This window comes from Phacochoerus africanus, chromosome 16 (assembly GCF_016906955.1).
Source record: "Phacochoerus africanus isolate WHEZ1 chromosome 16, ROS_Pafr_v1, whole genome shotgun sequence".
NCBI classification, from domain to species: Eukaryota; Metazoa; Chordata; class Mammalia; order Artiodactyla; family Suidae; genus Phacochoerus; species Phacochoerus africanus.
The window spans coordinates 2,936,479-3,076,972 of NC_062559.1; the positions used below are offsets into that span (position 1 = coordinate 2,936,479).

Below are 140,494 nucleotides of genomic sequence, written 5' to 3' on the forward strand. Positions count from 1 at the left end.
CCCAGTCCTTCCCAGAGGACCCATGGCTCTGCTCACAGTTTACTGGGCGTGGAGGAAAGGAGACACCCAGACCCTTGGAGGGCGGCAGGCACAGCATCTGGATTGACTTTAATACTCGGCCTCCAGAGTGCGCTGTCCTTGTTAGCGTGGCGGCAGCTGGAGGCCGGCTCACTAATGGAAGCTGGTCAGGGTCCAGCTCAGAGTGGATGCCCTGGGTCAGGGGATCCCTCAGTGGTTATTTCTCCAGTTCCTAAGGACGTAATTGGAAGGCACTTCATGGTAGTTGGCAGACCCCACGCTGGCTCCTTGACCCGTGGGGTAGAAGCTCTTAGGATAAGAAAGGCCAAGAGGACGCCTGCAGCACGTCCCCCCCAGCCTGTGGCCAAGACAGCAAAGAACAGCCGCGCGGCTCTGGGGAAGCCGCGGGTCTCAGCCTCCCCGTCTGAGACACGTGCGGTTCTCTGCTCGGTCTCTACAGCCCCTGCCTGCGGGCAGGCAACAGGGATCGACCACAGACGCAATCACATCTTAGCACAGTTGTGCAGGCTGGGCAGTGGGCACCTCTGTCGGAGTGGATTAACCCAGGCTTCAGAGCCTGGCGTGCAGCACGGGCCGGAGCTCCTCTCTGGCCCTGTCACGCGGGAGAGTCCAAGCGGCTCCGGCTCCCTGGAACCGCCAGCGGCAGCCGGTTGTGTTCCTGCTTCCGGGCTCTGTTCCCTTTCCCTCCTTCTTTCATAAAACGGTCTGAAGGGCCCTGGAGCATCTAGATCAGTGGTTTTCAGAGTGCGGTTCCCAAGCCCCAAGGAGCCCCTGCGCCCCCGCGAGTGGGTCTGCAAGGTCCAGACGGTTGTCGCAGTAACAGAGGATTTGGTTTGCTTTTTCCACGGTATCGACGTTTTCGGCGAGGGTGCAGACGTGCCAGGGCTGCGGGCGCCTGAGCACAGACGGGCTCGACGTGCAAAAGAGGAGCAGCACGGGCACCTCCCCGCCGGCCGCGCTGTCCCCGGGCCAGGAGCAAGGCGGAGCCGGCCCTGGAGCTCTCAGCGCTTAAACCCTGACCTGGGAACACACATCTTCTCCGGCTCCAGCTCCGGAGCAAACTGCCGGTCTGCACCCTCGGAGAAGACGGCTTTCTTGAGGACGAGCGCTGGGGGTCTAGGTTGGAGCGCGCTAGCAGGGGCTTGCGGTTTGGGTTTGTTTTTTTGGTTTTTGTTTTTTGTTTTTTTTTGTTTTTTTTTTAAGAGATACGTTTTTTACTTAGCACCGCCAACAGGTAAGAACGAGCCTTAGTCAGTCTTGGGTATTTAGCAGGTATTTTCTAAAACGGAATAAAGTGATCCTTCACTTTAAGGAAAACAGCTGACAGCACTTACTGTCCATAGTGACATTTGAGCTTTCAAGTGCAAATGAGAACTTGGGGAAACTCATTCCACTGTGGTGAACTTGACCGCTTCCCATTGCTCGAAGAGTTTTCTGACGAGATTGGTGGCGTCTTGACAACTGTGATTTTTGGTATTGTGTCATGAAAAGCTGTCCACATCGGAGAGGTCCAGAGAGCAGTGAGCGGATGTGATCCAAGCGACCAGTGCGTGTTGCTCCAAATCAAAAACACCCTTTTCACAGAGCAAAGGAGACCAGTGGGTTTTACTGTAACGGAGTCCACACTGCAGTAAACCTTTAATAAGCTCCCACGTACTGAATTTTGATGGACCATCGCAGAAAAAGATCTACAATTATCTGGAAAGACTATTAATATGCTCCACCATTTCCCATTTCTGTGAGGCTAGATCTTCTTGATACAGTTAAACCAAAATAACGGATCACAACAGGTGGAAGGTAGAAACAGACATGCGATGCCAGCTGTCTCAAAGAGATGTGCCAAACCAATAAATGGTGCCGCTCACAGATTTCTTTTGTTTTGGAAAACAGAGTTTTTTTCATAAAGATGTCACTTATCATTTAATGGGTTTATTTTTTTGTTTTAAATGAATTAATACACAAAAATATTAAAATAGTTCCATGTGAATGTATATTCCAGCCAATGTAAATGGATAGAACACATGGAAACAGGAGCTCTTTAGGGTGCTCCGTGACTTTGAAGCGTGTAAGACTGTTCTGAGAACAAACTGTTGAAAGACGGCAGTTCTAGGCGTTCATCAGAACCTGACGTTGGCCCGCTGTCTTGATGCACAGTGTCAGAGTCGGTGGTGAACACGCATCCTGCAAAGGGCGGGGGTACATAAGCCCTTGGAAGATTCAGGTGCCTGCGGGGATCAGGCAGGGATGCTGGGGCTCCGTGGCCTGGGACTCGGCAGGACATTCCTTCCAGCGTAGAGGAAAATGATGCACTTCCTGCCACTGAAAGGAAAGCTTTTATTGGTGCCAAGAGCAGGAAGGGGCTCCAGCAGAGGTCCTTCTGCCTGGGCCCGGAGACCCGGCAAAGCCTGTGGTGCTAAGTGTACCTGTAATGGGGAAGGATGCCAGGCTGGCTTTGCGGTGCACACGGATAAGAGAGCCACAGTGGTCGGGCTCCGTGTCTGCTTTTAAGTGTCAAGACAGATGCAGCTGGCATGGCTTAGAAGGAGCTCAGTGTGGAGTTCCCGTTGTGGCTCAGTGGTTAACGAATCCGACTAGGAACCATGAGGTTGCAGGTTCGATCCCTGCCCTTGCTCAGTGGGTGAAGGATCTGGCATTGCCGGGAGCTGTGGTGTAGGTTGTAGACGTGGCTTGGATCCCGCATTGCTGTGGCTCTGGCGTAGGCCAGCGGCTACAGTTCTGATTAGACCCCTAGCCTGGGAACCTCCATATGCTGCGGGAGCCGCCCTAGAAATGGCAAAAAGACAAAAAAAAAAAAAAAAGGAAGAGCTCAGTGACCAGTGGATCAGATCCTTCAGGAACGAGGCCTCGCTTGTCGGGGTGACTCCAACATCCCAATCGCCAGAGGTGCAGGCGACTGCAGATGGTAGGGGAGGAGGTGATCGGCGGGGCACCCATGAGGCCTGGAGGCCAGCTGCAGTGGAGGGGGTGCACCGTGGTGTCACCTCAAACTCACCCCCGCTGGAAAGAGCATAGTGAGAGAGGCAGGCATGTTTGAGGGGCACAGGGAGAGGGCTGTGGTGGACACCACGGTGTGGCTCCAGCCCCCTCCCTCTGCGCCAGGGCTGCACCCCTAGATGGTGGGGGGGGGGGGTCGGCTGTTGATGGCTCGGCGCCACGTTCAGAACAGCATTCCTGGGAACTGCTCTCTGCTGCCCAAGGTTACATCCCATCCCAGTGGGTGACCCGCAGCCAGGGACTGCCCAGGGCAGGGAGGCTGAGGCCCAGGCCCCTTGCCTTCATTTGGGACACCTCCGGCAGGCACCCCTGCTTCAGAGCTCCTGGGCCCTGCCTGAGGCCTCAGTTGCAAATGCGCAACAGGCAGCTCTCCCACCCCAGCCCTGCTCCCTCACTTCCTGGCGTCTCTCCTGAGAGTACTTCCCAGGAAACCTATGTGAGGTCCTCTGTCTCCATCTGTCTCCGGGAAGCCCAGTCTCCGAGCAGCGCTTCGCCCCGGGTTCCTCCGTGAAGGATGTCAGGTTGTCACGGGGGGGGGGGGGTCCCCAGCTCTGTCAGCATCCGTCACTGCACCTGGCGGGTGTGAGTGCTTAGGTGAGCGTGAGCCCATGAGAGCCCGTTTTCTGGAGAAGGAAAATCATGACACACACCCCCCCCCCAGCTGGCTGAAGTGACTCGTCTAAAGCTAATGAATTCTTGATGGGGGTGAGACTTTCGAACTAGCTTATGCTAGAAGAATAGAACAAGCTTGACTTGCCTCGGCCTTGACGTTTCCGGTGATATAAGGGGCTGAGCCCAAAAGCTCTGATTATCACTGCATGTGTAAAGCGGGCAGCGCCCAGGAGTGGAAGGCGTAACACTTCCTGTAAGTGAGCGAGAGCCTTCACTCCTCCACCGGGCGCGCGACACACGGGGAGCCTTTGCCAGCCTTGCCCTGTGCCGTGCGGCCCTCAGGTCCCTGCGTGAAAGTCGGAGGAGACTGCCCCGTGGCGGGGGGGCGGGGGGGGGAGGCCTGGGGGGCTCTCCTCCCCCTCCCCTGGCCAACGAGCCATAGTTCAGGAAGCTGCTGGAAAGGCAGCGTCGTCTCTGCTTGGCGGTGGGAAAGGCAACAGCAGCCCTGGCCTCTGGTGAGCGCACGTCTGTCTTCAGTTCCTAGAGCCGCCTGGCTTCTTGGAGCGCGGCCCCGAGGCGCGGTGGCTGAGGGCGCCGCCAGGGGATCCGCGCAGAGGGTCACACGCTTTAGCACAGGCTCCTCTGCCCGGAGAGGGACGTCGCTTCTGGAGAGCGCCTAAGGCCCGGAGCTCGCAGACATCCGGGCTCCAGGGTCGGCCCCGGGACGTGGGCGGGAGGCCGGGTCGGGCCGCTTCACAGGCTTTCCTGCCGCCCTTCCCTCCCGGCCTGGCTTTTACTTCATGGATCCTCAGGGAGTGGATGTTTTGCAACTGCGAAGTGTCTCCATTCTGACCAGCATCCAGAGCCATGCCTGTGTCCTCACGTGTCTGGACCCACACTGGTGGATGGGGCTGAGGCTGTGTCCCCTGGCTGCTAGTCCCCCTCGGGCCAGCGGGCCGTGGTGGTGTCTGGAGGCCCCAGAGATCCCCATCCGCGAAGGTAACAGCTGCGCATCTGCGTCACTCCCCCCACGAGGTGGAGACAGGGCCTTAGGTATGTGAAAACTGGGGGGAGGTGGTCTCAGAAAGCAGGAGTGGGGGAGCAGGGAGGGGCCAGGCCGGTACGAAGCACGTGGTGGAGCCGGCTCCCTACGGACGTCCAGGGCTCTACCCACCGGGAGACGGAGAGTGACGGTAAGGGTGAGCTCACCTTGAATGTCAGGTGTCAGACACTCATCCAGTCGTACACGCCATTGGTTGAATTTTGCCGCAGAGGTGTCACCTTCACCAGCACCTGTGCTTCTGGGCAGGCTGTGTGGGGGGCCAGCTAATGCCCCTGGTGGTGAGGACAGCCCAAGGGCAGGAGAGGGGGAGCCCCAGCTCCGTGCTGTCCGTGGCCAGCGTGCGGGGGCTTTGTCCTCCCATCTGCCGCTGAGATCGGGGCCGGACCCAGGTGCGCTGGGAGCCAGAACCAGCCCTTCCTGTAGGCTCGGAGGGTTTTCCTTGTACCTGCTAAAGGGCCGCAGGTCCCTCCGAAGAGGCCTGAGGGAAGCTCATAGTGTGCGCGTGTGGCCATGTCGCAGGGATTCCTCAAAGGAATCCCTTGATTGCCTGCTCTGCAATCAAGAGGCTCTGGTCTGCGGTCAGGCTTGGGCCCGGGAACCGCATCAGGGGCTCGGAAGCGTCACTGCGGCAGCTGGCAGCAGCGCGCTGCCCACGAGACCTGGACGTCCTTCTGGCGAAAGAAGCACGTCACTGGGTGGCTCTAGTCTTTATTTCTAGGGACCTCTGCTTGATGAGCTCCCACCGGGACGCGGTGGCCAGAACGCTGCGAGGGGCTCTCTGACACCGCCTGTGAGATGAGCGAGGCCAGCCGTGTCTCTGACAGGCGTGTCCCTTCTGGGACCCCACTCTTCAGTCCACAGCCGGGAGCTCGTCTCAGTCGGCCGCTTCCTGTGTGTCCCCTGGCTCAGAGGACAGCCTCCAGTCTCCACAGAGCTTCCTCAGGACGTCTGTGCTGTCTTTAACCATGCGTTTGGATTTCTGAAAACTTTGCTAGTGTGGAAAATTTCAAGCACCCATACCACTAAAGAGTTCGGTGTAACAAGGAGCAAACTCCCACGTGCCGTCAGTCAGCTTCAGATCACGGCCCGTCTTGCTCACCTCTGTCCCCAGGGCTTCCCTCTGCTCTCCCCCGACACCCACCGAGGCGTGGGAAGCAAACCCCATCGCACTGCGACCTTCACAAGCACGTTGTGTGTCTCGAGATAAGGACGGTTTTAAAAACATAACTACGTTCACATCACATCTGAAAGGAGCAACGCCCCTTCCCCAACATCAAATCTCCAGTGAGGAGTTCCCGGCGTGGCTCAGTGGTTAACAAACCCCCAGCTAGTATCCATGAGGGTGCGGGTTCCATCCCTGGCCTGGCTCAGTGGGTTAAGGATCCGGCGTTGCCATGAGCTGCGGTGTAGGTCGCAGACACGGGCTCGGATCCCACATTGCCGTGGCTTCAGCTCCAATTGGGCCCCTAGCCTTGGAACCTCCGTATGCGGCAGGTGCAGCTCTAAAAAGACAGAAAGATAAAAACAAAAAACCCCTCCAGGTGATGTTCAAATCTGGCAGCCGTTTAGTAGTTCAGGTGTTGGAATCAGGATGCAAACAGGGTCCACATATTACATTTGGTCGCTCTGTCTCTTAAATCTTCTCAATCGATACCTCTTCAATCTAAGCCCACCCCTCCTCTTTATTCTTACGGTACATTTATTGAAAAAACTTGATCATTTGTTCTGTACATCAGTGCATCTCAAAATTTAAAGTTTAGGCAAATCAGATGGGGATTTTTTTTTTTTGACGATACAGATTCCGAGTGAGTCGGTCTGGGGTGGGCCTAGGAGTCCGCATGTCTGGCTAGCTCTCTTGGGGAGGCCCAGGCTACGAGTCCTCGGATCACACGTCTCTTTTGCTCTTCCGGTTTCATTGAGACGTGACTGACAGAGAGCCCCGGGCAAGGCGAAGGTGGACAGCACAGCGATGTGACTTACACACACGTCACGAAATCACCACCAGGGTAAGCTTCGTGGACACCCATCATCTCATATGACGCAGAATAAAAGGGAGAGAAGCAAAGAATGTGTTCCTCGTGATGCGAAGCCAGGATTCACGCTCTGCAACTTTCGTAGGAAACACACATCGGTGTGAGTTGTATTTGTCGTGTGGCACGTTGCATTCCCCAGTACTTAGTGATCTGACGACTGCCTTCGTCCGTTCCCCTCCCCCCAGCCCCACCTCCGGTGACCACGAGCCGGATGTCTTTTTCTGTGAGCTGGTTTGGTGTGGAGGTGCCGTTACTGATCAACAGCGCCGCGTGCGTGTCTGGTACACACCGCGGGGATTCGGCGCTGGCGTACGTTTCACAGTGGCCACCGCAGCCGGTCTAGTTACCATCTGTCGTCAGATAAGTAAATTATTATTGACTCGGGCCCCCCCCCCCCGGTACCCTTCGTACCCGGGTAACTGAACGTCTGTACCTCCTAATGCCCCTCACCTGTGACGCTCATCGTCCCACCCCCGCCTCTCTGCAGCCCCCCGTTTGTTCCCTGTGTCCGAGACTCTGTTCTGTGGTTTTGTTTTTGAGATGCCACATGTAACTGAAATCCTACAGCACGTGTCTTTCTTTGATTTATTTCAGTTCGCATAGTATCGTCTGGGTCCATGCGTGTTGTCAGGGTGCAAGATTTCATTCTCTGTGGTCGCAGAGCAGCATTGCGGTATGAATGTGTGTGCATCACACACTCTATCCATTTCTCGGTCCCCGTGGCTTCCCCATCTTGGCTATTGTAAATAATGCCGCAGTGAACATAGGGGTGCGTATACCTTTTCAAATCAGTGCTTTCATTTTTTTTCAGATAAATACCCACGAGTGGAAGTGCTGATCGCGTGGTAAGTCTGTTGTTAGTTTTTGGGGAACCACCATGCTGTTTTCCATCCCGGCTGTACCAAGTTATATTCCCACCAAGAGTGCAGGAGGGTTCTTTTTCAGATTCTTTTCCGTTGTAGGCTATTACAAGATACTGAATATAGTTCCCTGAGCTATACAGTGTATCTTTGTTACGTATCTATTTTATATACAGTAGTGTACCTGTGTTAACCCCAACTCCAAGTCCATCTCCCCACCACCACCGCTATCCCCTTTGGTCACGGTAAGTTTGTTTTGTGAATAAGTTCATTCTATCATGTTTTAAGCTTCCTCATACAAATGATATCATATGATATTTGTCTTTGACGTAACGTCTCTTAATATCTAGGTCTATCCATGCTGCTGCAAATGGCTGTGTTTCATTCTGTTTTACGGAGGAGGAATATTCCTTTGTGTACATGTTCTGTGTCTTCTTGATTTATTCACCCACAAATGGGCCCTTAGATTGCTTCCGTGTCTTGACTATTGCAAACAGTGCTGCTGTGAACGTGGGGGTGCATGTATCTTTTCAGATGAAGGGTTTTCTCTGAACATGTGCCCAGGAGCAGGGTTGCAGGATTATGTGGTAGTTCTGCTTTTAGTTTTTTGAGGCACCGCCTGTCCTCTTCTCCGTAGCGGCTGTGCCAATTGCCATTCCCACCAGCGGTGAAGGAGGGGTCCCTTTTCTCCACACCCCCTCTAGCATTTGTTATTTGTAGGCATTTTAACGATGGCCGTTCTGACGGGTGTGAGGTGGAACCTCGTTGTTGTTTTGCTTTGCATTTATCTAATAATTGGTGATATTGAGCATCTTTTTCACGTGCCTGATGGGCATCCACGTTTTTTCTGGAGAAATGTCTATTTAGATCTTCCACCCACTTTTCGATTGGGTTGTTTGTCTGTTTGTTAGTCTATATGAGCTGTTTGTATATTTTGGAGATGAATTAATTAACTTTTCGTTGTGTTTGCGGTTTCCTTTGCTGAGCCAACGCTTTTAATTAGGTCCCATTTGTTCATTTTTGTTTTTAGTTCCATTACTTTAGGAGTCAGATCCAGAACAATTTCGTTGTGATTTATGTCAAAGAGTATTCTGCCTATGTTTTCCTCTAGGGGTTTTATAGTATCCAGTCTTACATTTAGGTCTTGGAGTTTGTTTTTGTGTATGATGTGAGAGAATGTTCTATTTCATTCTTTGACCTGTACCTGTCCAGTTTTCCCAGCACCACTTATTGAAGAGACTGTCTTTCCTCCATTGTTTACTCTTGCCTCCTTCATCATAGATTAATTGGCTGTAAGTGCATAGGTTTATTTCATAGGTTTATTGTATGGAAAAATCCATATGAATTTTGTCATTATTTATTCTAGTTCTCTGAAAAATGCCATTGATATTTTGATACTGTGCTGAATCACTGTAGATTCCGTTGGGTAGTATGACCTTTTTTTTTTGTCTTTTTGCCATTTCTTGGTCCGCTCCCAGAGCGTATGGAGGTTCCCAGGCTAGGGGTTGAATCGGAGCTGTAGCCACCGGCCTACGCCAGAGCCACAGCAACTCGGGATCCGAGCCGCGTCTGCAACCTACACCACAGCTCACGGCAACGCCGGATCGTGAACCCACTGAGCAAGGGCAGGGACCGAACCCGCAAGCTCATGGTTCCTAGTCAGATTCGTTAACCACTGCACCACGACGGGAACTCCAGTATGACCGTTTTAACAATATTGATTCTTCGAGTCCATGGGCTAGGTGAGTATACCTTTCCCTCTGTTTATGTCGTCTTCCGTCTCTCTTGTCAGTGTCACGCTTTCTTTGACCTCCTTAGTTAGATTTATTGCTGGGAATTCTTTTGATGGAATCGTAAGTAGGTTTTCTTAATTTCTTTTTCTGATCGTTCATTGTTGTGTATAGAAATGCAGCAGATTTCTGCATGTGGATTTTGTATCCTGCGACTTTACTGAATTCATTGATGAGCTCTCATAGCTTTTTGGTGGCATCTTGAGGATTTTCTGTGTAAGGATCAAGATATCTACAAACAGTGACAGTTTTACTTCTTCCTTTCCGGTTTGTATTGCTTTTGGGGTTTTTTGTTTTTGTTTTTGTTTTTTGTTTTCCTTCTCTGATCGCTGTGGCTAGGACTGCCAATACCGTGTTTTATAAAAAATGGCCAGAATGAGCATCCTTGTATTGTCCCTGATCTTAGGGGAAATGCTTTCAACTTTTCAGTCGTGAAAATGCTGTTGGCTGTGGGCTTGTTATATGCAGCCTTTATTACGTTGAGGTATGTTCCCTCTATGCCCACTTTGTTGAGAGTTTTTTTATCATAAATGGATGTTGAATTTCATCAAAAGCTTTCTCTGCATCTGTTGCAATGAGTGTAGGATTTCTTACTCTTAACTTTGTTAGTGTCATGTGTCACATGGATTAATTTGTGGGTATGGACCCATCCTTGCATCCTTGGGACAAATTCCACTTGATTGTGGTGTATGCTCCTTTTAATGTATTACTGAATTTGGCTTGATAATACCTTGTGGAGAATTTTTGTATCTGTATTTACCAGTGACATTGGCCCATAATTCTCCTTGGGGGTCGTGCCTTTGGTTTTGCTATCAGGACGATTCTGGCTTGTAGCATATGTTTAGAATGGTTCCTTCCTCTACCATGTTTTGGAATAGTTTGTGGATAGGTGGTTAACTCTTCTTCAAATGTCTGGTAGAGGAGTTCCCATTGTGGCTCAGTGGGTTACAGACCTGACTAGTATCCATGAGGATGCGGGTTTGATCCCTGGCCTTGCTCGGTGGGTTAAGGATCCAGCTGTTGTGAGCTATGGCGTAGGTTGCAGACACAGCTCAGATCCCACATTGCTGTAGCTGTGGCGTAAGCTGGCAGCTGAAGCTCTGATTTGACCCCTAGCCTGGGAACCTCCGTATGCTGCAGGTACAGCCCTAAAAAAAGCAAAAAAAAAAAGTCTGGTAGAATTCATCTGTGAAGCTATATGGTCCCGTACTTTTGTTTGTTGTGAGTTTTTTTTAATTACTGATTCCGTTTCATTGCTGGGAATTCTTTTGTTCGTATTTTCTCTTTCTTTCTGATTCAGTCGTGGGGGATTGTACATTTTTAGGAATTGATCCATTTCTTCTAGGTTGTTCATTTTATTGCCATATAATTGTTCGTAGTAGTATCTTAGATCCTTTGTAATTCTATGGTGTTGGTTGTAACTTTTTTCTTTTTTTATTATTATTTTTTAATAGTTATTTCCTCAGTACAATTTTTTTTCTACTCTCCAGCAGGGTGACCCAGTTACACATACATGTACTCATTCTGTTTTCACACATGATCAGGCTCCATCATAAGCGACTAGACATCATTTCCAGGGCCACACAGCAGGGTCTCATTGCTAATCCATTCCAGAGGCACTAGTTTGTATCTATTAACCCCAAGCTCCCCAACCAACCCACTTCCTCCCCTCGCCCTTGGCAACCGCAAGTCTATTCTGCAAGTCCATGATTTTCTTTTCTGTGTGGCTGTCACTTCTTTCTCATTTCTGATTTTATTTCTTTGGGCTCTCCAATTCTTTTTTTGATGAGTCTGACTCAAGTTTTATCAATTTTTGAAACCTTTTCAAAGAACCAGCTCTTAGTTTAATTGATCTTTTCTAGTATTTTTTAACTCTCTATTTATTTCTCTGATCTTTATGATTTCTTGAATTTTACTAATTGTAGGTTTTGTTTGTTCTTTTTCTAGTTCCTTTAATTGTAAGGTTAGGTTGCTTGTATGAGCTTTTCTTATTTCCTGAGGCAGTCTTGTATTGGTATAAACGTCCCTCTTAGAACCGCTTGTGCTGCATCCCATAGACTTTGTCTTTTTTTTTTTTTTTGCCTTTTTTTGGGCCACTCCCATGGCGTGTGGAGGTTCCCAGGCCTGGGGTCTAATCGGAGCTGTAGCCACCAGCCTATGCCAGAACCACAGAAATGTGGGATCCCAGCCACGTCTGCAACCTACACCACATCTCATGGCAACGCCGGATCCTTGACCCACTGAGTGAGGCCAGGGATCGAACCCGCAACCTCATGGTTCCCAGTCGGATTCGCTAACCACTGCGCCACGACGGGAACTCCTGTGTCCCATAGACTTTGGATCATCGTGTTTTCATCTTCATTTGTCTCCAGGGTTGGTTTTTTTTTTTTTTTTAATTTTTCCTTTGATTTCTTCAGTGACCCATTGGTTGTTTAGTAGCATATCGTTTAGCCTCCATGTATTTGTGGGTTTTTTGGTAAGAGTGCTTTCTGGATTGTGTTGTCAGAGACACATAGTAAACCACGATGAGATGATCGGAATTCAGGTATTGTCAGCCTGGTGCGCTCATTCTAATGGTCCCCCTCGGCTTTGCACCTTTCAGGTTTTTTTCAGCCGTTAATGATAATCGCCTTGACCTCTATTTCACATTAGGTCGTGGAATGGTGGTCTTCTGTCGTCCCTTCTTCAGTCAGCAGCTGGAATATTTGTATAAAAGTATGTGCTGTCAACTATTTAGCTACCTTGAAGTCCCGTTGACATCGCAAAGATAGAATAAATGCTTTATTCTGTCTCTTTATTTATTCATGTCTGGCTGGGAGCCCTTGAAATGTGGCGAGCCCTTGTTAAGATGTGCTGAAAGTGTAAAAATACACACCAGATTTCAGACCCAGTGTGAGAAGGGAATGGAAAATAGTCCGTTAATTCTTTTTTCATGCTGCCTAGAAGTTGAAGTGATACTATTCGGGATATGGGGTTTCGTTGTCCTTTTTTTAAAAAATGCGGCTACCAGAAAAGCATTTTTAAATCCGTAGTGGCTTACCTTTGTGGTTCACATTCGGTTTCAGCTGGACAGCTCGGTTCCAGGGTATGTCTGGGAGCGGGCAGCGTCTTCACCCTGTCGAGTCTGGGTGAGGGACTAGGGGCCACGGTCCATGGCTCCACTGAAGCGTGCGGTCTGGAAGGGGACATCTGTGTCCTGCGCCCGGCCCGGCCCGTGTTTTATGTTCCCTGGCCTGGCCCTGGGGTACATGTCCACCAGGCCTGCCCTGCCTCCTGCCAGTGCAGACCACCTAGACCCCCACACTCTTTCCCCGTGCAAGTGTCTCCTCCGGGAACCGAACTGGAGTTCTAGACAAGACCTTCTTTTGCACGTAATGGAGCCCATTTTCCTTGAGGTCCTCTGGGGTCTGTCCCTGCCTCCGCGTCTCCAGCCCCCTTAACTCGACTTCGCGAACGCCAGGCAGTCCCCAGCCGTGCTCCCGCGCAGGGACCACAGTCCTGATGCCGACTGTGGTAACGACCTCGGGAAGCCTTCACCAGTTTGGGAAGAGTTCCCAGGTGACGCGGTGGGTTAAGGACCTGGCATTGTCACGGCTGTGGTTTGGGTCCCTGCTCTGGCACAGGTTCAGTCCCTGGCCCCAGAATGTCCGCATGCCGCAGCCGTGACAAAAAGAAGGAAAGACAAGCTTCATTCCAGTGCCGCGACACCACAGAGACAGAGACAAAGAGACAGGAAGGTGTTGAAGCATGAGTAAATATACAGCAGACACTTCACATGTGCAGATAACCAGATGGCCAGTAAACATGAGACAAAATCAAGGAAATGCAAGTTAAAACTACGAGGCAGCACCACTGCCCGCCCACCCAACTGGCCAAAATGAAGAAGACCGCACACCCTCTGGCAGGAGGGAGATGGTACAGCCACTTGGGGAAACGGGCAGCATCGATCCGAACTGGGCACACGCAAGTCCTCCCAGCCAGCAGTTCCACTGCTGGCTTATGTATATATGTGACATGCGTGTGTAATCTAGCCACCAAGTGCCATGCATGGGCACACGCATGTAGCGTGTTCGCAATAATGAGAGCCGAGAACCACCTAAATGCCCATCAGTGGTGACGTGGATGAAGGAACTGTGACATTGACCATGGATCACGTACAGCGACGTGGATGAAGAGGCTGCAAGGACGTGCAGTAATACAGAGGGCTCGCTCGGCCAAAATTTAGAGCCAAAGACAGACACAAACTATGTGCTTCCATTTATATAGAGTTCATCACAGGGAAATGGCTGTAAGGTATCAGAAATCAGGGTAGTTAGCTGTGCTTTGGGGTGTGAGATGCTGGCAGTGTTCTTGAACCAACTGCACCGGGCTAGGGATTGAATCCCCCTTTGCGGTGACCCAAGCCCCTCCAGTTGTATTTTATTTATTTATTTATTTTTTTGTATTTTAGGGCTGCACATGTGGCGTATAGAGGTTCCCAGGCTAGGGATCGAATTGGAGCTACAGCTGCGGGCCTACACCACAGCCACAGCAACACCAGGTCCACACGGCATCTGCGACCTACACCACAGCTCACTCGAGGCCAGACCCTTGAGCCAATGAATGAGGCCAGAGGCTGAACCCATGTCCTCATGGATACTAGTCGGGCTCCTTACAGCTGAGCCACAACGGGAACTTCCCCTGCAGTTGTATTCTTAACCCACTGGGCCACAGCGGGAACTCCAAAAAATTTAATATTACAATATAAATCTTTTACTATACTCCACACTTCTCATTTGTAGAACTCTCAACAGCTTGGCCCCTGAGATCCAAAAAGTGGTCCTGCAAGGTGACCTCTATGTCAAGGGACGGCACCCCCACTCCCTCTCGTCAAAGAAGCATTGCCATTGGGCTTTCACAGGCAAGGCATCCATCCTGCAGAGAAGCCAGATGGCGTGTTCCCCGGGAGCTGGAAATGGAACCGCGGATTCTGCAGCTTCAGGCGTGTGTTTCTAACCCTGGTCTGTGCTTGGGAATAATGACGCTGTCTCTTGTTTAGGAACCAGAAACCAGTGTCGTGCTGGAAGTCCGCCTTTGTCCTGGTTGTCTTGGCTTCCCAGCCCTCTCTGCTCCCAACCAAGCCTTGTGTGCTAGAGGCGTTTTTAACGATCAGGAAATGAAAGCTGAGTCTGCCCTGGTCCCCAGCATGTATCGCTGCCAGCGAAAGCTGTTTGTCTGACCTTAACGCTGTCTACCTGGACCGGTTTGTATCCAGTCATGCTGATCTCAAATTCGTCACCACAAAAACATCTGTGAAAGAACAGCTACTGAGCCTTTTATGGTAAAATAAGAGAAAAGTGGATCTTCCTGTAAAAAGCCCTTTGGGGAGGCCCACAGTCATGTTATATGTAACATTTCTTGTTTTAAGTATTTGTATTTTTATTTAGGTCATAAAACTTCTCTCTCTGAATGACCCTTCTCGTAGATGTGTAAATATCCTTTCAAAAATCTCTCCGAAGCCCAGTACTAATGACAGTAGTCATGGAAACCACGTCCTACCATTTCTTCCAGACTCTGAGATACCGTGGCTTTACTGCAGGCATGGCCCCCTGGGTTCTCTTCTGGGCCCTGCTATCAGGCCGAGAACGCTTGGAGGAGTCCTTAAAGGTTTGGGGCCTCAGTGACATCTATCCAGTATCCCTAGTAGGCTACATGGTTCAAGTTTTAAGCCAAGTGGATTAACTGTGCAGGAAAGTCTTCAGTGAACCACACTCTGGTGTAGCTGGTGTGCTTAGAAGCTCCTTGAGTCTCATTTCACTTCTCAGGTCCTGTAGACTAGATGCCGAGATTGAGTTTAACTTTCTGCTTACGTCGGAAAGTGTGAAAAGGGGAAGAAATTGTCAGCTAATGTATACGTACATATAATCATGTCAAACAAGGAGGAAAGACGCCTCACGGCCACAGTCTTGTCTCTGGAACTGACAAGTGCCTTCTCCTGCTGCCCAGCCCACTGCTCCTTTGCCCTCTGCAAACACCTCAGCTAATCATGGGTGGTCTCCTTGCCACCAGCTTTAATCACAGGCCATGGGCTACGAGGAGTCCCCTGCGTTGCAGAGAGACACGTGGAGTTGCAGGACGAGGGATCACAGGTCAGCTGTGCGCAGCAGGTGGTGGCCCCAAAGGTTATCATTGGGTGGAACGTGAGAAAGACAGGCCTGGGAACTTGATGCAAGTTAATAGAGGCCCATCAGGGACCTTGATAAGTGGCCGTACGGATGAGCAACAGATAACAAAAAAAGCGTTTACTTTTTATGAACCAAGTCAGGATTGCAGCATGCAAGGTGAAAACAGTCAGGAAGCCACATAAAATTCTCCGGATTTAAAGCCTTCCTTTCGTATGTTTTACTTTGCTTCCTCCAGTTTCTCCCAGGTTCCCATTTTAGCACTAAGGAAATGCAGAGGAAGAATGACATGGAACCAGGAGGCAAGGCAGAAGAGAGCATTCGAGAGAGCCACAGACTGAAGCGTGGAGACAGGGCGGATCGGAACGTGAACACGCACCAGCCCAAGTCTCTGACGGCGTCTCCCTTTCCTGTTTTCAATTTTGGATCTTCATTTAGCGTTAGGAAGGCTGGCATTAATAATTTTATACCCAGGAGTTCCCGTCGTGGCGCAGTGGTTGACGAATCCGACTAGGAACCATGAGGTTGCGGGTTCGGTCCCTGCCCTTGCTCAGTGGGTTAACGATCCGGCGTTGCCATGAGCTGTGGTGTAGGTTGCAGACGCGGCTTGGATCCCGTGTTGCTGTGGCTCTGGCGTAGGCCGGTGGCTCCAGCTCCGATTCGACCCCTAGCCTGGGAAACTCCATATGCCGCGGGAGCGGCCCAAGAAATAGCAACAACAAAAGACAAAAATAATAATAATAATAATAATAATAATTTTATACCCAAAAAACATCTGGTTTCACAATAAAGCCACTGCTCCGAGGATGGGTTCCAAGAAAGGACGGCCTCGAAAAACATAGCGCTGGCCAGCGCCCCGCGCTGCGTTTCAAGGGCTCATCTCTGCTGAAGAAGGGCCAGTGATGCTAACGCAGATGCTGCAGCCGAAGGGAATACATGCATCCGCACAAAGCCCGAAGACCCCACTTACGATCTCCCCTACGTGAGCTTCCAGTGCAGTGAGAATTTTCCCCAGGAGGAGAGCGTGGAAGGCGGCACTCTCTGCCCACGCCACTGTGTTTCACACATACAGTCGTCGGAGTTCTCATAGCTGCCACACGGGGGCAAACAGATTGAGTAAGTTCTCCCACTCGGAAACATGACAGGGGTGCAGCCCCTGAGACACTAGCCAACCACTGCAATGGCCGCGTGTTGTAAAAGCAAATAGTGTTTGTGTTCATTCAGTGAGGTAGGTGGTCCTTCACTTCCCACGGGCTTATCTTCCTTTCTCCGCACAGGTGGGGGGCAGACGCTTCCTTCTCCCCGAGCACGTGGGTGACACCAGGGTCCTCGAAGGCGCCCTTCTGTTACGGCTGAAGAGCAGGCAGTCGGTGACACCCGGGGAAGGCACGCGGGCTGTGCTTTTCTGGCTCACTCCCCCTGGGGCCTCCTCAGCCCTGACCACAAATACTGGACCCCCTGTCTTGGCCTTTCTAAGCAGTAGTGTTTTCTTAAGTGACAGAAACGACTGGTTGACACCTGAGGAAATAATTCCTTTGGACGCTAGTCGGGAAAGAGAGCGCAGGGTCAGAGACTCTGTGGAGCTGGGGTTTGAACATGGCAAAACATCAGCTTCAGGATTGTCGGGGAGGTTGGTAAGTCAACAGCCCCTGAAACTTGTTGAACGCTCAAAATTGCCGTTCATGTTAGAAGGAAAAAAGGGGGGGGGGTATTTTAACTAATTTAAATAACCATATACCTAGTTTGTGGCCATTTTATTTTTGTGACTCAGTGCTCATAAAAGTGGTGACTCATGTTGAAATGTCTGCCCTTTCTTTGGTAATAAAAATGATTTTTATTATCTTGGGACTGTGTTCCTAAAAGCCCTGTGTTTATTCTGATAAGACACTGAATTACTCTAACTTCCTGCAGATGAATACTGCTCCTTTTTTTCCCATAAACTTCACAGTGGGCATCTGCACTAGATAGATTCTGAATGAATTTCTCTAAGACTTTATTTATTTTCACCTACGCTGTGCAAGTAAGTCTCAAATTAAACAGCTCCATCAAGTCCCAGCAGCTGGCACTGTGCCCCACTGAGTATCACAAACTGAAAAGGATTATTTGGGGAGGCTTCATAATTATACAAAGATGAAAATGTTGGCAGCCAGGAGATACATATTTTTCAAGGTTTGAGCGAAAATTTAATGAAAGTGCCACAAATACATTACTTAGGATGATAGTTTGCACTTAATCTGAGGCTTTTTTCTCCCTGGACTTCAAAGTCTGGACTCATTAATTAGCCCTAATTCCCCTGCTTTCCTGGTGGTCAAGCACTCAGCCTGCCCTCGGGAGACAGCTCAGCCACACGGAGGCGGCCAGCCGGCCAGCCCGGGGCAGGGGCCGCTCACACCTGTTGGGGGTTGGTCTTTGGGACCTCGTTTGTGGCAGTTTGTGACCTTGACACCCCAACCCAGGGTCAGCAAAGCAAAGCCCCGGGGCTAAAGCTGGCCAGCTGCCTGCTTTTGTGAGCAGCGGTTCCCCTGAGCCAGCCTCGCTTGTTGGTGCGCAAGTCCGCCGAAGCCGCTTTCCGGGCGGTGGCCGGGCCGAGAAGTCAGAACAGACGTCACGGACCATGAGGCCTCAAATACTTCCTGTCTGGCCCATCACGGGAAAAAGTTTCTGTTCTCTGATCTGATCTCTCCGGACTTCTCTCCCCGTCTGTAAAATAAAAGGCAGTATGTCAATAGCACAGTGACTTCCACGAGGAGAGGTGAGTGTCACGTTTGCATTATGGTGACTCTCTGGGCTGGTCCCTTAAAACCGAAGCGAACAGTTGTGTCCCTGGCACAACGTTTGTTCGTTCAGAGTGCCTGCATCTGCTCCTTCACGAGTCATCCGTCATCCACTTGGCATCAGGCACCAGACTAAACAGCCGCGGACATACTCGTTAAGAGAACTAAGACCCATTGGAGTTAGTAGTGGAGGGATTATGGGGGGGGGGGGGACATGTATTTTAAAATCCAGTCTTTTTGGTATTTTATATAAACACTGGGAGTGAGGGGACCTCCCACATTTTGCATCCACTGCTTTGTGTGTTTTCCTCGCCCTGAGCACGGTTCAGAGGCATCAACCGGCCGTTACCCCGGAGCTGGGATGAACCCTCTCTCACGTGGTCGCCTCAGTCTCCATCCAGCCGGAGAGCCCCAGTCGTGTAACTTACTTGTGATCACAAACAGAAGGGACCAAAGACGTTCCCTCTCAGGGCACCAGCGGTGTTTCCTGAAGCGGGAGGTGTGAGCGCGGATGTGGGAAGAGGAAGTGTGATCCTCACGGCGTGTACATGGAGGCTTGTTTGCAGGGGAGCCACCCAGCGTGTGCCCAGCGCCGCGGACGGCAGACGTTCCGGGGGTGTTTGAGAGGGTCCTGCAGCCCAGGTTGGTGGGAAAGGGCATGACCGGGGGCGTGGCAGGAGACACCCCCGGTGCTGGGGTTCTGGGGTGCACAGCTGGGGGCGGGGAGTAGGCGATGGCAGGTTACGGCTGGCAGGCAGCCTGGTTGGCCTGAACTGGACTCTGCGGGGAGGGAGAGGCCGTGGACGCTTGGGGAGGAGAGGGGGAGCGTTGTCTGGCAGGTGGGACTAGCAGAGCTGCTTGGCCTGCTAGCAACCGGACAGGAGCAGGCATTTCCAAAGAGGACCAAACAAAAGGCCAGCGTCTCCCGCCTTCGTTTTGGCCTGTCCGTTTGGACGGGGTTTAGAATAGATGGAGAAATACGGGCAGTCGTTCTTTCTTCGCACGCGGTCTTCCTTGAAGGTGTTCAGCCTGTGTCTTTGGAGGGCCTTGTCCAGCCCCACCCCACGACACCCCCCCTCCTTCAGAGCCCTCGAGACTCTCCTTCCTCCTCCTGAGAGGTCCTCGGCCATCAGCCCAGTTAGTGCCCACGGGACCACCCCTCAAACTGCATGACACTGTACCACTCGTGTTGGCACCTGAGCGCTGCTTCTAGAATGGGCCTGGGGCGTCCGTGGCCCCCGGCTCAGCTTCGCTTCTTAGCAAGGCCTCCTAGCCGTGCCCCTCGGGGCTCAACCAGCGTTTGTTCAGCTGAAGTGAACTTCCTGTAATCAGATGACAACTTCATCTGACTCTGCCAGGTCTGTGTTTCCAGTTGTACCGCCGCTCGAGAGCTCATGTAAGTCTTGGTGGACCTGGGCTTCTCCCGGGGAGCAGACGGGCTGCGGACACGTGGCACTGAGGCGGCTGGGGCACAGGAGCACCTGGGTCCCGCCTGTCTGGTCCCTGCACAGGACTGACCTCGCAAGCCCACTCTGGACGGTGCGTCAAGAGTGGGGCAAAGAGCAGCTCAGCCGTGGTGTCGATGCAGCCTCATTGTCTCTGAAAAGTAGGTCATCTTGTTGGTACAGCACTGCATTAAGACCCGGTCACCCACCAAGGGTTTATACACCCATGACCATGAAAGAACAAGGCCTATTTGATTTTCGTAAGACATGCCGATATTACCAGGCTTATGATTTTCCTGTGACTCCCCCAAATGTTATCCATTTAGCCCGTCGATGACAAGTCTGAGGAGAAATCGAATATTTTAATATGCCATTATACCAGGTGATAATTTCAGAGACTCTCCTATTCATTAGAATTATTTGCATGCGACATTGTAAATCAACTATAATTAAAAGTAAAGAAGTTCCCGTCGTGGCACAGTGGTTCACGAATCCGACTAGGAACCATGAGGTTGTGGGTTCAATCCCTGGCCTCGCTCAGTGGGTGAAGGATCCGGCGTTGCCGTGAGCTGTGGTGTAGGTCGAAGATGCGGCTCGGATCCCGCGTGGCTGTGGCTCTGGCGTAGGCCGGCGGCTACAGCTCTGATTCGACCCCTAGCCTGGGAATCCCTGTATGCTGCGGGAGCAGCCCTAGAAAAGGCAAAAAAGACAAAAAATAAGAAAAATAAAATAAAGACACCACAAGATGAGCAAAAAAAGACTTTGGCCTTATTCAGTGTTTTGTGATTGTTTTGTTGTCTGTAGTGAAACTGATGTGGTAGGACTATTATAAAACCTTCTGTTCCAGGATCTTTTGACCTTATATAAAGGATATGTACACTGACTTCTAATTCGATAGAAATGACTGGCTATCAGCCCGCATTTTTACCTGTACCATGTTTCAGAACAAGTGGGAAATAGCCTTGGCATGTAGCCAATCTCTTACCTAAAATTCCCTTCAGTTTGTCCCATTCCTGGTACTGACGGCAAAGCAGTGCGTGTAAAACTTGGCGGTATTCCCTCTTGGCATAGCTTTCCAATTATTGAAAATTAAGTAACTCCCTATAGAAGAGAAATCATTAAATATATAGTAAATAATGAGGTTAATTAATTTAACCCCTTCTAATTAGGAAGCTAATTAAATCAGAAAATTAAAACTGACACAAGACATTAAAATAGGGAAATTCCAAACTGGGATCTAACCACCATCTCTTCTTCGTCTTCAGCCGGTTCCAAAAGAGGAAGGAATGCGTCCATTGCAGCTACAAAGAAATCAGTGGACTACTTTCAACTTGAACTTGGCATACCGCAAGTACTCTTTTTAGAGAGTTACCTGTTTTCTGCTTCTATCGTATGTGAAACTCTTGTTCCTTTCAATGTTTTAAAAGACTGAATTAAACTTATACAGCCCAACAGCAAAAAAGCCAATCAATCAATGGAAAAATGGGCAAAAGACCTGAATAGACATTTCTCCAAAGAAGATATACAGATGGCCAACAAACACATGAACAAATGCTCAACATCGCTGGTTATAAGAGAAATGCAAATCAAAACTACCATGAGATATCACCTCACACCAGTCAGAATGGCCATCATTAATAAATCCACAAATAACAAGTGCTGGACGGGGTGTGGAGAAAAGGGAACCCTCCTACACTGTTGGTGGGAATGTCAACTGGTACAGCCACTATGGAGAACAGTTTGGAGATACCTTAGAAATCTATACATAGAACTTCCATATGACCCCGCAATCCCACTCTTGGGCATCTATCCGGACAAAACTCTATAAAAGAGACACGTGCACCCGCATGTTCATTGCAGCACTATTCACAATAGCCAGGACATGGAAACAACCCAAATGTCCATCGACAGAGGATTGGATTCGGAAGAAGTGGTATATCTACACAATGGAATACTACTCAGCCATAAAAAAGAATGACCTCATGCCATTTGCAGCAACATGGATGGAGCTAGAGAATCTCATACTGAGTGAAATGAGCCAGAAAGACAAAGACAAATACCATATGATATCACTTATAACTGGAATCTAATATCCAGCACAAAGGAACATCTCCTCAGAAAAGAAAATCATGGACTTGGAGAAGAGACTTGTGGCTGCCTGATGGGAGGGGGAGGGAGTGGGGGGGGATCGGGAGCTTGGGCTTATCAGACACAACTTAGAATAGATTTACAAGGAGATCCTGCTGAGTAGCATTGAGAACTTTGTCTAGATAGTCATGTTGCAACAGAAGAAAGGCTGGGGGAAAATGTAATTGTAATGTATACATGTAAGGATAACCTGACCCCCTTGCTGTACAGTGGGAAAAAAAAAAAAAAGACTGAATTAGCATAAAAGTCAAAAAAAAGATGGAGCCCAAATTCGGCTAGTAACTGTCATCATGAGTAAAAGTCACCTAAACTCTCTGGGTCTCCGCTTTCTCGTCCTCAGTATATTCTAGTAAAAAGCGAGATGGACTCAGTATCTTGGAGCTGGAACTGCATCTAAATAGGAGTCACAGGGGAGAAGCCGGGGTCGGGAGGACTGTTATGTTAAAACCCTTGTCAGTGCGTGATGGTGCAGAAACAGGTCCCGCCTCGGCTCTTCATTCATTAACTGGTAAACAATCGGAGATGAAACGAAGGATATGTTTTCAAAGAAGCCCAACTCTCCCCCCATCCCGAAAGTGTCATACCCGTCAACATTCTATTTGGATATAATTTCTAACCTCTGGGAAAAGCCTTGGGAGTCACAACAGAATTCAGGGAAGGCTGTTGTGCTGCTTAGTGCCCCTGGCAGTGGTCTTTCTAAGCTTCAAAATATCTGAGCAGGTGACATCCTGCTAGAAGCTTTGGGACTCTTTGTCCTTTTTACACTGTTTTCATTCTGTGTGCAGGTGATAAAGGCATGGAGCATTTTGGCCCAGGTTCTTTTGTGGGGTCCCCTCTGGGAAAGTGAGTTAATATGGATTCCCCAAAGCCAGCACCAAAAATCCCCCCCCCTTTTTTTTTCTTTTGTCATGCCAGTGGCATATGAAGGTCCTGGGTCAGGGATCGAACCTGAGTCACAGCAGTGACAATGCTGAGTCTCAACTGGTAGGCCACCTGGGAACTCACCCTACCCCAGAATCCTTTTGACACAGAAGGGGTCTTTGATAGACACTTGGTCTTACGTACAGAAAACAGCAGCCCTGGTTTGTAGGGAACCTCCCCCATTTCAGGGCTCTTACCTCAGTACCTGGCGCTTGTGCTCTCTGCCAGAAATCAAGCGTAGCCCTTCTGGGCGAGATGGTGCAGACCACTGATGGGGCACAATTCTTTCCTCCAGGTCTGAATGCTTAGTTCATCCATCTCAATTACGAGAAACAAATGTGCCCTAATTCCTTGGCATGTTAATGCTGCTGGTGCTTGACTTCAAGTGATCAATACAATTCATAATGACTGTTTTATTTTTATAAACTTCAAAGGCCGTAAATGAAGCAATAGTTAATGCCATAGCTAGCCTGCCACAAAGTACTTAACCTTTAAATAGCTAGGAAACTGGAGTTCCCGTCGTGGCTCAGTGGTTAACTAGGAACCATGAGGTTGTGGGTTCAATCCCTGGCCTTGCTCAGTGGGCTAAGGATCCGGCATTGCCGTGAGCTGTGGTGTAGGTTGCAGATGCAGCTTGGACCCCTTGTTGCTGTGGCTCTGGCGTAGGCTGGTGGCTGCAGCTCCGATTTGACCCCTAGCCTGGGAACCTCCATATGCTGCGGGAGCGGCCCAAGAAATGGCAAAAAGACAAAAAAAAAAAAAGCTAGGAAGCTATTTTCTTTTCTCTTGTTACCACAGCTGCAGGATGATTCTGCACCTCAAGTTCAACAACCTGCTGTGGTGAAACTCCAGGATCTTCATATACTTGGCATTTATTTTGTATTCCCCATTTTTCCCTTGTATCAAACAGCTATTTACCTAACATCTAAAATGGGCAACTTTTATTCAGCAGTACCAGCATTCTAACCTCGTGTCCCTTTATCTGTGGCTTCCTCCCCTCCAAACATCTCTGCTCCCTTCTGAGAAGTGTGCACCACTGTCTTGGCGCACAGGCCCTCTTTTCTGAATCTCTGCTGCACTTACTATTCATTCCAGTAGTGCTGGGCTTGCAAACGCAAGTATTTGTTAGTTTTTTGAGGGCAAACATAGTGTCTTATTTGAAAGAAAACATTTCTCAGTGTCCCTTAGGTGAATTTCCTGTCATTCGCATAACAGCGCACCCTCCCGTTTAGGGTCACCCGAGAGAGCTGATGTGTAAGTGCTGACAGCGAAGGTGTCGCAGGAGGTGCAGATGGGGGGCGGCCCTAAGTCCAGAGGGAGGAGAGGCAGGAGAGAGACCGGAACCCAGAAGGAGAGGCTTGTACGGGAAGGTGACTTTGCAGCTCAGACAAGCCGGCCGGCGGGGAGCTGGGGGCAAAACGCGCTCATCCCGCTCCCCGCACCCTCCTCTCCCCTCTCAGCTCTCTGCTTGGGTCCCTCCCTCCTCAGAAGAGTCGGCGAGGAGCCAGAGCACAGGGCAGCCAGTGAGGTCAGCTTCCTGGACCGAGAACAAGGTAGAGGATGGCCTGTGGACGTGGGAGTGGAGACGAAAGACGAGCGGAGGGCACGCAGCCCATCCGTGGCGGCCCTTCCGCAAACACCTGATGCTTTTCCAGGAGAACACCGCTCTCCTTGCCGGACAGCCGCCGCCGCCCAATTCCACTCATTTCTTCCATCGAGTAGCTATGTGCAAGCATTTTTGTTGTTGTTGTTTTACATTTTTTGTTTTACACTATATTGCATTCTGTAACCTTAATTTGTAGAATTGTTTTGAAACTAGAACTGGCAGAGATTGGCAAAATGCCATCAATCCCATTTCCTTTTCCTGGAGGCTCAGGAAGACTACATTTCCCAGCTTCCCCTGCGGTTTAGGTTGGAGTCGCGAGACCAGCTCCTGGCCAATGGAAGTGGGTGGACGCGGAGGTCTGTGGCTCTTGGTTGGTGGGCCTGGCCTTCGAAGATCCTGCGTGTTCTGCTGCTGGCTTCTTTTTCTCGTCGGTAGAGCTGGAAGCAGAGGGCTCTCAGACAGCAAGGCCACACGGTGACAGAAGCTGAGCACTGGAGGATGCTGTCTGAGCAAGCCACCAAGCTGTGTGCAAGAAACTCCCCACGTTTTTAATCCACCGGAATGCTGTGCTTGGTCCATTTCTTAAGCCCGGTTTCCCCACAGCAAGACTGTGAATACTTTGCCCAGGGTCGTTTTCGTGAGGGTTGTCCTGTCACAGGGGAGCTTCCTGGCCTCTGCCGCGAGAACAGTTGTACCCCCGCCCCTCTAGTCATGACTCGCAAAAACGTTTCCAACATTGGCGAATGCCTCCTGGGCGGCAAAACTGCCCATAGCGGAGAGCCGCTGATTTAAGGTCCCCTGACTAACAGGCTGTGCGCGGGCACCGAGCTCAGAGAATGGAGAGAAGTGCGGGACGTGCTCCTAACCGGGCACGGAGGAAGACACTGAACGTGCTCTGTGATTGCCAGGTGGGAAACCAAGGTGCAACAACACAGGCCTGACTAAAGAAAGGCCCATGAAAAAACGGAGTGTTGTGTATCTGCTAAATGGTTTACATCTAGTGTCTGCTGACGTGGAAGGACGTTCTTATTTTTGCTTTTTAGGTGAAACAAAAGTGCATGGTAGAACTTCTTTTAAGGAAAAAGTATATGTGTATGGGACAGTGTCTGGAATAGGTTTCTAGGTCTCTACACTAGGTAGACAACTTTGGCAAAACCGTGTTGGGTGGGTCCTTGAATAATCTCTCCCACTAAGAAACATGCTTTTGGGCTTCCAGGTTCTCCTGTGCTAAAACCCCAACTTGCTTATGCCTCCAACACAAGTTCTCTCTTTCATGAAGAGGTCAAATGTTTTAGTCTGTAAATGCCAACTGAGGGTCTAATAAACATTGATAATATCTAACTTGAAGGGGTATGTGATTAGCTGAACTGAACACACTATGACAACAAGATTGAGAAGCTGTATGCAGTACAAAAAGATGCATTTTTTAAAAAGCCATTTGGAAATACTTATCTAAATAACTGCCTCAAGTTCCCACTAGTAAGTACAATTTGAGTTAAATATTCCCAACTTTTCCATTCTTCTAATTTCATACTTTTTTTCTAGCCTCGTTACCTAATTTTGCAAGATAGAAGATGAGAAATGTATTACTTTATGAAGTTAGTATGAGACAATGTTTATTTTCTGAAGGTTGATTAACAGAAAAATGATCATGCTTTGAACTTGGAAGAAGCTTAAAAATATCAATGCTCAGTGTCTTATGTGGGGTCATACATGGATCAACGTTAAAAGAAATACAAAGTTTCTATTAAATGAACTGATAACATCAGAACAGACACCACCCATATGAAATTAGATTCCATCTAAAGATGCTTCTTTGTCATTACTGGTAAAATAGCCGTGTTTGATACTCTGTGGGCCAGGGCCCAGATGTTTGATACTCTGTGGGCCACGACCCAGGGCCCAGATGTTGTGTGAGGCCGTACATGTTACCATACTGACCTCACGCAGTTTACACTTCTGTTTTACAGTCTCTTCGGGTTGAGATTTTAAATAGATTTCTTAGTTCCATAATCTGCCTTCTTGGTAAACTTGCCCTGATGAACGTTACACCTTGTTTTTTAACTTATAAAATAAAATACCCAGTTGAGGTATGCTGTAAGTTTTCTAAGATAAAAGTACATGCTTAGTTCTTTTTTTAACCAAGGAAGGAAAAAGCTAAATAAGTTCTCCCACCACAGGTCAATACAAGGGCATGCTTCTTCTGGTTTGGTATTTAGAACACACGGAAGTTCCTACGGCTAGGGGTCAGAGCTACAGCCGCTAGCCTCTGCCACAGCCACGTGGGATCTGAGCCGCCCATGTGCGACCTACACCACAGATCGCGCAACGCCAGATCCCCAACACACTCAGCAAGGCCAGGGATGACTGCATCCTCATGGATACTAGTCGGGTTCGTTTCCACTGCGCCACAACCAGAACTCCCCCGTTTTTTTTCTTTTCTTAACATGGAAGGTAAAATGTTACAGTGGTCAATACCAAATATATGCTTGGCGTATTCAAAGGAAGGACAGCACATTCTTACTCATTCAGGCAAGTTCTCATGTTTTGTTTGTTAAAAAAGATGTTGGCTTTTAGAATAACACCGTTTCAGACTGTTCAAAACGCAAATGAAAAAGACGAAACCAGAAAACAATACAATGATAAAACCTAAGAATATTTAAAAGGCTTATCGTATCCTTACTTGCTACTCATACAAAATCATTTATAACACACAAGTGTACAATCAAAACCCTATTCACCGTTTTTAAAAAGTCAGTGTTCATTGTACCGACCAATGAGCCGACCACGTCAACTTTCACGTTCAGAACGTCTCCCTTATCGCAGACTTAAAGTGGTACAACAAAGGCCTATGAGATGAGTTAGGGTTGTATTAAGGTGGCACAGTACCTTGGATAGGTTTCTCTCCTAACCAATTACACTACCGTTTACTTAAAAGGGCTTTACCGCTTGGCAGGTAGCGGCAGCAGTGGGTAATGGTTTGAGACACTTGGGGGAGGAAACTGTGGGGCTGATTCACGTGCATTTTCACGCTCAGGCGCCTCAGGATGAGCCTCTGGGCCTCGGTGGATCCCGGGGAGCCTGGCGTCCCGCAGCAGCGGCGCCGCCCCATCCCGTGCCCGCGCAGGTGCGCCCGGAGCGCTGCTGGGAGAGCAGGTGCGCCCGGAGCGCCGGTCTCAGGGCGCCACCGGATGACGTCAGAGCGCGCGCAGACGTCATGACCGTCTGTTGTCAGCAGAGCCGGAGGGAGAGGCGCGGGGCTCGTTTTTTTGACGGCCCGGGTCCCGGGAGGTGCAGGTCCGGGCGACGGCGAGAAGCCACTGGCTGCGCGCGCGCCCGGGGAGCTGGTTACGCGGCCTAGCGCCCTCATCCTCCAGCCAAGACTCAGGACCCTTTCCTGGGCCTTAGGCGTTACCTCGGGTCCTGCCAGGCAGCAGCCGGCGACGCTCCGTTCCTGTGCGCCCCAGACCCCGAAGCCGGGACCCGTTCCCTCCGCGGTCGCCGTCGCCGGCCCGCCCCCTCCGCCGTGCGCATGCGCCGCCCTTGCGGCCGCGCGTGTCGACGGGAGGGGCCTCCCGTACCCTTCTTTCCCGGGACCGGCCCACTCCAGCCTTGACGGGGGGGCGCGTTTCCCCGAGAGCACGGGGCTTCCTGCTGTGGGGACGGCGGCTGCCACGGCCCCCTGGCTCTGGAGTGGGCTGTTCGGTACCCGTGTCCCCGGTGCCGCGGGCCGCAAGACGGACACCGGGAGGGGCGGGCTGAGCGCCTAACTTGGGCGCTCCCCCTCGGCGTCGGGCGGGATGGTGCGGCCCGCAGGGCGCGCGCGGCTCCCGCGCTCGGGCGGCCCGGCGCGGGCGGGGGCGCAGAGGGCGGGGGAGCGGGCCCGACTTGCGGGACCGGGCCGGGGCCGCGCCGTTGGGGAGCGGGCCCCGCGGGGCTGGCCGGGCGGGGCAGGAGCCGCCGCGGAGCCTTCGGGCCGCCGCGACCATGTCGGACCAGGCGCCCAAAGTTCCCGAGGAGATGTTCCGGGAGGTCAAGTACTACGCGGTGGGCGACATCGACCCGCAGGTACCACACCGCCCCCGCACCGTCCTCCGCGTCCCCGGCTCTGCTCCCGCCCCGGGCGCGCGCCTGCACGTTGAACGTCCGGGACCCACTGCCCCAAGCCCGCCGGCCTGGCTGCGCGGAGGCCGGGCCGCCTGGCGCCCAGCAGGCCGGCGGTGGGGGCCGGAGGGAAGGGGGTCTGCGGGACCCGCGGGCGGGGAAAGGAGAGGTCCTGGGAGTGGAAACTTGAAGAGGAGGGTGTGCCCAGATTGGGGGGGAAGGGCACGTGGGTGGGGGTCTGCGCTAAGAGTCGGTTGTCACGGTCCCCGCGTGGTGGGGGACCGGGGTGCTGTCGCGGAGCTGCCCTGTCCGCTTCCCACTCTGCCCCTTTGTGGGGAGGAATCCAGACAGGGACACCCTACCTGCTGCCAGCTCCAGCTGCCTGGGCCCCGCCAACAGTGGGTCCCGCGAGGACGCGTTGGCTACGGGAACTTTGGCAGGAGGTGCTGAGTAGGGGCCTGGGTTCCTGGCTGCGGAGGGGCAGTTAGCTGCCCCTGGTGTGGCAGCCACCTGAGGTCGCACGTCTGCAACTAGTGTGTGGCCTTGAAGTTTACTACCAGCGACTTCGTGTTTCTTGGTTTTCCTAAATATACGGTAAGTGTGGGTAACGCGCTGTTAACACGGTCACACGAAGCATTTTCTTGTGTGACCTCAGGCCAAAGCATATTGTCACCTTTCCTAAGTTTTTTGTAAGTCATACATCTGTTGGAACGTCAGCATGTTAATTTTCCATGGTGGGAACCTACCTTTATTGAATGTTCAGGTGAATCTCAGGCTACTCGCTTTCCTAAAGCTCATGTGTAGGAAAAGACGGCTGTACTGTCTTGATGTCTCCTCAGGAGTGGAGACAGATACTTAACAGACTTGGGTGGCATGGAAAGAATTGTGGAAGGCCGATTGGTTTGGGCCTTCTGGAGGCGTCTGTGGTGGTATTTTAGGAACCAGATCCCCTTGGATGACTGCCAAGGTGCACCCTTTCTTCTGCGGTAAGCGTCAAGAGGCTTGGGATTTAACAGTGAACAGGTGCTGAGCTCAGAGTGACGGCTTCTTCCTTCTGAGTACGGATTTCCCTTTCTTCAGTCTCCACTCTTCTCCTCCCCGCTTCCTACCTCATTTTAGGACTTTGGCTGTTAAGAGGGACCTGAACCAAATGTTACTTAAAACCTGGACCAAGCTGAACAGGAGTCATGTTCACTCACTCAACTGTTAATCAAGTCTAAGGGCTTTTAAAGTGTCCTTGGCAAACCACTTTGATCCAAAACAAGGTATTTTCTAAAAAAAAAAAAAAAAAAGTTTACAGCCAGGGTATTTGATTCTCTGAATCCTCGAAACGTGGATGCAGAGCATTCACGTGTGTTGGTTTCACTCCCCACCCTGTGCTCGGCGCTTGAGGGCTCATTTGCTCTCTGGGCCTTGGCCCCGTCTCAGGTGGGGCCCAGGTCTCATCCTCAGACGTGCTGGGTGTCTTTCGAGGCCTCACAGTGGCACCAAAGAGAGACGTGCCCTAAGCAAACACACAGTCCTCATCCCCGCAGTGTTTCTCCGACACTTAGGCCCCTTGGAGGCACCTAGTCTTGCTGGTGCTCTCACATCGGCTTCCTGCCCCTAATGACCTGCTTTTCGCTTAGTTACCTGCCTCTTTCACCTGAATGTTCACAGCTGTTTCTTAGCAGGCGTCCCGGCTCCAGTCCTGCAGCCAACCCCATGTGCTCTTCTTACACTGTCAGGGATCTTCCTGTAAGATCTGATCAGGCCGCTTCCCTGCTTCACACCTTTCCGTGCCTCCAGAAGACAGCTCTGTATTTCGGGGTAAAACCCAGCGGGTTTTGCGTAACGCCTGTGACACTGCCATCGAGGGGCTCATCGTCTTCACCTGCCCGGTGTGTTGAATGCTCCTCATGCCACACCGCGTGCGTATTTTTGCCTGGTGATGCCTCTGAATTCACAAGGACACCACGCCTGTAGCTCCTCTGCAGAAACTTTGCCACTTACCGGAAACCACGCATCCCCAAGCCTTGAGGGTAGACCTGGGTGGGTTGTGTCCTAGCCAGGTCTCAGCTGCGTTCACCTCGTCCGTCCTCGGGGACTGGCTGGTACGTGGTTCGCCGTCGCCTCCACACGGACCAGTCCGCGCATCAAGATTTGCTGCTTTTTATTGTCCCCACGTGTTTCATTGCATGTGACTCAGTGAAAGAGTCTTAATCCCACGTGGACACCGTGGTGTATGTTTATTAGAAATCTTTGTTGTTCATGGTGATTTGTATAAATTGAGAATGAAATGGGGTGTTTTCCGTTTTAATTCATGTGGTTTTTTCCAAGGTCATTCAGCTTTTGAAAGCCGGGAAAGCCAAGGAAGTGTCCTACAACGCGCTAGCCTCACACATCATCTCGGAAGACGGGGACAATCCCGAAGTGGGGGAAGCGCGGGAAGTCTTCGATCTCCCTGTCGTAAAGGTTGGTAGCGAATTTAACTCTACTGTTTATCACACAGCGTGACGTTTCAGCGCAGCTCTTGCCAGAGCGTTTGCTCAGGTGCCGCCTGGGTGGGAGGCCACCGGGTGAAGGCAGCTCTTCTGACGTCTCAGGGCCCGTCTCAGCCTCAGGCCCTTTACGACCAGTCACACCACAGCCAGGTTCCTGCACCTCACAGCTGACCCCGTTTTGTCGCTGTCCGAACCTCTCGAAGCGGGGGAGACGTCTCGTGGGGCGTGGACGCGTTGGCCTGAACCAAAGGACGTAGGTGGATTTTCCTAAGAACATGTGTCTATTCTGCAGGCAGGCCGAGGCCTGTCGCAGGAGCGCTGGGAGCCGGCCCCCCGCCTGCACTGGCAGGTGGTCCTGATTCCCGGTGGAGGAGTTGAGGGGCCCCTGCCTTGTGTGGGCCGGGTCCCTGCTTTCCAAAAAGGGCCACAGGGACCGCTCATCCCGCTGAGCCCCGCTGGCTCCCTGCACCGCTGTCCAGCCTGACCTGTGGGGAGTTTGTGCCTGAAAGTGGGGCCGCAGCTATTGGGCGAGTCGTTGGGATTTTGCTGATCTGCCCTGTGTGCTGCTTTGCTGCGGCTGGTAGTTGAACTGAGGGCGCTTAAATGTGGGGCTTTTGAAGGTAACTGTGTTATTTTGGTTCTTGAGGGCTTTTCCTCGTCCTCCACCACATCACGTGTTTGTTTTAAGTGGTGCCCGGTTTCCCCCTTCTTCGTGCTATCGCGTGTGTTGCCTTAAAAACAATTCAGTGAGAAAGTTATTGCAGCTTCGTAACGAGAGGTAGGAGTCAGGGAAGAGCGCCGTGAAGTCGGGCTGGGCAGTGGAGATGCCAGCGTGCTGCTGGCAAGTCCTGACCCTCCCCGGGACCCGGGGCCCAAACGGACTCGTGCAGGCTTAGGAACCTGACTTTTTGAAGATAAACCTGAAAACGGATCTGCCTCACAGGAGACTCGTGTAAACCAAACCCTCCCGAGACTGCTGGGCCTTCCACATGACTGCCGTTTGCCGCGACGAGCGCAGCGGGCACGTGGGGCACATGGCTGTCCGCAGGTTCCTGCCTGTTCCACCTGCCGTGGCTTGGGCCCGTCTGGTCTGTGGTTCGCGTCTCCTCTTTGGCAGCCGTGGGGCCTGGGGTGCCTCCTTTCCCTTCCTGCCGACTCTTCCTCTCAGACAGAGGCCTGGAGCTGCTTATCAGCCGGGCTTCGCATGTGTTGTGTGCCTTTCCCAGCAAACCTGAGAAGCGCAGCCAGGCCCTTGCTCCAAACTGCTTACAGCAGCGCCCTGAAATCTGGCGGAGCCCTCAAGCCCCTCTTCATAGCGAATCTTTTGCAATACCCCCTTTATCACCCCGAGACGAGATTCTTGTGTAAGATGACGTCACGTAATGTACGTATATGTTTATACTTAGATATAAGTCGTCCAAACTGAAACACTGAAGAAAAAAAACAGGGCAGCAAACACCAGCAAGGCTCCCTTGCGTGTGTCCCCAGCCCTGAGGCCGGAGCCGTCGAGCACCGCCGGGGGGAGCGTCACCGGGACGGCTGTTCTGTCTGCGGGCTCCGGTGTGAGGGACCCTGCGGGACGGCGGCTGGTCCCTGCCAGGTCGCCGAGCCCCTTCATTTTACACAGCAGGGGCATTTTACACTGCGACGCGGCTGCTGCGTAGGAATCGCCGACACTTAGCTCCTCCTGCGGCCCCGTTTGGCCTGTCTCGGTTCCTCTGTCCCCGTCCTGCTTGCCTGCCTTCAGCTGCAGTGTTTTAAAACAACTCCCAGGCATGCTGTTCCTTCATCGCTTCCAGCCTGTGTTCACTTCGTGGCAGCCCCTGTCCTGTTCGGGGATGACAACGTTGCATGACAGGATGAGGGCATTTTCCAGAACTGATCCAGCAGCCTGTGCGCACTCCAGGATGGTGCTGCGCCGCAGCCGTTCCCGTGAGGGCCGCCCTTGGCAGCTGATCGAGGCAGAGGCCTGGTTCTCTTAAGCGCACTTTCCTTGGTCTTTCCCTTAACGTTGAATTTGACAGGTAACTTCTAAGCAAGGCATCCTTTTGCCTGGAGACACATCTGTTTTTCACATATTTGAAAAGATGCTTAAGACGTCTTTAGACACCAAGCCTTTTTAAAATTTTCTATGTATTTATTTGTTTTTACAGCCACACCTGCAGCATATGGAAGTTCCTGGGCCGGGGGCTGAATCTAAGCCCCAGGTGCGACCTGTGCCACAGATGTGGCAACACCAGCTCCTTTAACCCACTGCACCTGGCCAGGGATTGAACCCACGCCTCCATAGCAACCCAGCCATCCAACTGCAGTCGGATTCTCAACACACTGGGCCACAATGGGAACTCCCAGAAGTGATTTTTTTGATGGAAATATTTTCCTTGGTGGCCCTGGAGTGTCATTGGAAATGCTAATTTTGCTGACATGCAGTGGGTTTCTGTTTCTATGTGGTCGTTTGCCTTTGGGGTAAACAGCTCATTCTTCCTGGGCGTTTCTAGTTCTCCCTTTCTGCTTTAGTGTTTTCCGTCTTAACTCACATTATCTTAGGAGACTGAACCTGGGTGAGGCCTCGGGTGGTGCTGCTCTGGTGGGTTGTGATGGCTCCCAGGCTTACCTTCCCCCAGCCCCCCGGGGGCCACTTTGCGGGGGATGCTGCGTGGCGCCCTGAGGGTGCCTGTCGAGAGTGTCAGCCCCTTCTCAGGTCCTTCCTAGAGCTGCCTGCGGTCACTCCTCTTCCCCTGGGCACAGGAAGCGCCATGCCCTCACCATCCAGCTTGTAGGACAGCGCCTTGACCTAAGCTCCGAAAATCCTCCTGGACGCCGGACAGCGGGGGGACCAGCAGTCAGGGTTTCAGGAGAGCCACCCGGTGCTCCGCCTGCAGCCAAGGCCCCGAGGGCCCTGGTGTTAGTGTTGTGAGTACGGCCCGGCCCACGGGGAGACGGGAAGGCGTCGTGGAGGTAGGAGGGGTCTGCACCCCGAGGGTCTGAGCTCTGACCGGGGCTTGTCCCCAGGACTCCGAGTGAGTGAGGGACCCCGGAGAAAGTGCGCGGGTGGGCCCTTGAGCTGGGGGCGCTTGATCCAGCAAGGGCGTCGGAACGTTGGGTCAGTAACACGGCGTCGTGCAGTAAGCAGCCCAGGTGGGCTTAGTCTTTACAACATGCCTGTTATTTCTGCAGCCTGGTCACACACGTTACGCTTCCGTAAACTTACTTTTAAGAAATTGGCGATGCTACCTGAAAAATGGTGAAGGGTTACTCAGTTGTCTAAGTTTCTTTCAAGGTTTACGTGATGCGTGAGACATGGATGTGCATGTATGTTTCAGTTGGCTAAGGTTTCTGGAAGTTAGTTGGCTGAATGTGGTGTTAAAATACCCTTCCATAGTAATTCTGTGAAGTAGAACTGTCAGGATGATGAGTGATGTAAATTTTAACAGTTACATAGAAGAGTTCCCACTGTTGGTTAGGAACCTGACAGCAGCGGCTTGGGTCGCTGTGGAGGCGTGGGTTCAATCCCAGGCCCAGGTGCTCCATACACCAAGGGTGCAGTCGTAAAATAAAAAATAAATTAAACAGAGAGATGAGATGATTTTTCAGTAATATAAATTACTTACAAAGGTAATAATTAATCTAAGGTTTTTAATCTGAGTTTTGCTGCTCATAAAAAGATTACCCGAAGTGGGCTAAGGAGCCAGCATTATTACTGCTGTAGAGCCTTGGTACAGGTTCGATCCCTGAGCTAGGAACTTCTGTGTGCAGGGTGTTTGGCCAAAAAGGGTGGAGGGGGGCATTACGAGACGGAAGTACTTTTTGTGATGCACAAACGTTGTATCTATTTGCCTTCACTGGAAAAAAACACACGCACAAAACAAAAACTTGGGGATTTAGCCTGACGGGGTTCAGGGTTCCAGCAGGAAGCTTGGATGGGGGTCAGGCGGGCCCCAGTCATGAGGCCTGGGTTTCTTGCCGCCCTAGAGGTGTGAGCAGTAATAGAGCCTAACATTTAAATTTCCGCACAGGGTAATTGTTGAAGATCTGGTGATATTTCATTCTACGATTGGGCTGTTCCCCTGGGCACCAGTGACTGGCTGTCAACTGGAATTTCTGCTGCCCCAACACTGCGACGTTAATGCTTTGTGAACAGTTTTAACAGCCAGCCTTTCATTTCCAGGGGCACCGCGAGTAACACACTGTCACTTTGAATGGGAATTGGTGCTGTCTTTTGATCTGTGTTAACTTTTCTTTTTCAGCCTTCCTGGGTGATCTTGTCCGTGCAGTGTGGAGCTCTCCTGCCGTATCCTTTTCGGGGAAGGGAGGACTGGGTGGGAGGCTGAGGTGGGTGCTCCCTTCCTGCAGGGATGCCTCAGTCGGGGCGCAGGGTGTCTAGGGCCCTCTGTCCTGCGTCCTGCGCGGTCCGTCCTCTCTGCCGTCCTGGGTGCTGACGCTTGTCATTCCTTGTGGGGGGGGGGGCCGGCTGTGTGGAAGGCACCCTGGGCTGGGCCCCGGGTGCAGGTTCTGGTGCTCCTGTGCCTTGGCTTCAGCGCCCCCGGCCCCCCGGGCCTCAGTTTTCTCATCTCTGGCGCAGACGGTGTTTGTGGTCTCGTAGGTGGACCGTTTCTGAGAGTCGAAGTCTGTGTGGACCAAGTGAGTTATTCAGGGAGTGGTTTGGGAAGAGACCATCGGGAAGGTCTGAGTTGTGTGTCGTGGATTGTTGTTCTTTTTGACGACGGTGGACGGAAGGTTTATTAATTCAGTGCACGTGCTGAGCCCTGCTCTGGGCTGGGTTCTGAAAACAGAGGGCCCAACCAGACCTCATTCCTGCCCCCCAGGAGCTTCCTCAAACATGCATTCATTCAGCAGCTCCCGAGTGTGACTTTAGAACAGCCCCCCCGCCCCCAACACACACAAGCAGGCGGCAGGAATGAGGACTCTGCGGGCTGCTGTTTTGTGTTGTAGGCCTCGTGGCCCCTGTTTCACCCTGAAAATGTCACACTTCCGTGGAGAGTCGTTCCAGGCACTGTCTGATTTTGGAAGTCGCCTCTGTTGAGAGCAGCTGACGTCATACGGTGTTGAGGTCCCGGCAGAGGTGATGCCATCGACCCTGCTTTGCGGCTGTGCCAGGCACTTCCTGCAAATGCGTTTGTATTGAATCGGTGCAGATAGAAGGAATCTGACTGAATTAAATATTTATAGGGGACCGCAAGTAAACAGAGAACATAGCCCTTTATAAGCACTTCTTGGAGGATGTGCGGAACTTTTAGCAACTCCATTTCCGAAATTCCAGGATTCCTCCTCCACAGTCTAAAGGTAAAGGAAATTGGCTCCTAGTTTGTCTTTGGCTTTGGTTTTTTTAGGTGTTTGAGTTTTGTTTGTTTTCCTTGTAAACACAGGGGAGAAAGGCTGGGAGAGGGAGGGGTGTCTTTGAGAAGAGGCTGGTTCTGTCCTGGATTGTGTCCTCAAATTTCCTAAGACATTGTCGTCTTGTTTGAGCTCAAAAACGGTTAAAGGCACAGAAAGGGGACTCCCAGGACGTGGTTAGGCGGCACACTCTTCACTTCCCCCAGTTCTTTGCGAGCAGAAGGACGCAGAGCTGAGCTAGGAGGTTGGAGACAGGCCCTGGGTGATGGGCTGAAGCGAGGTGCTGGGTGCAGGCAGCGGGCTCAGGTCTGTGTAAGATTTCTCAGTCAGCCTGTGCAGACTTCCCAGGTTGCAGGAGGGTTTGTAGTCTGATCTTTTTTCTCCGTAGGTGTACCTTTCTCCTGCAGGGAAAGAGAAGTAGTATTTTATCCCATTTGAATTCTAGACAGTCCAGATCCTTAAAAGGCATGTTTGCTTTGAGTGGGTGACAAAGGGCAGGCCTGGAGGTCGTGGCTGTTTACGTGGAGCCTGGTGTCCCGTGCCTGGCAGCCTGAGCTCTGAGGAAACAGCAGGCGGGGGTTCTCGTCGTGGCGCGGCGGAAGGGAATACGACTAAGAACCATGATGTGGGTTCGATCCCTGGTCTCGCTCAGTGGGTTAAGGATCTGGCATTGACTTGAGCTGTGGTGTACGTTACAGACGCGGCTTGGGTCCCGCGTTGCTGTGGCTGTGGTATAGGCCGGTGGCTACAGCCCCGATTCGACCCCTAGCCTGGGAACCTCCATATGCCGCGGCTGTGGCCCCAAAGGACAAAAGACAAAAAAGAAAAAAAACGCAGGTGGCAGGTTTTCCAAGTCAGGGCTCCAGACTGGGTAGCATCTTGGGAAGCACATGTTCTGACGCTTGTTCTAACGGGGAAACGAGCCCAGATTCAGAGAGAGGTGATGGCGCAGCTAGAACTCAGGTTCTTTTGTGAAAGTTCTCCTGTGTGATAGAACAGTCGTGCCAGTGTCCCTGTGCAAATAAATCTAAGACTTTGCGTTTGTTTTTAAAGTAATTGCTCTGCCGGGGTGTGTGTGTGTGTGTGTGTGTGTACACTTTTCTACATGTGTACGTGGTTCGCTCGCATCTGGGCTCAGATGTTTGCCCCGTGAGTGTGCTGTGCCCATTTTGTGGATGCTGTAAGTGGAGAGATTCATTTGGAAGACGGACTTTACAGAAACCCTCCCAGCTCCCTGCGCTGTCGGCTGGTCTCTTGGCCAGGCTGCCCCGCACTCTTCTCTGGTCACCGGTCTGCCTCTTTCTGCCCTGAGAGGATGGACTGGGAAGGAGAGGGCGGGCCGTGTCCAGCTGAGCACGTAGAGGAGTGGGTTGCCCTCATCTCATTTCATTGGAATCTTAATAACCGTGAAACAGAGTTAATGGTTTTTCCCCGGAGTCGTGTCAGATATTTTTTGGAATCACTGCCTGCCTCTCTCAGGTAAGCTGCATTTACTCTTGTTATTTACACATAACACGTGGTGGGATTTATTTACAACCTGTTTGTTAGAGGTGCTCGTTACTCAACTGCATATTGAGTGTGACCTTGTAACACCCTTAGAATTATGGAAAGATTCATGCTTCGTCCTAAGATCTAAAGCTTTAATGGGTGAAAATGGTCTTTCTAGTCTAAAGAATGACAAGGATTTAAAACCTGAATATGAAAAAAAACCCCAAGAAGAATGAAATTAAAAGATGATGGAGAATTCATTCAGAAATAAAGGCAGAGAACTTTTCAATAAATAAGGAACTTAGGCAGATCAGTAAGAAAAAAAATAAGACCAGTAGATAAGGCAGGAAAATGAATTTATAACTTTTTGATGAAGAGGGATTACGAGTACCACAGGACCTTTGATACACTTTATAAAATAGGCATGGACATTTTAATAGCACTGAGATAAGAATTTCTGCTTATTAAATTTGTAACAGTGCATTCAGTGCTGCTGGAGCTGCAGACGCGTCTCCATCCTGCAGACACAGAAAAGCTGAGCCCCGTCCGAGCCATAGAGGACTCTGGTTTTCCCCTGCGGGGCTCCTGTGGTTAGAAAGTTATCCCGAGTCGGTAGAGATAAGGGCAGATGGATGTTTCAAGGTGTTGAGCACAGCATTATTTATAAGGTAAAACTGGAGACAGGGCATCCGCGACGGGAACTGGTTAAGAAACCGCTTCTGTACGTGTACGTGGGGGCCGCGCTCTGTCGCCAGTTGTGAAGGTTGAGGAACACGCGTGAAGAGCTGGGAGCTATTCGCCGAGGGGAGGGGGGGCGCTAGAACATAGTTCTGTACGGTGTGGCATCAGCCAAATGAAAAAATAGAAGACACATCTGAAAGAGGGACCGAAGCGCTAACGGTGCTGAGCTCTGGGTGGAGGAAAGTGACCGTTCAGTGTGTGTTCGTGTGTCTTCTGTCCCCCACCCCCAGGTAACAGAACCTAACCTCAGGCAGTTACTCGAAACACACCAGGCTGGGGGTGTTTATACTCGTCCTTTGGGGTCCGTAGAATGGTTGCTTTGAAATGTGTGGCCTCGGGACAGGGCCGGTGCATTGGGGCGCCCTCGTTGTCTTTGACCCCGCGGGCCTCCTCCCTCTGCAGCGTTGGGTCCCTCGGGGCGATGGTTTTGCCAAAGCCTCGGAAGCCTCGGACAACGGGGCGTCGCGGCAGACAGTGGGTGATTTTGATCTTGCCTTTTTCTTAGGCCTTTGTGACAGGATTGTGGAGCCGGGCCGTGCTTAGTTTCATGCTGAGAGCCTGCTGGCCAGACTCAGCCTCACACGCGAGGGCACCGCCGAAATCCCTCCTCTTACTGCGTTGTTGGGTCTCTTGTAAATTCTGCAAGTTTTTTTAAATCATAAAATCCTCTCTTGTTTTTGCTATACTGATTTAATAGAGATTCTTGAAATACTGCTTTTTTATTTCCCTGCTAAGAGTGAGAGTTTTGCGGGCCCTGTGTCTTTCATTGTGTTTCATATCTTTGTTATAAATTTGTGTGTACCTGGTGATGATCTTTGAAGTTGGTTAAAACGAAAACATTTTAATGATGTGTTGTGGTTACATGTAGTTTTTACTGTTTTCTTTATACTTGTCTATGTTCCACATTTATAATAAACATCAAAGAAGTTTTTAAAATGGAAACATTTTATTATTACTACTCCTTATGCACAAACGCAGAGTACTTGCGCTAGAATGTAAATTTTGCATTTAATTATCTTTCTCTTGATTGGATGTCTGCGTTCAGCGGTTCCGAGCCCACTCTCCAGGGAGGGAGGAACAGGCCAGGGGCAGGACGTCCTGTGGGGGGGTATTCAGGGATCAGGGCCAGAGCGGTAAGGTATGTGGCCAACCTGACTTGGGGATCAGAAGAAACTCAGGAGTATGTGGATATAGCAGCCAATGCGAGGGCTTTAAAGCAGGAAATTAGACACCGTTAGGTGTGCGAGGCTGGCGCTGGAGAGCTCTTTCATCTTGGAGCCTGGAGCCCTGTGAAGGGCTGTCACCCAGTGCGCTGCACAGAGGAGGGTCTGCTGTGCCTAGGGCACCTGCATGCTCTGTCCTTTGGGGCACAGGCGTTAACGTGCGAGTCTGGAGAAGGCGCCCGCGGTGTGGATGGCAGGGTCAGGAGAGCCTTGAAGGGTCTGAGTGGGCCTGAAGCCGTGGGCAGAGCCGGAGTGCCGAGGGGAGGGAAGAGGGCGTTTCAGATGGAGCCAGGGGACAGGGGAGTTGGCACCCAGGCTGGATGCGCAGAGAACCAGCAGTAGGCAGAAAATTGAGACGACTGGGCACTTGGGTCCAGGAGCCAGCAGGATCCCGCGTTACGGTTTTCCTTATGAATTTAACCTTGGATTGCTGGTGTTTACCGTAGAACATTCGGGAAACAGAAACAGGCTGCAACCCTCTGCAGTCCTGTGGTAGCACTGGCCTGGGGGCTGGAAGCTCGGCAGAGAGGGCAGGGCTTGGACAGCAGGGGAAGGCACGACCTTCAGGCCCGAGGTGGAGAGTCGGTTCAGGCTGGCTCCGAGGGAGGGAGGCCCCCGTGGGCCTGAGGCGCAGGCAGAGGTGGGAGGTCCTGGTGACCCGAGGGTGCTGCGGTGCAGGGAGAGGCCGCGCTCACTGTGGACCCCTGCGGGCTGGACCCTGTGGCGGGCGCTCCGCAGGGAGGGCCCTGATCAGGTGACGTTGCGATTCTGTTGGGAAGCCTGGCCGGACCTGGGAGTAGAGGGGAACCTGATCTTCGAGGGATGATAACGCAGTTGCAGGGAGCCTGCTTGGGTCTGGGGTGGTGGGGCCGGCCGGCTGAGGGTGACCAGTCTCTGCGGGGAGGGAGAGGAGCCCAGTTAGGGGATTGGAGACAGAGGTGGCGGTGGAGGGAGGAGTGGGGTGTGCTTTTTAGAACCAAGGATGAGGTCCGACTTGCCCGGTTTGTTCTCGTTTTGGGGGTGCAGGGGGCGCCCAGGTGATGGTGCGGTGCCTCAGGAGCGGGCCCTGGGCTGGCTCTGGCTGGCTGGCAGGCTTCGGCGTCCGGGTAGATCTCGGATTCTAGGTCGAGAAGCCCGCAGCGAGGTCAGCAGCGGGAGGCAGCGGCAGAGCGGAGGAAGCGGGGGACCGCGTGGCCGTGCGGCTCTCAGGTGGAACCCGGTCTGGGCAGCGACCGTGCAGGTGGATGGGCCCAGGTGCAGAGCTCATCCTGGGGGCCGCCAGGGCTGGGGAGGACCGAAGGGTGACGTTAGCAAGGACTCTGACCGCGTTCGACGTCCTTGGAAGCAGACGGGCCACGGACGCGAAGCCGAGCCCAGGTGAGCATGAGCTTCGTGGCCCGTTTACTGCAGTTCGTCAGTGAGTTCAGCACGGAGGGCGGAAAGGAAGCCCTGCTTCATCCGAACAGAAGTTGTTCAGAGGATGGGAGGGCTTTACTCGGTGGTCCGGAGGGACCTCTGGTTCAGAAAAGCGTACTGGGGACAGATACCTCGTAGTCGCTGGAAGGGTTAATGCAGTTATAAGAGGTATTAACAAACCTGTGTCTGGTGTGCAGCTCGAGGCCTTTGGTTCCCCAAATGCCTGGTGATACTTTGTGGCAGAAGCGATGCCCGAGGGTGCGGGTGAAAGAGGGCCAGCTTCTCCCCTCAGCTGGGGGTGCATCTAGAGGGGAGCTGACGTGTGAACAGTCACGCCAGGACGGAGGGGTGCAGGCGTGGGAGCTGCTCCTGGAGGGCGCTCGGGACGGTTGACCTGCGCCAAGCGGGGCCCCATGTCACGGAAGGACTGTCTAGCTTGGTGGCGCTCAGGGACCTCCTGCCTTTTCCCGTCAGGGTGTTGACACAAGCTGGAACTCTGTGGAGTCTTGCCCAGCTCCAGGGAGAGGTAGGGAAGGGCGCTTGTGCCAGCAGAAGTCGGGAGACAGCACCTGCTGCCTTCTGACCCGGTACTGATGGGGACCCAGGCCTCTGTGCTAACGTGCTGGGTAGGTGGTGGGCACAGGCTGCGAGTCTGAGGGAGAGCCTGGCCAGGGCTGTCGGTTCACTCCGGAAGATTAAAACGGCCAAGCCCTTTTCTTTCATCCTGTATCTCAATCCACAGAAATTTCTTGACTGCCTACCCATGGGCCTCGGCTGTGCTGGGTACCGTCAGAGACCCCGCAGTTTCAGATGAGCCTCTCATGCGTAGGACGATGGTTGGTGGGTGAGACCAGGCAGGAAGCTAAGGGAGCTGCAGCGCAGGGGTGTCTGATGGGGAGGCCGGCGGAGGAGGAGGCCCCCTGCGGGCCGCAGGTGAAGTTGTCTCCTTGGCTCAGAGCTGCGCAGGGGCGCGCGTCCAGGTGTGGGCGGCTGGCAGCTGGTGGTGGGCGCGCAGGGGCCGCAGGGCTGAGCTCGGGCTGGCAGGGGCTGCGGAGCCGGGGGAGCAGGACCAGGGCTCGGGCCAGGGTCGGGCGTCTGGAAGCTGTGAGAGGCCAGCCCTGAGGCGTCGAGGAGACCTCCAGGCTTCTGTCATTTAGGAAGATGGCTTTTTTGAAAAAAGTACGTTTCCCCAGTTATAAAATGAATGCCCTTGAACATTTGGAAACTACAGAAAAGTATAAAGAAGAACAGTCAGATGTTCCCATAATCCTCTCCCCCCAGGTAACCGTGGTTACCATTGTGGGGTGGAAAGAGCGTTCTTAACTCTTAACTGCACGGACACAGAGCCGCTGAAAGAGCCGGGTGCGTGTCAGACACTTAACCCAGATGTGCGGCCGTGGAGAGTGGTTGGAGGGGCTTCCGAGTTGAGATCCTGCGCCAGTGCAGGCAGCCCTGCCCGGCCCCGGTCTTCCCGCTGCAGTATCCCGCGCCTGTGGCCTCAGGCCACGTGGGGGCCAGGGCTGGGGCTGCTGCAGCCAGGGGGACAGAGACAGTACCTAAGCACCTGTGGCCTCATCTTTGTCATAGGGGCGTGTCTAGGTTATGTTTTTTATTTCACTCTTAAGAAAGTATATAATGATTCCTGGGACTCATCTGTGTTACGTAATTAAATCTCACTTCCAGATGCTGTGGCAGGTAAATGATTTTATGAAAGTTTCTAATAAAAGTAACATCGCTTGAGCCAGTCTTCTGAAATTAACACTGACTTACTAAGGAGGTATAAAGTAATGATTTTTAAATTGATTTTATAAAAGTCATGTGTTGTTCTTAGTAGCCGCAGAGTCGTGCGGAATGCAGAGTAATTTCTAGAAGTATTTATTAAGTGGATGAGAGTAGATGCAGAGTGTTAGGTCTTTGGCAAGCTGAATGAAGGCAGTTAAAAAGAAAAAACATGCTCTCTTTCCGTGCTGTAAAAAACCACTGGAGATGAAGTTTGGGATTCTTCACCGTCATTTACCATGTATGATAAGTTGTCTAGAAAAATACTGATTTAAACGATTCTCTGAGAACTAATGCCTTTACTTTTCTCAAATGCTGCTTTTGTCTTTCAGACTAGGATTTTATTTCTTCGAAATGATTTTTGAGGGTCACTGCCCTTAGAGAAGCAGTAGAGAACGGTGGGGAAGTGCAGAGTGGAGGAGGCCGGGGTCTTCTAAGCCAGCTTTTCCAGTTGTTAGCTGTAATTTTTGCGAGTTTGGCCCTGGCCTGGGAGTGGACCGGGAGCACTTGGCACCATGCCTGGCACATAGTAGGCAGGCAATAAATGGCAGCTGTGTGGTGGTGGGCGTGAAAGCCCGTGGAACACCGTGAGCCACTGTCTTTGGAGTCTGGACTTCATGGCGTAGGCAAGCCTAGGAATCAGCCCTTTTCCGCTTGCCGTGTGTGTGTGTGTGTGGGGTGTGTGTGTGTGTGTGTGTGTGTGTGTGTGTGTGTGTGTGTGGAAGGTTTACCCACACGGTGTTGTTCGCTTTCTTTTACCCATTTCATGATGGTATTTACTTGTTACCATTTATCATTCGGAGTTCCTTAAATATGATTGTGATACTCCTGCATCGAAGCATTTCCAGAAATGACACTTGCCAGGTGGAGTGGTATGTCCTCGTCCTCTTCCCTCTCGTTTTGTTGTAGAACGGAACAGCCCTCCGTTTAGTCTCTGCAGTGTGGCCGTAAGTTGTCGTTCAGTGTGTTGGTGTCGAGGCCAAAACAGTGATGTGTATAAAACTTACGCTGGGAACAAAAGTTTCCATTATAACAAGTGCAGCTGAAAGCTTGTTTTTCCCACCAGTGCTCTCAGGTGAATTTCCTTTGAGGAGGGAGAGGGCAGATCAGACAGAATTGTCACGCGGTCCCAGTGGGTTTTATCGCCGAGTGAGTGGGTGAGCAGAGCTGGGGACGCGTGATGAGATTTGTTTCTGGTTCCCGCCAGGTGTCACCTGAGGACAGAAGCGCTCTGTGGGCCATGCTGACCTTCCACGGAGGGAGCTGCCAGCTGAGCCTCAACAAGAAGTGCACCCACCTGGTGGTTCCAGAGCCCAAGGGGGTAAGCGGCTGGCGGACGTGCTCCTTCTGCAGGCCCTGCAGCACGTCCAGCGTCACCCGTCTTCCTGGCACGTCTCTCCCGTGAACGGTGTTCCGTTTCCAAACGCCGATGCTAAGGAGCTTATGTTAATTACATACAGCTTTAGTCCACACAGGATGCGAGAGGATCATACGTTTTGTGTAGAGCCAGATGTGACTTTTAAATACCAAGAATTTGGGGTTTATTTCATGGAGAAAGTAGGTTAGTTTTTTGAATCTCTAGAGGTGCCTTTCAATTTCTCCAAAGCTGCAGTGCATTTTCTATTGTGAAAATGCGTGTTTGCAGTCCCCTCCGCAAGATTTGACGAGGCTCGCCCCGAGCATGGTTATGGATCCGCACTCGGTGAGGTTCCCATTGTCCTGTCCTGCATCCAGAACATTTAAAACCATCTCTCCTCCGTACGCACAGGCTCTTCCCTCAGCGCTGGGGCGGGGGGGGCCGAAGGGGTCCTGGGTCCCCAGACGGGGTCCCCGGGGCAGCACAAGCCGTCCAGCCCCCAGACCGAGTCAGGCCAAGCCTGCCGAGCGGAGAAGCCGCGGATCCTGAGCCCCACAGAGGTGGAGACTCTGTTGTGGGAATGGAACGATTTTCTCCCCGTGAAGCCCTGTTTGTAACTGTGTTGAGAATTAAGTAGCCTGTGTTCCCAGTGGAAAAGTCTCCTGAGTGGGCAGAGCTTACACACGTCAGTTGTTCACTCCGTTTCCTTCTTGGGCGCTGACCCAGCCTCCTGGCCAGCAGGTCCCCTTCTGTAGAATCTTCGAAGCTGTTCATCATGCTGATTTTCTGGCAAGAAAATAAATTTTGAGCCAGTGAATTTGGCTGTAACTTAGTAAGCCACCCAGTTCAAGGAAAACTTATTCTGTGAAAATTTGGGGTGAATCTTACAAATCTGCTTAAGTAAAAAATTCTGGAGTTCCCTTTGTGGCTCAGCAGTTGACAACCCCAACTAGCATCCATGAGGGCGCGGGTTCGATCCCTGACCTCGCTCAGTGGGTTAAGGGTCTGGCACTGCCATGAGCTATGGTGTAGATCGCAGATGCGGCTCAGATCCCACGTTGCTGTGGCTGTGGTATAGGCAGGCAGCTACAGCTCCGATTCGACCCCTAGCCTGGGAACCTCCATATGCCGCCAGTACAGCCCTAAGAGACAAAAAAAGAAAAAAGAAAAAAAAATTCTATTTTACATAACAATTTTAGAGGTTAGTATGCTTTGGTTAAATAGCGTAGTGGTTCTTTTTATGTCAATATTGACTTAGGGCTAAAAATCATTTGATTTTAGGTAGCTAGTTTAAGGGAAGTGAAATCTTTCTAACATCTTAAACAGTGAGTGAATACTTTTAAAGAATCTACTTAAAATTTGAGGCAGTGTATGAAGAGAGTGGAGGAGTTCCCATCATGACTCAACAGTAACGAACCCAATTAGTATCCATGAGGACACAGGTTCGATCCCTGGCCTTAGTGGGTTGAAGGATTTGCTGTTGCCATGAGCTGTGGCATAGGCCGGCAGCTGGGGCTCCGATTCAACTCCCGCCTGGGAACTTCCATACGCCGCAGGTGCAGCCCTAAAAAGACAGACAAAAAAGAGTGGCTTTGTCAAATAGGCTAGCTGACTACACATGAAAGTAAATATATATTTTAAGAGTGAGCTCTTTTTTTGCATTTTTTGATAAATTCATGGAGAAAATATATAAATGGTATGATGAAACTATCTTTTGTATTCTTGAATTTTTTGGTAAGTTTTCATTGAAATTGAGAAGCATGAAGGAATTTAATAACAAAATCCGCAGAAAAAGTATGTCGCTTAGTTATGGAGGAGGGCATGGGTTTCCAGGGGTACCTGCTTCTCCTGTGCCCTCGGCCACGGGGGCCCCACCTGCCGCCCGCAGTCTGTGCCTGCGGGACGTGGCGCTGGCGTTCCTGCTGCATGTTACTTCCTGTTGGGAACTAAGCTGGAAGCCTGGCTCAGTCAGAATTACTGCGACTTCGTGTCCTATGTAGGATGACTGGGGAGCTGTCCCCACACTCCGTGACTCCCGCGGGCCTCTGTCCGGTCACGCTTGGCACAGGGCATCAGGCAGTGACAGCTGTAGAGGCGGTGGCGGTCGTGCGTTTTGTGAGCTTCCCCAGGATTCCTAGCTCCACATATTGCATCTCAAATAGCCTTTGAAACAAAGTCATTGAGGGCCGCTGCCGGCAGGCAGGAGGCCGTCCTGTGACCCCTGGATGTGGTTCCTTTTGTCTCGTGTCCTCTGGAGGGGCAGTGACAGCTCAGGTTGTGTCTGGGGCTGCGCCGTCCCAGGAAGTCTGTAGAACCTGCCACCTTGTCTGTGTGTGTGTGTGTGCTTCACTTGCAGGAGAAGTACGCGTGTGCGCTGAAGAGAGCGGGTATCAGCATCGTGACCCCCGACTGGGTGCTGGACTGCATCTCGGAGAAGGCCAAGAAGGACGAGGCGCTCTACCATCCTCGGCTCATTATTTATGAGGAGGAGGAGGAGGAGGAGGAGGAGGAGGTAGAAAATGAGGAGCAAGACTCCGCAAACGAGGCCAGTAGCGACGAGAAGTCGAGCCCCGCCAGTTCTCAGGGAGGCTCCCCTGCAGGTGACCCGCAGTTTTCACCCAAAGCGAACGCCGAGAAGTCCCAGGGGGAGCTGATGTTCGACGATTCTTCAGATTCCTCCCCCGAAAAGCAAGAGAGGAACTTAAACTGGACCCCGGCGGAAGTGCCCCCGCTGGCGGCCGCCAAGCGCCGGCTGCCGCCCGGCAAGGAGCCCGGCCTCATTAACCTGTGTGCCAACGTGCCGCCGGTCCCGGGGGGCGTCCTGCCTCCCGAGGTCCGCGGGAGCCTGGTGGCCCCGGGACAGGCCCTCCCGGGCTCCGAGAGGCCCGAGGCGATGGCCGCCTGGAGCCCGGCCGTGCGGACGCTGCGGAACATCACCAACAGCGCCGACATCCCGCAGATGAGCCGGCCCCCCAACGTGGCCCACGTAAGTCCCTCGAGAGGACGGGCGGCCCCGCGGCGGGGCACAGCTTCCCGCGGCCTTCGCCGCCTCCTCACTGCAGCCGCGTCAGCAGCAGTGTCTGTCTGCACGAGAACTGGTGTTACGCCTTGTACGTGTGCGTGGACGTGTGCACGCACGTATTCCCGCGTCGTAACTTCTGCAGAAGAGGGTGACAGCAGGCACGTAGGTGGGGCTCTGCCTGCTGAGCTGGCCCTGGGACACCGGTGACAAGTGCTGTCCTGGAAGAGCGGCTTCCTTCCCCTCTTGCTCCGTTTCGTTGGGGGCCGCGGAAGCGGCGGTCTGCCACCCAGTCCTTAGGTGCCTGGGGTGACCTTGCAGGAGGTGAATAACACACACTAAGTCCATTTCGCTTGCTGAAGAAGCCATAGTTTTAATTTAACGGAGGGAAGGTGGTCAGGGGTGTGTCTGCATTTTTATGGTCCCTGGGAAAGAAAGACAAGTGCCCCGCCCCGGTTTTAGTGATGCAGACAAACCTGAGCAGCAGGGCCTCTCGCGGCTGCAGGTGTTGATGAGCTTAAATCCAGGTGGGTCCTGGAGGACTGTGAGGGCACAGCGGTGCAGGTGACAGGAACAGCGGCTCTGAAGACCCCAGTGTAGGCCTGCCTGTGCTGAGCCCCAAGGAAAGAAAGCCCTGAATTAGTGCGCGGAGTGGGTGGAGACGGAAAGGGGGTGGGGGTGGGGGGCCTTTAGTCGGGGTCACCAAATGCTTCCTCTTATTGTAAATCACAGCCCCCTACCCAAGTCTGGTAGTGGTGGCCATTAAAGATGCATAAAAGATTAAAAACGCCCTTCCCTCCCCGCCTCGGGCTAAGCAGTGGCTAATGGATAGTCCTGGTCCTTGAAACACGGGGGGCAGGGGTGAGCAGAGCGGGCAGAGCACAGGGGAGAGACGTGGGCAGGGCTTTACGGGGACGAGGTTCCGACAGACACCCAGTTCTGGGAAGGCCGTGCGGCCAGAGCTGGTTAGGACCCTGGCCAGCATGTTAGCGAGAGTGGGCACGGTGGGGTCCAGGCCAGGGAGGGGATCCGAGGGTGGTGGGTCCCTGGCAGCCTGGCGGTCAGAGCTTGGCGCGTTTGGGTGAGCGGTGTGGAGGTGGGTGGCGGAGCGGAGGGCTCCGTGCCCCGACACCTCCTGCCCCGCGCGCCGAGTTTGGTCCAGATAGTTTAGGGCGGCCCGGCTGGCCCGGGTCATGGGATTCTCCGGCAAGACGGCTGGGGTTTCTGGTGTGTCCTGAGAAGTGTGTGCTGGAGTGAGAGGTGGAGCTGGCGTTTTGAAGTTTGCATGGTGCCCGTCCCGCGCAGCTGGGCAGCAGCTGCCCGTTCCATCCCTCGTTAGCTCTGTCTGTCACGCCCTCTGTGTTACCACCAGGGCCCTGGAGGTGAATCTGAGTTGTCAGCCGGCCGCAGTCCAGAGAGTGATTGGCAGGGGTGGCTGGGGGCGAGGTCGAGGTCCCCAAGATGAGGTGGTCAGGGAGGGGCAGCGCGGGCCTCGTGCGGTGGGGTCGCGGGGCTCAGGGAGAAGGTGGAGCCCGGGGACGAGTGTGCACACCCTTGGGTGCCTGGGCCTGCACAGCGGCACCCAGCCAGGGCACAGAGTCCCTGCCTGGCAGGGGCCGCGAGGAGGGCGAGGTGGTGTCGGGGAGCTGCCAGAGTGCATGGGGGGACGGGGGCCCTGCAGGTGCCAGGCCGGAGGCAGAGAGAGGAGACATGAGCACTTGGAGGTGGCGGAGGCTGGAGGGCGAGCCAGTCTGGAGGGGTGGCCCCGCTGGCCCAGGGATGTGCTCTGTGCCCTGGGCCACGGTGAGGGTCGCAGGAGCCAGCCTGCAAGGCCTCCGGCGGCCTGGAAACGTCACGAGTCTCCTGTCCTCGGCTGAGGCGTTAGGGGCGGCCTTCCCTTTTCCTGCCGTCTGAGCCTGTGAGGGATCCAGCGTTGTCACCCCAGCTCAGGTCAGTCCATGTGGCCCAGGAACTTCCACATGCCACCGGAGCCGCCCAAGAATAAAGTGAAATAGGCTTGCAGTGTGGGAAGCGCTCCCGAGCGGGGGCTCCCGAGCAGGGACGGGCGTCTCCACTGTGTGCTGTGCTTTTCAAATACAGTGGGTGTTGGCTTAAATCCCAAGTTCCCTGTATTTGGGTACAGAGGTGAAATAGTCTGGTTTGAAGTGAAAATGAGAACACCCGGGGGCAGGGGCAAATCTTGCCCCTGCAAGTAAGACACCCCACCCGGGAAGACGGACTCCACCCTCTTGGCTGGGTGCAAGGTGGGACCCCGTGTAGCCAGTGAATGGCTCCATCACTAGCAAGAACAGAGAAGAGGTTTTCTGACCGTTTTTCGGTGATCTGAGAAAGATAGTACCGGAATCTGGGTTCTCGTTCACGGCGGTCAAAGCAGGAACTCCGCGAACACGCAGGCAGCAAAGCTTTTATTAAAGGAAAGCTCCTGGGGTTCCTGGGAGGAGGGAGAAGAGCCCTCTTTTTCTATTGTCCCATAGGGGTTTTTATTCTTTCAGGTTGGGGGGGGGTACCCACGTGGGGTCCAGAGAGATGTGGTCTTCTCCCATTGGCCTTGCTCAGTGGCCCGTGTCAGTCCTTGTCCAGTAGGGTCTCAGGGTGGAAGTGTCCTGCAAGTCTCATGATTTCCTTGTCCTTCCCCTAAACTGAGGCACAGGACATCAGGGATTGATGTCCTTCTGGGCATAGGTTCACTCCCTGCAGTAACAAGGTCTGTGGCCATGTGACTCCCTGGAGCCCGGAAGCCCCAGATGTTAAAAATCAACGGCCACGTCGCAGAAGGCATCGAAGCCCACGTGCCTGCGCTGACGACCTGAGTTCATCTTCTGCCTCCAGAACATGAGGACATGCTGCTGCTCAGTGTGCAGAAAATGAATCTTTGAAATGAAAGATTTAGTTTAAAATTATATCGGGGGTTGAGGAAACATAGCAGCCGTCAAAACCCTGTTTGAACTGCACATTTTGGGCGGTTAGGAGCCTGTGGTGTGTGTCGCACTGCTGGGCATGACACATGGCTCAGAGTTGAGTGATTTGAAGGACTGTGACGGCCATGAGGGAAAAACTCAGGCGTGACATTCAGTAAAAATTATTGTTTGCAGGGAGTTCCCGTTGTGGCTCCATGGTAACAATCCCAGCTCGTATCCATGAGGACGTGGGTTCGATCCCTGGTCCTGCTCAGGGAGTTAAGGATTCTGCGTGGCTGTGGTGTCCACCGGCAGCTGCAGCTGCAGCTCCGATTGGACCCCAAGCCTGGGAACCTCCATATGCCGCGGGTGCGGTCCTAAAAGGCAAAAGAAATTGTGGTTTGCAGTACGGCAGCTCGTGTACTCAAGCCGTTAAGAGTCTTTTCCCTTTGAGTCTTCAGGACCAACACGTTTTCAGCCAGAGGCGGTCAGAGGGTGCAAGGTGCCGCTCCCCACACCCGCCGGCCTGCCAGGTGTGCGGCTTTCCAGGCCGGCGTCCACCCCCATCTCTTGGGGCTCCTGTCTGGTTCTCCCTCTGCTTGCACCCCGGCCTCCCGCAGCCCCCTGGGGTTGTGGTCCCTGGGGTCACGTGTTCAGAAGGCACACCCCGCCGAGTCCGGCCACCCTGAGAAGTGAGCACAGAGAGGGGCAGCCCTGCCCACCCACCTGGCGCCCGCCGTGAGCTCCCCGCTGACCTGGGCGGGCAGCAGCCTGCAGCCGCCAGCCGCTTCACCTTGTGGCGGGCAGCCCCGCGTTCGTTTCCCCACTCCCTATCGCTTTTGTGTCGGTCGTTTACTTCCGAGAGTGAAGCAGTAATGTGAAGTGCTGCGTTTTAAAAATAAGTGCTGATGACCTCCCTCCGCCTCTGGCTCCATTTCCCCTCCCAGAAGGCAGCTGCTGTGCACACCAGTGTCTCCTGTGGGGGCTCAGGGCCCATCCGCAGACGTACAAGCTGGGCTCCCCACCCCTGCAGGCCTTTTGGCGGAAATGGTCGCATCCCAAATGCTGTTCTCTGCGGACACACACCTGCAGGGTGTGTGCTGGGGTCCATTTCTCCTTCCACTTGTTTTCTTTTTGTAACGGCCACACCCACGGCGTATGGAAGTTCCCAGGGTAGGGGTCCAGTTGGAGCTGCAGCCGCTGGCCTACACCAGAGCCACAGCAACGCAGGATCCCAGCCATGTCTTCGACCTGCACCACAGCTCCTGGCAGCGCTGGATCCTTGACCCCCTGGGCAAGGTCGGGGATGGAACCCGTGTCCTCATGGTTCCCAGTTGGGTTCGTGCGTAACCTGCTGAGCCACACCAGGAACTTCCTTCTTTCATTGTTAACCTCATTTGTTTCAGCACTAAATCTGAAGTTCATTGCTCTCGCCAGTTACGTAACCTTTATGTTTTGGAGTCTGTGTAAGTGGAAGATAGGTGTGAGAAACATCCTTGAGGTTTTCGTGTAGTTTTAGTTATGAGAAAGTGCAATTTCTGGAGTGTTTTTTAAATGACAAAGATGCTTTAATAGGGGTACATTGTATTGATTTGAGTTTTAGTAAAATCTCTTTGTTGCTGGTTTCCGTGGCTGTAAGAAGTTGGCTTCCAGTTTTCTTCGTGACATTCAGGGCTGCCCGGGGGTGACACTCCTGCGATCTGGCGCTCGGTGCCGTGGTGTCTCCTGGCTCCCTGTCCCGACCCCGCCCTGCACAGTTTGCACAGCTCTGTCCCACTGACTCCTGTCCCTGGGAAGCAGGGTGAGCTGCAGGGCGTGGGCTGGCCCGTGGGGCATCCTGTGGCTTCAGGGCTCTGTCCCATCTGTGGGTTCCGGGTCAGTTCTGACGTGACTGTGCTCATGTTCTCGGTCAGGGAGCCCTGGCCACGTAAACAGACCAAGTGGGGGTGTCTCCCCGTTCCTCGTTTACGGGGCTCGCCCCAGGGCACAGAGCGGGGTGACCGCACACAGGGGTGGGGGGTGGCAGCTGCTGTCCGGGGTGCCCTGTGCCTTCACCCTGGTGTGGGTCTTACTGTCCTCTGCTGGCCCTGTCCCTGGTCGGGAAGGGGCAGCTGTGGAGAGGAGGCTTGACTCAGATGAGTCCCTACTGGTGCCCTCACGCTTGTCGCTCCTGGGGCTCTCGGGTCCAGAGGGGGTCTGGGCGTGGGCGGGAGAAGGGGCCCCCGGAGGGGCACTGCCAGGCACACGCAGACCCGTCACCCCGCAGCCTGAGGAGCACATGGGGCATTTTGCTGCTCCCTCCCCCGGCCCTCAAACACATCGGCCGGGGGGGGGGGAAGGGGGGGTGTCTGTTAACTTGAATCATTTGCTCATTCCTCTTTGCTTACTCAGTTTCGGATGTTGGTGGTCTCAAAATACAGATTTATTGACTTCATCGAAATCGGTGATACTTTTTTTTTTTTTGGTCTTTTTGCTATTTCTTGGGCTGCTCTCATAGCATATGGAGGTTCCCAGGCTAGGGGTCGAATCGGAGCTGTAGCCACCGGCCTACGCCAGAGCCACAGCAACGAGGGATCCGAGCCGCGTCTGCAACCTACACCACAGCTCACGGCAACGCCGGATCGTTAACCCACTGAGCAAGGGCAGGGACCGAACCCGCAACCTCATGGTTCCTAGTCGGATTCGTTAACCACTGCGCCACCACAGGAACTCCGAAATCGGTGATACTTAATGACCAGAAGAAAATTGCGGGTGTTTCGAAGCGTCCAGTTTGATGCTTCCCAGGCATCCGCATGTGTCAGCAATTGTTGACTGGGGCTCTGCGTGATTTTTCTTTTCTAGATCTTGCAGTCCCTTTCGGCCCCAACGAAAAGTTTAGAACAGCAGGTGAATCACAGCCAGCAGGGCCACTCGAACGCCGTGCTGTTCAGCCAAGTAAAGGTGACCACGGAGCCACATCTGCCCCAGCCACCACCACACCCCGTCCTGCACCTGCCACCCCAGCAGGCGGTGCAGCTGCAGCAGCAGCTGCCACACGCCGCACAGCAACCTTACCCGCCGCAGGCCCTCCCCCAGCACCCGTTCCCGCAGCAGCCGCTGCACCGCCCCCCGCAGCAGCCGCAGCCCCTCCCACAGCAGCTGCAGCCCCTCCCGCAGCAGCAGGCCCTGCAGCAGCAGCTGCACCAGCTGCAGCAACAGCAGCTTGCACAGTTTCAGCAGCAGCAGCTCGCACGCCTGCACCAGCAGCAGCAGACGCAGACCCAGGCGCCCCAGGCCCTCCAGCACCAGCCGCCGCCCCCGCAGCCCCCACCGACGCAGCACCAGCACCAGCTGTTTGGACACGACCCAGCAGTGGAGAGTTAGTGTGGATTTCTGCCTTTTCTCTTCCAAGTCTTACGCTTACGTCAGTGCTTTGAGAGCGTTTGAAGGTGGGCTAAGGATTTGTGTCAGGATCATTCTTAGACAGTGGGGGACGGGAGTTTCCTAGGACAAGGGGCAGTTCCACTTCTGGGGGACTTGGGGGCGCCTGCCCTCGGGTGAACATTGGTTTTCGCGGAACTTGGGGCCGCGAGGACCGGCTCAGGTGTGAGCCATTGGTTTCGTTGGTCTCGTCATTTACTGTGGACAGGCGGGCGTGTGCAGATGTGTGCAGGTGTGTGCAGGCGTGCGCAGAGGCCGGCGGAGAGGCCGCGGCCGGGAGGGCGCCCCTTCCTCCGCGCCCTCCTGCCCGCCCGCCGCCCGCCCTGCGGAAGGAGCTGTCGGTGTCTGTGCGCGCGCACAGCTTGGGCTCAGGGTTTGACGAACGTCTCCCGTTGTCGTTCTCTCGTAGTTCCGGAGGAAGGCTTCCTCCTGGGCTGTGTGTTTGCCATTGTGGATTATCCGGAGCAGATGTCCGACAAGCAGCTGCTGGCCACCTGGAAAAGGGTGAGGTCGTGGGCCATACGTGTCTGCTCTGCTTGTGTCCTGGGCCTCTCTCGTCACGTTTTCTGGGACCTTGGGCGGAGCACATCTCTGGGCTTCGGTGGTCTTAGGTAGAAGGGGGAAATGGTGGACTTTCTCATTCTCTTTTTTTTGGTCTTTTTAGGGCCGCACCCTCAGCATATGGAGGTTCCCAGGCTAGAGGTCGAGGCGGAGCTGTAGCTGCCGGCCTACACCACAGCCGCGGCAACCCAGATCCGAGCCGCACCTACACCACAGCAACGCCGGATCCTTAACCTCTGTCCCAATGGGTCCTAGTTGGTCGGGTTCGTTACCGCTGAGCCACGGCAGGAACTCCAGGACTCTCTCAAGATTCGTCTCAGGCCTAGAATTTAAGAGACACAGATCACTCGGCTGAGGTTTGGTGACCTCAGACGGGGGGCTGTCGACTCTCAGGTGCCTCAGTCATTTCTGCTTCCCAAGGGCGAGTGGGAGAAGCCCTGGAGTCCCAGGTTGGGTGGGACCCCGGCGTCCTCTAGGCCAGGCGCAGGACTGTCGTCCATCGATTGAGTAATGGCTTTGCGCGGTGGCCTTTGAGGAAAAGCAAAGGGGAACACTTTTTCCTGCGGTGCCACGAATCCGATTGAGTCAGATTTTCTGTTAAAAAGTGACCTTGTACAGGTGCTTCTCCGAAAGCACCCCTGGTGTCTCAGGGCCTGCCCTGTGCCAGGCCAGGTGAGGCCGGGGCGGGGTGGGCTGCACAGACAGCGGTGAGCAGCGTGCCAGGTGCAGGGAGAGCCCCAGGGAGGACGCAGCCGTCTCGTTGCGGGGTTGGGGAGGGGAGTCAGCTGGAGAACAGTCTCCAGGGACGTAGAGGAATAGGAGTTCGTGGGGGGGGGGGTCCCGGGAGTGGCACTGAATGGGGGGTGGAGGGGCAGAAAGGGGAAGGAGCAGGTCCAGGAGGCAGGAGACCAAGGCCAGGCCATGCCTCCCGAGACCACACTTAGATGCCCTGTTACAGAAATGGGCATTCAGAAAGGGGATTGGCTTGTTTCCATGGTGAAGGAGGAGTGAGGAAGACCCTGGAGCCGGCGAGCACCGGCCAGGGCTGTGGGCGGGGGGCGAGGCTGGGGGTTACAGCGGCAGAAGCCCTCCCCAAATCGTGGGCGATAGAAGGTGATATGCAGAAACCGTTCTTAAAAAAAAAAAGCAGCAAAACCCAAAGATCAAAGGTTCGGTGTACGGGGGTTGGTTTTGTTCTCCAATTAAAGGATTAGTCCGAAAGGCCCACTGTTAAATGACAGGAGTGGGGGACAGAGGAAAGGAAGGCCAGAAGATGGCTCTCGGCTGCAGGGTGCTGTCCGCATGGGAAGGGCTGGAGGACACCGGCTGGACCACGGCCGGGAGCCAGACGGCAGTCGCGTCGTGTCTGCACTGTTCTGAGGGCAGCGCATTTCTCACCCGGAGCAGCCCCTTCAGTCCGTCAGTGAGGCTGTGGGACAGAGGCAATTTCAGGCCCCCGAAGTCCAAACGTCCCCCTCCCCGAGGCCTGCAAAGGGACAGATGTGGCCTGGGGTGCGGGGGCTCTAGGAGAAGGGGAGGGGAGATCGTGGAGGCAGGTGCAGGCGGGGCGGGGCGGGGCGGTGTTGGGAAGGGTGATGCTGTGCCTTCCCGCCGGGTTGGAAATTCTCGAAATTCTCGGGGCTGCTCCCGGCCTCGGCTCCCTCCCGCTGCCAGGGTGGCACGCCAGGGTCTCGCTGGAGAGCGTGGCGACCGTGGAGAGGGAGCTGCGCCGCCCCTCCTGTTGCAGCTCTGTCTTAGGTCCCCCCCCGCCCCCCGGCCCTCCACGTCTGTCCAGTCCAGCTCTGGGCCGAGTCCGTGGCTCCTGGAGGGAGGGCAGCAGGGGATGTTACATTTCTTTGAAGAGTTTGGGGAATGAAAGAGTGAGAAAAACCAAGAAAAAGACAGGTGGGCAGAGGGGAGTCAGGCATTTATCCACATCAGGGGGAGCGGACGTGGGCGCTGGTAGGAACCAGATCCTGGTATGCCATTGCAAGCCAGCTGGGACAGCCCCCCCCCCCCCCCCCCCCCCCGCCTGAGTCTGTTTCTAAAAATGAATTTGTGTTATTTACCAACTTCATTCTGAATTGCTTTTTCCCCCCTTTTAAAGTTTCTGAAAATCACGGATTCTGCCCCCAGGGGCCTTTGGCTGCGTCTGACGCATGTTCAGTTGCCACAGCTGGGGGTGGGGGCAGCTCTGGGCCCCCAACGGGTGCAGGTCAGGAACGCTGCCAGCCTCGTCCGATGCCCGGCTGGTCTCAAACACCCGTAGTGCCCAGTGGAGGGACCTTCTGCTTTTCTTCTCTTTCCCTGGAAATTCACATTTCTTTTCCTGTGGTTGATTTCTAGTTTGATGCCATCGTGGTCAGAGAAGATACTGTACTCTTAAATTTGTGGACATTAGTTTTGTGCCCCAGCAGGTGGTCAGTCCTTGAGAATGTTCCATGTGTATTCTGATTTGGGGGGATGTCCTGTCCTGTAAATGTCGTTTAAGTCTAGCTTTTCTACTGTGTCTTCAAGGATCGCTGTTGCCTTTTTGATTTTCTGTCTAGAGGATGTGTCCATCGATGTGAGTGGGGTGTTAACGTGTCCTACGTGATTGTATCCCATCAGTTTCTCCTTTTATGTCTGTTAGTGTTTATCAGTAGGTATTTGGATGCTCCTGTATTAGATCGGGGACATATATGTTGGCAAGTGTAATATCCTCTTTGCTATTTTTTTGTCTTTCTTTCAGGGCTGCGCCTGTGGCATATGGAGGTTCCCAGGCTAAGGGTCTAATCAGAGCCGCAGCTGCCGGCCTACACCACAGCCACAGCCACTCGGGATCTGAGCCGCGTCTGCGACCTACACCACAGCTCATGGCAACACGCGGACCCTGAACCCACTGAGCAAGGCCAGGGATGGAGCCCGCATCCTCATGGTTCTTAGTTGGGTTTGTTTCCACTGAGCCACGATGGGAACTCCGCTTACCTTCGTTTTCTTAAGAGGAGCCCTTTCGGCGTTTCTTTTTGACTGGGTTTAGTATTGCTGTGCTCTTCTAGGGAGGGTTTATGGAGACATTCTTTATTTCTCCTATTTAAATGATATGCTTCCTGGGTAGAGTATTCTGGCTGCCAATTTTTCCCTCTTAGAACTTTGCCTCTTCTCCTCTGGCCTGTAGTGTGTCTGCAGAGGAACTCAGCTAATAGCCTTATGGGGTTTCCCTTATAATTAATTCTTTGTTTTTCTCTTGCTGCCTTTAGAATCCTCTCCTCTAACGTCTGCAGTTTTTATTATAACGCTGTCTGTGTCCTCTCGATTGGGAAAATTTTCAGCCGTGATCTCCTCAGATACAGTTTCCGTCCCCTTTTTGTTTCCTTCTCCTCTGGAATCCCCGTGGTGAGTAGGTGGGTGTGCTTTAGATGGTCCCACGGGTCTCTTACTGCTTTCCTCTCTGCATTTGGTTTTCTGTCTGCGGTCCTGATGGGGCGATTTCCATTGTTCTATCTTCCAAGTCACTTGCTCCTTCCTCTGCATCCTTCCTTCTGCTGCTCAGTGCCTTTAACTCAGCTTGTATCTCTGCAGATGCATTTTCTGGTTTTCCTTGGCTCCTTCTTACCGTTTCTAGTTCTTTCTAAAGGAGTCTGCATTACTGTTCATGCCCTCTCTTAATTCCTTCAGTATTCTCACTCTCTCCTTTTTGAACTCGGTATCTGTGAGACTGCAAGGTCTGTTTCGTTGTCTGCTCATTTAGGAGAATTCTCCTGTTTTTCTAACTGGGAATCACTCCTGAGCTGCTCTGGTTTGCTTATATTTGTCTTATTCTCCAGAGCCTGCGTCTCAGTACCCAGCCCTGGCCCGAGCGTCTCGGGCTGTGGTGTCCAGGGCGGTGGTGCAGCTGGTCTGTGCGGCTCTCCCTCTGCTCGGCCCTCCTCAGTCCAGCTGCTGTGCTTTTCTTGGCGACTTTGAGGTCCCTCCGTCTCGGCTCATCTCCCGGTGGGTTAGGTGGGTGGGTTCCTTTCCTCTTTCACGGCTCCCTCTCAGGAGTGCTAGTCCCGTCCTGATTCCTTCTCTCTCTTCTTCCCTTTGGTTCTGCGCAGCCATGGGGAGGGCTGCTTGCCCTTTTTGGAGGTTGAAGGTCTGCTGCCAGTGTTCAGTAGATGATCTGTGTGAATCGCTCTACACGTGGATGGGTTTGGGGGTGTTTGGGGGAGAAGGTGAGCGCCGTGTCTTACTCCCCTCCCTCCTGATCCCCCCCCCTCCTCTGGAAAGTCAGATGAAACGGGTGTCAGGTTATTTCAGTTCCACGGTGCTGAGTGGGAGAGTCCATCGGTGTAACTGATGTCTCTTCTCTACTTGGGGAAATACCCTCCGCGAATCCATCCTGGACCCTTCCAGTCGCTGTCTTGTTTGAAATGGCAGTTCCCTCCCGCCCTGAGCCCCGTCTTGTGTGTGTCCAGATAATCCAGGCGCACGGAGGGGCCGTGGACCCCACGTTCTCCAGCCGCTGCACACACCTCCTCTGCGAGAGTCAAGTCAGCGGGCTCTTTGCGCAGGTGAGTCCACTTTAGGACGCTGGCTCCAGGGGGAGCTGTTTCCTCCCTCTGAAATAGGGACATTGCATCCCACTCATGCTCCGCAGGCGCTGGCGGATCAGTCCTCTGTGGCCAGCAGGCCTTTCTGACTTCGAGGACTGAGCGAAGGGGAGGTGTCCGGGTGGTGTTAGGAGACGGCGGGCTCCCTCCCGCTCGGCCACGGCCGCACGGAACAGACGAGGGGTGTCCTGACCCGGTCGGGCCCTCCGAGCTGCCGTCCGCCTGCGGAGCCTGAGCTCTCCGCCCGGCGGGGCCTCCGCTCCTGCCCGCAGGTCCGCTGCCTCTCCCGTGGACGAGCAGGGTTCGCGTGATGTGATAGAGGGCCCTGGTCCTCGCCTTTGCCTGCTTTCCCCTTTGCAGTTAGAAGTGCGCAGCTCCTCGGGAGGGGTTTGCCTCGGCTTCACCTTAGGTGGGCAGGTGGGGTTTCTCATGACGTGGCTCTGGGGCCCCCGTGCTCTCGTGGGGCGTTTGCTCTCCGACGGCCGCACGTGTCCTCTCCTTCCCCAGGGCGGGCTCGTGTCCTGGTGTGGATGGTGGCCTTTTCGGGTTGTCCTAAGAGTCACCTGTTAGACTTTGGAGTTGGTTCCTTTCGTGAATCGAGTGCTCCACGCCCGAAACTCCTCGTGGTTAGGGCTTCTGGTGAAGTGGCGGCGTGGCTGCACAGCCTCCCAGGTTTGTCCTTAACCTGCCTGCAGTCACAAACCCAGACGACAGGCCGCGCTGTTCTGTCTGCAGGCGATAAAGGAGAGGAAGAGGTGCGTCACGGCTCACTGGCTGAACGCCGTCCTGAAGAAGAAGCGGCTGGTGCCGCCCCACCGCGCCCTGCACTTCCCCGTGGCCTTCCCGCCCGGCGGGAAGCCCTGCTCCCAGCACGTAAGGCGCTCCCCGCCCGTTGGGGCCCTCCGGCTGGTGGTCGCGGGCACCCCACCCCCTTTGGCGGCCAAGGCCGTGTCTTCTGTGGGCTGCGAGGGGCCCCCTGGCCAGGGCCCAGCCGAGCAGGCATCTCTCTTCCTTCTGCCCTCCTGGGACCGTCACTGCTTCCTGCACAGAGCAGATGTTCGGTCGAGTCTCCTAAGCCTGAAAGTCCTAAAACAAATCAAGTGTCTGGCACCGCAAGTGGCCACGGTGGAGGGGACGTCGTCGTCACTGTAGGTTCCCCCTCAGCTGAGCTCAAAATCGGGGTCAGGAGGAAGCACTGATACTTCTGCATTTACTGAAATACCGTCGTTTTAAATGATCTGAACAGTGTCCCTTTACCACACACCCGAAAGGTTTCCCCAGGGTTGGCGTGCTTGCTTCCCTTGCCCTCGGCGGCTGTGTGTGCTCCGCGTGGCACTGACACTCCCGGCTCTGACGCCGAGTGGAGCGATGCCACCCGATGTGGCGCGTGTGCGCCGAGCAGGCTGCGCCGGCGCCCCCGACCGGACTTGCTCTCGTCCTAGATCGTCTCTGTGACTGGCTTCGTCGACAGCGACAGGGACGACCTGAAGCTGATGGCTTACCTGGCAGGGGCCAAGTACACGGGCTACCTCTGCCGCAGCAACACGGTCCTCATCTGCAAAGAGTGAGTGCGCCGCCGCCGCCGCCGCCCGCAGCTTGTCACGGCTTTGTGGTAGAAGTTTGAGCAGCAAAATCAGGTCCACTAGAAGGGTGGCAGTGGCATTCCTGCTGGTGCCGGGGGAAACACCTATGCAGTTTAAAATCCGATGAGTTCAAGACATTCAGCTCACCCCGGAACCAGCAGTGAGGTCACAGCAGGACTCAGGACCCACGCAAGTCTTGGGTGGGCACGTAATTAGCAGCCAGGGATTACTGTCAGCTCTGCCTTTGTTTTTCCCCCCCTTTGCTTTTTAGGGCCACACCCGCGGCATATGGAGGTTCCCAGGCGAGGGGTCGCTGTCAGAGCTGCAGCTGCCGGTCTACACCACAGCAACGCCAGACCCGCGCTGCATTGGCGACCTACCCCACAGCTCACGGCAACGCCGGATCCTTGACCCACTGAGCGAGGACAGGGATCGAACTCGTGTCCTCATGGACACCAGTCAGGTTCGTTACCACGGAGCCACGACGGGAACTCCCAGGTCTGCCATTTCTAGTGTGAGAAGACGTTTATGGGCTTTTGTTGAAAACGAATATAAATCTGAACCCAGGCTAACTCCAACACTGTCTCGTCTCTTCCAAAAAAAAAAAAAAAAAAGACCAACGGGTTTAAAGTATGAAAAAGCCAAAGAGTGGAGGATCCCGTGCGTGAACGCCCAGTGGCTGGGAGACATCCTTCTGGGGAACTTCGAGGCGCTCCGGCAGATCCAGTGTGGGCGCTACACAGCCTTCAACCTGCAGGACCCCTTTGCTCCGACTCCACACTTGGTTCTCAACCTCCTGGGTGAGGGCTCGCCCCCCCCCCCCCCCCCCCCCCCCGTGCAGGCTCACTGCCGGCCTCGGCTCGGGTCTCCTCCTCTTCCCGCTTCCTCTCCACCCCTTCTTCCTTGGCACTCTGCCCAGTTTTTGTTGAGTTTGTCCCTTTTTTTTTTAATGGACTCTTAGAGGTGGAAGGAGTGTGCAGAAGCCTCTTGGAGTCTTGTCTCTCCAGCCGGCTCACGAAAGTGTCCCCATGCTGTGCCATGTGGCCGCCGGGACCTGCTCCTCCCTCCCACTTTCAGCTGCACGTCCTGCAGCGTTTTATTTTACGTTTACTGAACTGACCACCACTCCAGAAAATGGCCCTTCCGACTCTGCTTTACTACCCTCTTCCGTTCAGAAGCCCCGTGAGTTCCAGTCTGAGCGGCTTTAGTCACGACAGAGTTCTCCTTCACTGTCGCATCATCTTGGGGCGTCCCTGTGACGCACCTCAGGGTCCGACTTCAACTCTAAAGCGGTTGCACAGACTGGTTCTCCCCCCGTGGACTTCGCCCCAGGCTCGGGCCCATCCCCGACCGCCTTGTCACGGTGGTTTCTCGGAGGCCAGACGGCGTGGTCCCCGAATTGGCTGGCGGGACAGCAGGCAGGCGCAGGTGCCTCTGCTGCGCCTCCGGCCAGACCGCTCCTGTCCGGCCAGGCTAGTCCTAGAAATGGTGTCAGCCCGGCCCCCTGTGTGACTAGGGTTCCCTGCTCCCTAAAAGGCTCTTCTCACAAGAGTTCTCTGTTTACACAGTAGATGCGAAAACTAACCTGTTTCTCTCTCTAGATGCTTGGAGAGTTCCCTTGAAGGTGTCAGCAGAGCTGTTGATGGTATGTCAAGTTAATAACCTTACTTTGGCTATTACATCATAAAAATTGTTTTGGGAATTTGTGATAGAGCCGTCGTGTGTTGTCTTCTCACTTGTCGTGGGTACTAGACCCTGTGTCTTTTCTTTCTTCCTCTCCATTGATGTCGGCTCTTCGTGTTTATCCACGTTAGGGACGTTATTTGCTTCAGAAAGCTGTGCGAGTGCTTAAAGGATGGGGGGTGAAGGCAGAGGCCGTGTTTGCGTAGGGTTAGAGAGGCAGGAGCCGGGACCTGCGTGCACTACAGCCGCTGGACCTGAAGCGCCCTCGACAGGAGGCCCTGACCTCGTGGGGGTGGCTGTGCCCTCCTGTCCCGGGGGAAGGGGGGTGGTTGCAGCACCTTGGCTGACATCTCCGACGGGATACGTTCGGAAGGGGTCGCTCTGGCCGTGAGTGCCAGCTGTGATCTGTCGCAGAGCAAGGGAGGAAGGGCTGCCTTTGTGGTGCGAGGCCTTCTCCGTTCTCAGCCCAGGTTGAGAGCAAGTGGCTTCAGTGGGTGGAACCCAAGTCAGGTGTGTTCGGGGCAGAAGGCCTGCGTTTAAGATGTGAGCAGGGCGGGCTGGGGGCGGGGGGGTGGGGTAGCAGCTGTGTGGAGAGGCTGGCTGTCAGGAGACCTCTGGGGACACCTCACCCCCCCCCCCCGGCTGGTTCCAGGAACTTGGGCAGTGCACCTGGAACCAGAGTGGTCCTTAACACTGTGCCTTGGCCTCCATGGCACTGTGACCGGATTGTCCAGGTGACATTTTATTCTAAGAATAGTCTTACTTTTAGGGATATAAGTGCAATGAGTATGTTTTCTAAATTGGGACACGAGACAAAATATGCGGAGTGGAAAGTGTCCTGAGGGCGTTCCCGTGTGGTGCAGTGCGTTAAGGACCTGGCCTTGCCACAGCGTGGCTCAGATCCAATCCCTGGCCTGGGAACTCCAGATGCTGCGGGGGCAATTCCTCCCCGCATCCCACCCCCAAAATAGTGTTGTGAAAAGTTCAAGGTCGAGAGCTGAGTCTGTGAGGCCAGCGGAGGGAGAGAGGGAGGGAGACAGTTTACAGAACTGTGGGGTCAGGTGAATACAGAGCAGGGCCGGAACGTCACCTTGGTGGGCGTCTGGCCAGAGTCCGCCTGGCTTCCCAGGCGGTGCCCGTTCTGAGGTGCTGCCTGTGTGGGGCGCTCGGGGGGCGTGTGCAAACCTGTTAGAAGCTGCTGGATGCCTTGGGAGGTGGAGTGACGCGATGCCTTTCATTGCAGGGTGTCAGACTACCTCCTAAGCCGAAGCAGAACGAAGTAACGAATATCCAGCCTTCTTCCAAAAGAGCCAGGTAGGAAGAATCCCTTCCCTTTGTGTGGTTGGTGGTCTTTTACAGGGTTCAGGAAATGGGGCAAGTGGGAAAGCTTCTGAAACTTTCATGTCAAACAGGATGTGCTGGTTGTACCTCAGCTTGATTATGACAAGGCTTTTGTTGCTGGAGGATGGGAATGGCCACTGGCTTTCCTTTTTTCTCTTTGTGGCTGCACCTGCCAGGGATCAGCCTGCACCGCAGGAGGACTCCGTGTTTTTCTTTCTGTAACCAAAACTGTACCAGAACCTTCAGTGTGTAAACCACGAGCTGCTTTTGAGAGGACGGGACAGGACGGGGAACTAGCACCCAGGTGTCCTCCAGCGCTCCGGGGAGGCTCTCTTGACCCCTGACCCCGAGGGGGTGGGCGTGGTGTGCAGACCTGACCAGCCTCACCTCTGAGACGAGCTCGCAGTTCATTAGAGGAGACCCTCTGTTCCCAGGGTGTGCACGCGGGGCGGTCGCCTCCCACTCCCCATGCCCACACTGCCTAGAGTTAGTGGACTTATTAGTAAAAGCCTAGTTATATGATTGTATGTTTTTATGACTGTCGTTAAAATGCCACAAATTACCTTTTAAAAAATTGAATAGATTGTTCCAAATATAAGCTAAAAACAAAATTTGGAAAATTTGTTAGCGAAATGCAAAAGACTGGGAAATTTAACTTGCAATGTGTGCTTGAGTCCAGCAGCTTCATTCTGGTGCCTCCCGGGGTGGGCAGGGCGGGGCGGGGCAGGTGGAAAGCACAGGGCTGGAGCCGAGCCGAGCCTCCTGGTGCAGGAGGAGAGGGACGGCGGGCACCAGCCTCAGTGTTGGGGAGAAGGCAGGGGACGGGGACGAAGTGGAAAGGCAGTGGCTGCCGCCCCTGGGCCACCTCTGTGTCAGTGGTGGAAAGACGAGGAAACTCACTGCCTTCTCCCTGTAAGGAAAGAAAAGCACACACCTGAAGCCATCAAACGCCCTCATTTGCTAAGGAGCCTTTTTTCAGCCCCACCTCTGTGGTGAGTGGAAGTTTCCAGGGCCACAGATCACATCTGAGCCAGGGCTGCAACCTGGGCTAGCAAATGCCAAATCCTTAACCCACTGCACCACAGCAGGCACGCCAAAGAGCTTTAAGTAAATAATAAAATCACCCTCATGTGTCTTTATAGAATTGAAGATCTACCACCTCCCACCAAGAAGCTAACACCGGAATTGACCCCCTTCGTGCTTTTCACTGGATTTGAGCCTCTTCAAGTTCAACAGTATATTAAGGTAAAATTCTGTTCTATTTTGCGTAAGGATTTTTAGGAATGTTCCCTTCTGTTTGTTCTGCCAGCACTTTTACTAAACTAACCTTTAATGAGGAATTGCTGCTTACAGTATTTTTGTCCATCCTTGAGGCATGCAAAAGTTCCCAGGCCAGGGATCAAAACTGTACCACCGCAGTGCCAAGTCCTTAACCTCTAGGCCACCAGGGAGCTCCTAGAGAACTGTCTTAATGAGCCTCATTAGCACTCATTTCCACTTAGAAAGTCTGGGCATATTTGCTTGTCATCATGCGTCGCGTGCCTTGGTCTGGGGACATTTTACTTGTTCTTGGGGGGGGGGGGGTGTCTCCTTGGGGTCCGGTAGGGCTCCTGTTCGCATCTCGATTTGTATGGCCTTGATTCCAAACACAGACATTGTAAGATCGGGTTCTTGGTCCAGTTGCCCCATGTGTGCGGGCCGAGCGCTGTAGACAGTCAGGCTGTGCTCGGTACGCCGAGCCCTCACCTCTGACCTGTGGTCCCGGCCTCCAGAAGCTCTACATCCTTGGCGGGGAGGTTGCCGAGTCTGCGCAGAAGTGCACCCACCTCATCGCCAGCAAGGTGACGCGCACGGTCAAGTTCCTGACGGCCATCTCCGTGGTGAAGCACATCGTGACCCCCGAGTGGCTGGAGGAATGTTTCAAGTGTCAGAAGTTTATTGGTGAGCTTACCATTGGCACGCGCAGACGTGCTCCCGTCCAGTGAGTCCTGGGCCCTGCGCCTTGTCCCCAGCGCTGGCTGTCGAGTGAGCTCGCACCCGTGGTCCGGCAGGCTGGCTGAGCGTCGGGTGGGGTCCTTTTGGCAGGGACGTCGCGAGAAAGCTGCGGGGACTCATTTGGAAAAACCTGAGTGCTTTTAGCGCCTTTTTGCTGCAAAGTGCAGCGTGACTCTAACCCCATGGGACTTCCTTCCCCGTGGAGGCGGCGCACCTGAGCAGCAGCCATGCCGTCCTTGAAGCCACCCAGCCTGGAACCCTCGCCCCCACTCGTCTGGCTGGAGCTCCACTGCCCTTTCCGTCGCGTGTTGCTTTCGGTCTCTGTGTCCCATCCGGAGGGCACGGGCACCTGCTTCCTTGGTCCTGCATTGCGTGGCCGGAGTACCGACGTCCCGCCTCTGCTAATCAAGGCAGAGGCACACGCGTGTCTCTGGCCGCAGTCTGCCCTGGGACGCTGCGGTCTTCTCCCCCGTTCTCACCTCTGCCCCTCACTGCCTGCCCCCCCGGACCAGAATGATTCCACCGCCAAAGGATAAGGCAAGACGCGTGGTCAGGGACCCAAGAGGCCATCAGGGACACTCCTGGTCCCCACGGGCACCACATCCTTCTGACTGACTCACCTGACCTTCCTGGTTCCTTAGGGGGCAAGTCCTGGTTAGGTCGGTAGTGAAACATTTCACAGCATGTCATTTCCTTGGCCATTGGTATTCAAACATAATTCAGCCTTCAGTGTTAATAAGTTGGAAGTTTATATAAAGTTCACGGCAAGTTTTATAGATGAGAAATTAAGGTTCAGAAAAGTAAAGACACTACTTACAGCAAAGCTATAACCAAACTTGAAATTACATGATTCTGAATCTAAGCTAGTAAAACCTAAGAAAGAATAAATCATTAACATGAAAATATTAAAGTCAATAATATGAAAAAAAAAATCTGTAGCTGCAGCAGTACAGTTGACTCCTGTTCCATGAAGGGCTCGTGGTGAAACTGTCACCTGGTCACTGGCCCTGGCAGCAGTAACTAACTGGGTATGCGTTTCAGATAAATGGTAGCAGGTGGGCGTGAATACGAAACCCACGGATAATGAGGACCAGCCGTATTACGGTCTTTAGAAAAGTCCTTGTCAATTGAGATTTTAGAAATTACTGTGTTCTTAAAAGATATTAATGAAATATAAAACCTAACAATGCAGCAGGCAGAAGAAAAATGTAGAAACAGTTACTATAAACTATGTATATGTATAGATAGGCTCTCGATTTTGTATAACTAAGTTAGAAAATTCAGAAAGAAGTTTTTTTTTTTTTTTTTGGCCTTTTCTAAAGGGCCGCTCCCGTGGCATATGGAGGTTCCCAGGCTAGGAGTCTAATCAAAGCTGCAGCCACCGCCGGTCTACGCCACAGCTACAGCAACGCAGGATCCGAGCCTCGTCTGCAACCTACACCACAGCTCGTGGCAACACCAGATCCTTAACCCCCTGAGCGAGGCCAGGGATCAAACCCACAACCTCATGGTCCCTAGATGGATTCGTTAACCACTGAGCCACGACGGGAACTCCAGAAGTCTCTTCTTTAATTGAAATTTATCAAGCTTACCAGTTTGTGAAAACATTTTTTACCTGTCGAAAAATCTATACTGATGGTACATTTTAGCTGACTTTCTTTAATAATGTTTGCCGTGTTGCTGTCTGAGGGTTACAGGGTGGTTCATACGCTAACCATTTAATATTCAAAAATAGACAATTCGTATTTGATCCCTCAAATTGCGGGTTTCTTAAGAGAACTTTGGCAGTTTATCATGATTGCTTTTCCAGATTGGCGTGTAGATGGAGCCTCACGGGAGGCTGCTTTCAAGTTGGCGTCTTTATCTTAGCAGCTTGCCTTGAAGTTTCCTCTGTCTTTTGTGGCTCCATAGCTCATTCTTTTGAGCACCAAGCATGGTTCCATCGTCTGGCTGCACCTCCGTTGACTGATCCACTCCCCTACCGCAGCTGACGTCTTCCTTGCTGCCTGGTTTTGCCAATTGTAAACAAAGCCGCACTCTGCGCGCAGCTTGTGTGTGGATATAAGTTTCCAGCCCCTTTGGCTACACGCCAAGCAGTGTGATCGCAGGCCCCACGGTGAGAGCGTGTCGGTTATGTCAGGAGCCGTCAGGCTGTCTTGCGGAGCCGTCTCAGCAGCTGGCTTTCCCAGCAGCAGTGCGCCGGGGGCGCCACGCCCTTGCCAGCACTTGATGGCGTCCGTGTTTGACCACGTTGGGAGTCGTGCGGTGGTATCTCATTTTCGTTTTAACTGGCATACCATGTTAAGCATCTTTCTGTGTTCAGCTGCTGTCTGCACGTCTTCTGTGGTCATGTCTGTTCAGATCTTTTGCCCTTTTTAAATTGGGTTTCCTTATTGTTTTAACAGTTCTTTGTATGTTTTGGATAACAAACCTTTATCGGGTACGGCTTTTACAGACATTGTGTCCCAGTGTGTGGCTTGTCTTCTCTTTCTCTTGACGTCATCGCTCACAGAGAGAAGGGTTCGATTTTCACCAACTCCAGGCCATCCGGCTGTCTGGGCCATGCCTTTGGCTTTGTGTCTAGAAAGTCATTGCTGGTTTTCTCCGGGTACCGTCTGAGAGTTTCAGTTTTCTGTTTTACATTTAGAGATCTCTAATCCATTTTGAGTTAATTTTTGTAAAGGATGCAAGGTCTTTTTTACATTTTTAGGGCCACACCTGCAGAATATGGAGGTGCCCAGGCTAGGGGTAAAATCAGAGCTACAGCTGCCAGCCTGTAGCAACTCAAGATCCAAGCTGCATCCGTAGCCAACACCAGGGCTCATGGCATCACCAGATCCCTAACCCACTGAGCAAGGCCAGGGATCGAACCTGTCTCCTCGTGGTTACTAGTCAGATTTGTTTCCACTGAGCCACGACGGGAACTCCAAGGTCTGTGTCTAGATTGAGCTGTGTGTGTGGGTGTCCACTTGTTAAAAATTCAGACTGTCCCATTGTGTAGCCTCTGCTCCCCGGTCATTGTGGGTCAGCCTCCACCCCTGTCCCTGCCCCGCTACCCGCCCCCCCCCCAAGCAGCCTCTCTGCCTGCCTGGGCTCCAACTCCCCACTCTGGGCCCAGCCATTATTCAAGAAGTGGGCAGCAATGTCTTTGGAATTTTGTGTTGACCCAGTGTGACAGACCAGCATTGTAGATCATCACAGGCTGGAATGGCACCTCCTCTGTGCTCCTGGGGAAGGTTCGTGTTCAGGTGGACTCCTGCCGAGTTACCGTACCTGCTGCCCTTTTTAGAAAGTCAGCCTCTCACCTGGAACAGGGTCGATTTAGTTACTGTTACTTTTCAGTGTCCTCCTCTCAAGGTCAGTATGAACTGCATCTTGGTGACTCTCACTGGTCTTCAGAAGGCATATGTGAACCTTAACGCCTGAAATACAAATTTCTTGGACAGAATTATCACCTCTCACAGGACAGTACTTTTGCTCATTTTTAAATTCATTATTTTTTCTCCAGTTTTTAGGCATTCTTACCTTCTTCCATCCGAAACAGTACAACGTGACTTATCTGCAGCCTGGCTGATTGTGTTTTCTAGCAGTTACTGAACAACTTGTAGCATCTCTTTCGTGACTGTCACTCTTGCTCCCAAGTCAGTGAACTATGGTCCTTGAGCTATAAGAATGGTTTTTGCATTTTTGGTTTTTTGTTTTGTTTTGTTTTGTTTGCTTTTTAGGGACATGCTTGTGGCATCTGGAGGTTCCCAGGCTAGGGGTCGAATCAGAGCTACAGCTCCAGCCTACACCAGATCTGAGCCATGTGTATGACCTAGAGCACAGCTCCTGGCAACACCGGATCCTTAACCCACTGAGCAAGGCCAGGGATCCAACCTGCAACCTCATGGTTCCTAGCCAGATTGTTTCTGCCGCACCATGACAGGAACTCCAATTTTTGCATTTTTAAAGAAGAGCATGGAGTTCCCTGGTGGCTCAGCAGGTAAAGGACCCGGTGCTGTCACTGCTGTGGCGCAGGTTCAAGCCCTGGCCCAGGATCTCCCACATGCTGCAGATGCGGCTATGAATAAAAGAAGGGCATAGAACTGAAACAGGAGGTGGTGCCCCTAAGTCCTCCAGCGTGTGGCATCTGGTTGAGCCCCCAACTCCCCACTGTGAGCTGTGTTACGCTGTCTGGTTATTATGATGAGATGAAGAAATACTTTTCAGAACAAGAAATGTATTCATTAAGAGCAAAACATTTTGTGAGTTTTAACTTTTGACAAAGTAAACATCTCCATTAAAAATGATGGGAAACTGGGAGTTCCCATCTTGGCTCAGGGGTTAACGAACGCGACTAGCATCCATGAGGACACACGTTCAATCCCTGGCCTCGCTCAGTGGGTTAAGGATCTGGCGTTGCTGTGACTGTGGTGTAGGCTGGCAGCTGTAGCTCCAATTCGACCCCTAGCTTGGGAACCTCCATACGCCGCAGGTGTAGCCTTAAGTAGAGCAAAAAAAAAAGAAACCCTCAAAATTTGGTAATTTTAAATTGCTATACGTGGTCACATACTTAAAAGGAAGGCGTTTCTGGTAAATTTTAAGTGTAACTGACTCGCGGCTGATTGAGTCAAGTCTCGAGCCCTGAGGTCCTTGCCTGGACACCCGGTGCGCGGTGACCGTCTTCAGCCTGTGGCGCTCGGAGCTCCTGGCTGGCTCTGTGGGCTCGGAGCGGCGGCTTACAGCGGACGCGTGCGGAGGGAGGGCAGGGGACCCGGCGGGAGCAGCTGAGACTTGCAGGCCGAGGGGCCGCGGGGGAGCGGGAGCCGCGAGGGACAGGCGCCTGCCCGCCGGGCCCGGAGCCGCTCGCCCGCGCTCCTCCCGGGCGCGTGCACGGTGCCGAGCGCGTGCCGCTCTCTTCCAGACGAGCAGAACTACCTGCTGCGCGACGCCGAGGCCGAAGTGCTCTTCTCCTTCAGTCTGGAAGAGTCCTTGAGGAGGGCGCACCTGGCTCCGCTCTTCAAGGTACCGCGATGCTCCAGGTGACAGGGACGGGGTGGGACGCTGGCTTCTCCTCGCTGCCGCCTCGCGGCCCGGGCGCCCGGGCGTCTCCCGCCTGGGCCGTCGGTGCCTCCGGGGCCCTGCTCCCGCCTGTATCGGAAAGGCTCGGTGCCGGGCGGAACAGCCTAGATGTGTGCGTCAGAAAGACCCAGGCAGTACAAACATCAGTCAGTGCGTTTCTGGATAATTTACTTGGTAAGAGACAGTTGATGTTCCTGCTTAAAACGACTTACGTTACTTAGTACTTTTCTCGTTAAGTGTATATTCAACTGGAGAATGGGGAGTATCTTGGAAAAATATGAATTGAGCTGTGCCTAATAATTCTGGGCTACAATATTCAAATATTTGATAAGATAGATACAAGAAGGTTTTCAAATTGTTCTAACCGTTGCTAATTAATAAAGGGTACTCAGTGTTCTGCCGTATTCTTAAGGAGCCAACCTAGGAATCGGACGATTTGCAACAGTGGGTTAAGAGTATTTTACCTAAAATGGTGTCATTTTTCCTTTTTCTTTTGTGAGGAATTTCAGACAAAATAGTGTTTTGGGGTAGGTACACTTACGAGCAAGGATGTGCAGTTTTGTTTGTCTTTTTGCCTTTTTCTAGGGTCACTCCCGCGGCATATGGAGGTTCCCAGGCTAGGGGTCCAATCGGAGCTGTAGCCGCCGGCCTGCACCACAGCCACAGCAACGTGGGATTCTAGCCGCAACTGCAACCTACGCCACAGCTCACGGCAACGCCGGATCCTTAACCCACTGAGCGAGGCCAGGGATCAGACCCGCCACCTCATGGTTCCTAGTCGGATTCGCGAACCACTGCGCCACGACGGGAACTCCTGAGCAAGGATGTTAGAAAATTAAATCTTAGCCATCAAAATCATTTCCTGCTCTACAAAGATGCAGAAGCTTCACAGCTCAGAACGGTATGCACACTGTGGGACCCGTTGTTACTCCTCTACCGCAGAGAAGGTCAGGTCTTCTAGGAATGTGAGTTCTGGCTGCTTTTAACAATCCAAGGTCATACCCAAGGATGGGAGTGCTTAGTAATTGCCAAATTTACGTACCTGGACTCCTCCAGGCCCCCTTCAGGTTTGTAGCTTCGTGACATGAGACATTTTGCCAAATCTCAGGGTAGAATTGGAGAAATTATGTACTCTAAAAATTTAATTTGAAAAGCATGGTGCACATACCTTCATTTTATTTTTAGGCGAAATATTTTTACATCACTCCTGGAATTTGCCCGAGCCTCTCGACCATGAAAGCGATTGTGGAGTGCGCAGGGGGGAAAGTGCTGTCCAAACAGCCGTCTTTCCGGAAACTCATGGAACACAAGCAAAACAAGGTGAACAGGAGTGAAGTGCGCTGTTGAGTCACCGTCGTCGTGTATGACGCTCGTTCTTTCGTAACCGATGCCCGTTTTCTTCCCTTAGAGTTTGTCAGAAATAATTTTGATATCCTGTGAGAATGACCTCCACTTGTGTCGAGAGTATTTTGCCCGAGGAATAGGTACCGTTGCTGCCCTCCTTCGGTGGTAGTGGGTGCCCACGCCCAGGCGGGCGCGCATCACGGGTTGTGTTTGCGTTCTTTGCAGATGTTCACAATGCAGAGTTTGTTCTAACTGGAGTGCTCACACAGACGCTGGACTATGAATCATATCCTTTTCGAAGCAGGTCTGCTGCGCAGAGCCTCCCCCTGCACTCGCCGGAGCGGGCGCGCCCGGATCTCTGCACGCGGGGAGGGTGTTGTGGTTAGGGATGCAGCGGAAGCCCCGTTGACCTCTCCCTGGTCCCGTGCTGGAAGCCTTTGGTCTGAGGCGGTGTGTGCTCTGGCACCTCTCCGGGGCTTCCTCGCCTTTTGTGTTGGCGGCTCGGTGCCCATTCCCTGTGTCTTTCAGAAGGCAGAGTCCTAGGTTGGTTTGGGCCACTTGGGTGGGGGTGGGGGGGTTCCCTGAAAGTAGCTGAGGACCTCCACCCGGGAGGTGGGAGCGTGGCAGGGCCGGGGCTGCCCTTGGAGACGTGGGGTGGGCACTCAGGCCTTCAGGGATGGCAGCCTTTCAGCACTGGGGCTTGGGGCGGGGGGGGCTGCAGTGTACACGGTGTCCAGAAGTTGTCCTCAACGTGCCCACATATAAATTTCACTGAGGCACCTGCACAGGTGACTGGAGCCCAGCCCGTGGTCTGGAGGCGTCGGCGGCCGCTACTCCCTTCAGACGTCCTTGTTTTCCAGCTGCTTTCTTCTGGGATGAGCATTTTAAAGCAGGAAGACAAATAGTAAATATACTGCATCTCATTGAGATGTGTAATTTTATTCCGAGAAAAACATAAATTATGTTTTGTATTATAGGATTTTAAAAGCCCACATTAGGTTTTATGATTCCCTTGTCAGGTTTTTAAATGTTTTCACAACACTGTTAACGGAATTTCAGCTGCGAATAAGATGGTGTACATAAAGATCTTGCTCTCTCTAAATTATGGATGTTAAAGATTTGAGATGTTTTGTACTTTTATTTTTATTTCTTATACTTGTTTCTTTTATATTGATATCTTGCCCAGTTTTGAAAAATAAATGTACTTTTGAACTTTACTTAGCACTGAGTGAGCCTTTGTTCCTACACAATTTTTGAATGATTTATATGATTTGAATCAAATTGGATCACATTTTAAGTAATTTCAAGGCAAAGTATTTTCTAGTAAATTTTCTCCCACAGATTTAATTTCTGGAAGGCAGCCGTTTCCTATCAAGGTCATAAAATTCTCGGCTGAGGCGTATTCCCAACACTCAGCAAGTACAACACTGGCCCTCACCAGTAAGAATCACCAGCACCACAGAAAGCCACGCCCGAGCTGCTTCCGTTCCAGATGTGGTTCCGACGCGCTTACTGTTAGATTGTAGGTGCAAAACCGTCATCGCGACCCCTCTTCGCCGTAACTGCTGATGTCTGAGCATGTGTAACAGACGTGCATTTGTTCGTCCGTGTCCAAGCAGTCCAGTCACAGAGGCTCAGCTCAGCACACAGCACTGCAGACCAGGTGCGCCTTCACATGGAATCCGCCTCCACAGCCATTTCTGAGACGTCTTCCCACACGTATTTGTGCAGCTAGAGGATAAACGTGGCACAGATCACAGTCTTTCCAGTTTTGTTCTCCAGCACAGTTCACATTTTTTAAAGGTGCCAGCACGTGTCCTTTTAACAAACGGTGTCTCCAAACGTGAGTCCTTTTCAGCTCAGACTTTTGTACCGAAGCAGAGTTAGAGATGCTTTTCTGTAAACTGACCTTTTCTCCTCCTGTGCCACAGGTGGGCTTAGTGCTGCTAGGAAATAATTTAGAATCTGTAACATCCTCAAAGTACAGAAGTTCCATAAAGTTGGGACAAAATTCTGACTGCAGAGTGTTCAGAAAACTGCCCTCCTTACATCCTTGAAGGAGAGTGAAGATAGCGGCGGAGTAAATGGCCCTCGGGGTAGAGTATATGCATCTGTTCAGTCTTGAGTGGAGACAGGGTGTTTGTTTAACCAACATGCAAGTATGACCGACTTGATTAACCTTTCAATTAGTGTTTTTTCCAAAGCTGCCAAGAAATAATCCTTAAAAACCCCAGGAGCTGTCTACAGCCAACTGGCTTGCACAGCTGCTAAGCCCTGATTTGCTAACTAACTCAGAGGAAGTTACATATGAACATTTAAGAATAAAGGAGATCAGCTTCTTGGGTTGATTAGGTTAGAAAAACTATTTCTCATGAAAGGAGTGCTTTCGCTTAGTCCTGTTGTTTTGTCTGGCTCAAGGTTCTTTAATAAAAATATAAATCACATATGTAATCTTAAAGTTTCAAGTAGCTACAGTAAAAAAGCCTTTCTAATTTCTAAAATTGTATTTAATAGGTCTAAAATATTGTTTCATTTAAAGTTGTGTGTGTCTGTGTGTGTGTATGTGTGTGTGTGTATATATATATATATATATATATATATAGGGTTTTTTTGTTTTTTAATGGCTGCTCCTGTGGCATATGGAAGTTTCCAGGCCAGGAACTGAATTGGAGCCCCATTTGAGACCTATGCTGTAGCTGTAGCTATGCCAGATCCTTTAACCCACTGTGTGGGGCCAAGGATCAAACCTCCACCTTCTCAGCAACTTAAACCACTTGAGTCAGATTGTTAACCCACTGTGCCACAGTGGGAACTCTGAATTTTACTTATTTTTTTAGATTTTATACCACCTACAGTTTAAGAAGTAGATTTTTACATACCCAAGTTATTCTAAGCATAGGTGTTTCCCAGTGACTGAGTTAGTGTCGATTTTTTAAGTTAAAATTAATGTTAAATACAATTAACAGTTCGGTTCCCCATGCAGACCAGACGCATGTCCAGCGTGCAGTGACCAGCTATGGCTGGTCACACGTGAGGAGTGTGAGCAGTCTGCATCCTGTCTCACTTTGCAAATATGGGTGGAAGAGGCAGGAACGCCAGTGAAGGCAATGTGCCTGCTCCATCCAAGTAAGTCCATTTCCCTTTCCTCCATGATGGGTCACAGAAGTGTGGTGTCACCTGCAGTGGTTTGGGCATGGAGAGGACTGTGGGAGAGGTGACAAGCATCCTCGCCCTGTGGGGTGCAGTCTTATCAGAAGAGCTAACGTCTAAATCCTGTACGAATTTGCTAATTTAAGAAAAAACAGCCACACAGCACAGACTGTAGTGTAAGAAAGAATGGGACATTTAACAAAATACAGGCAGGGGGGAACAAGATCAAGATGACAGAGGAGTAAGGCCACTCACCTCTCACAAACACATCAAAACCATCTCCAGGGAACACCTGCTGAACACTGGCAGAAGACCTTAACCCGCCAGAAAGGTTTAAGGGCAAGAGATCCTCCACATAACTGGGTAGGACAACAGGAGAGGAAAAGAAGGACTCGGGATGGGACCAGCACTCCTGAGAGGAGCTGTGAAAGAGGAGGGGAGTCTGCACCCCGGGAGGCCACCAACCAACAGGAGATCCGCCAAGATGGAGGGACCCCAAAGCCTTGGAGAAAAGTGCGACAGCTGGACAGTGAGAGCCACTGAGACAGGCTCAGAGGTCAGTTCTGGGAAGGGGACTCGGGTGGGCTGTGTGGAGACAGCCTGAGGGACTAGGGAGCGGTATGCCAGGGGCTGGGAGCAGACCACCACAGCCGAGGGGACTGAGAAGGTCAGGGCCTGCAGGAGCAGCAAGGCACTGTTGTTGGAGAGGGAAAGAGGAGGAGGGGTGGACTGCCATAGGGATAACTTTGTGCGTACACGGGCTCTTGGGTGGCCGGGCACCTACAGCATGGGCTGTGGGCAGTAGGACAAACTGCCACAGCAATCTCAGACTCCAGGGGTGAGCATGGCCCACCACCACTAGGGGGTCTGTGAACAGGCACCACCTGCAGTCCCAGTCACCTCAGGGGACACCACACAGGTGGGCACTGCAACCAGGAGCCACCTGCTTTTTTCACTCCCCTGGGAATGCATGAGCCCTGCTGTTGCCACTGCCAAAGACTCTGGGCACTGCCTACACCTGCCTGAGGGTCACTGCCACTACCCAGGGCCCTGCAACCAGGAGCAGCCTGTGCCATCTCCCCACAGGTCCTTACCACTGTCAAGGGCCCAGCAACCAGGCAGTGGCTGCAGGCCCTACCCACTGCCTCTATCTCCTTGGAAACACGAGCAAGCTGCACACCAGCACACACCCTGTCAAGGAGATAACAGCCTGCACACACCGAGGAAAGAGACAGCAAGCATCCAAACCAAAAGCAGCCCTCAAGGGAAAAAAAAAAAAAAGTAAGCCCTCATAAACTGCCCAGGGGCACTCTTGCATATAAATAACCCCCCAAGAGTACAGTATTTGTTTCTCCTCAACTCACAGAATATAAGAAAAATATAAGCAAAATGAAGAGGCTCAGGAACCATTCCCAGTTAAAAGAACAGAATTCCCCTGAATGAGCAGATGGTGAAACAGACCTCTGCAGTGTGACAGACACAGAGTTCAAAAACGAGAGAGTGAAAATACTGAAGGAATTAAGAGAGTGGATGTGAAGAGTAATACAGATTAATTTAGAAAGGAACTGGAAAATGTGAGGAGGAGCTAAGAAAAATTAGAAAATTCATCTGCAGAGATGCAAGCTGAGTTAAAGGCACTGAAGAGCAGAAGGAAGGATGCAGAGAAACGAATAAGTGACCTGGAATACAGAATAATGGAAATCACCCAATCAGGACCACACACAAAAAACAAAACAAAATGACAGGGAATAAAAGATCTATAGGATAATATAAAGCAAGCCAATCTACGCATCATAGGGATTCCAAAAAAGGAGAAGTAAACAAAAAGGGGATTGAAAATATATTTGAAGAAATTATGGCTAAAACTTTCCAAATCTAAAGGAAAACAGACATCAAGATACAGGAAGCACTGAAGGCCCCTAACAAGTTGAACCCAAACAGACCCACATGAAGACATTATACTAAAAATTGCGGAAGTTAAAGATAAGCAGATTCTAAAGGCAGCAAGAGAAAAGCAAAGTTAGTTATAAGGGAACCCCCCATAAGACTATCAGCTGGTTTCTCTATAGAAAGACTACAGGCCAGAAGAGGGTAGCAAGATAACCTCTAAAAGGGAAAAATTTGCAGCCTGCAGTACTCTACCCAGCAAGAATTATCATTTAAATAGAAGGAGAAATAAAGAATTTCTCCAACAAACAAAAACTAAAAGATACAGCAATACTAAACCCATTCTAAAAGCAATACTGTAAGGGTTCCTCTAAACAGGGAAGAGGTTAGCAAGACAGAGGATAGAGGAAATCACAGTTGGAAAGCCATCACTTAAATAAGCCAGTATTCAAATTCAAAAGGTAAAAGATAAAACCTATTTGTAAAAGCGATGCTAAGTACAAGGATAAACATGAAGATGTAAAAAAAGGACTTCAAAGTCATAAAATGTGGGGAAGGAAAGACAATCTTGACTTTTCAATCAAAAGACAGAGTGGCAGACTAGCTAAAAAAGCCTACAATATGCTGTCTACCAGAGACTCATCTTAGCGAGTGAAAATGAGGGGATGGAAAAAGATATTTCATGGGGACGGAAAAGAGAGGAAAGCAGGAGTTGGAATACTCACATCGGACAAAAGAGATTTTAAAACAAAGGCCATAAAGACAGACAAAGAAGGTCACCATTTAATGAAAAAGTATCCATTCAAGAAGAGGATATTTAGGAGTTCACGTGGTGGCGCAGCAGAAACAAATCTGACTAATAGCCACGAGGACGCAGGTTCGATCCCTGGCCTCACTCAGAGGGTCAGGGATCTGATGTTGCCATGCACTGTGGTGTAGGTCACAGACACTGCTCAGATCTGGTGTTGCTGTTGCTGTTGCTGTGGCATAGGCCAGCAGGTGTAGCTCCAATTCGATCCCTAGCCTGGGAACTTCCATATGCTGCAGGTGTGGCCCTAAAAACCAAAAAACAAAAGGAGGATATTACACTCATCTCTCTCCCCCTCTCTCTCTCTATCTATATATCCCTAATCTCTCTCTCTCTCTATATGTGTGTGTGTATATATATATCCCTAATCTAAGAGAACCCAAATACATACAACAAATACCAACAGACATAAAAGGAGAAATTGATGAGAATACAATAATAGATTTTAATACCCCACTCACATCAATGGGCAGATCCTCTAGGCAGAAAATAAGACAGCAGAGATCCCTAAATGACAAAATACAACAGTTAGATTGAATTGATATTTTCAGGACATTACATCAAAAAAAAAAACTAGAATAGGAGTTCCTGTCATGGCTCAGTGGTTAATGAATCCAACTAGGAACCATAAGGTTGCGGGTTTGATCTCCGGCCTTGCTCGGTGGGTTAAGGATCTGGCATTGCTGTGAGCTGTGGTGTGGCTAGAAAAGACAAAAAACAAAAACAAACAGAATATACATTCTTTTCAAGTGCACATGGAACATTCTCAAGGATTGAACACATACTACAGCACAAAACTAACGTCAACAAAAATTATTGCAAGCATCTTCTCTGAGCACAATGGTATGAAACCAGAAATCAACCACAGGAAAAGAAATGAGAAAAAAAAATAACTACATGGAAATTAAACAACATGCTACTAAAAAAAACCAATGGGTCACCGAGGAACTCAAAAGGGAAATTAAAAAATACCTCGAGGAGTTCCCATCGTGGCGCAGTTGTTAACGAATCCGACTAGGAACCATGAGGTTGCGGGTTCAGTCCCTGCCCTTGCTCAGTGGGTTAACGATCCGGCGTTGCCATGAGATGTGGTGTAGGTTGCAGACGTGGCTGGGATCCCGCGTTGCTGTGGCTCTGGCGTAGGCCGGTGGCTACAGCTCCGATTCAACCCCTAGCCTGGGAACCTCCATATGCCGCGGGAGCGGCCCAAGAAATAGCAACAACAACAACAACAACAACAAAAAAGACAAAAGACAAAAAAAAAAATACCTCGAGACAAATGATTACCAAACACAACCATTCAAAATCTATGGGATGTCACAAAAGCAATTCTTAGAAATTCATAGTGATACAGGCCTTTCTCAACAAAGAAAAATCTCGGAGTTCCCATCATGGTGCAGAAGAAACAAATCCGACTAGGAACCATGAGGTTGCGGGTTCAATCCCTGGCCTCGCTCAGTGGGTTAAAGATCCAGTGTTGCCGTGAGATGTGGTGTAGGTTGCAGACGCAGCTGGGATCTGGCATTGCTGTGGCTGTGGTGTATGCCAGCAGCAACAGCCCCGATTCAACCCCTAGCCTGGGAATCTCCATATGCCATGGGTGCAGCTCTCAAGAGACCAAAGACACACACACACACACACACACACACACACACACACACACACACAAGAAAAATCTCAAATCAACAACTTAGCCTACCACCTTAAAGAATTAGTAAAACAACAAACAAAAGCTAAAGTCAGCAGAAGGAAGTCATAAAGATCAGAGAGGAAATCAATGAAACAGATTAAAAAGAAAAAAGTTAATAAAACCAAGAGCTGGTTCTCTTAAAGGGTAAGATAAAATTGACAAAGCTCTGTCCAGACTCAAAGAAGAAAAAAGAAAGAATCCAAATAAACAACATAATAAACGAAAAAGGAGAAATCTCAATGGATACTGCAGAAATACAAAAAACCATAAAAGAATACTATGAACAATCACATGCCAACAAATTTGACAACCTAGAAGAAATGGACAACTTTCTAGAGACAGACTGCCAAAACTGAATCAAGAAGAAATAGCTCATTTGAACAGACTGACCACTAGAAATGAAATTGAGTGTGTAATAAAAACACTCTCTACAAACAAAAGTCCAGGACCAGATGGCTTCACAGGTGAATTCTAACACACATACAAAGAAGAGCTTATTCTCGTCCTTAAACTTTTCTGTAAGGTTGAAGAAGAAGGTGCACTCCCAAAAACATTTTATGAAGCCACCCTCACCCTAATACCAAAACCAGACAAAGATACTACCAAAAAAGAAAACTATAAGCCAATATCTTTGGTGAATATAGGCACAAAAATTCTCAACAAAATTTTAGCCAACTGAATCCAATACCACATAAAAAAGACCATACCACGACCAAGTGGGATTCATCTCAAGTTCACAAGGATTGTTCAACATATGGAAATCAGTCAACATCATAACCACATTAACAAAAGTCAAAAACCACATGATCATCTCAATAGATGCAGAAAAGCATTTGACAAAATCCAACATCCATTCGTGATAAAAATCTTATCAAAGCAGGTATAGAGGGAACATACCTTAACAAAAGCCATTTCTGACAAACCCACAGCAAATATAATACTCAATGGAGAAAATCTGAAAGCCTTCCCACTAAAATCTGGAACAAGACAAGGATGCCCACTCTCACCACTTTTATTCGACACAGTATTGGAAATCCTAGCCACAGTAATTAGACAAAAGGACTTAACACGTATCCAAGTTAAAAGAGAAGAGGCAAAATTATCATTCTATGTAGATGGCATGATACTATATATAGAAAACCTTAAGGACTTCACACAAAAACTACAGGAACTGATCAACAAATTCAGCAAAGTAGCAGGATACAAGATTAACATTCAGAAATCAATTGCATTTTTGTATACTAACAATGAAATATTAGAAAAGGAAAGTAAAAATACAAAAACTTTTAAAATCACACTCCCCAAAATTAAATACCCAGGAATTAACCTGACCAAGAAGGTAAAATACTTATATGCTAAGAATTATGAAACATTAATCAGGAGTTCCCATTGTGTCTCAGTGTAATGAACCCAATTAGAAACCATGAGGACCCAGGTTCGATCCCTGGCCTCGTTCAGTGAGTTAAGGATCTGGTGTTGCTGGGAGCTTCAGTGTAGGCTGCAGACATGGCTTGGATCTGGCATTGATGTGGCTGGCAGCTACATTCCAATTTTACCCCTAATCTGGGAACTTCCATGTGCTGTGGGTGTGGCCCTTCAAAAAATAAAAAACATTAATCAAGGAAGTTAAAGAGGATTCAAAGAAATGGAAAGACATTCCATGCTCCTGGATTGGAAGAAATAATATTGTTAAAAATGGTCATACTACCCAATGTAATCCACAGATTTAATGCAATCCCTGTCAAGTTACCCATGACATTTTTCAAAGATCTAGAGCTAACAACTCAAAAATTTATATGGAACCATAAAAAACCCGGACTTGCTAAAGGAATCCTGAGGAAGAAAAACCATGCAGGAGGCATAACTCTCCCAGACTTCAGACAATATTACAAAGCTATAGGAATCAAAACAGTGTGGTACTGGTACAAAAGCAGACATACAGACCAATGGAACAGGATAGAGAACCCAGAAATAAACCCAGACACTTATGGCCAATTAATCTTTGACAAAGGAGGCAAGAATATAAAAATGGGGAAAAGATAGTCTCTTTGGTGCTGGCAAAACTGGACCGCTGCATGTAAATCAATGAAAGTAGAATACACCCTCACACCATGCAGAAAAATAAACTTGAAATGGCTTAAAGACTTAAACTTAAGACAAGACGCAATAAAACTCCTAGAAGAGAACATAGGCAAACATTCTCTGACATCAACAAATGTCTCTTAGGTCAGTACACATGTTTTCTTAGGTCAGTCTCCCAAGGCAACAGAAATAAAAACAAAAATAAACCAATGAGGCCTATTCAAACTTAACAAGCTTTTGCACAGCAAAGGAAACCACACACACGCGTGCACACACACACACACACACACAACCTACAGAATGGGAGAAAATAGTTTCAAATGATACAGCTGACAAGGGCTTAATCTCTAAAACATACAAAACAACTTACACAATTTAACAGAAAAAAAAAAAAACCCAACCACCCAACTGAAAAATGGGCAAAAGACCTGAATAGACATTTCTTCAAAGAAGGTAAACAGATGGCCAATAGGCACGTGAAAAAATGCTCAACATCACTGATTATTAGAGAAATGCAAATCAAAACTACTATGAGGTCCCACCTCACACTGGTCAGAATGGCCATCATTAACAAGTCCACAAATAACAAATGCTGGAGAGGGTGTGGAGAAAAGGGAACCCTCCTTCACTATTGGTGGGAATGTAAATTGGTACAACCACTATGGAAAACAATATGGAGGTACCTCGGGAAACTAAATATAGAACTACCGTATGACCCAGAAATCCCACTCTTGGGCATATATCCAGACAAAACTTTCATTGAAAAAGATACATACAACCCTCTGTTTATTGCAGCACTATTCTCAATAGCCGAGACAGGGAAACAACCTAAGTGTCCATTGACAGGTGAATGTATTAAGATGTGGTACATATACACAATGGAATACCACTCAGCCATAAAAAGAAATCATGCCATTTGCAGCAACATGGATGGAACCAGAGATTTTTCATACTAAGTGAAATAAGTCAGAAAGACAAATACCATGTGATAGCACTTATCTGGGATCTAATATATGGGACGAATGAACCTATATACAGAAGAGAAACTCATGGACATGGAGAACAGACTTGTGGTTGCCAAGGAAGAAGGGGAGGGAGTGGGATGGACTGGGAGTCTGGGGAGAGTAGATTCAAATGAGTGCATTTGGAGTGGATAAGCAATGAGATCCTGTATAGAACAGGGAACTCTAAAACACACACGAGCATACACACACACACACACACACACATATGAATGAATGGGTCACTTTGCTATATAGCCGAAATTGACAGAACATTTTAAGTCAATTTAAAAAAATGTTTTAAAAAGAATGAGGCTGATGAAACAATGTCCTCAAGCCTAAACCCAAGTGCTACACTGTTCCCCAAATTACCTAATTTTGAATTAAAAATCCAAGTTTGTGCAAGTCTCACTGCCTTCCTCAACACCTTCCATGAATTTCAGTCTGTCCCAAGTGAGCTGTTCTCCCCTGCTGCCCCCTCACCCATCTGCTGTGTTCTTGTCACCCTCAACTAGACAGGGCTCAGAGCATGTCATCTTCACCTGTACCCTCCCCATACCTGAGTCTCACCTAGCTTTGTTCACATCTCTCCACTCACAGGGCAGGGCTGCCATGATTCCTGTTCTCCACAGAAATCTGAACAGGCTTCTTGCTGCCACCTGGCCTGTTTTTTTCCTCCCTCTCCCATTGTCCTCCATACCCTGACAAGAGCAGTTTTTTTCTGAAATAGAATTCTGGTTGTCTCATTCATGCTAAAAAGAAGGAAGTACCCAAAACGTAATTTTTCAAACATTTGCTAATCTCTTGTGTCATCCTCACCTCACCCCCCACCTTCTCATTGCTCACAAAGATTTACTTGCTGCTCCTCATATAAGGTAACTTCCATTCCTATCTGGCAAGCTTCCCTCCTAAAACAAAAAAAGCTTTTCCTGATTGTCCCAGGCTGTCTTGTTTAGCTTCCTCCTAAACTTTGTCACCTTAGCCCTCTAACACAGTGTAACAGATGCCTTAGAGGCGGACAGTTTACTCTCTGCAGGCTTTCTCCCCTGCTGACAAAGCACAAGCAACAGACAACTGATTAGTTGGACCAGATCAAAATGTAAACCCTTAGTGTCTTGGTGCAGCCCTGTTCTTCAGCGTAAGCACAGCTGGTCTAGGGGGTCATGGAGAGCAATTGAGCTGAGGAACAGGCAGGGCCTGGTGAGAGGGATACATGACCTCTGGAGTCTCAGTCCAGCTGCTGAGAGCATCGGCCAGCCCCGCTTCAGGGAAGGGTTAGCATCCAGAAAGCGAGGTCCAGGTGGAAGAGGTGTGAGAAGTCACACAGAGTAAAATATTAAGACCCTGCAGCATAAAAGAATAGTCCATTAGTTAAATTTCTGTAGATGAAGGAGAGTTCTGAGCCCCACATCAGGATCCCCAGCCTGAGGGTCTGGCATGAAGAGGAGAAACCTCCACGGTATTTGGCTTTGAAGGACAGCAAGGCGTGAGTGCAGGGGCTCCAAAAGCCTGACAGAAACAGAGATTCTACTCTTGAAGGGTGCACACAAGTTTACACGTGCACCAGGACTCAGCACAAAGCAGTAACTCCATAGGATCCTGGGCTAGATCTATCTGCAAATCCTGGAGGGTCTCCTGGGGAGGTGGCAGTCGGCTGTGGCTCAGTGTGGGGGCAAGGACACCAGTGGCAGAGGCCCCAGGGAATATGGATCAATGTGAGTTCCCTAAGTGGTCCCAATTTTAGGACTGAGACTTGCCTCTACCCAATAGCCTGCAGGCTCCAGTGCTGGGACACTTTGGGGGAAATAACCAACAAGGTGGGAATACAGCCCCATCCATCATCAGAGAGGCTGTCTGAAGTCACCCTGAGCTCACAGTCACTTCCAAACACACCCCTTGACATGGCCTTGCCCACCAGAGGGCCAAGAGCCAGATTTACCCACCAGTGGGCAGGCACAAGTCCCTCCCACCGGGAAGCCTGAACAAGCCTCTGGACCAACCTCACTCACCAGGAGGCAGACACCAGAAGCAAGAGGAACTGCAATCCTGCAGTCTGTGGGATGGAGACCACAAACAAAAAATTAAGACAAAATGAGACAATAGAGAAATATGTTCCAGACAAAGAACAAGATAAAAACCCAGAAGAACAACTAAGTGCAGTGGACGTAGGCAATCTACATAACTGAAAAAGAATTCGGAGTAATGATAATAAAGATAATTCAAGGTCTTGGCAGGGGAGAGGGGAAGTGAAGGCACAGAGTAATACAAAAATTGGTTAACAAAGAGCTAGAAGACTTAGAGAACAACAGATGAATAATAACTGAAATGAAGAATACACTAGAAGGAATCAGTAGCAGAATAAATGAGGCAGAAGAACAAATAAATGATCCGGAAGACAGGGTGGTGTAAATCACTGCCATGGAACAGAATAAAGAGAATGAAATGAGAACTGTCTCAGAGACCTCTGGGACAACATTAAGTGCACCAACATCACATGACAGGGATCCAAGATGAAAAAAGAGAAAGAGAGAGCCTGAGAAAATATTTTAAAAGGTTACAGCTGAAAATTTCCCTAACATGTACAAGGAAACAGTTAAGTCCAGGAAGCACAGAGAGGAAGCCAAGGAAGAAAATGCTGAGACACATATTAATCAAACTTCCAAAAATTAAAGACAAAGAGAAAATATTTAAAGTGACAAGGGGAAAGCAATAAATAACATACAAGGGAATTCCATAAGGTTATAAGGTTATTTTCCAGCAGAAATTCCTCAGTCCAGAAGCAAGTGGCAAGATATATTTAAAGTGATGAAAGAGGAAAACCTACAACCAAGAATATTCTACCAAGACCCTCATTCAGATTCAAGGGGAGAAATCAAAAGTTTTAAGACAAGCAAAATCTAAGAGAATTCAGCACTACCAAACCAGCTTTATAACACATGCTAAAGGAATGTCTCTAAGTAGAAAAGAAAAGGCCACAACTAGAAAAAAATATATATGTGAATGGTAAAGCTCACCGATAAAAGCAAACATAAAGGGAAGAAATCATCTACATAGAGATATGATATCAAAACCAGCAATTATGACAAGAAGGGAGTGTATACATGCAGGATATTGGCATTTGAAATGCATTTGAAATTAAGAGACCAGCAACTTAAAACAATCTTGCATGTGTACCGACTGCTATATCAAAACCTCATGGTAACCGCAAACCAAAAATGTGCAGTAGATACACACAAAAAAGAAAATCAAAACACAACACCAAAGATAGTCTTCAAATCACAGGAGAACAAAGAGACAGAGAAGAAAAGGCCTACAAAAACAAATCCAAAACAAAATGACAATAAGAACATACACATAGATAATAACCTTAAATGTCAATGGGTTAAATGTGCCTACCAAAAGACATAGACTGGCTGAACAGATACAAAAACAAGACTTGTATGCTGTCTAAAAGAGATACACTTCAGATCTAGGGAAACATACAGACTGAAAGTAAGAGAATGGAAAAAGGCATTCCATCCGAATGGAAATCAAAAGGAAGCTAGAGTAGCAATCCTCATATCAGACAAAAATAGATTTTAGAAACTGTTACAAGAAACAAGGAAGGGCAGTACATAAGAATCAAGGGATCAATCCAAGAGGAAAATATAGCAATTGTAAATATATATGCACCCAACACAGGGGCACTTCAACATGGCAAATGTTACCATCCATAAAAGGAGAAATCGACAGTAACCCTGTAATAGTGGGAGACTTTAACACCCCACTTATATCAATGGATAGATCATCCAGACAGAAATCTCAATAAGGAAACACAAGTCTTAAATAATACACTACACCATACAGACTTAATTCATACTTATAGAACATTCTAGAACATTCCATCCAAAAGCAGAATACATTCTCAGGTGCACATGGAACATTCTCCAGGACAGATCACATGCTGGGCCATAAAGCAAGCCTCAGTAAATTTAAGAAAATTGAAATAATATCAAAACATCTTTTCCAACCACAACACCGTGACATTAGAAATCACAAGAAAAAAAACTTAAAAAAAAAATCACCAACACGGGGAGGCTAAACAATGTTACTAAACAACCAATGGATCACTGAAGAAGTCAAAGAGGAAATTAAAAAATACCTAGAGACAACTAACAAAACACAACAATCCGAAACATATGGGATGTAGAAAAGCAATTCTAAGAGGGAAGTTTATAGCAATACAATCTTACCTCAGGAAACAAGAAAAATCTCAAAAAAAAAAATCCATCTAACCTACAGCTAAAGCAACTAGAGAAAGAACAAAAGAAAACCCAAAGTGAGTAGAAGGAAAGACATCATAAAGATCAGAGCAAAAACAAATGAAATAGAGACAAAACAACAGAAAAGATCAATGGAACTAAAAGCTGGTTCTTTGAAAAGACACACAATCCATAACCTCCTAGCCACACTCATCAAGAGAGAGGACTCAAGTCAATAAAATTAGAAAGGAAAAAGGAGAAGTTAATACTGACACCACAGAAATACAAAGAATCATAAGAGACAAGCAACAAAATGGCAACGAACTGGACAACCTAGAAGAAACAGACGAATTCTTAGGTGTAATCCTCTAAGACTGACCAAAGAAGACGTAGAAAATATGAACAGACCAATCACAAGTACTGAAATTGAAACTGTAATTTGAAAACTTCCAACAAACAAAGTCCAGGGCCAGATGGCTTCACAAGTGAATTCTATCAAACATTTAGAGAAGATTTTTTTTTCCTGTCTTTTTGCTATTTCTTTGGGCCGCTCCCATGGCATATGGAGGTTCCCAGGCTAGGGGTCGAATCAGAGCTGTAGCCACTGGCCTATGCTAGAGCCACAGCAACGCAGGATCTGAGCCGCGTCTGCAACCTACACCACAGCTCATGGCAACGCCAGATCCTTAACCCACTGAGCAAGGGCAGGGACCGAACCCGCAACCTCATGGTTCCCAGTTGGATTCGTTAACCACTGCGCCACGATGGGAACTCTTAGAGATTTAATGCCTATCCTTCTGAAACTCTTCCCCAAAAAATTGCAAAGGAAGAAACACTCCTAAACTCATTCTGTGAGGCCACCATTACCTTGATATCAAAAACAGACAGATACCACAAAAAAGAAAATTACATGCTAGTATCACTGATGAACAAAGACACAAAAATTTCTCAACAAAATACTAGCAAATTGAACCCAAAATTACATTAAAAGAATCATAAACCAGGAGTTCCCCCTTGTGGCTCAGTGGATTAAGAACCTGACTAGTGTCCATGAGGATTTGGGTTCAATCCCTGAACTCACTTAGTGGGTTAAGAAACTGGAGTTGCCACAAGCTGCTGAGTAGGTTGCAGAAACAGTTTGGATCTGGCGTTGCTATGGCTGTGGTGTAGGCTGGCAGCTGCAGCTCCGATTCAATCCCTAGCCTAGCCTGGGAACTTCCATATGTCAGGATGGATCATAAAAGAGAAGGATCATACACCATAATCAAGTGGGATTTATCCTAGGCTATCCAAGTATTTGTCAATATCCCCAAATCAATCAGTGTGATATACCACATTACAAACTAAAGAATAAAAACCATATGATCATCTCAATAGATGCAGAAAAGGCTTTTGACAAAATTCATCAGCCATTTGTGATAAGAACTCTCCAGAAAGTGGGCATAAAGGGTAGCTACCTCAACACAATAAAGACCAATATGACAAACCCACAGCTAATATCATTCCCGATGGTAAAAAACTGAAAGCATTTCCTCTAAGATCAAGAACAAGACAAGGATTTCCACCTTCACCTCTTTTATTTGACATAATTTTGGAAGTCCTAGCCTAGCAATCAGAGAAGAAAAGGAAATGAAAAGAATCCAAATTGAAAAAGAAAAAGTAAAACTGTCACTGTTTGCAGATGACAAGACATTATACATAGAAAATGCTATGGATGTGAAATTAATACACATAAATCTCTTACATTCCTATACAGTAACAATGAAAGATCAGAAAAAGAAATTAAGAAAAAAAATCCCATTTACTATCACATCAAAAAGAATAAAACACCTAGGAATAAACCTACCTAAGGAGGCAAAAGACTAGCACTCTGAAAACTCTAAGATGCTGATGTGAGAAATAAAGATGACACAAACCAATGGAAAGATATACCACATTCTTGGACTGGAAGAATCAATATTGTCAAAACAGCTGTATTACCCAAGGCAATCTACAGATTCAGTGCAACTTCTATCAAATTCCAATGGCATTTTTCACATAACTAGAAGAAAAAAAATTTTAATTTGTATGGAAACATGAAAGATCCTGCACAGTCAAAGCAATCCTGAGAAAGAAAAGCAGAGCTGGAGGAATCAGGCTCCCTGACTTGAGACTACATTACAAAGCTACAGTGATCAAAACAGTATGGTACTGGCACAAAAACAGAAATACAGATCAGTGAAATAGGATAGAAACTCCAGGGGTAAACTCATGCACCTCTAGTCAGTCAATCTGTGACAAAGAAGGCAAGAATATACAGTGGATAAAAGTCTCTTTAATAAATGGTTCTGGGAAAACTAGACAGCTACATGTAAAGAATGAAATTAGAATATTCTCCAACACCAAATACAAAAATAAACTCAAAATAGAGGAAAGACCTAAAGGTAGGGCCAGATACTATAACACTTTTAGAGGAAACCATGCAGAACATGCTTTGACTTAAATCACAGCAATATCTTTTTGGATCCACCTCCAGGAGTAATGAAAATAAAACCAAAAATTAACAAACAGGACCTAATTAAACGTAAAAGCTTTTGCATAGCAAAGGAAACCGTAAATACAAAGACAAGCCATGGAAGTGGAGCAAATATCTGCAAACAAAGCAACCAACAAGAGATTAACTCCCAAAATATACAAACAGATCATACGACCCGATCAAAAAATAGGCAGAATATCTCAAAAGACATTTCTTGAGAGAAGACACATGAATGGTCAAAAAGCACATTAAAAAAATGCTCAACATCACTTATTATTAGAGAAATGCAACTTAAAACTACAGTGAGGTACCACCTCACACTGGTTGGAATGGCAATCATTAAAAAGTCTACAAACAACAAATTTTGGAGAGGGTGTGGAGGAAAGGGAACCGTCCCACACTGTCGGTGGGAATATAAAGTGGTGCAGCCACTGTGCAAAACACATGGAGATGCCTTAGAAAACTAAAAATAGAATTACCATACGATCCAGCAACCCCACTCCTGGGCATCTACCTGGAGACAACCATAATTTGAAAAGAGACATGCACCTCAACGTTCATTACAGCACGATTTACAGCAGCCAAGACATGGAAGCCACCTAAATGTCCAAGGACAGAGGAAATGTCCCAGACATGTTTCTCTGAAATTTCCATCTTGTCCTTCTTTACTTTATCCCATCTTCCTGCTTTGGAAAAACACTCACAGTGCTGGTAAATGACTTAAGCTTAAGCGCAAAGACTGTTATGTGCCTAAAGGTCAGAGTAAAAGCTTAACCTTTTACCAGCTAAGTGGCTTTTAAAATAGTAACAGAACTTTTATAATAGTAAACAAATGCTATATCATCCACCCATAGCCCCTCCTCACTTGATCTCATCTGAAGAGCACAATAAAAGCTGTGGTTTCTGGAGGTGGGGCTCTTGGTCCCTGAGACCTTGAGCCCCCCCCCTCCCCCCAGTTCCCACCTTTACTGTCTGTGTCTTGTTTTATGTTAACTTTTTTCCTGAAGTTTCACAACACCCTTTCTTCAGCCCCCTCCTGCTGAGCTGGTCTCAGCAAGGAATGGGTAAAGACAACAGGTACATGCAGATGTGGTATCCACAAGAAGATGCGCCATAAAAGATGATGAGATAATGCTATTTTCAGCAACATGGATGGACCTAGAGATTATCAGTCCACATGGAATAAGCCAGAGAAAGACAAAAATCTAAAAAAAGTGATACAGATCACCATATTTACAAAACACAAGCAGACTCACAGGCTTAAAAAAACTTACGGGTTACCAAAGGGGAAAGTGTGGGGGTGGAGAAAGGGATGAATTAGGAGTTTGGGATTAACATTTGGATACTTCCATGTATAAACTAGATGACTGATGACGTACAGCATAGCACAGGGACTCCCCTGCATATACTGTAACAACCTTTATGAGAAAAGACTCTGAAAAAGAATGGATATGCGTCTATGTATCACCGAGTCACTTTGCTCTACACCTGCAACACAACATTGTAAATCAACTATACTCCAACACGAACTAAAACTTTAAAAAAAACCTTCAGGGTACCAACAGACACAGCAGAGTAAAAAGGCGACCCATAGAAGGGTAAAACCATCTGCAGACCATATAGCTGATAAGGGGCTGATATTAGACTATAAAAAGAGCTACTGCAACTCAACATCAGGAACCATGAGGTTGCGGGTTCGGTCCCTGCCCTTGTTCAGTGGGTTAAGGATCCAGTGTTGCCGTGAGCTGTGGTGTAGGTTGCAGACGCGGCTCAGATCCCACGTTGCTGTGGCTCTGGCGTTGGCCAGTGGCTACAGCTCTGATTCGACCCCTAGCCTGGGAACCTCCATATGCCACGGGAGCAGCCCAAGAAATAGCTAAAAAAAAAAAAAAAAATTGAGCAGAAGCGGAGTTCCCATCGTGGCGCAGCGGTTAACGAATCCGACTAGGAACTATGAGGTTGGGGGTTCGATCTCTGGCCTTGCTCAGTGGGTTAAGGATCCGGCATTGCCGTGAGCTGTGGTGTAGTTTGCAGATGCGGCTCAGATCCTGCGTGGCTGTGGCTGTGGCGAAGGCCAGTGGCTACAGCTCCGATTCGACCCCTAGCCTGGGAACCTCCATATGCCGCTGGTACGGCCCTAGAAAAGACCAAAAAAAAAAAGGGGGGGGGGGCTGGGGTAGGCATTTCTCCAAAGAAAGTGTATGACTGGCCACTGAGCGCATGAAAAGATGCTCAGCATCACTGATCACGGGGGAAGCGCAAAGCTAGGAGGAGACCACCTCACACCAGTCTACTCTCCAAAACCCAAACAAACAGCAATCTAAAAGCGCTGGCGAGGATGTGGCGAAGCTGGAACCCTTGCACACTGTTGCTGGGAATGTAACGTTGGGGCAGCCCCTATGGAAAAGGGTATCCCAGGTCCTCAAGTTTTTAAAATAAAATTACTGTAGGATCCGAGATCCTACCGAGCATGTACCTAAAAGAATTGAAGGCGAGCTCTCCGCGAGACATGTATTCGCTCATGTTCATGGCAGCGTTTTTCACAATAACCCAAAGCGGGGAGCAAACCCAGCGAACTGGCACGGAAGGGTAAACAAAACATGGTGTATACACCAGAATAGGATCGGCATGAAAAGGAAGGGAATTCTAACACCTGCCGCAGTGTGGATAACGTTTGAAGCCATGGTGCTACGCGACAAGCCAGACAGAGAAGGGCCAATACTGTAGGATCCTACTCGCCGGAGGGGCCGACTGGGGTCAAATTCATAGACGCGGGAAGAGAGTGAGGCGGGGGCGGGGAGGATGAATACGGTGAATGGGTGTTTAATGGGGACAGACTTTCCTCTGGGGTCCATGGAACGTTCTGGAGGGGATGGTGGTGATGGTTGCACAGCAACATGAATGTATGTAATGCCACTGAATCCTACACCTAAAATGGTACTAGGGGAAGTTTCACGTGTATTTCAGTTTGTAAAAAAAGGAAAACGGAGGGCTTCCCGTTGTGGCTCGAACCCGACCAGTATCCATGAGGTTGCAGGTTGGATCCCTGGCCTCGCTCAGGGGGTTAAGGATCTGGCGTTGCCACGAGCTGTGGTGGAGGTTGCAGACGTGGCTCAGAACTGGCATTGCTGTGGCTGTGACGTAGGTTGGCGGCTACAGCTCTGACTGGACCCCTAGCCTGGGAACCTCCATATGCCGCTAGTGTGGCTGTAAAAAGCAAAAAAAAAAAGTGGAAAATGGGAGACATCACATTAGCTAAGCCAGCGTGCAGTGATGAGGAGACTGGGCCAACTCCACTGAATTCCCTCTTCCGTCCACAAGACTTTCACTGAACGTCCTTAAACCAAGTTTTCACAACCCCAGATCCACACGTAGGACGAAGTTACAACCTGATGCATCAGCAGGCATGCGCGCATTTTTCAGTAGCTCTCATCTGAAAGAGGGTTTGAATAGAGCCACCAATTCCCATGTAAAAGCAAAGAACAGCTGGCGAAGTACGTGTGCAGAGACAGGAGTCGGCTCCTCCACAAAAACAACCAGAACCTGGACCTCAAGGGTCAAAACCAACGCCAGATTTTGCGGGGCTGAACTGCACAGAGTTTGGGTTTTAGGCTTCAAAGCTCTCGGGCTTCTAGATCTTTGCAGCCAAGGTGACATACTGAGATCATTGCTGCAAAGGGGGGGCTGGGCAGGCAGAGGGGGCCCTTACAGATGAGCAGTTCCTTCTCCGTCCCTTAGCCCAACGGCCCCTGGTAGGGAAAAGCAGCCCTGCCTGGAAAGGGCGGGGGCCATCGCGTAGCAGTGAAAACCCTGTGGCATAGATGCCCGTGTTTAAGAGAGAGGCGTGTGGGTCCAAGAGCCCCCTGGTGTCATCGTTAGTTGTCCTGTTGTGCTTTTTGTTCTCCAGCAGTGAAGGCTTGGAGTTGGCCCTGGGGCCCCAGGAAGGGAGGAGGTGACGGTGCCTTAGGAGCAGAAGCAGAAGTTCAGGAAGGAAAGGGGAGACGGGCACGTGCCACCTGCCTCCGTGAGGACTAAGTCAGGAGCCACTGCAGCTGCCGACCCTCAGCACCCCTGAAAGGAGCCGGGCTTAGGGGCTCGGGAGGGAGGGCTCCGTGCTCTGGGAAAACTGGCAGAACAGGCCTTCGGATAGTGAGATGTTTTCAGAGGATGTCATGAGCCGAGGTCTTGCATCGCCTCGTACCTAGAAAAGCACTGAAGCCCTTCACGGCGATGTCTCCTCATGACCGGCAGTGCCCTTGAGACGAGCAGTGACCTTCTGCAAAAATGCGCGCCCGGCTGCATGGACCTCCCCCTTCACCCGCATCCCATCTAGGCTGACCTTCCCCCGATCTCTCTGGAACGGTTTCTCAGCTCTCGGAAGGCTGCCTCCGGGCTCTGGTCCTCATTTTGCCCAAATAAAACTTACCTCTCGCCTCTCACGTTGTGCCTTTTGTAAGCCACCATGTCTCAGTAAGATAAAAGCACAAGAAATGCTCTCCCAGGAGTTCCGTGCTTTTAGGCGAGCTGCTCGGTGTGGCAGCTCGGGTTAGGAGGCAAGCACGAGATGATGCATCGCCCACGGGCAGCCCCGGTGAGGACCTTGAGGTGCCCACCGCCCCTCCTACACGGGTCCCTGAAGCCACAGCTCGCACAGGGACAGCAGACTGGGCTGGCACCCACCCGAAACAAGCCTGCTTGGCTCCTGACGCCTTTCCACCACCTGGCACAGAAAATGCCGCTCCTCCTTCCCGCCCGGGACAGAAGGAAGGCCCTGCTGTCCTGGAGGATGTGCGGAGACTACAGGGAAGCAGCCAGGTCTCTGCAGAGGGGCTCTGCCACCCTGGTCCTGGGGGGGGAGGAGGAAGGGGGAGGGGGAAGAGGCTAATGGCTATTGCAGGTATCACATTACATCAGCAATTCTTAATTCAAACAGCTGCCTAGAGAGTTCCCTGGTGGCTCAGTGGGTTAAGGACAAGCTGACCTCATGCCCACCACCCCTGCCCCATGTGGCCCTTGGGTCAAGTTCAAGGGCACCATAGCTCTGACCCAGAGCCAGCATAGAGAAGGCCCCCCGGGGTTCTGAGCATGAGGCAGTTGCCTTGCTGTGTGTGATTTGGGGAAAAGAGGAGATTTTAAATTCTGACTTTGATATAAGGTCTTTACTGAAGACTCATGGACCCATCTTAACAGCAAAACAGGCACCTTGTCATCCAGTCAGGAGAATGCAGGTGTGCCTGCTGGTCAGGCCATGACCCTGACCAGGCCACCCACCTTGGCTGCCAGGCGGACATGCCCACAGGTGTGCTGCAGACACAGGCACAGCTTGTATTGACACAGATTGACAGCTGTAACGTGTTGTTTGCACACCACTTGTGTGCTCCCCCTGCAAACTCTCCGGAGCAGTATTCCTGTTTTTTCCCCCAGGTAGGATTTTATTGTTGCGCCTGCCCCGGAGGCGGAGGCGGGGGTTGAGAATGAAGCACACGCCCAGCCCCGCCCCTAATGCTTCTTTTCAACAATCCCATCGGCCTCTTTACCTTTCTTTTTTTTTTTTTTCACTCTCCTTTCTTTTTTTGCCGTCTCTTGGGCTGCTTCCGCGGCACATGGTGGTTCCCAGGCTAGGGGTCAAACCGGAGCTGTAGCCACCCGCCTACACCAGAGCCACAGCAACGCAGGATCTGAGCCGCATCTGCAACCTACACCACAGCTCATGGCAACGCCGGACCCTCAACCCACTGAGCAAGGCTGGGGATTGAACCCGAAACCTCATGGCCCCCAGTCGGACTCGTCAACCACTGAGCCACAACGGGAACTCCAGCCCTGATTACTTTTAGTCAGGTTTTCTCACTGGTAAACTTTGTGTTGCGTGTGTGTATGTGTAGAACATTTGGCTTTTATTTCAACTTACTCCTGTTCTGAGGTTTCGTCCTAATTACAGAAACCTATTTCCAGGTTCTTCCCTCGTTACAGAATCAGTGTGCTGGCCTCACCATCAGTGGGCATCACCAGTCAGGAGGATGAAGATAATCCCAACCTCGGATGCTGGGGCAGTGGTGCTTCTCTTGCTTAGAATGACTTCCTTTTTCATGGAACGTTATCTAGAGGAGCGACGGTGTGCTGATTGTGCCCACACCTTTACACACTCGCACACACCCAAACTAGTCTCCCCAGAAAAACCTTTGAACTTTTGAAAGCCGCTGCCTGCATATAATAAAAAACCAAAGTTACTTTCTGTGTTTGAATACAACCGTATCGGAGTTTAAGAACCTGCTAGGAGATGGCACAGGTCACAGCTAAATTGCAACAATGGCCTCATTCAGCTACAAAACTGCTCATTTTATATGTATGGATGTATTTTTGTGGCCGTGCCCACGGCATGTGGACGTTCCTGGGCCAGGGATGGAATTTTGAGCCCCAGCTGTGACCTATGAAGCAACTTTGGCAAAGAAGGATCCTAAATCTACTGAGCCTGGCTGGGGAAATCATGAACCTGAGCCTGCAGCTGGATTCTTAACCCCCTGCGCTAGAGCAGGAGTGCCCAGAACTGCTCATGTTAACAGCTCTCTGTTAAATCACCAGCAACACTGTTGCTTTGGGATCAGGGAAGCTCAGGACACAAAATCAGTGTGGAACATAGTACCTTAAAATGATGCGTGGAAGAGCAGGCATACCTGCTAATATCACCGAGTTTCAGCACAGATCGACGAATATACAGATGCTAGTCAACTAACTGCTCATTAACCCGCCTAGTTAGCCTCCCCGAGCAGCAGCACCTGTAAGAACACTGCTCGTTCTGGAATGAACTAACCACACAGAGGACAGACTCAAAGTATCCATGAGCCTCTGGGAGCCGAGGAGCCCAGACTGAGGGCACAGCCCCTGAAGGGCTGCAGGGACCCTGTTGGACGCCCCAAGACTGGGGCAACACGTATTTCATTCCTGGAGAAGCACCAAATAAGGCACGTCTGTCTGAGCCCACGTTACCTGATGTTTCCAAACAGCGCGTTGATGAAGGCAGTGGGGGTCAGTGGTCCTGGGCACGTGTCCTAGCGGGGCTGTGCACTTGTTACCCAAGGGGCCTCTTGTCTGCTGCACAGCAAGCCAAAATCTGAGGCTGAGCCTCCAAAGTTTGCCCGCAAAGCAGCCAAACAAGGAGACAGGAGACAAACCTCAAACCCGCCTCCCGGATGCCAAGGGGCTGCGGGTATTTATGGGATGAGGGATAAGTGGGCAGGGCGAGGAGGGGTGAGGTGGGCGGGCAAAGGTGATTGGAAAAAGGTGCAAAATCGCCCTTCTGCCCAGGTGTAACAGGGTACAGGCCGCCTCTGGGTCGGAAGGCCACCTGGGCCCCCGCGCAGGCCCCGTTGACAGGTCCAGGTTCCGCTCCAGTCTCAACTCGCTCAGCGTAAATTAGACGCAGCTGACTCCTGTTCCTAGCAAACAATTCGTACTGTTTAGGCTCTGCGCTGCTCGCAGGACACGGAAGTCTCATGAGGACAGGATGAGTGACGGCAGGTGAAATGGATCTGACTCGTCACATCATGAGATGTCTGAGCTGCAGGTGTCCTGGTGGAGGCCAGTGGTTATGGGGCATCCCCTCCGCCCAAGGCCAGGACCTGCTGCTGGTACCTGGGGGGTTTCTGGGCCCTGGGGTGCTGCTAGCCGGTCTGGAAATGGAATCCAGGCCCACGAGGCAGGCAGGGACAGGCCTTGGGGTCCACAGTGAATCTGCCCCGATGTGATCTCGAATTTCCCTTAGTCCCTTGCTGTTTCCTCACCCAGCCAGGCCCGTGGCAAGAACTGAACAAGAGAAAACCAGCGCCTGCCGGGGTCCCTGAGCAGCTGGACGTCGAGTTGGGTGTGACAGGCACTTCGTCTGTATTTGCAGTTCAGCATCTTATTTGTTTATTTTTTTTGTCTTTTTGCCTTTTCTAGGGCCGCTCCCACGGCATATGGAGGTTCCCAGGCTAGGGGTCGAATCAGATCCTTAACCCATTGAGCAAGGCCAGGGATTGAACCCACAACCTCATGGTTCCTAGGCGGATTCGTTAACCACTGCGCCACCAAGGGAACTCAATTCAGCATCTTAAATTCATGTCATCATCATGTTCACTTCTGTATTTTTAAAACGGAGCATAGTGAAAAACTCATTTGAACCCCCCGTGAAACCCTTTTTCGTATAGGCTATAAAAACTGGGGGTCAACGCCATGAGGCAGCTAGTGCAATAAACGTATATTTGCACACATCCGTAAAAACAAAAAATGGAAAAGAGAAGCCTCTCCTGCCCGGGCCACGTCCGGGGTCTAGTGGGGGCTCTTGGTCGCTGGTTGGCTTCTGGCTCAGGTTCAGCTCAGGCCGCTCCAGGAGGCGGCCTTCGGGATGGGCATGGGCTGATACCCTGCGGGCGCGGCTCTCGGGTGGGGCGCACCGCAGTGTCCCGCGCTGTCTGCAAGGCCCCGGCGCCCATGCTCCCCTCGCCGGCCCGGCTCGGACACTGGCCTCCGCGGCCCCCCAGCCCGGTCCCCCGACGCGGCCGCAGCTCCCTCCCCCGGGACGCGGGCTCGGCGCGCCCCCTGGCGGCCGCCCGCGCGCGCAGCCTCGACGGCGCCCAGCTCTCTGGGCACCTGCGCCCGCGCGTCGCTGGATCCAGCCCCGCATCTGGAGGGGTCCGTGCGCAGCCCGCCGTGCTTGGAGCCTGACTCTCGGCTCCCGGGGTCTCGTCCGTCCCGGATGTCCCAGCTTCGCACCAGGTGCTGGGGCGGCCGCCCTGGGCGCGCGGGAGCAGATGGCGCAGGCGCAGCTCACCCCGGACCCCACCCCACGCCCCCACCCCGGGGGACCCTTAGCCCAACCGGCACGTGCCCACGGACTGAAGCCCGCCCACCTTCAGCGCCTGGAAGCTTGTTTTCCCAAAGCTTTTTCGGGTTGTAGTTGAAGAAACTTGAAATGCAAATTGTCAGGCATCCTTCTAGCTATTTGGTTGAAAAGAGAAAGTTTTCTAGACGTTCTGAGTAAGATCAGCTTCAGTTTATGGACCACAGCAGGCCAGGGGTGTCCTTCCACCGCGCCCATCCCAGCCCCCTCTGCGTTAGTCTCTGCCTCATGCGGGAGGAACTTGGGCCCTGAGAGGTTAGGTCACTTGCCCTGGGGCACACAGCAGTCAGCAGGCAGGCGGTGGCTGGACCGTCTGGCCCTGAAGCCCGTGGCCCCCATGCCGCACCCAGCCTCACCCTCCTCACAGGGAGTCGGAACCGGCTCTGAGGTGCGGACACGGTGGCCCCTCTGGCCAGGCCCAGGGGCTCTGGGCAATCTGATTAGTGTCCGCTGGTGGCTCAGCTCCAAAGCTCTGATAAGGAGCCTGCTCTCCTGCTTGTCATTAGGCTGCATTTCAGGATTTTCTAAAATGAAAAGGAAAGGCCTTCGGTTGCACCGGGAACCCTTGGCAAACACAGGAGTCGCTGCCTGGGGGAGCCAGGCAGAGCTGGGCAACAGGCCTCTCGCAGATGGGGCCCTGTGTGAAGGCCTGTCTGGAACCCCCAGAGGCAGCTCCATTTTCCTGCCCCTGAGCGCAGCTGTCTGGGCTGGAGGAGTTTTCATTTCAGCAGGAGACCGCCCTGCCTCAGGACCAGGTCAAGAGACTCATGGGGCCAGTGAGGCCGTTCCGGTGGCCTCCTTGTGTGTTGAGGGCACCAGATGGTTAGTGTTAGGGACTCTGCTGTGTAATCAGAAGCCTCGACAGCTGCAAATATCCAGGGAGAGAGGCAGAGATGGGGACCTCGCTGCAGAAGCCCCCCCCTGCCCTTGAACCTGGGGTCCCCTGCCTGGAGCTCCGTTTCCCAGCCTCCTCCAGGCCTTATTATTTTGTCTGTCTGCTCCCTTGCTGGGCTTCTTGGGGGCAGGCGGTTTGCCTTGGTTCGCTCTCTTCTCTGTCCTGGGCAGGCCCCTCACTGATTCTCCACTGACCACGAGGCTCTGTCCCATGAGGAGCCATGGCTGGGGTGGGAAGGGCACACCACCCGCACAGTAGGTTTTTTTTTTTTGGCCGTGCCTGCTGCATGTGGAAGTTTCCGGACCAGGGACTGAATCTGCACCACCTTGCCGCCTTTGCCACAGCTGCAGCAATGCCAGATCTTTAACCCTCTGCATCGTGAGGGAACATCCAGAGCACACAGTAGGTCTTCATTGGCATTATGAAATTAGGCAAAAAAGGCCAAGTCTGCCCAGAGCTGAGATGCCAACCTGGGAACTTGTTTTCTCATTTAGGCGCCGCCTGGTGGGGAGACACGTCTCTGTGACCCCACAACAGGGCTTTCATGGTGGTGGCTTCGCGGAAAACCCACACCCGACCCCCCCAGCCATGAGGCCACCCCCTCCCTTCTGTGGAGGGAGCTCTAGTTGGTTCCTTCAGTGCTGGGTGAGGAGGGGGTGGCCTCTCTGGACCTCGGGCCGCCCCAGGAGGGGACGGTGTGAGTGCAAAGCTCCGAGGCCGCCCAGCCTTGCTGCGGCCCCCCCTACCCCCACCACCGGTGCCAGGCTCTTCCTTGCCCTGCTCCCTTCTCTCTCCTTTAATTTCCCTTCTCAGAATCAAAGGGCAGCCTGACATTTCCCGAGACCCTCGGGCTGCCCTGTGGGCCCCAAGATGCTGCTTCTATCAGTAGTGGACAGCGGGGGTGGGGTGGGGGGTGGACACGTGGGGAGGCGACCAGGGGCTGCAGGGCTGAGGCTCCTGGAGCTCAGTTGTGCTGCTGCAACTCCGCTGCAATTCCAGCTGGGCCGCAGGGCAGCACCGGGGTGGGTGTGCTGGTGTTTGGCTGAGGGTGGGATTGCTCCCCAGCAAGACCCCCAGGGAACGGCCGAGGCAGTGAAGGCGCCCTCACCCCGACACTGCACCTCTGAGCCCCGGCCTCGTCCCACCTGCCCCTCCCGGGAGAGGCGTTGTGGACCCAGACCAAGTGCCTGGGGCCACAGAGGAGCTGAAGGTGATGGCAGCTAGGGGGTGACGGAAAGGACAAGTCGGGGACAGGAGGGACCGAGCTGTGTCGTTTCATGAACACTGAGCATAGCGCATTGCCGCGATCAGGGCTGGGAAGCATGACTCTGAAAACATGGTAGGACTGTTGGGTCCCGAAAGGAGTGAGAGTGGTGACAGTGACAATGTCACAGCCAGGAAGGTTTGATTACAAAGTAAAGGTAGAGGTGTCTGCAGGGCAGATCCTGCCCAGGGCTCCAAGGCCCTCCCGCCCGCTTTCATGCCAAACAGACAGCAGGCCTGACCGGACAGCCGAGACTCAGCCTCAGTCTCTGGGGCTTCGCCGGGAGGAGCAGATGCTGGACAGGGAGGAAGAGGGGACCCTCGGTGAGGACGGGATGTGTGCACATGGTCTGGAAAATCCCAGGAGCTCAGGGATGTTCCCAGTGCCTCCCTGAACTTAGTTGCTCATCCATGAACTGATAACAAAAATACACGCTTCCTCCAGGGTGCTGTGAGGATTAAAGCGCGTGCGTGTGTCCTGGCTCCCTACAAAGCGCAGCATGTCCCGGCAGCAAGGTCTTACCTGGCGCCAAACAGCATCAGTGCCAAGGTGAGAAGGACCCCTTTCCTAGAGAGAGATTTTAAGGAATTGGCTCCCGTGACTGTGGGGTTGGCAAATCTGAAATCTGCACGGCAGGCTGGCAGGCTGGATCCAGGGAAGAGCTGGTGCTGCAGCCGGGGCTGAAGGCTGTCTGGAGGCAGAGGTCTCCCTTCCTCAGGGACTCCGGTCTTTTTCTCTTAAGGCCTTCACCTGATTGGGCGAGGCCCACCCACACTATGGAGGACAATCTGATTTACTCCAAGTCTACTGGTTTAAACTTCTTAAAATTAAAAAAAAAAATTTACTTGATTTACAATGTTGTGCCAATTTCTTCTGTACAGCAATGTGAAAAAATTAATCTCCTCTCAAACAGACCTTCACAAAAACATCTAGCATGTTTGACCAAGTATCTGGGGACTACGGCCCAACGAAATGGACACCTAAGATTAACCTTTTCAGTATCTGTTCATTTAGTTTGAATTGTCCTTCCTTCCGCGGCTGAGATGCAAGGGAGGAAGCCCTCGGCAGCTGAGCTCCGTCCCCAGACACGTGTGTAAAGATGGATCAGATTAACCTGGGGCCGCTTTGGAGAGCGGTGGTCCTGGCCCCCGTGAGACCATGGATGGAACGGGGCGGGGAGGGCTGGGATCGTCCAGAACCTGAGGGATATGGTGGCTGGGGTGCCATGGGGGGCTTTGGGTGGGCAGGTGGTGCCACGGGAGAGCAGGCTGGGGTGCCCTTTGGGTCCGTGGGGCCCTCCACCTTCTGCTGGCCCCCGGGCATCAGAAGGGAGTTACTTCCTTGCCTCCTGGTGGCCACGTTCATTTTCTCTCTGACTGATCTGGTTCAGCGCACAGGATCCAAGCGCTGTGGATGCCTGGGGCTGGCCTTGGGTGGCAGACCTGCAGCTCAGGTGGCTGTGGTCAGGTGGGATGGGGGCTGCGGGGTCGCCCCTCCCAGGAACACAGAGGACACAGAGAGGCCCCAGCTCCTGTTCCCTCAAGGAGCTTAGACCCTGGAGCTGCCTCTGCCCTGGGGAGGGGGTTGGGGCCGGGACTGCAGCCCCGTGGGAGGGCTCCTCTTCCCGGGGCACCATCTCCAGCCAGTGAGCTCTTCCTCCCGGAACACCCAGGTTGTGCCCTGGTAGGAACCCTGCTCTTAGGGCTGAGCGGTGTCACTGCGCCCCTCCCCGAGTCCCAACTTGCCCCCGGGCCCTCGGATTGTGACCTTATTTGGGGATCTTTACTTCATCATCACAGGTGAAGATGAGGTCGCTGGCGTGGGTCCTAAGCCCGTGGGAGGGGCATCCTTGTCAAAAGGGGGACCAGACACAGACACACAGACGCTGGGGCACAACCGGGACGCCAGACCCGCGGAGGGAGGCGCTCAGATCCCTCCCACAGCCTCCCCGGGGAGCCCCGCCCTCTCCACACCTCGATCCCGGACTTTGGCCTCCAGAACTGGGAGCGTTTGCATTTCTGTGGTTTAGGTGGTTCCAGCTGCCTGGTTTGCGGCATTTTGTGGGGAGCCCCAGGCAACCAGGACACCCCCCAGGCTCGTTTTCTCCAATAATGCAGCGGAAGTTCAGAAAGAGCAGCAAAGCGCCTGGGTCTCACGGGCAGTGAGAAGGGCCGCCCGCAGGGCCGGCTTCCACGCGTGCACGGCCCGCCCGCAGGCCCCCTCCCCTGCGACCCCCGCCCTCCTCTGCCTGCGGGGCTGGGCCCCTCCAAGCTGCGGGGTTTGGAAGGACTGATCTGGGGGCGGGGGAGGAAGGGGAAAGGGGGGAGGGCGCGCGCGAGAACCTTACTTTCCCACGCAGAGGAGCGCAGCCCGGAAACTTCTGCAACTGATGCTTTATGAAAACAGAACTTTGAAGCAGGTGACGAGTCGCCCCCCACCTCCCCGCCACCCCCCACCCCACCCCACCCCCGCCCTGCCTAGTGACTGAATAACCGGGGACGCGTTGGCTGGGTTTGCACTGAGAGCCCGCAGCTGGGTGCTGGGATACCGATGACGCCTGATGACTTACTCCTGGGCTCGGAGAGCCGGTCGGTCCACCGTTCACAGCCTCGACTCGCATCAGGCTCCCCAGCCCTCACCGCCCGGCAGCAGAGGGTCGGCCTGCGGGGCGGGAGCCCCCGGGCTCCCGAGGAGGAAGCGGTGGCCCCGCCTCCTGGAGCACCGCCCCCACCGGCCGCTGCAAGCCCCTCCCACTCCGCCGCCCCCCGCGGGCCCTGCGGGGAGGGGAGGATGGGAGGCGGCGGCCGGTCGGTGGAGTCAGATTCTCTCTGAAGATTCCATCCCCCCCCCCCTCCCCCGCCACCAACCCTGCCCCAGGGCCCGTGAAGTACCGGGGCTGGGGTGGAGGGCGCGGTTTGGGGACCGCCCAGAAGCCCTTCCTGCGCCAGCATCCTGGACTGGCCCCTCTAGAAGCCACATCCTGGTGGCCCGCCACTTGAGCCCGAAACACCAGCCCGCGCCAAAGGACCTCCCCACCTCTGAGCGAAAGGGACGCTCTGAGCTGTTCGCAGGGACGGCAGGGGGGCGGCCTGGAAGGGTTTCTGCTTCGGGATGAAGCGCACAACTAGTCTCCGCTGCAAGAGCTTTCTTTCCCAGACGCCAGGCCGCCCGCCCCCTCCTCCTCTCGGCGGATCGTCTTCTCTGGGGCACTGAACGTCTCCCTCTGTGAATGATTCTTCTGACTTTTAAGCAATATTAAAATTTCTGTAAAAGCGATCATATGGAAACCAGACATTGGCTGATGTAACCTGAGCCCTACCGCTCCAAAGATCTTAATAGGCGCAAAAGCAGAATTTGGGGGCATTACTGGGCCTGTTTCTTCCCTAGTTAATGAATATGCCACATCTTTATATATGAATATACCAAATATATTTATTCTATTCTACTCTATTGTACTATTTCTACTGCTATGCCATTCCGTTTTATTCTATTTCATATTTTTTGGCTGCGCCATGTCACATGGCGTTCCCGGGGCCAGGGATCAGATTGGAGCCACCTACACCAGTTACAGCAACACGAGATCCTTAACTGACGGTACCGGGCCAGGGATTGAACCTGAGTCCCAGCGCTGCAGAGAAGCCACTGATCCCGCTGAGCCACAGCAGGAACTCCTATATTGATTTTAACATACCCTCTCATCCATTAAGAATCCTGGCGGTGAAATCCACTTAAACCATCCAGGCTGCATCAGCCTTTGGGGTAAAAGTAGGAATGGGACCGCCCTGGTGTCTTTATTTGGGGACACCTGCCTTCTGAGGACACTCTCCTGAGGTCTGGCGTCCCATACGATTGCTTCCGGGGGGCTGGCCTGCGTGACAAGACCGCGGAGTGATCTGGGAGCCACAGGAAGTGGAAAAGCCCAGGACGAGCAATGAGAGGGGCCGGGGCTGGGCGCGTTCTTCTCCTCTGCCATCCTCAGCCTGGTGCACCCACCTGGCGATCTGGCGACCTGGGAGTGTGCTTGACCTTCTGGTACCGGAGAGGAGGAAGGAGAAGGCAGACAGGGCTCCAGAGGATGCCCTTCGTGGGACCCGCCACGTGGAGCTCCACGTGTGTTCCAGAGGCTTATCGCGTGGGCCCTTCCAGCTGCAAAGGAGGCTCAGCGCTGTCCTTGTTCGGGATGACTCCATCTGCCTGCCAGCCAGGGATCCCACTTCCAAGGAATAGGGTGACAGGCACGGGGCGGGACCCCGGGAAGCCTCCGTGAGGTCTGTGGTGCCAAGGGGCTCCCGGCCATTTGTTAACCTTTCCTGCCCCAGCAGAGCTCTGGTGCCTGGGCGAGGAACAGCCATGAGGTCACACAGGGAGGAGGCTCCCTGCTACGTGGGTCCACAGACGTCCCCAACTTGTTCCCGTTTTAATAAAAAAAGGGATGCCGTGCACCCCGTGGGCCCCAGTCTGATTTGGAGAAAGGAGGCTGGTCTGGGGGCTGGTTAGTTACCTGGTGCTTGTCACAGGCCAGCCCCGCCTGAGTGGCTCAAACAGCAACAATCTTTTTCTTTTTTTACTTTTTAGGGCCACACCCGCGGTGTATGGAGCTTCCCAGGATAGATAGGGCTCCAGCCGGAGCTGCATCTGCAACCTACACCACAGCTCACGGCAACACTGGATCCTTAACCCACTGAGCAAGGCCAGGGATCGAACCTGCATCCGCATGGATGCTAGTTGGGTTTGTTACCACTGAGCCACGACAGGAAGTCCCAGCAACAATCTTTTATTAACTCTCGTGGTTTCTAGGGTTGGGACTCGAACGTGGCCTGGTGGCTGACTGTGGTCACAGACAGGGCTGGGCAGTGTCCTGGCTGTGGGGACCTCCCCCTGGGCTGCCTGCTGTCCTCACACCTTGCTGCTGGCTCCTGGCCTGTGTGTCTTGTCTGGAAGAACAGGCCTGGGAAGGCGCAGGGTCAGTGCCTGTGTCACAGTGGTAGCCTCGTGCAGGGGGCTGCCCGGGGCAGGAACCCCAGCAAAACCAAGCCCTCCTCTGCTCAAAGCCACCAAATGGATGTGTAATGAATCTGAATAAACGCTGTGGGCGTGACGCGGTCAAAGTCTCTGGAATGGAAGCCAGGGATGGCCTCGTGGGGTGAGACGGGGCCTTGGGGACAGCAGGAGGTGCCTGGGGCATGAACGCCAAGGGGACCCCCCTTTGGGGTTGGGCACATGCAGGATGTGGACTCAGCCCTTGGTCAGGGGTAGTGTCTACACAGTCAGATCTGATTTTCAACCCCGGAGGGCCGTGTGACTCTCTGGAGACACTGCGGGGGGGTGCTTCTGGCACATGGTCAGCAGAGCACACTCAGGTCCTAAACAGCCGCAGCCCGCCGACAGCCCACCCGTGCTGGTGTGGTGGGGGTGGGAGTGTGTGTGTATGTGTGAGAGAGGGAGGGTCGTGTGTGTGTCTGTGAGGGCGTGTGTGTGTGTGTGTGTGTGTGTGTGTGTGTATGGTACATGTGTGTGGGGGGAGGGTGTGTGAGTGGGTATGTGGTGGTGTGTGAGTGTGTGTGTGTATGTGTATGGGGGAGTGTGTATGGTACATGTGGTGGTGTGTGTGCAGGGAGAGGATGTGTGAGTGGGTGTGTGAGTGGGTTGTGTGTGTGTGTGGTGGTGTGTGAGTGGGTGTGTGAGTGCATGTGTGTGTGTGTGTGTGTGTGGTGTGTGAGTGGGTTTGTGAGTGGAGCGAGGGTGTGTGGGTGTATGTGTGTGTGAGTGGTGGGTGTGTGGTGTGTGAGTGGATGTGTGGGATGTATGTGTGGGTGTGAGTGGGTGTGTGGGGTGTGTGTGTGAGTGGGTATGTGTGGTGCGTGTGTGGGGTGTGAGTGTGTGTGGTGGTGTGTGAGTGGAGTGAGGGTTTGTGTGGGTGTATGTGTGTGTGAGTGTGGGTGGGTGTGTGGGTTCTGTGTGGTGTGTGTGTGGGTTGGGTGTGTGAGTGGGTGTGTGTGGTGTGTGAGAGTGTGTGTGTGGTAGTGTGTGAGTGGTTGTGTGAGTGGATTGAAGGTGTGTGTGTGTGAGTGGTGTATGCATGTGGGTATGGTGGGGTGTGTGCTTGTGGGTGCACGTGTATGTGTGTGTGTGTGAGTGTGTGTGTGGTGTGTGAGTGTGGGGGGGGTGTTTGTGTGTGTGAGTGTGTGTGTGTGGTGTATGTGGTGTGAGTGGGTTGTGGAGTGTGTGTGGGGTGTGAGTGTGTGGGTGTGTGAGTGGGGGTGTGGTGGTGTGTGAGTGGGGGTGTGGTGGTGTGTGAGTGGATTGAGGGGGTGGGGGTATGTGTGAGTGTGTGTGGTGGTGGTGTGAGGGGTTTGTGAGTGGAGCGAGGGTGTGTGTGTGTGTGTGTGAGTGGGTGTGAGTGGTGGTGTGTGAGTGGGTTTGTGAGTGGAGCAAGGGTGTGTGGTGGTGTGTGTGAATGGGTGTGTGGTGGTGTGTGAGTGGATGTGTGGGGTGTATGTGTGGGTGTGAGTGGGTGTGTGGGGTTGTGTGTGTGAGTGGGTATGTGTGGTGCGTGTGTGGGGTGTGAGTGTGTGTGTGGTGGTGTGTGAGTGGAGTGAGGGTTTGTGTGGGTGTATGTGTGTGTGAGTGTGTGGGTTCTGTGTGGTGTGTGAGTGGGTTGTGGGGTGTGTGGTGGTGTGAGTGGGTTGTGTTGGTGTGTGAGTGGGTGTGTGAGTGCATGTGTGTGAGAGTAGTGTGTGTGGTAGTGTGTGAGTGGTTGTGTGAGTGGATTGAGGGTGTGTGTGTGTGAGTGGTGTGTGCATGTGAGTATGGTGGGGTGTGTGTGTGGTGTGTGCTTGTGGGTGCACGTGTATGTGGGTGTGTGTGGGTGTGAGTGTGGTGTGGTGTGGGGGTGTGTTGTGTGTAGTGTGTGTGTGGGGTGTATGTGGTGTGAGTGGGTTGTGGAGTGTGTGTGGGTGTGTGTGTGTGGGTGGGTGGGTGGGTGTTTGGTGTGTGTGCGTGGCTTGCGGGGTGGGTGGTGTGTGGAGTGTTCGTGTGTGTGTGTTGTGTGCTGGTGTGTGGTGGTGTGTGTGTGGTGTCTGTGGGTCTGCGTGGGTGTTGGTGGGGGTGGTTGTTGTGTGCGTGTGTGTGGGGGTGTGGGGTGTTTTGTGTGTGTGTGGTGTTGGGCTGCGTGTTGTGTGTGGTGGGTTGTGGCGGTGGTGTTGGTTGTGGCGGTGTGTGTGGGGGTTTGTGTGTGTGTGGTGTGTGGTGGTGTGGTGGGTGTGTGTGGTTGGGGGTGGGTGGGTTGTGTGTGTGTGGTGTGTGAGTGGGTGTGTGTGGGGTGTGTGTGGGTATGAGTGGGTGTTGGGGGGTGGATGTGTGTGTTTGTGTGAGTGAGTGTGTGTGGGTGTGTGGGTGGGTAGGGGCAGCGGGCAGGTCTGTGTGCAGGGAGGGGGGTGGTTCCAGCCAGCAGGTCGTCAGGTCCTGGGGGCGACAGTGGCCAGAGGTAAGTCTGTGCTGACGGGCTGGGGACTGGGGGTGTCACAGTGTCTGGACATGGGGTCCTGGGAAATGGAAAGCCTTGGAGAAGCGGTGGGTTCCGGCGGGCTTTTCCTTGCGTGCACCTGGCTCCAGGCGCAGGATGCTGGGGGAGCGAGCGGCCGCCTCTGCCAGGCCTGCAGTGCCACCCCCCCCCCAATGCTAGGCTGTAATCGGGGGTCCCATCCAGGATCCCGAGTCCTGGGGGCCAGAGCCTGTGCTGGGGACACCTGCCTGGCATCTGTGGGGCCACCCATTCAGTGCGGGGCTTCTCAGATGTGTTTGCGTGTGTGCTGTGTCTGCTGTCATCCTGGGGCTGGGGGCCTCTTTGGGGGCCACGGTGGAGTCTGACATGCATGAGTTTGAGGGCCTTCGATCTAGAGGGTGTGACTGATCCGGGCTGTTCTGTTTCCAAATGTTACTGCCTTGCTTATAGCTACTTTGGAGCCCGGCCTGGAACCCAGAAAGGATACAGCTTATATGGCTTCATAGGATCCCTGGCAGCTGATCGGGCAAGAGCTTTCCTAGGAAAGGGGCCTGAACTGAATGGAATTGGGAGCATCCACCGATGTGTCATTTGCCCAGAACCCAGACGTGACAGCCATCGCTAGCAAGCCTGGCTTCATGTTGGCTGTGCTTGCGGCCCAGGGCTGGCGCCCAGAGGAACGGGCTAGATCCTGGAGGGAGCTCTGGCTTCCGAGCTTGTCATGAAAGAAAAATACCAGCAGCGGCGCCTGCCTTGCTGTGTGATTTGGGCAACTTCCTTGCCTTCTCTGGGCTTCTGATCGCCTGTGTATTGTGAGTGACGGGACTCAGATGCTGAATGGCTGCAGCTTGAGGTTTGCAGAAGGGAGAGCCCAGGCCTCTCAGGACACAGCGCCTAGAGGCCCGCCCCACCAGACCCCCCGAGAAGCCTGATCCGCGAGGCAGCGCCCCCCAGGCTGGTCCTCTCCCTCCCTCCTTCCTGCGCCCGGGGTCCCCTCTTGCCTCTCAGCAGCCCTTCTGAAGCCCCCATTTCTCTTCGGAAGGCCAGCGTGCAGATAAGGATGGAACAGGTGCTTCCTCCGTTCACTGCTTGAAGCTCCAGCCCCTGAGAGGATGGTTTTTGGAGATGGGCCTTTGGGAGGTGACTAGGTTTAGACAAGGCCACAAGGGTGGGGCCTCCACGGAGGGACTAGTATCCTTATGAGATGCAGAGAGACCAGGACTCTCCCTCTCTCTCTGCCGGGGGAGGACACAGCCATGGGGTGGCCGTGGAGGGACCAGGAAGAGGTCTCACCAGCACCTCGATCTTAGACTTCCAGCCTCCAGACCTTGAGAAACAAACTCCTGCTGTTTAAGCCGCCGGCTGTGGTGTTTTCTTAGGCGGCCGAGCTGACAAATACACACCCAGATCACGGCAGGCAGAGGCTGCTTCCTCAGAGCTGGCGGGAGCACGGGGGTGGGTGGTCCTTACATGTGCTCGACTGGCAGGGGCTTCTGGCTGGGAGAGGGGGCTTGGAGGGTGGGCCTGGTGGGGACGATGGGCGCTGGGGGCGGGGGTTCTTCGTGACTGCCCACGGGAGAGTGTTAAGCTTCCCCTGGTTGGTCCCAAGCTGGAAATAGGGGCAGAAGTTGGGAACCGTCCGGGGCTCATGGAGGCCGATGGAGGCAGGACTCAGCATAGTCTCTGCTGCGTCCCGGGCTCTCACAGGCTCCCCGTTCTTGCCTCCTCTGCCCCTCCGAAAGCACACAGCCACGTGCTAACGGAAGAGGGCCATGTGTTTCCATATATTATATCAATAAGATTTTATTTATTTGTTTTGTCTTTTTTTGTCTTTTTTCAGGGCCGCATCCATGGCCTATGGAGGTTCCCAGGCTAGGGGTCTAGTCGGAGCTGTAGCCACCAGCCTACACCACAGTCCCAGCAACGCCAGATCCAAGCCACATCTGCAACCTACACTACAGCAATGCTGGATCCTTAACCCACTGAGCAAGGCCAGGGATTGAACTTGTGTCCTTATGGTTACTAGTCAGGTTCGTTTCCGCTGCGCCATGACGGGGACTCCAGCACTGGGGTTTTTAATAGAGGCTCCGGGAAGGAGCCCAGGGAGCACACTCGGCCTCCAACACCTGGGGCAGGTGCAGGTCCAGGCTCACCCGCATGGCTCTCCCCGGAGCTCACCTGTTGTGCCCAGTGGACCTGGCCTGGGCCCAGCGGTCAAGCCAGCATCTGCTTTCAGGGCCAGTCTGATCACCCCACACCCAGGGCCTCTGAAAGCGGGGCTCATCATTCCTGCACGAACCATCAGCTCCCACCAGCCAGTCGAGACCGCCCAGGAGGCAGACCCGGGGGAGGGCAGTGGGGGGGTGGCCTCCTTCCTGGTCCAGCTGCGGGGACGGGGGTGCTCGTGGGGACCTGGGGCCGGAGGGTGAGCTGGGCTGCGTCCGGCTTTTTTGTTTCATCTCCTCTGAATCTTGGTCAAGAAGGGTGATATCCTGCAGCGGGGGTGACTGGCTGTTTCTCTGAGGCAGTGGCTGCTCGATGGCTTGGAAGGTTTATTGAATCAGTCGGTCCCTCTGCTCGCAGGCTGGGCTATGTCACGCTCATTGAATGAACAACAGCACAACGAATGAATGCCTTTCCAAGCAATGCGGATTTGTCTAGAGTTTTCTAGCAGGCAGTGTTATAGCCTCAACTGAGCACTATTTTTGTTTTTCCTTTTTGGCTGCCCTGTGGCACATGGAAGTTGCCAAGCCAGGGATCAGATCCGAGCTGCAGCCACAACCTAGGCTGAAGCTGTGGCAACACCAGATCCCTTCATCCACTGTGCCTTTGTCCCAGTGCTGCCGAGATGCCGCCAGTCCCATTGTGCCACAGCGGGAGCTCCTGAGTGCCAATTTTATTATTCTTGATGTTTCCTTTATGTCTTCACCCCGAAACTTTCAAGACGAAACACAAATTCACGTCTCTGGTTGATGGGGGAGTTCCATGTGCTTGATGGGTCCCGTCTTTTTTTTTTTTTTTTTTTGGCCACTCCTACGGCATTTGAAGTTCCCAGGCCAGGGATCGAACCTGGACCACAGCAGTGCCAACACCCGATCCGTAACTGGCTGAGTGGCCAGGGGACTCCTGTCTCGTCCTTCTTACATCAGTGCCGCTGCAACCATGGGGAGGTCTTATGTGCTGCACACAGGCTCCTGGTTGGGCCCAGTGAGCACCTGAAAGACTCCTTGAAATCTACACGATTTCTACAGCGAGATGGTGGAGGGTGAGAAACGTGCTCTCCGGGTGGGAAAATAATTTCCACTTCTCGGATGAACAAACATCACCGTGTCACACTCCCACTCCCTCCTACGGGCCTCGCAGCCAGAGCTGGCTCCTGTTTCGGATTGCGCTGGCTTTGCAGGGGGTCAAGTCCACTGACCTAGCGAAGGCCTGGCCATGTAGCCTTCAGAGCCGTCCCTTGGGTCACCCTTTCCCAATCGGTGATGCGCCACCTAAAAAAAAGCCTGCGGTGGAGCTCTTCCAATCCAACGGACTGCACCTGCTGCTCAGAGCTTGCGTGGATGAACGCAGAAACCCCAAACACCAGACAGCGACACGGAGCTAGGGACCTCCCCACTCCCGTCTCCAGAAGGACAGAAGGCTGGAGAAATCAGAACGGACATTCAGCTTGTCCACAAGCTCCAGAGGCAACGACAGTCGTTGATACATTTCAAACTGGCACTCCTAGAAAGTGTAGCCCGGCCAGGGTGCAGGCATTCCGGCCAAACACGATGGGGGCCAGGGGGTGCGCGGGGGACAGGGCTCAACGTGTGACCACAGTCCCGCCTGCACCTGCCACAGAGCACAGATGCCCGGGACGCGGGCCGGCCATCTGGGCAGAGGACACCGCACGAGGCCAGCACAGAACCTCGACGAAACTGCTGGCTGTGGGAGGCGGGGGCAGAGCCACCCCAGGGCGGGGGTGACGCCCCACGGGCCCCACTTTCTTCCAGGGTTCCTGTCACCCGAGCACACGTGGCCGACCTGCAGATGGAGTCAATGTTTCCTCTTTTCAGGTTTTTTAACCCAATGTCATCTGAAAAGACCTGCCGACTTATCACGGAGGAAAAGGGAGGGCACAGACGGCGCGCATCTCAGCCAAACCCTAAAGCAGCCTGGTGGGAGAGAGGTTTTATTTATGAATGTTTTAGTGAATAGTACTGGATGTTTCCCCCCCTCGGTGTTTTGAAATGTCTCCACAAAGTCTAAAGATGCCCTTGGGGAAAGAGCAGTTAGTGACTTCTGATCTGTTTCTTTATCCAAACCAGTGCAAAGCCTACAGACGGACTGAACAAAACAAAGCAAAACAAAGCAAAAAACAGAAAAACAAACAAATAAAAACAAACAAAGCACAGCAAAACAACCCCATGACCAGAGACAGTGTCAGGTAGAAACCATAGAAAAATACGAATTAATTCCATAAGGTTAACCATTAGCATAGCGACAGCAGCACGTGGTACAGCCCCTGAAAATGCCGAATCTCCTAATTACAGAAAGAGCAAGCCAACCTATGAACAAGTACTGTTAAAATAATTGTGCTCTAGTTGTTCCATGGCGGTGACGTCAGGCGGATGGGATGCTCTCGTGTGGGCGGGGACCGAGCCAGGCTGGGTCTCCATGCTGCCGCTCGCAGGCTCCGACCCCAGGGCCAGCTTCTCCACCGCTGTCCGTCCTTTGCTTTGTTCCTTGGGCAGGGGTCGTGGGAGGCACAGTCCCCCTGGGGCGGGAGGAGGCGAGGGTTCCAGGCTCCGGGGAGGCCCTGGTGCGTGGCAGTGCAGCTCCACCCAGGACGACGGAGCTGGTTTCTGAAGCAAAACTGCCTGCAGGACCCAAGACACACATGCTATGAAGGTGACGCTTCCTGCCCCTGCCCCAGGTGTCTGCAGGGGTCGGGGGTGGGGGGTGGGGGGCCTCCAGGCCGGGGTCCGCTGTTCCAGGAAGAGCCAGGCTGGGCTTGGGCCGGGGTGGTCAGTCCTCCTCCTCGTCCTCTTTGGCCGTGACCGTGGGGAGCTTGTCCTGGATCCTGAAACACTCCACGAAGAAGTTGGTGAGAGACCGGTAGAGGTGGTGCTGGAGGGAGGCGCTGTTGAAGTAATGGCTTTCGTCGGGGTATATCTGCAAGAAGGCAAGAGAAGTCATCCACCTGGGCCACCCTCCGTGAGGGGCTGGGGTGCCCGGGAGACGCGGGGCCCCACCGGCCGGGGCACCCCGCTGCCTGGATCCTCGCCTGAAGTCATTTCAGGGCTTCTTCTCCTGGCTTTGCTTAATGGGCTCTGCGCAGCCTTGCTGTGTTTCTTGGAACCTGTGACACGGATCCAGGCTCGGGGACCACAGGGGCAGCGGCCCAGGCCTCCAGGGATCAGGACGCCCAAGGGACTGGAAAGAATCCTGAGCTGTCCCTACAACCCTTGCCCCGCTCCCACAGGCACCTGTGTTGACTCAGCCTGTGACAGCACCGGGGCCTTTCTGGACCTCGGTGTCCAGTGGTGTCCAGGGCAGTGACGGCCACCATAAAGTCTAGCTCACTGAGCCTCGTGAGAGGTCAACAATGAAGTGCCTCTGAAATGTCACAGCAAGGCCTGGGACCCTGTGCTGAGACAATGGCAGCAAACGCCCATCCTGAATAAAAGGACCCCTCCCAGCACGGAGTCAAAGCCAAGGCAAATGGGCCTGAGAGCCTGTGTTCCTTCTGTGACATCAGGCTGCCTCCTGCCTTTTGAACCCTGTCTTCCTCTTATGTCGCGACGCCTCGAGAGTATTTATTAAGGGGGGGACTTACTTGAGCTGCCCTGGGTACATTAAACATCAAACAGTACAAAGTGACACGGAGCAGGAAGCCTGTCTCCCCCTCCCCACATCCCGGGCCCTGGGGCCCTCCCCTGGAGCTCATCACTGTTACAAACTCACTGAGCTTCTGCAGACACTCGCTGTGCCTGCAGGGGTGTCTTGGGGGCCTGTGGGGCCTACCGCCTAGCACCTTGCTGATTTCGCTTGGCCTGCATCTTGGGGAGTGGTCCACACGGGCACCCAGAGGTCTGCCACGTGACCTACCATGGCCGCCTTGGGTGCAAACACTGCACCTGGCACTGCCGTGCGGCTCTCAGGTTTACTGCCATCTGAACGTTTTCAGAAGGGAGCTAAAGTCCCATGAGCTACGTCCCTCCTTCCCCACCCATCAGCACTGGAGCCAACCTCGCTTCCTGCAGGATGCACTCGCAAACTGCCCAGCCCATGCCAGCCCTCACGAGACAGCAAAGCAGGAAGGCCAAGGCTATGTGCGTCTCGCCAAATGAACCCGATGGCAGGAAGCAGACGGAAGAAGCTTCCAGAAGCAGCACCATGCATCTCTGGAAAGGCCCTGGACTTGGTCTGCTGGGTCAGCACTGATGCCAAGCGGGGCAAGGCCATGGGTCTGGTTCTCAGGAAGGGCAGGGATCTTTAACTACTGCTGAGCCACAGATGATTCTTTCTGGAACATCCGGCCAGTATTCAGTAGATGTGTGCTGTGCAGAGGGAGCTAGCACGAGAGGCTGGGGACCCGCCCCGGCCGTGCTCGTCCTCGTGGGACAGGGGCCCACCTCCATCGCCTGTGGGGTGTGGGGCCCCTCTTGCTCACCCCCGGGGGGAGGGGGTGGGGCGGGGGCAGCGTTCTCCCGGGGCGAAAACACCCGTGCAGAACCGAGCTACCGTTAGCGAGCAGGAAAAGCAAGCCCTGCTGATCGGTCCCATCTGCGATGACCACGACACAGGAGTGTGTGGCAGTGGCACGGCCTGGGTACCACTCGGCTCTGGCTCCATGGACAGGACCGTCTCCAGGTGGGAAGCAGAGCAGGTGTGCCTCGTACCTGTAAGCTGTAATTAGCCTTTCCCTTGATGAGCTGTGTGATGAGTTCTGCTGTGTGCTGGAAATGGATCTTTTCTGTTGAGAAAAAGAAGAGAGGCGAGTGAGGAAACTGTCTGTCGAAACCCGTGACCCCGCTGAGGGCGATGCTTTGCCCGAAGCACAGCGGCCGTGTCGGGCGGGCGGGGGCTCACCGTCGGCGGTCGCGTGGATGATCAGGAGCTGCTGCCCTTCCAGCGCCGACACCCGGGGTGCCACCCTGGTCATCTGCACACGCGGGGAGAGAGGACAGAGCTAGCACCCGCGGCAGGCAGCGGGGGTGCACCCTGGAGCCCTGACCGGGAGGGGGGCTTCCCACCTGCTGTGGGACGCCCAGCAGATCCAGGAGCCTCCCCTCTCCCTGCCTGGGCGCCCCTCAGGAAGAGGGAAGTGCAGAGAGAAGGGAGTCGGACAAAGGGTCTCCCCCCGCTGCAGGTGGCCCTGGCCATCCTTCCACCCGATGCCACAGGGAGGTGACACCCTGGCCAGAAGTCCCAGGGTCCAAGGGGGTTTCAGCCTGGAAGCGGCAGCCTTGCCTGCAGCAGGGCTCTAGGCTCTGCGGTGCCAGGTGAGGAGATGCCCCATGTGACATCTGCGCTCGGCCAAGGGGACAGCGAGGATGGGAGGCGGTGGCCACCCACGCCGGAGCCTGCAGATCCTGGGACAGACTCCTCCACCCCGAGCCCTTCCCAGCTCTCCTCCTCGTCCCTCGGTTCCAGGATGGGCAACCGACCAGGAGCGGTCACAGTCACAGTCACCCAGTTCTCAGGGAGCTGGAAGGGGGGTCCAGAGGTCTTCTCAGCGTGACCTCTGGTCGTGGAAAGGGAGCGACAGGGTGGCTGGGGCTGGAGGGGGGCGGTGAGCAAATCAGAGCGGCCGGCCCACGCCATCCGATTCCGCCACGGCCAAGGGGCGGTCGCGCAAACCTACCTCGTACGCTCTGTTGTCAAGTCCGTGGAGGCCCAGGTACCTCTCGGAAAATGCAGACGCTGGACGGAAGCAGAGGGGAGAGCGTTACACGGGCCTCGGCCCCGTCCGACTCGGGGGCCGCCCTGGGGCCGGGCGGGGGGGCGGGCTCCCTTCCACCTGGGTGGTGACCTTCTGTTTCTGAAAAACCATGTCACCCTCTTGGGTCTTTACGTGGACAGTCAAGACAGCACCACAGTGACCTTGCAATAGGTTGGTGGCGGGGTTTCGACGCACAGGGAAAACTTCAGTCAGCAAAACTTGATCGGAGTTTTAAACACACGCTTCAGGTCAACATACGGGAGCAGGAACCACCACCAACAGGACGTTTCCATCAGAAATGCCTTATTTTTAAGTCCGCTATGTCTGCGTCCTCCTGGCTCCCTGGCAGGTGCTGCGGGCGGGTGCTGCGGGCAGCTCCGAACACCCCCACCCGCCCGGGCAGACACCGGCACAGGGCCCCTGCCCGCTCTGCGGTCAGAGAGGAAGGGCAGCCCTTGGCGGCAGTGGTGGCAGGACACCTCCTTCCATTCTGCTCACGACTCCCAGAGCCACTAGCGGCCTTGCGGCTTCTGGGCTTTCCCTCGAATGTGGCTTAGGGGCATCAGTGGGTGGACAACTCCCCGCCCCTCCCGGGGTGCGGGGTGTGGGCGGGGGCCCTTACCGTAGAGCTTGAAGTCTGTTATTGGAGAGAGGGCGCAGCCGCAGCTGAAGATCTGGCCTTGGTTCTCGCCCTTGGCCGGGAGGATGTAGGTGCTCAGGTAGCCGCCGTAATCCTGGGCGAGAGCAGCAGACAGACGGGTGAGCAAGTCAGGGACCCGCTCAGGAAGACGGCCTCCCCCCCAGTCCGTGAGTCCAGCAGCCACGGTCAGGGAGTTTTTTCTTTTTTAAAAAATGTAAGCTTAACTGTTTTTAAGGGAGGTGAAAAGATGAAAAGCAAACACTTTTCCAAAGAAATAGAACGTGACGCAAACAGCCCTCTTCGTGGGGCCTCGTGTTCAAGTCACACGAGGATGAAAAGTGATGGTGAGTGTGGACAGTGTGAGTGTGGACAGTGTGACTGTGGACGGCGTGAGTGTGGACGGCGTGAGTGTGGACGGTGTGAGTGTGGACGGTGTGAGTGTGGACGGCGTGAGTGTGGACGGTGTGAGTGTGGACGGCGTGAGTGTGGACGGCGTGAGTGTGGACGGTGTGAGTGTGGACGGCGTGAGTGTGGACGGCGTGAGTGTGGACGCCGTGAGTGTGGACGGTGTGAGTGTGGACGGCATGAGTGTGGACGGCGTGAGTGTGGACGGTGTGAGTGTGGGCCAGGAGCGCTGTGAGAGTGTGGGGCGCTGTCAGGTCCCCTCCAGCCCAGCATCCTCGCATGGGGCTCCCTGCCACCTTCCTTGTCGGAGTTCAGGGCATCAGCGGTGACAAAGGCACCAAACAGGGGTGGGGGGGCTGCGCATGCGGGGGGGGGGGGGGTAATTCTCTCCAAACTGCTCCAAACGAAGAGTCTTAAAGAAGCGCTGAGCACCTTTGCCTCAGGAACCTCCCGGCTTCCAGGGGCTCAGCGAGGGGGTGGCGCTGCCCTGTCCTGCGGGGTGGGGTGCGGTCTACCGGGTCTGCGGCCCCAGGAGGTCCTGTGCTCCGGGGTGAGGGGGACGGAGCCCGACTGTTCCCCGGCTCATGGAGGTGACGTAAAAAAACTAGAAGGAGCCACGGGACGCTCAGCAGCTAAAGGAAACCGGCTGACTTCCTCCACGGAGACTTGCAAGCGGGATCCACAAACCTCTGCCCGAGGCGCTATTCAAAGAGGCGGGGGCCTGGGCAGGGTGGCTACTGGAGGGGGGCCAGCGAAGAGCCCCACGGTGCACGCCCACACAGGTGTACGCACACACACACACGGGCACACATCCTCCGCTGTCTCAGGGATGGGGCGTGAGCTGCGTCCTGCAGGGCGGATGGGACACGACGCCCTCAGCTGAATCAACCCCTTGCCCGGGAAGCCTCTTCACGGCCCAGTGACACCTGCATCTGTGTCCAGGGTGACCTTGGAAAGGTCCTTGTGCCGGGCCACGTTCAGGTGCCCGCCCTGGCCTGCAGCCAGAGGTGGGAGGCTGAGCTCCCAGGATGAGATGGTGCAACTGGGGCAGCGCCAAGCCTGGACAGAGGCTGACCGGGCCTGGGCGCCCCCCTTGAGCCAGCGGTCAGCCTGTGGGGCAGTGACTTTCCCGTGGGGACGCGGGCTAAGTGCCGACACCCAGGGTGACGCCGTGAGGGATCCAACCGGCTCTAGGCCTCCCAGGCGGGGGTGGGCCTCCGCCTGCTCAGACTGGACTCGGTGTCCGGGCTGGCCTGTCCCCTGGCCCCCCTTTACTGCCTCACCTCCCATGCAGCTGTGGAGGTCCAGCACGTGTTTCTGGCACACCCACAGGGTGCATGCAGCTTTCACGGAGCGCTGGGCTCCGAGGGGACGATGTCGTATTCCTAAGGTTACTTGGCCAAACCTCCGCCTGCTGTCACTGCAGGGGACTGTGTGGGGCCTGGTCCCTCAGAGGGAGGACAGGCCTGCCCCTGTCCAACTGTGCTCCTGCCTTGAGATGCGGAGGTCACAGGCCCAGGCAGCCTAACGATGGGGGGAGGGTGCCAGGGGACGGGAGGGGACCCTGCCTGCACCTGGACCCCAGCCATGCCCCAGCCCCTGGCTAGTGAATGAACGTGACCGTGGCCACAAAGACAGACGTAAAGACCCCGCCTCCCCCACCCCCTTCCTGAGAAGCACAGCAGGCTGATGTCTGAAAGTAATTAGGGGCCTAGGTCCACTCCCACAAAGACCAGGCTTATTTTTAGATTTCCTTCCAGATAATTTGAAAAGAAACATGGACACAGGAGCTGGTCACTGAGGGCTCCCTGTGCTGGGATCACTCAACATCCAAACTCTCTGAACAGGAGTTCCCGTTGTGGCTCAGTGAGTTCCAAACCCGACTGGTATCCATGAGGATGCGGGTCTAATCCCTGGCCTTGCTCCGTGGGTTAAGGATCGGGTGTTGCCATGGGCTGTGGTGTAGGTCGCAGATGTGGCTCGGGTCCTGCGTTGCTGTGGCTGTGGTGCAGGCCGTCGGCTACAGCTCTGATTGGACCCCTCGCCTGGGAACTTCCATGTCCCGTGGGGGCGGCCCTAAAAAGACCCAAAATAACAGAAAATAAAATAAATAAATAAAAAATGTAAAAAAAGAAAGAAAAAGAAAATCTCGCTTGAAAAACAACTGCTTGCACACGACTGGACCAGAGGCGTTCCCGGTAAAGGATGACGGGTCCTGGGTGATGGAGCAGGTCAGTGGCCGGAGCAGGGGGGCGTTCAAACACGAGCCGGCAGCCTCACCTTCCCAAACACGGCCACCCGGGTTTTATCGATGTACTGCTCTTTGAGCATCATCCTGCAAGGTCAGAGGAGAGGCGTCAGTGTGGGGCGCAGCCGTGCCCTGGCCCCTGCGGCCCTGCCCCGCCACTTCAAGGAGGGAGGCACTGGAGCTGGACAGAACTGTTCACTGCTGTCGCCCTTCTTGGTGCATCCCGAGCCCGCACACCCACGGAAGAAACTCACAGCGCCCTTGAGGTCACTGCGGAACGGCCTGCGGAGAGACCCTCTAGCACGAGGCAGAGGGGCTGCTTTGCAGACTCTCGGGCCTGCGTGCGTGGATCTGCCCCTCCTGGGACCAGGTGCCTCTCAGCCGCCCAGGCTCGGGGAGGGTCCTCCGGGGCCAGCCAGGAGCAAAGGCACTCTGGGTGTCACAGGGCTTTGAGCCAGGGCACTGGGACCCCCCTGCACCTGCAGTGTCCTTGGTTCCCAACTCCTGGAAGGGGGTCCCTGTCTTGGGCCTGTCTGGCGGCAGAATCACTCCTGCCGGGGCCCTGCGGGGACGCGGCCAGCTTGGGGCTGCAGGCTGGGCTGCCTGGCTCCTGCCTCACCCTGCGGTGTCTCACCTGCTCACCCTGCTGGTCCCTTGTCTCCCCCGCCGTGACTGGAGGCGTTCTGGTTCCTGGACCCTAATTCAGCAGCAGGAGTCCCGCCGCCTGCTGGCGGATGACGGCTGCTGAGCCTACCAGTCGCCCCCCACATCTGCCACCGCCACCAAGCCTCCTTCCATCAAGCTTCCTGTCACTACTGCTCCGAGTGCCGGGCCATTACCTCCTCGAGCCACCCCCTCATTTATAACCGCCCTTCCTGTGCCAGCTCCCCAAGGACCCCAGTCCCAGGACACTGCCAGCCCTTCATGGTTAGAACAGCGCTTCTGGCAAACAGACAGGGGTGGGAGGGCCCAGCTCAGAGCAGCAATGTCCCTGACTTCTTGGGATGATAAAAATGTTGTACTTGGATTACAGTCACCCTCCCGCCACCCTGACCCCCGCAACCCCGGTACCCACAGCTTCCACGTCTGCAGATCTAACCAACTGCGGATAGAAAATATTGAAAAAAAATCCAAGCAAAACTTGAATGTGCTGTACGCCGGCAACTCCGTGCACAGCACTCACACGGTACTTAGAACTGTTCATATCACATTTACGCCCCGAGGTTGCATCTTAAGTACACAGGAGCATGTGCGATGGTTTTGTGCAAATACCCCGCCATTGCATAGAAGGGGCTTGGGCATCTGAGGCCTGTGTGATCCGTGTGGCTCCTGGAACCAGTCCCCGTGGATACTGAGCGACAACCGTGGGCTATTGTTTATTTTATTGCAACGGGTTTCCCCAGATTATTTGCAGAAAATTGATTCATGCGTGTCTGCTCCGGGGGTTGATGTAGGTTTGATTCCATTTAGAACACCAGTGGGAGTAGGAACACGGGTCCATCATATCCCCCCTCCCCCATCCCTCAAGCATGTGCCATCTGCAAGGACTCAGGGCTAAGTCTTAGGGTTCCCTAGGCCATGGGCCTTGCCTTCAGAAGCTTCCACTCTCACTGAGTCTGGGTGTCTTGTGTCCAGTTCCTGTCCAGCTACTCAGAGGCTATGAGAGCTTCAGACACGTCACCCCAACTTCCCAAGTCTCGGTTGTGGGGAGAAGCCCACTAGGCTCAGGGCGGAGTGAGGGGCAGGGTTGCAACGAGCAAACCCGACAGGTGTCTCTGACTGAATGTGCTGCTCGGGCTGGACAGAGGGACCACCCTGGGGAGGACACATACCTTCCCCCCAGCGAAGCGCTGGATGCCCTCCACCGCCCTGGGCACAGCCCACCTGCAGGCTGCTCACACTGGGCACAGAACTGACACCTGCGTGAGCGGCTCTCTTATGAATGAAGAAGCAGCCATGTTTCATCAGAAATATGAGGAATCTTCCAGATGAGAGAGTCCAAACCAAAACCCAAACAACAGCAGCAGCAACGACAAAACTCTGGGAAAATTCAGGAACCCAGAGGGATAGAGATAATGCAGTGACCAGAAGAGAACCATCAATAAGAGAGCTAGAAAAAAGTACGGAACCAGTAAGACAGGAGTAGCTTGTTCTCGGGTGATGAGAGAGGGCTAGGAATTTGAGGGGTCCTACCTGAAAATAAACATTCAGCGGAACGCCTGGAAAACAGGAGAGAAAAGGCGTACTGAGGATAAACCCAGAAGCATCAGTCAGTACAAGAAAAGTTCCAGAAAGAAACAACAAAGAGAAATTCCCCAACACATTCGAGTAAGAACTTTCCAAGAGGGAGTTCCCGTCGTGGCGCAGTGGTTAACGAATCCTGCTGGGAACCATGAGGTTGTGGGTTCAGTCCCTGCGCTTGCTCAGTGGGTTAACGATCCGGCGTTGCCGTGAGCTGGGGTGTAGGTTGCAGACTCGGCTCGGATCCCGCGTTGCTGTGGCTCTGGCGTAGGCCGGTGGCTACAGCTCCGATTAGATCCCTAGCCTGGGAACCTCCATGTGCCGTGGGAGCGGCCCAAGAGATAGCAAAAAGACAAAAAAAAAAGAACTTTCCAAGACCTAAGACCAATCGTTCCCTAGATTGAAAAGTCCCACATCTGGGGCTGACATTTCAGGCCTGGGGCAAAGGGGATCCTCCTTTGAAAACAGGCCACCTCCAAGGGTCAGCAAAGACAGTGATGTGGGTTTTCTCACAGCAACACCAGACGGTGGGCGATGCCAGGGCCTTCCAGTGAGAAAGGATTTTCTGGGTGGATTTTCTCTGAAAGACGAACAGTAATTTCGAATGTGGGAACAGAAGGCAGACATGCTGGGGTATTTTCTAGATGTAGGAGGGAAAAAGCAAATTTACAAGGAGACACGCATCTGTGGGTCTCTGACAAAGGATCTCGTGTAGGCAAGTGGCGAATGGGCATCAAAGTGACCCTACCGACCCCTGGTCCCAGTGCAGCAGGAGCAACGGGGCTACAGCTCAAGGCAAAGGCGCTGGAACAGACCACTTGTAGGGTAAACATTCGGGCGCAGCCCGAGTGGCAGGGACAACTGGAAATATGAGCAAGGGCACAGAGTTACCAAGTGCAAGACAAAGCAACACTTCCAGGAAAGCAGGGGAAGGGCGGGCTAGAATGGACCCGCCTGGCTCCGCGGAGGGCTCCATCCACCCAGCCATCCTGTGCCCGGGCTTGCGGAGCTCACCGGGCCGTCGATGGGGCTGCACGGGGAGGGGAGGGCGGAGGTGGCCCAGCTGAACCCCGACCTGCTGCGACAGGAAGTCACACGACGAGAAGTGGTGTGTGATGACACCTGTGTGCAGAAACTCGGAGGCGAACACCTGATGAAGAAGTGTGGTTGCTGTGGATCCCCTGGGCAGCAGGGCTGGGGGCGCGAGGGAATTTGCCTGGTTGAGGTCCGCTGTTGTTGTGAGTTGAATTCCGCGAAATACGCTGCATTTCTGCCCCCCTGCAAACCTCGGTGTGTGACCCTGTCTGTCGACAGGGACCACGGCAGATGTAAGCAGTTAAGATCAGGTCACAGTAGAGCAGGTTCCTAATCCAACGTGACTGGTGTCCCCTTACGAGGAGGAGAGACAGAGACACAGGGACGATACAGCTGGGCGGGTGACGATTCGGGATCAGAGGGGCGGTCTACACGGCAAAGATGGCCACAACCCCCAGGGCCTGGAGGAGGCAAAGAAGGACCATCCCCTCCTGGTGTGAGAGCCCTGCCCACACCTTGGTCCAGCCCTAGGAAACGAACTCAGCATTCTAGAACTCCTGCTTCTTAAAAACACCGTGCGGCTAATAAAAAAAAAAAAAAAAAAAAGAGCTGTTTTTATCATTTTTATCTCTTGCTAAAAGCCAGATGCCAGTGATCATGTTTGTAACGCTAAACGCCCTTCTCATGAAAGTACGGCCTCTGAAGATATTATTCTAGAAGAGTTTTCAAATGACAAGCAGAGGTCATGGAGCCTCTCACTCAGATCTCTCCAAGCCGATACGTTATCGTCCCCCCATTAAAGAGCTCCGGGCCACCTGTCCCATCCAGGCGACAGCTGCCACGATCTCCAGAAATATCTCAATGGTAGGTACGAACGAGGTGTTTCCGTAAGAACAAATTGTAGATTATTTGTATTTACAAATAAAAAATGTTAAATCCACACACACACACACACACACACACAAAGCCCCCAAACACTGCGGGGGTATCACAGGATAGCCAGGCGGCCTTCCAGTCGTGTCTGCCAGGGTTAGGAGCTGATGTGCGCTCACGCACGTGCATGCACGCACACACACACACACACAGGCTGGCCTTCACCAACCTCATGACCACACCCGTGAAACCAATGCATACATTTCCCCAAGTTTCTGAATTCTCTCCTCGGGATCCGAATCCCTGATACACAGACGTGCCCCTGGGATTATCGGGGGGGGGGGGATGGTTACCCTGGTCCATGAGGTTCTGCCCCACGGCTGGCGGGGGCCAGACCACCCCTGCGGGGGTCCATGTGGCAGTTCGGAGACCCCGGAGGTAGAGGGGGCCTCGTGCATCTCAAGGACACGGGGCCGGGTCTTGGGCTCCGTTCCAATTGGTAAAACGTCTCGGGTTTTTTATCCTCAGCCCTGCTTCCACGGCTGCGGGTGGCCCCTCCATCTAACCACCTGGAGCCTTACTTCTGGATCTTGGTAAATGACCTTCACTTGCAAAGACCTCTGGAGTCTTCCAAGGAAAGCTGTTTTTCCCCCCGTATGCAATATTTGCATTATCTTGTTGCTTTATTTGCACTAATCAGCCAGGTGGATCCCACGTGATGGTTGTTTCCTGGTGAACAATGGAGCCTGGGGAAGAAGGAGCCTGGAGCCTTTTTGTTTGTTTGTTTGTTTGTTTGTTTTTTTGCTTTTCAGGGCCATACATATGGAAGTTCCTGGACTAGGGGTTGAATCAGAGCTGCAGCTGCCGGCCTACACCACAGCCACAGCCACACAGGATCCAAGCCTCATCTGCAACCTGCATGGCAGCTCATGGCAACGCTGGATCTCCAACCCAGAGAGTGAGGCCAGGGATCGAACCCGAGTGTTCATGGATCCTAGTCGGGTTCATTATTGCTCAGCCACAATGGGAGCTCCCGGAGCACATTTCTCACTGAGATGGCCCGAGGCACAGCAAGGATGGAGGATCCAGCCGAGGTGGGCTGACACCTGCGGGTGGCAGCGCTGACTCCGTGCTGTGACCCACAGGAGCACTGGAACCGGAGGAAGGGCCTGAGCTGGTGAAGCCACGGGCACTGTGTAGCCATGTCGGTGCGGGTCCAGGAGGGGCCCGCAGAGGTGATGGGTTTGTGTCCCCTCGGAGCCCTCAGGTGGAGGACAGACCTGGCCTTTGGCTGCGGTTGCCTGATGGCTGCCAGCGGTTACACCTTCCAACTTTCCACGTGGCCCCGTGGCTCAAGCTGTCCCCACCAGTGACTGGCCTGGGGTCCTGGGCTGGACCCCTTGGCTCTGGGCTCCCCATCAGCCCAGGAGAGATGCCGCGAGCCCCGCTGGCATCGGAAGCCCGGTCTCTTCCTCCAGCCTGTCCTTTTCAGGTCCGCGCCCCGCGGTCTAACAGCTCTGGCCCTGCTGTGCTCCGCCTGCACTAACGCGCCTTCCGCGTGGCTGAGGGCATTTGGGTCCTGCTTCCTGGGACCCTATGTGATGCCAGAGTCGCAGCCGCTCTCAGCGCCTTCAGAGTCGGGGAACCTCCCCATGAGAGACTGATGTGGCGGAGAGGGGCCTGCTGGGCGACATGGCGGGTAGGCTTGTCCTGCTCTGCGTGATGGGTGGCATAGTGTCTCCAAGGTCACAGAACTCTCCGTCCAGCTCTGTGTTCCCAGCTTGTCCATCTTGGCATTCGCTCGCAAATCTTGCTGACTCTGCCCCAGAAGCACCCCGTCCTGCCCCCCCCCCATGGTGCCGTGCCCCCAGTTCCCATCTCAGGGACCCCGAGAGCCCTGGCTGGCCTCCTGCTCCTGAGGTCGCCAGCCCCCAGCCCCCGATCTTCCTAACCCTGCCAGGCCTTTGCAGACACGCATGCTGTTTATCTCTCCTCAAATCACCCACTGGAGGAGTTCCCATTGTGGCTCAGCAGTAACAAAGCCCACTAATATCCATGAGGACATGGGTTCGATCCCTGGCCTCGCTCGGTGGGTTAAGGATCCTGTGTTGCCGTGAGCTATGGTGTAGGTCGCAGACGCAGCTCAGATCCCATGTTGCAGTGACTGCAATGTAGGCCGGCAGCTGCAGCTCCGATTAGACCCCTAGCCTGGGAACTTCCAGAGGCCGCAGGTGCAGCCAATGACAAAAAAAAAAAAAAAAAAATCACCCATTGGAATGTTTTCTGCCAGAACTCTTGCTGCCCTGCTGCCAGAATCATGGTTCCGAAGAACAAAGAGGACCTTTCACCTTCTTGCTAAACACCCCCCGCTGGAACCCTGCTGCTCAGAGGGCACCTTGGGGTGGGGGTCTCCCCAGCACTCCGCCCCACCTCTGTGTCCTCTGCCCTCCGTGGCCCACCCACGAGGCGCGTGTCAGCGAGCCCCAGGCTGTGCCTCCTTCGCCTTGACCCTTGCTTGTGACATGGTCTGTGTGGAGCGCCCACCTCTCACTTCCTGCCTAGGAACCCTCCAGGGTGGGGTCCTGGCCCAGAGCCACCTCCTCCCAGAAGCCCCTTCGGGCAGCTGCTGCAGGTGCTCCTGTAGCCACCCCTCCCCCAGCCGGGCCCAGAGCTTCCCTTCTGGGGTCAACGCTTCCTTCACTCGGTCCTCAGCCTGGGAGGGACGACGTGCTGCGACCACTGGGCTGCAGGGCAGAAGCAGGAGGAGGAGGAAGTCTGGAGAACTGCCCAGCCTTGTGGGGCTGGTCTCAGGGTTTCTTAAACTGGTAAAACTGGGCTACTTCTTTCTCTCTTGCTTTTTTTTTTTTAGGGCCACATCCATGGCATATGGAGGTTCCCAGGCCAGGGGTCGAGTTGAAGCCACAGCTGCCGGCCTACACCAGAGCCACAGCAACGCGGGATCCTACACCACAGCTCACCGTGGTGCTGGAGCCTCAACCCACGGAGCGAGGCCAGGGATTGAACCTGCGAACTCAAGTATACTAGTCGGGTTCATTTCCGCTGAGCCTCGATGGGAACTCCCTGGGCTACTTCCTTTTTCGATGAATGCAAATCAGACCCAGATCTGAAATAAGGCTTAGTGGAGTTTTCTGTGGCTTGAGGCACTTGGGGTCGGCTACCTAGAAGGTCTCCTTGTTTGGCGCTGCAAGCTTGGCCAGGGCTGGTGTTCTTGTTGCTGTAAATTAGCCCCACTGGCTTAGAAGCTGACATTATTTGCTGTTTTGCTGACTCAGGTTCTGCCCTGTTTTGAACAGCTGGCTGGCCGATCCCTTATTTTTAGAGATGCCATGAGCGTGGATCACCCTTGTGCCCGCTCGTCCCCCTGCTCAGCCCTGTGCCCACACCCAGGGTCCTCCTCTGGGCTTCTCTGGAAGGTGTCAGGCCAGGGTGGGCAGGGACAGGAGGCGGCAGCAAGTGAGGAGGACAGGGGAGGCCCCGTGGGCAGAAGGCTCTGTCTTCACCACTGAGGGCATCCTGCTTGCCCGCTGAGGGGGCCCCACGCCCAGCCCCATGCCCTTCTCCTGAGGAGGCCCTGGGGCACACAGGCTGGTGCTGGCCAGGCACCACCTGCTGCTCCTCTGTCCCCAGCTGCGCTGTCACCCACCCTCCCTCCTCTGCCCACTGGGTCTCAGGGGGCCGCCCCTGTCGTGGGCTCTGGGGGGGTGATGGTTCTGGCTCTGGAGTCGTAGGGAGACGTCAGGGGAGGTTTGCTGGGTGCATCTGGGGAGGTTCCTCCCATCCTCTTGGAAGTTTCTGGACCGGGCTCCCTTCTCAGTCTGCTGCAGGTGCTCTGGCCCATGCTGAGAGCATGAGGAGACTCACTCAGCCCGAGGCTGAGCCCGTGTGCTCGGCGGAGCGCAGAGATGGCGGGAGCCGGGTCTTTGGTGGCACTGTCTCTGGATCAAGCAGCCTCAGGCCCGCCATCCCTCTGGACTCCCAGAGCCAACACCGCTCCATACTTGCAAAGCACCTGAGCTGCTGTTAACGTGCAGGTGGAAGCGCCCTTAACAGACGCCTTCCCAGACTCTCCAGGCCCCGGTTTCTCTCTGCCTGTCTCTGCGGGGAACACACACGGGGCCTGGGCGCCCTGCTGGTCCCTTCGCCAGCTCCAGTCCCCTGAGGGGACCGACTGTTCACTCCCTCACTCGAGGTTTCGTCCACCTAAAAGTCACTTACCGAGGACCACGCGCTCTTGGTCTTTTCAAAAACAAGAGAGAAAGTGTTTTCTCAAGTTGGTAAAGGGAAACCTTTTAAACCTACACAGCACACATCTGCGCTGACAGAGGCGACGGGAGCTCCAGCTCACTCACGGTCCTTCGGGCAACAAACACCTAGTCACCTGGGCGCTTGTGCATCCACCTTCTTCAGAGGCTGGTGTCCAGCCTCGAGCAGCCCTACCCCCATGCACGTGATGACGCTGCTTTGCGCCCTTCTTGTCCCCGAGCACGAGAGTCTGCGGGTCCGACTGCACCCGGGGTGACGTCCGCTGTGCCGTCAAACCGTGAAAACTCTACTTGTGTCACCGCACCTGCAGGCGGGGCGTCGGCCTGGCACAGGTGCCTGACGTCTTTTTCCCCAGGCTGACAATGAAGTTCCATGATAGGTTTGAGCCTCTGTTTCCTGTGCTAAGTCTCCTCCTGTTCTCTGGGACACGCTATGGGTCCTGCTGCCTCAGGGCTGGGAAGCGAAGGGACGACGGGACAAAAAGTGTGGGTCCCCAGGGCTGAGCGGGGACTCTGACCTGCCGCCTGGGACTCGGGGTGTGCAGAGGGTCCTTTCTCAGGAGCAAGGTGCCCTGAGCGGGGCTCCAGCCCCACTCACATCTCTCTCCGGCCTCCGTCCTCCCCTCCCACGCCTCGGCCTCTCGCTCTCCCCTGTGACCAGCAGTGAAGACGTGTGTGACACTGGCAAGGGTGACCACAGGGCCGGGAGGCCGAGAGGACCGCCCCCTCATGGTCTCTGCAACCTGGTTTCGACAGCGAAACAGACAAGTCACCCGGCTGAGCAAAAACCGGTATCCAAGCCTTGGGAAGAACAGGCCTAGCAGAAACCGACTTTGGAATTGCCCAGAGGATTCTGTAAGCACGAGCAAATCACAGGCAGCAGGTGCATGATGAGAAGCACGCATCTGGAGAGGACCTGGCACAGCCCAGGCAGGACATGCCCCCTCCTGATCGGAGCCCTGCCCCCCCCGCGCTCCCCCCCCCCGCTGCCCAGGGTGCTCACCGCACAGCCTCCACCTGGTCCTTCTCCTCCAGCAAGCCCAGCCTCCGTCTGACTTCATGCAGGAGCTTGGTCCCTTGGAAGCCACTCCCCCGGCCGTCACACTTCACCACCACGGCTCCGTGGCTGCTCACCATCACCGTCTCCCAGGTCACCTCGAACTTCTCAGCCACGCTCTGGCTCCCCGGGGTGCCGTCCCTGGAGAGACAGGCGGGCCTTGGCAGAGGCTGCTCAGGGCAGCAGCTGGTCCAACACCCCAGGAGGGGCCGACGACCCCGGTCACTAGGTCCTATGATTCTTTCATGGGGCTGTCCCCGCCCCAGGAGGGGCCCACGACCCCGATCACCAGCTCCTATGATTCTGTCCTGGAGGCTGTCCCCGCCCCAGGAGGGGCCCACGACCCCGATCACCAGCTCCTATGATTCTGTCCTGGAGGCTGTCCCTACCCCAGGAGGGACCCCCTGACCCCCGGTTACCAGGTCCTATGATTCTGTCCTGGAAGCTGCCCCGCCCCAGGAGGAACCCCTGACCCCTGGTCACCAGATTCTATGATTCTGTCCTGGGGGCTGTCCCTACCCCAGGAGGGGTCCACGACCCCCGGTCACCAGGTCCTATGATTCTGTTCTGGGGGCTGTCCCCGCCCCAGGAGTCACTAGGTCCTATGATTCTCTCGAGGGGCCCTCCCTGGCCCGGTCACCAGGTCCTATGATTCTCTCAAGGGGCTGTCCCCCCCAGGAGGGGTCCCTGACCCCCAGCCGACCTGCCCAACTCCAGACCCCAGGCCCTGTTGCCTGGAGTGTGGTGGGAAACAGAGGGCTCCCAGAGCTGTGCCAAGCACAAGGGCTCTGGGAAGGTCGCTGTCCCCAAAGGGCATTTTCTTGGGGAGAGAAGCTTTGACAAGTTCTCTCCCCGGCCTGGGTTTGCCTTTCCATGTGGCCCGAAGGCTTCCCCTCCCTCCTGGGCTCCGTTTCCCAGGCTGTCTGTCTGGCCCCCATCACAGGAGTGACCAGCTCCACTTAGCAGCAGCCGCTGTGAAGGCGTTCTTGCCTTTCTGGTTTGAGGGGAAGCAGAGCCTGTTTGAGGTGGCCTTCCTATAAACATGCGGCTGGCTCCCCAGAGCCCATCAGCCTTCCCGCATCCCTGGGTCCCTGGGTCCCCTGACCAGCCACTGAAGCTGGGCCCATGGAATCCGATCTAAGACCTGCTTTCCGTGTCTCAAATCCCCAAGGTGAGTGGGGCGAGGAGACACAGGGCCTGCCTTCCTTCAACGTCCGAGGCACTGGTAGTTACAGAAAGAACACGCTAAATTGTTCTAAGTTTTCAGTTTGTGACGACATCATGCTTCTGCTTTCTCCCTCCCTAAGCGTTTGGTCCTATTTCACTCGGGTACTTACACCACCAGGAGCAGGGGGTAGTGGGCAGTGTCGGTGAAGGTTGCAGGCTTGAGGATCTGAACGGGCAAGTCTAGGCAGAAACAGAGCACAAGGCAGGATGAGCAGGCCAGGAAGGGAGGGGAGGGCAGGTGGGCACTGGCCCCGGTGTGCCTGCCTCGGGGAGCGCGCCCCTGGGGGCAGGAGACGGACCTCCGCAGACGGGGTGATGGGCTCACTGTGGACTTGGGCAAAGCGCTCAATCTCTTTGAGGCTTAGTTTTCTCCATCTGAAGCTTCAATGCAACCTTGCAAACAAGAGGTGTTGAAAAACAGAAAAGCCTGGACGACTGTAAGCGCTTGCTAAGGTAGGATTCTGGGCAGGGAGAAAAGAAGTCCCTAAGACAGCGTGGCACTGCTGCAACCTGCAATTACGTGGGGATGGATACTGGGGAGCTGTGGGGACAGGGAGAGGCGGAGATTGAGGGCGGGGTGGGGTGGTGAGGCGGGGGGCAGTGACCCAGAGGGAGAGGCTGGGAGCTGTGGGCACCCTCTCTGCAAAGCCAGGGGCTATGCTTGGTTTGTGTTTGGTTTGCAGGCTGAGCCGGGCAGGTCTGGCTGTCCTGAAGCAGCAGGAGGGAGCTGGTACAGGCTGGCTCCCAGGGCAAAGGACCTTCAGGTCTGGTCCTTAGCAACCGGGACCCAGCCAGCTTGGGGAGGGGTCCCTCATCACCCTTTTCTGTCCTTCCCCAGACAAACTTTCCTGCCCAAGTCAGAAACTGTTTATTGATGTTAACTACAGCCCAGATTAGCAATTAAATTGGAATTAGTGGCTTTTTCAGTACAATTACTATAGCTACACCCCAGGCGGGGGGCTAGCTTAGCAGCCTGCTCTGACCTGGGTCTTATTACTGATTCTGGCTGAATGTTAATGGCTTGCAAATTAGATCAATGGCCCAGGGACCCCAGCCTTTATCACTGAATTATCCATAAAACATGGTCTGGGCTGCTTTCTGCACTGATAAGCCCACGGGCAGACTCTGGCCACAAGCTGCTGGATACGTTCGGACAGCCTTCCTGCCTCCGACGGATGGCTTCCCTAAGGAAAGCCTTAGCCTCTGGTAGCATTAAATGAAAACCAAAGCATAATAAGATAAAAACAGGTCGGTCGGGCCACATCGTCCAGATTTTCTGGGACCCAAAGGGGCGATGAGCGGCCGCCCCCTCCCCCCACGCAGCGGCACCTGCTCCCTGTGCATCTTCATCCCATTCACCCACAAGGAGGAGTCACGTGGCCGTGGGGTGGGGGTGGGGGGTGGTCATTTGTTTCTAAGGGCTTTTCTCTGCATTTCTGGACGAGAGGATGGAAGGCACCCGTTCGTGTGCGGGGTTTGGGAAACGGCCCTGGGATGGCCGGTGTGCCGGGCGGAGGAGGGACCTGGGCTGAGAGGTGAGTCGGAATCTTGTAAAGGACGGATCTGGCCTCAACGGCAGTGACAGGAAGTAGAAGATGGAGAAAGCTCTGAGGGAGGGCTCAGAAAAACTGACTGATGGGCACAGAGGCGCAGGCGTGGGGGGCAGCGGGCAGGAGGCGGAAGTGTGACCCTGGGGGTTGGCGGGCCCCACGGAGCATGCGCCATGCAGGCTCCCACGCAGGAACCCCCATCTCTTCATTCCTCGGGCCCGCAATTATGGGGCTGCCTGAGGTCTGCAAACAAACACGAGGGGGTGGCAGACACCTGGAGGCTGCTTGCTGGGTCATCCCCCTCCCCTCCCCCTCCCCCCTCCCTCCCCCTTCCCCCCTCCACCATCAATCTAAACTCGACTTGTTTTCTTGCCCGTGGTTCTCCCCAGGCAAAGGAAAGCATGAAGGTACGCAGTTACTCTGGGGGCTCCCTCTCATGACCTTGGATCTGTCCTGAGTACCAGGGCCCCAGGCTCTGCAGGGCAGTTTGGACCAGTCGGGCCATGCCATCCACATGGGCAGCTGCTTTGTTCCTGTGGCGTTCCCCTTTCTTGGAGGAGGAAGTCTCCGCCCTGGGCTCTCTGTACCAGAAGGGTCTCTGCAGAAAGCAGCTCGGCAGGGCTGGGACTTGAGAGCCACAGGCTGTTCCTCAGCGGCACCCCCAGGAGAGGTCCCGGTGCCGCCTCCCTCCTGCGGGCCTCTCCAGCCCTCATTTTCTGCTCTGTGGATCCCCAGCCCTGACAGCGGCACCTGTGCATGTTCCAGTTTCCCTGTTACCCTCTTTATCTTTTTTTCTTTGAAGGGCCACATGTGTGGCACATGGAGGTTCCCGGGCTAGGGGTCGAATCAGAGCTGCAGCCGCCAGCCTATGCCACAGCCACAGCCACAGCCACTCAGGATCCGAGCCGCGTCTGTGACCTAGACCACAGCTCATGGCAATGCTGGATCCTTAACCCACTGAGCGAGGCCAGGGATCGAACCTGTGTCCTCATGGGTACTAAGCAGGTTCATTACCGCTGCACCACAGCGGGGACTCCCGGCTTTCCCTCTGAGAGGAGAGGAGGCGGCACTCACGGTAATCGTCAATCTCGATTTTCCTGTACTCCACTTTGGGCATCTGTCGGTCGTTTACAGCCTTCTGTACATGCTCGTTTGTCTCCAGGTCAAACATTTCTGAAAGGGAGAGAAAACGACGTGCTCAGGCTGAGCCACCACTTGCTGAAGCCGTGGGTTTCCACGGACCTCCTGCTGCTCCCTCCCGCATCCGGCCTGGAGCACAGGATGGCTGCTTCCGCGGCTCGAACCCAGAGCCGCAGGCATGGGACTATGACCGAGCTCGGGTTCCAGGATGAGGGGAGGGAGGTCTGGCTCAGATCAGGAGCTCGGGCAGCCGGCCGTGGGGTCTTGCACGGTGTCGGGGCCCTGCCCCCCCGCCCCCGAGATTCTCACTCCCAGCACGTGTCTCACACACGAATCGCTCTGGGTGTGTTTGGTCGGGAGACCGACCTCGTGCCTACAGGACGGTGCTTTTCCAAGGGTCACGGCCACAGGGACACTGAGGAAAGGAGAAGCTGAGAGGGACCTCTGTGATGTTTTCAGGGAGAGTGGATGGATTCGGATTTCCTGCCTTAGCCAGGGGGGTCTGGCCGTGGAGACCAAGGCTTGGACGGTCACTCGAGCTGACCGTGGCATCTGCGTGCAGCGGGCTGGGCTCCCTCCCTCCGAGTCAGAGAGGCGGCTCGACCCTGACCTTGGACACCCTGGACGTACTGGCTCCGTGTCCCTTAGGTTGTCATGAGTCACCCAGGCTCTTGCTGTGACCGTCTCCCCCCACCGCCCACTGCACTGGTCTCCTGCAGAAGCGGCCCCTCCCGCTCCTCCTTCCCCTGGCAGGTAAGAGGACCCGGGCTCTTCCTGCCTCTCATCCCATCCCAACCCCGCCTGGGACAGCTCGTGGTCCACTGGAAACGTCCTCTTCCAGGGGCTCTACCCTGGGCTCCACAAGTCACTGGGAACCATTCGAGAACATTTTAAAGAACAAACTGACCTCACAACCGTCCCCCATGACAACGGCCTTTAGGAGCCACAGGCACAGCTCAGGCGTCCGCTCCACGCGGGCCCTGAAGCTTTGTTGTCGCTCGTGGCCAGGGGGCCTCCAGCACTGAGTGTCTTATCTGTAAAGCCACCTGCTCTATCAACATACTCAGGGGTCCGGGGAGGCCCCTGAACAGGACCAGCCAACTTCCCCGGGGGCAGAGGCCAGGGAAAGTCCTCAGGGCTCGCGATGTGCAGATAAACAAAATGTTTCACAAGTCGCCGGGCACTATTTGGGCATTTGGCGTCAGTGAAAATGTGAGGGGAGACATGGTGAAGCTAATTTTCAAATAGGCAGAGCTTTAAAAAATTATACGTTGGCCGAGCAGCGCATAGCACGCAGGAGACTCTGTCCTCTGTAGAGAGCCGGAAGGGACAGCTGTGTCCCCGAGACAGGTGCACCGAGGTCCAGACAGATGTGACCTCAGGTCCGAGACCCAGAGACGCAGCCCAGGGACGGCACCCTCTCCTTGTGGTCACACACGCAAGCTGGGGAAGGGAGGCCCGACCCCAGTGGGGCAGGGCGTGCCCCACCGCCAGCCTGTGTTCAGAACACAGATGACCCTGGCTTCCCTGGGGTCCGAATGCCCTCAGCCCCTAAGCACAGGGTTCCAGGCACACACAGAGGAGACGGCAGCTGCTTAGGGTCCATTTCTCTCCACACGTACAGGGCAGGAAAATTAAGAGAGCCCCACAAGCTCGTGAAGAAAAGAGCATCTTCCAAGTTCTTGGCTGCCTCAGGGCCTTTGCACTTGCTGTGCTCTGCGTCTGGAGCTCTTGTCCCTGGCTCCTTCTCCTCCATCAAGCCAAACGTCACCTCCTCACAGAGACGCCCCGACCATCCATCTCAGGCACCCTCTCCAGGCACACTTAACCCCAGCTCTACGAGATGTGGCCATTCGCCTGGCTGTCCCCATCCCAGGGACAACGCACCCTAATTTCCAGGAACATGAATAGACCCGTTTGTGGGAATCTGGTTCATCCCCTGGAAATGAGGCCTCTTCCCCGCAGCCACGGCTGGTTTTGACTTAAGTCTTTCTGCCCTTCAAGGCCCCAGGAGGAAGGGGGCATGCGACGGTGGAGGATGCTGGCGGGGCGGAGGGCCTGCTGGGTGTTTCAGAAAGTCCGAAAGCTCTCAGAGGGTCCTGGCGTTCAGACCTCTTGGTGGTAAGAGCTGGAGCAGCTGGGGCCTGACTAGTAACCACTGCTTCCCGCATAAAGCAAAAACCGAAACAAAACCGCAGCCCGTTTTCATTAAACGACTGACTGGGTGTTGGGACACCCAGGGACGATTTCATGAATCCTGGGAACGGAGGAAATTCGCTGAGGTTCCCCAAACAAGTGCTTAGGGGAGGAGCTGGAGCATGGCCCCCACAGGGTCTCGGGTCCGCAATCTGGACCTCTCCGCCCGCCTGGAGATCAGCCTGGGGCGGGGGGACACAGGCCCGGGCCTCGGGGTGGGAGAAGGTGGGTCGGGCCGGAGAAACGGGAGCTCGCGAGCAGGAGGGATTCGTGGGAGCGGAGGATGGAAGTTTTCAGCAACAAGAAGGAGGATGAGTCCGGTGCTGTCAGAGAAGCAGCAGCAGCGCCTGCTTCTGGGGGGCCGGGCGGGGCTCCAGTGGGGCCGAGGCGACGACCACGTGTCCCCATGAATAGCCCGGAACCCCCTCTAAGGTCTGTTATCACCTTCTCTTCCCTTGGGAGCCTTGGGGTTGGTGTTTCTGACACCAGCAAACCTCAACGCTGATCCTGAGGGGGACGCTTCACGCGCAGGTTGATGTGCGCCCGGAGTGAGCAGGCACACACACAGGCTACTGGTACCCCGCTTCCCGGGCCGGAAGCCCCACTTGTTCCGATCGCACGGCCTCCGCAGAGTCTCTCTGTATGGAAATCCCACCTTCCCAGAAAGGCGCCAAAGCATCAGACTATTAAATTTCGTTAAATATTAGATTTCTCATTTCATGACTGCCCACACAGCTGGTTTTATCAGCAGAGAGCTGGCTGGCCCACCGGGGACTTCAGTTAAGCCACTTTATTTGTTCCCGTAATTGCATTCAAAGAGGGCAGGAGCTCGGCAGAGGAAACAGGAAAAGATTGACTTGCTCCCGGAGGTTCCTTTTTTTGACTCCAGGGCCGGGGGGACCCGCGGTCTGGAGCATACAATGGCCACTCCTTAATTAAATGTGAGCCCCCTCCCTCTAATATTTGGTGGAATTAGCTTTATCAGATCTGGACACCGTGAGCCTGTAGGAGCCGTGCCGGCTCACGAGGGCCGCCTCCAGCTGTGCCCCTGCGGCTGGGCCTGTTCCCAGAGCCTGTTGGTTCAGGCCACTGGTGGAATCGCCACTTGGATAAATTGGGGGACATCAGCGACCAGAATCCAATGGAAGCCAACGGGCAGTGGAGCTACAGGAGAGAAGAGCTGCTGGCCCCTTTCTCACATTTCTGCAGGAAGCAGGGACGCGAACCCTGCATGGAGGCTGTGGGTCCTGGCAGCGCTGCCCTGTCGCCTGGGTCCGCGCTGGCCTGGATCTGCTGAGGCCTCTCATGGTCCAGGCCCTTCGTGGCGTAGGTGGGACGGCTCTGCCTGAGCATTTGTCCCCACCGTGTCAGGACCCGTCCTCCCTGCTCATCCTGCCCCAGGCAGCGGGGCTCAGACGGGACCCGGGCCGGTGCCTTCCGGACAAGACCATGTCTGCCACCTCCCCACGTCTGGCTGTTGGAGTCCGAGTCTCAGGGCTGGGAGTCCTTGTCCTCTTTGCTGTGTCTGACTCTCCAGCCAGGTTCTCAGGAACTTGAAGGCTGGTGATGTAGGCATCTCAGCGCTGGTGCTGTGCCCGCAGGGGAGCGGCTTTAGGGATAAGAGCCTGTGTGTGCGGTGGGCCGATGCCGCCCCGCCCCACCAATTCTGTCCCCACTCAGGAAGGGGCAGTGGTGGGCTCGAAGCCATGGGACCTGCCAGCCATCCAGCCTCCAGGGGACACGGGGATCCCAGCAGGTGCCCCCAGGGGCAGAAGGGGCCATATGCTTCACTCACACTGCACTCAGCCGAGAGCTCGTCCCCAAGCCTGCTGTGTTCTGGCCTAGAATGAGCCGGCCGTAAACATGGTCACCACTGGTCCCTCCAGAAGGGCTGCCCGTATGGGGCCTGGGGATACAGAGGACTTTCCGTGCACACAGGCAACTGAGGGCTTGACCGAACCCGTCCCACAGTCGCTGGCACCTCCTGGCATCTCCCCGTCATCCCTCCTGTTTGCCAGGTGCCTGGCAGCACAGGGGACGGCCCCTAGGTGGCCCCTTGGAGGAGGATGGTAGGGGGCAGGGGCTCCCAGGCAGAGAGAACGAGTGAGAAAGGGGACAGGCACCAGGTAGCCGGTGTCTGGTATAATCTCAGAAAGGAACTGCTGTGATATTCCAATCGGCCGGGCGACGCAGAGAGCTGGCGGGCGAGGCCATTCGGGCACTGCAGGGAAGGTGCCTATCAGCGGCTGGGAATCTGGGCTCCATGCAGCTGCCGGGACGCCACGGGCGCTGCGGACACAGAAACGGCCCCGAACCCATCACCAGGCGCTCTGTCCCAAGTGGTGCCCACAGCCGTCTGACATCCGAGCTGTCTGCACACCCAGCTCACTCCCGCTTTCACGCTCACTTTAAAGCCGGCAACTATAAAGGGGATTGTGTTGGTTTTTCTCCCCAGCATCCAAGCTGTCAGCACACCCAGCGCCTAATGAGTGTACTTTGGCCCCAACCGTAATTACGCGCTTAAGGAAACTGCTTCTAAATAATTCAAAGTCACGTCTGACACCGCAGGCTCTGCTCGTAGACACGATTTTCTAAAAGGAAAGAAGTCAAATATCCCCAAGGTGGCTGTGGGGCCGGGGGCAGAGGAGCAGGAAGGACAAAGAATTCTGAAACAGTAATTTCAAATTTCCAGGCAGGGCTGGGACCCTTGGAATGGTCGCCGACTTCAGAACCGGATGCAAATCTTCCAGGGCTCGTCTGCCACCTGCCGAGTCGTGTTCCCACAGCTTCTGTTGTCTGTCACACAACGTGGGCTACACAGAGCTGGCAGTCACAGCTGTTCAGTCTGCCCAAAGGCCACCTCCCCAAGAGCCCTCTCCGCTGTGGGCCCTTCAGTGGGCCTCCCCCCTCCCCTTACTGTCCCCGATCCACGTGCAGGGAGCTGCCTTCCTGACTTGTGCCATGGCCGTGGGCCCTTCATGCCCGGCTCAAAGGCCATCAGGGACTGAGCGCCGCTTTGGGTTAAACTGGGCTGTTTCTGGAGTGGTGACCAGAGAGTGAGCTCCCCAGGTGGCAGAAGAGCCAAGGCCTGGGTTCTGGGGCCCCAGGTCTGCACCTGAGGCCCCAAGGTCAGGACCTTGTAGTGGGGGGGGGGTGTGTGTGTCACATGAACAGGGTCTGGCCTGGCTGTGGCCATGTGATTGCGGGCAAGTTGGGGTGAGGCTGGCCCCCCTTATTTTCCGTGGTGTCACTGTCTAGCACAAAGAACGGGGCCGAGGCTTGGGGTCCAGGGTGGGGTCTCCAGCTCACATCCTTACCTGCAGGTCACGTGGTCTCCGTGAGGCCACAACCTTAAGGCAGGTGTTCATGGACAGAACTAAAGAATTTAAACGCTCATCTCTGACCGGTGTGAGCTCGCTGGCGGTCGCCCTCTGCCTCATCTTGCTCTTTTTCTTTCCTCCATCCCCCAATCCTTCCTATTTATTTTTCCAAACCGCCCCTCACTGTCCCCTCTCATTGAGATTACTTGATACTGCACAGTCAGAATTCCAGAAGAAACAGTCTTGGGTCAGAATTCTCACCACGTGAATCTCAGTTTTCTCTCCTGGGGACGGAGCTGAGGCTGTCTGCAACCTTCCTCATGGGGTCAGGATGGGGGAGCAAGGCAGAGGTCAGGGGTCACCATGCTCTGGGGCCCCGGTGATCAGAACCCTTGGCGGTGGGGGTGAGGTTGGAGGTCAAGGCCTGGGGTCCGGCATCGGCTACACACAGCGAGTGGTGATCACGGGTTATTCCCAGATGGATGGAGCCCGCGGGGCACTCAGCTGAGGGCCACAACCAGGCGGCACCCGTGCACGCGGTTTTTACAGAAGGAAGCGGGAATCGGGGCTGAGGACAAGACACGTCCGGGAGCCTGTGCTGTGGGCAGATCCTGTGCCTCTCGGGTCCTTCCGTCTCCCGTCTTCACAGCAAAGCCGCCCGATCGGTCGTCTAATGTCATGTTTACTCTGAAATCCCTGATTTCCCAGAACAAAGCAGGGGTCCTTCTTCCCTGCAACGAGCCACGGCGTGAGGACGTCCCACAACGCCCAGTGTCGTCAACAGATAAATCACCTCTCAGCACATGTCCTGCCCATCATGCCAGAAAAGGCTACCTGGGGATTACATTTTTTCATTTGAATGATGAGCCAAAGTTCAATAACCTTTTGCTGATCCAAACTATGAAAGCCCTCTTTGGCTGTGCCCGTTTGGGATTGAAATATATTTCCTAGGAAATAAGATGTAGCGTCAGGTCAATGCTTTTTTTCCTTTTCTTTCTTTCTTTCTCTCTCTCTCTTTTTTTTTTGGCATTTTAGGGCTGCACCCACAGCATATGGAAGTTCCCAGGCTAGGGGTCGAATCAGAGCTTCAGCTGCTGGCCTCCTCCACAGCCACAGCAACACAGAATCTGAGCCGAATCTGTGACCTTCAGTGCAGCTCACGGCAACAATGGATCCCTAACCCACTGAGCAAGGCCAGGGATCAAACCCACGTCCTCATGGATGCTAGCCGGGTTCGTTACTGCTGCCACCACGGGAACTCCAAGTCTGTGTTCTTGCATCGGGGTCCACAGATAGAGCCTCAGAAGTCTTACTTTTCCCCTTTAAATAGCATCTGCTTGTTGCTCAAGTCTGGGAAACACGGTTACCAGACACCTGCAAGGTGAGTGAGTGCACCTGCCAGGTGTGCCCAGAGAAAGGCGGGACCCACCTGTAAGGGCCAGGGCAGCAGGTACAGGTCAGCCGTCCACGACAGATTTGAGACCAAGGAGCAGTGGAGCAGGAGTGTGAGGACACGGCGCCCAAAGAGGACAATTTGGGGTCAAGTGCAGACGGAGGGCAAGGTTTGGGTGAGACGGGTGGGGTGGAGGGCAGGGGAGGGCCCACAGCCTTCCTGCTGGGCAGGAAGGCAGCACCGGGCTCTCCGCTGCTGTGGACCCAACCGGCAGCACACCCTGCGTTTCCGCATTTGGGGCTGGATGCCACCACAGACAGACAACGGGAAACCCGCTCCTCTGGCATCACTTTGCTGACTTTCCAGAGACGTCTCAGACATCCAGCTCTGCTGCCCCCAGCAGTGTGGGGAAATGAGGACTCTTCCCAATCAGAGAAATAACAGAAGTCTCAATTCCCTCCCAAATCGGACCGGTTTCCTCGGGAGCCTTGGATCAAGGCCCATCTCTTCCTTCAGGCCTCCTGGGACCTTGTCTCTGGCTTAAAGACCTAGAACCCAAAGCACTGCTCAAACCAGGCTCTGAGGAATAGGTGAGCCTTTTACAGCTTCTCCTAGATGCTGCGTTTATTACTCCGGCTTCTGTCCTTCTTCTCTGTGTCTTTTACGTCCCGAGCGACCTAAACTCTTTAAGGACAGGATCGGGGCTCAAGCCCTCATGCGCCCCAAACCAGCCCCTCTCCACTCTCTTTGGACCCCTGGCCCTGCTAGTTCCGTGCTGGGCCCTGGCGTGCACAGCCACAGTCAGAGAGCCTTCCTCGGCGGGGCCACCCGCCTTCTCTGAACCTGTCTGGCATTGAGTACACCTGTCTGCACACCTGGTCCCTCCGGAGTGTGCCTCCAGGGCTCAGGACAAGGGACGATCTGACAAGCCAGCTCCGACCAAAGGAATCAACCCACAGTAGCTCAGAGCTACCCCCAGGTCCCTCCCTTCAGGGCCTGGCCTCCTAGACTCCGTCTCCGCTTTTCTTACTGTGAAGATCACGGCTAAAACTCAGGTGTCTCCAGCTTCTCTTGGCCCAGGCGGCCCACATGCGGGGGCTCTGGCTGACGGAGTGATGCATGTCACTTCTAA

General features: G+C 53.5%; 3 protein-coding genes across 3 annotated transcripts in view; 2 read left to right on the forward strand and 1 right to left on the reverse strand.

The window, feature by feature from the left end:
* Positions 1 to 28,353: 28,353 nt before the first annotated feature.
* On the forward strand, positions 28,354 to 73,129 carry PAXIP1 (PAX interacting protein 1). The gene is made up of 21 exons (XM_047763104.1): positions 28,354 to 28,535; positions 30,891 to 31,025; positions 35,302 to 35,345; positions 37,825 to 37,888; positions 44,264 to 44,377; positions 46,770 to 47,399; positions 53,192 to 53,708; positions 54,180 to 54,274; positions 58,768 to 58,863; positions 59,638 to 59,775; positions 60,345 to 60,466; positions 61,101 to 61,285; positions 62,087 to 62,130; positions 63,412 to 63,482; positions 64,652 to 64,754; positions 65,282 to 65,450; positions 70,411 to 70,511; positions 71,754 to 71,888; positions 71,977 to 72,052; positions 72,138 to 72,198; positions 72,672 to 73,129. Exons 1-21 carry the CDS (start codon positions 28,455 to 28,457, stop codon positions 72,685 to 72,687), a joined length of 2,997 nt encoding a protein of 998 aa, XP_047619060.1. The 5' UTR covers positions 28,354 to 28,454; the 3' UTR covers positions 72,688 to 73,129.
* Positions 73,130 to 105,768: 32,639 nt separating this feature from the next.
* Positions 105,769 to 108,549, forward strand: LOC125117756 (keratin-associated protein 5-1-like; the record flags this gene model as incomplete). The annotated part of the gene is made up of 6 exons (XM_047763846.1): positions 105,769 to 105,824; positions 106,006 to 106,031; positions 106,390 to 106,466; positions 107,349 to 107,403; positions 107,527 to 107,552; positions 108,424 to 108,549. Coding segments are annotated over 6 exons (366 nt in total), but the record flags the coding sequence as incomplete, so codon positions are not given.
* Positions 108,550 to 112,202: 3,653 nt separating this feature from the next.
* LOC125117667 (dipeptidyl aminopeptidase-like protein 6) overlaps positions 112,203 to 140,494 on the reverse strand; it is a 260,710-nt gene continuing 232,418 nt past the window's right edge. Inside the window, exons 14-22 of the mRNA XM_047763699.1 lie at positions 132,388 to 132,486; positions 129,874 to 129,943; positions 128,483 to 128,677; positions 119,080 to 119,134; positions 116,377 to 116,488; positions 115,677 to 115,735; positions 114,902 to 114,974; positions 114,712 to 114,785; positions 112,203 to 112,981 (exon numbers count right to left, since the gene is read on the reverse strand). Coding sequence (XP_047619655.1) covers positions 112,835 to 112,981; positions 114,712 to 114,785; positions 114,902 to 114,974; positions 115,677 to 115,735; positions 116,377 to 116,488; positions 119,080 to 119,134; positions 128,483 to 128,677; positions 129,874 to 129,943; positions 132,388 to 132,486 — 884 coding nt within the window. The 3' untranslated portion in view covers positions 112,203 to 112,834. The remainder of the gene's footprint in view (positions 112,982 to 114,711; positions 114,786 to 114,901; positions 114,975 to 115,676; positions 115,736 to 116,376; positions 116,489 to 119,079; positions 119,135 to 128,482; positions 128,678 to 129,873; positions 129,944 to 132,387; positions 132,487 to 140,494) is intronic.

What these genes read in the sequence shown, in the direction of transcription:
- PAXIP1 (XM_047763104.1), top strand. Translation starts at nt 28,455, where the DNA reads ATGTCGGACCAGGCGCCCAAAGTTCCCGAGGAGATGTTCCGGGAGGTC. An exon ending in ACACGACCCAGCAGTGGAGA is followed by an intron (nt 53,709 to 54,179) that starts GTTAGTGTGGAT and finishes GTTCTCTCGTAG; the next exon opens with TTCCGGAGGAAGGCTTCCTC. An exon ending in TCAGCGGGCTCTTTGCGCAG is followed by an intron (nt 58,864 to 59,637) that starts GTGAGTCCACTT and finishes TTCTGTCTGCAG; the next exon opens with GCGATAAAGGAGAGGAAGAG.